Genomic DNA, 142,588 nt, shown 5'->3' on the forward strand with positions numbered 1-142,588 from the left:
TGCATAGCCATCCCATGTAGGCAAGACACGTAAAGTAAATAAATACATACTTTAAAGCAATAACAAAAACAAGCTAATTTACATAGGGACAGACTTTAAGCAGACACTTCTGTACACAAGACACACAGACAATTAACCAGGACATAAAAAAGATGGCCACCCATTGCCAATTATTAGAAAAATGCAAATTCGAAACTACTTCATATCCAATAGGCTGTTTTTTTCCAATAGGCTGTTTTTAAAAAGTAAACATAATAAGTGTTGGCAAAATTGGAGACTTTGTCCATTGCAAGAAGGTAAACTGGTGCAGTTCTGTGAAAAACAGTATGTGGTTCCTGAAAACAATTCCACAGAATTACCATAGCAATTCCTCATCTAAATACATACCCCATATTGAAAACCAGTATGAAAAGAGGTATTTGAACACAGTCTTCACAGCAGCATTGTTCATAGTAATCAAAAGGTGAAAAGTAACTTGGTTGTTTATTTGACAGTGAATGGGTATAATAAAGGTCCTGGTTAGTTGTTTGTCCAATTGACACAAGCTAAGGCCATCTGGAAAGAGGAACTTCAGTTGAGAAAATGCCTTCATCAGTGTGGCCTATAGGCAAACCTGTAGGGAACTTTTCTTGAATAATGATGGATGTTGGAGGGCCCAGACCAGTGCCTCCCCTGGGTACGTGGTCCTGGGGTGTTAAAGAAAGGAGGCTGAGCAAACTAGCAAGCAGTGTTCCTCTATGGCCTCTACTTCAGTTCCTGTCTTGGCTTTCCTCAGTGATGCACTGTGATCAGGATCTGGAAACCAAATGAACCCTTTCATCTCCAAGCTGCTTTAAGTCATGGTGTTTATCAAAGCAAAAGAAACCTAATTAAGACAATCAATGTGACACACCTATGAGTGAACGATATTTGGCTTTGAAGTTTTGTCTTAATTTGTTTTAACCTTATTTATTTGTGGAGGGGAAACATGTATGGCCCACAGTGTACACGTAGCAGTCAGAGGAGAACTTATGAGAATCAGTTCTGTCTTTCCATCACGTGGGTTGCAGGGATCAAACTGAGGTGGTTAGGTTTGGGTGCAAGTGCCTTCACCAGCTGAATCTTCTCATATACTTTTTAAAGCTCCTTCTTCTTCTCCTCCTCCTCCTCCTTCTGGGCCGGAGGTAGGTATGGCTCAGTTTGGAGTGCTTGCCTAGCATTTGTGAAGCCCTGAATGAGATCATTGACAGGTTAGCTTTGCGGAGATAAGAGGGGAGGTGGGTGGGACATGGGAGAAAGAGACGGAGGGAAGGGAGGAAGGAACTCTGGTACAGCATGAATGAACATTAAAGATACTGAGCTAAATAAACCAAATAAACAGCCAAAAGCAAAAGATAAATATTGTGTGATTCCACTTAAATGAGATACTAAAACAGTCAAATTTATACCCAAAAATAGAGTAGTACTTTCTAGAGCAGAGAGGAAATGGGAAGTTACTGTTGAATGACTATAAAGGTTCTGCACTCATCTGCTTTGCCACCTGAGCAGTGACTATAAAGTTATTGAGAACAGTGAACAAGTTCTAGAGGTAGGCAGTGATCACTAAGTGCACCACAGTGGAGAGTGTTTCCATGCTACTGAATTGTACACTTAAAACCTGTTAAAAGGATACACTTCATAGTCTTACTAAAAGAACCATAAAGTTTCTACGAGTTGAGAAACTAGTCAATTTTATATTACCACAAAAACTGAAGAAACACTTATGTATACTGACATAAAATTATTTCCATACACGGTTTTGTAACACACAGGCATATCGTATTGTAATTTAAAAGTTGATGCAAGAGGACTATGAGTTTCAGACCAATCTGGACTACTCAGTGAGACAGTATCAAAAATAAATAGACAGGAGCTGTTGAGATGGCTCAGCAGGTTAGGGAACTTTCCAGAAGCCCAAGAACTTGATTTTGATCCCTGAAACCCACATAGTATAGGGAGAGAATCAACTTCTAGGAGTTGTCCTCTGATTGCTACATGTGTGCCATAGCACCTGTGCCCCTCCCCACCACAGAGACAAAAAATCAATCAACAAATAAAGGTTTGGGATTTGGAGGGATGGTTCAGTGGTTATGAGCACTTGTTGCTCTTGCTGAGGACCTGGGTTCAAATCCACTACCACACAGCAGCTCACAACTGTCTGTAACTCTAGTTCCAGAGGGATCCAACACCTTCTGATCTCTGCAGGCACCAGGCATGTTCATGGTACACATACATACATGCAAGCTAAACACTCATACACGAAAAACAAAACTAAACCTACATATATTTGAGACAGGTTCTCACTATGTATCCCTGGCTGGTCTAGAACTGACAATATATACCAGACTGGCTTTGAACTCACATAGATCCACTTGACTATGCTGGAATTAAAGGCATGTGCCACCATACCTGCCCCATAAATAAATGTTTTTTAAACTCCCAAACTTCTAAGTCTAAAGTACTGTTTTAGCTTGTTTTCTAATTATAATTAAAAATCAGTCCCTACTCCTCACTGTTAAGCTATTTTCTAACAATAGTCAGGGAGAAGGGGAATCATGGCCTTCAGTTGTATACTCAATGAAGACTTCACCCAGTTAAAGTATAGCCCCAGTGCAATGGTCATACAACGATGGCCCTGGTTAAATTAAACAGGTCATAAACAGAGCAAAAAGCCATGATTCTTGGAAAGGGACAGATAGAATGAATGCAAGGGATAGGGGTAGTGACGGGTGGGATAAGAGCACAATAGAATATATTATGTACATTATGTACTGTCAAAGAAGAACATTAGTCAAATATAAACTATAAAAATCACTTCTACATAGCTGGGCAGTGGTGGCGTATGCCTTTAGTCTCAGCATTAGGGAGGCAGAGGCAGGCAGATCTCTGAGTTCAAGGCCAGTTTGATCTACATAATGAGTTCTGGGACAGCCATGGTTATGCAGAGAAACCCTGTCCCAAAAAACAAAAACAAACAACCAAACAATAAAATCACTTCTACAGATAGTTAATATCAGCTTTTAGCTGACAGTTGTTGTTAAAATGTCAGTAAGTGATTCTTTTTCTAAGTTCTTAACTTCCTGCTATGCTCATTAAAGCATCAAGCAAAACTCCATGCTGTTCATTAATGAATTCCCAGCAAAAAGTATTCGATAGTCATATGGAGTAGCATGAAGAAAAAAGTTAAATGCCTGAAACAGATAGCTATGGTTATGTTTTCAAAACTAAATGGGTGAAAAATGAAAGTGTGAGACTTCTTGGTGATTCCCATGGTAAATGATATTAGCAGAAAGAAATCTACTGTTGAGATCACTTAATAAAAGCTATAAAAGCTTGAGTTAGGAAACAGTTATCAGTCTTTCTTTCTCCTTACTCTCCCTTCCTTCTATCTTTCCTTTTCTATTGAGCCAGGATTGTCTGAAAACCCGTCTTTGCCTCCCGATTGTTGGGATTACAGACATATCCATTAAATCTGGATTCATTTCTGTTATGTTCTCCAAAATTTGTAAAATAAATGTGTAACTATTACATCAAGAGAAATCTCCACTAGTCATGAAAGTGAACATGGAAAATCTTTGTAGTTTCTCTAGCATGAAAAGGGGAGGCATGAACAGGAGCACAAACTTTATTCCTTTGTATCTCCTTCCCTTTTGCCTACCTCCTGTTTCCATTCCACTCTGAACAATCTAAGCCAATTTACTCTTGGTGAATCTATCAGGAATCGTCTTCCTGCTTTTTGAGTCCATCCATCATCCCTTTTCTCTTTGATCCTCCCCACCTTTCCCCTACCTACAGACATACTTAACCTCTTCCCATTGGAAACTTAAAATGTGATTTTCACACTATCTCACTTCAAACTACAATTCTTTTTCCATCCTTTTCTTCATAGTCAGGTTTCTGGAGTGATTAGTCGGCATTCACTTATCTTTCCCTAACATTTGTCCTTTTATCTTGTCCATTGAGTCACTGCACTGCAGTCTGGCTTCTGCTATAACATTATCAAACTATAATATGAGGCAGATGTGGTGGCATGTACACACCTGTAATCTTAGCACTTGGTAGACTAGGGCTGGAGGATCATTTTAAGTTCTAGATCAAGATGGACTATAATAGTGAGTTCTAGTCTGGCCTAGACTGCATTGTGAGACCCTGTCTAAAAAATTAAAAGAGAGAGACAAAAGACATAGAAGAAAAGATAGAAAGAAGGAAAGGAAGGAAGGAGAGAGACAGAGAAAAAGAAAGGGAAAGAAAGAGAGAGAGGGAGGGATGGAGGGAGGGGGAAGGAGAGGAGAGACGGGAGGGAGGGAAGGAGGGAGGGAGACAAAGAGTTCCTAGGACTGAACTCACTGGACCACATTTATAGAATCTAAGGCAACTGGTTGATCTTGTTTCCAAAAAGTTCTTACTGTCTCCTCATTCTCCTATCTTTTCTCTCCCAGTCAGAATGTCTCCGTTCAACTCTTACTCATTGGGATTTGCCAGGATTATGCCCTAGTCTTTCTTATCTTCTCAAACCACACAGGACAAAGTTCAACTGCTTACACAGCTTCAACTGTCATCTAACACTGATGGATTGCAAAATGTTTAATAACAGCCCCAAACTCTTGCTTCACTTCCAGACATTTCCAAATAACTGTTAAGCATCTTGACCTACAGGCTACCAAGGTAGCTTAAGATCCACCACTCTAAAATCAGCTTCATCTCTCTCCACAAGCCATTGGATTTCTAATTACACTGTCTTTATAATCCCGCACATGCAACAAATCAGCATACCATCCTAATTATCGTAACCCGTGCCCTCCTGTCAAGCCTGCCCTTTGCCCTGGTTGAAGCTCTTCGCTTGGACAACATCTGCTAACTAGTAGTCTTACCTATTGATCTTCTCCCATCCAACTTCCACAAGTGTTTTCAAAATGATTTTTGATTATGACTACAAAATAATTACAAAAGCAAATCTAACCTTTTCAATTCTCAATGCCCACCAGAAAATAGACTCCTTAGTTTAGCAAATTAGGATTCAGCTGTATCTGTGAGCTTCAATCATAATGGCTATCAGCCCCTGAATACCAACTTTCTCAGCTGTACACAAACACACCACATTCTTTTATGCCTCCCTGCCTTCAAATACTGCATTCCCTCCTCTTAAAATGACCTTCTCCTTATTTTTCACTCTCCTTTAATATGTGCCTTCCTGACAAACAACCTAGGTGCCATCAAGCAGTTTTTCTAAGCAAGTTATGTTCATTAACTTATTTAATCTTCAACCAATACGGCAAGGTAACTACCATCGTGGTGGCCATTTTATAAATGGAACCAGATAGTTAGGGGGTTAATTAAGTTTTCATCTGTAAGTGGAAGGGTTTTTAAATATATCTTGAAAACCTGAACCTTTAATCAGTGTGCTACAGGCATTGTGCACTATGTACAGGTGGCTGCTCTGTTTTCTACATTCCCATAGCGCTCTGTTCACTTCCCTGTAATGGCTTACCACACTGCTATATAACCCCCCACACACACACACACATACACTGTTTTTTTTGTGCTAGGGATCAAATCAGGGCCTTGCATGTGCTAAGCAAATACTTTACCACTGGTTACATTTGCAGCTGAGAATGTACTGTTTCTGTTTATATGATATCAACAACAACTATACTGTAAGACATGGTAACAAAAATCAAGTCTTACTAATAGTACATATAGTACACTCAATAAATGTTCATCATATAAATGAATTCTAAAGCTTTTTTTCTGCCAGTATGGTTGCTTGCTGCCTGGCTTTTTTCCTCTACTAGCTGTATTCTTTCAATATTCATTCACCTATAAGCACTGAATTCTGACAACACTGAGTTCATATGAAGGGATCATCAGAATTATGGACCAGTTCTCTCCTTTAGAACCTTGTTTCAGGATGAACCTTCAGTAGCCTGTCCTACTGACATCTCCTCCTCAACCTATTTCTGTTCACAAGCATTTGCCCATCTTTTAAAAACTAGTGCTCTTTCAACCATGCCCTTTTGTCTAGGTACTGCCTATTTTTTCTGTAGACCTTCCCTTTTGCCAAACTCCTTCAAAGATTGATCTATATTCCCATAGCTCCAAATCGCTTTAAAAATTGAAAATAGTTTATGAACACAAAGGATAGACAATAATATAATAAAAATCGTGTATACAGTTCAGTTTGCTAATACTATCACTTTACCAAATTTCATTCTTGTGTTTTAAAGATTTACTTTTATTTCATGTGTATGGGTGCTTTGCCTGGACTATATATATAGCATGTGTGTGCACCATGTGTACATGATGCCCACCTAAAAGGACCAGAAGAGGCCTCCAGAGCCCCTGGAGCTGAAATTTCCAACAGTTGTGAGCTGCATGTGGATGCTAGGAATTGAAAGCAGGGTCCTCTGGAAGAGCACCCAGTGCAGTGCTCTTAACCACTGAGCCATTTCTTCAGTCCCTTGTTCCTATTTTTATTTAAATTAAAACATAATTGAAGCTTCAGATATACTTCAATGGTAAAATGCTTGCCTAGCATGTGCAAGGCTCTAGGTTCAACTCCCAACACCACAAAAATGTAACTGCCTCATGAGTACTTATCCTTTCTGGTTCCTCTTCCCTCTCTCCCCAGAGATTACCACTCTCAGGCTTTGGTATTTTTATTTAAGTGCTTGTTTTGTATTTATACTTCACCAGTAGTACATATGTCTAAAACAATATGTAGTTATAGGAGAATTGGAAGGTTCCCAATGAATTACAAGTCTTTGAATTCATATTTTTGGGTAGCCTAGTTTCTTGCCAGTGCTGGAATTGGTCATGTGATTTGCTTTGGCCAATGAGATGTCTGCTAATGTGATGCATACTTAGGCTTGAAAAGCTCTTGTACATTAGGGCTTGCACTTTTAACAGGTTCAAATTTTCTGGACAGGCGCCATGGCTGAGAGCCTGTCGACTGCTATACATACAAATGAGATTATAGTAAACCATTCAGCCTCCATCAAGCCTCCATCCGACTGCAATGGCATGAGCAGGTAAGACAACAGAAATGCTCAAATGGATCTACTTAAAATTATCTGCAGAATTTTGAGCAAACAAATATTTTATGTGTCTAAATTTGGAGGTGGTTCAGCTTTAACCTGTAGAATTGTATTAAATATATCATGCCATGATTTGTCTGGGGGTTTATTTGAGACAAGTTCTCACTTTGTAGTCCCAGGTAGCCTGGAGTTGCCTATGTAGATGGAGCTGATATTAAACAGAGATCTATCTGCTGGGTTTAAAGGTGTGTGACACCACACCAGACATTTCATGATTATATATACAGCTGTAGTTCACTTGGAACTAACTTCCTTCATTTGAATACATCACAATTTGTCCACCTTCTAATGAACATTATTGTTTCTAATTTCTCCCTGGTGCAAGAAGTATTGTCATGAATACTTTTCTATGGGTTCTTTGGCATTAGGGATGGAATTGGCTGAGAGGTGAAAACATAGTCAATTTTTTCTCCGAGTAGGTGTCAAATTGCTTTCCTAATTAGTTGTGCAGGTCCCCCAAGTCCTTAACAGTAAATTTTGAAAACCAAAAATTTCTCTGAAAAAAAAATTTAAAGAGTTTTTCGTAAGTTTGACCTTTTTACTTTGTTTATAATGTTGAATATAATCCAGGGCTAGAGATGTAGCTCAGTGACAGAGTAGTCAGAAGGGCCTGAGCATGACCCAGCATAGAAAAGCCCTTAACACAACCTAAGCTACCAGTCTCTTCTTATCTCGCTGAATTTCACCTTCCTCTCCAACACACTATAGAATGGCTCTAAGTCACACCATTCCAATAAAACTCCCCCATAAGCTCAACAACGTATTGTTCATTTTCTTATTTTTGTCAATAACCATTTACAAGCCAAGTCTCTTGACATTTCCCAGTACAACAGACTGACTGGTTGGCCTGTACAGCAGCCATCCTATTCATTCTACCTGCCTTAGAACTTTGGTCTCCCTTAGTTTCTTTTCTTTTTAGTCTATGCATTGGATATGGTGTGGGGAAGAGAAGACATGCGCCATAGCAACACATGTGAAGCTTAGAGGACAACTTTGTAGAGTATCTCTTTTCACATATGTATGGGTTCCCAGAATCAACCTCAGCCCACCAAGCTTCAACACCAAGTGCCTTTGTCTGAGGAGCTGTCTCCTGACCCTATAGTTTTCCATTTCCTCGCCTTCAAGTTGTTCATCTTTATTTCAGTAGTATCTAATCTGCGGACCCCACCAAGTGTATCACTTTCATCAGACATGGTATTCACTATCTCTAGAAGTTGGCTTTTGATTGTTTGGTTTGGTTCTGATATTTTGAGACAGGGTTTCTTATAACCCACAGTGACCTTGAACTCATTTTTGTAGCTAAGGCTTGCCCTGAACTACTGATCCTTCTGTTTCTACAGGTGTGTACCACCATGCCCCTCATAGAAGAATGATTTATACTTATATATATTTTATATCCTTTATGTCTGTCCTCACCATGACCTCATGATCATATCTCCCTGTACTATATTAACATATGGAACACATTCATAATTAGTTCAATGTTATGGTCAGCTGATTCCATCATGAATTTTCTTCCTGGGTAATTTGATAATTCACTTTGCTTATAATTATGGAAAACATTGCCTTGCTTTGCATACCTATTAATTTGTTACTGGATGTCAAACAGTGAATTTTATGGCTTTGGGTGCTGATTTTTCTTTACTATTCCTTTAAATACATTTGAGGTTGGTTCTGAGATGCAGTTAGGCTCCTTAGAAATCACTTCTTTTAAGACTTGCTTTTAAGTTTTGTTAAACAAGCTCAGAGCAACCTTTGGCCTAGAGCAAATGTATCCTTACTCTTGAGGTGACACCCTTCTAAGTACTCAAACTAATGCCCTGTACATTGATTGCACTCTCAGATCTGCTCCATTCTGGTTCATTCTCTGCTCTCAGGTTATTACTTCATGTATTGAGGCACTCCCTGCTGAATACTGTAGATCACAGGAAGGCATATTTGATTTCCCATCTTTATTTTATGATCTTCTAATTTTAGCCATCCAACTTACCTGAATGGATTCTGAAATCAGTCTCCCAAATCAAGAATGTTAGGCGTCAGACAGGCTCCCCTTTCCCTGAATTATGACTTCATATATTTTGTCCAGGTTTAGAGTTAAAGTCAGAGCAATTCAGTCCTTATTACTTATTGCATCATTACTACAATCATCTGTTCTTACCCTTCTGAAAAGATGATTATATCCACTGTGGTAAAACAAAGGACTCGAGAAGCAAAGGCAGAACCAGGAAGGGATAGCTACAGTAATCATCCAGGGAAGAAATGATTAGCTTGAATTAGAGTGGTGACAGTGGAGATGGAAAGAAATGGATTCTAGATACATTTTTGTGTGCATTCTGAGAGTACCAACTGTGTCCATTATTTACCACACAGTATATGGCTACTGCCCATAAGGAAATGATAATTTAGTGCTGAACAAATATCTGATTGTGTTACCCTCAAAAGTCTTTTTGTAGGTTTTCATTGCTTAAAAAATTAAAGTTAACACCTTTAATTCCAGCACTTGGGAGGCAGAAGCAGGCAGGTATCTGTGCATTCAAGGCCAGCCTGGTCTACAGAGTGAATTCCAGGACAGCCAGTGCTGTTACACAGAGAAACCCTGTCTCAAAAAAATTTAACTTGAAGAACAAGTTACTGGGGAAAAGGATTTCTATTTTTGCTTCCACAGAAAATGAAAAGATGTGGATTCCTTCCAGACTAATGTGGTTTGATCACGCCAGACCGCCTGAAACAGAGTACAAGCTGATCCTACATTCAAAACAGCTGGACAAAATAGCCCTACAGACTACAGCTAGGATATCTGAATCTTCTTCGAATCCCCCAAGACAGCGCCCCTTACCAGCAGGAAGTAGTTTGGAAAGAACGACGCCCAAATTCCCAAATATTGTGTATGTTTGTTTTCATTTAATTGGACTTTGTTATATAAAATTAAATTTAAAAATAAATAAATAAATAAAATCTACATAAATAAATAAATAAAGTTAAAGCACAAACATTTAGAAAGCAGTTTGACAACATGTCCATTTAGCAAAAATAAAATAGGTTCTGTCCTAGGGCCTATAACCTCTGCAGTCATAGGCTTTTGATCAGGCTTACATTACCAGCTATGAATTCCCTCCAGTGGATCAACTGTCAAATTCAATCAGAAAGTGGTTGATTTACCCCCGGTAACAGCCATGCCATACTCCACCAGTAGGCACATCTTGCCTGGCAGATCAGGACTAGCATAAAAGGTCCACCACTGGGCAACTCCACTGATGCCTGTGCTAGCTAGGATTTCTATTGCTGTGATAAACATCAGGACCAAAAACAAGTTGGGAAAAAAAGAATTTATTTTACTTAAATGTTTTCACATCACTTTTCATCACCGGAGGAAATCAGGGCAGGAACCTGGAGGCAGTAGCTGATGCAGAGGCCATGGATGGGTGTTGCTTACTGGCTTTCTTCACATGGCTTGTTCAGCCTGCTTTCATATACAACCCAGGACTGCCAACCCAGGTTGGTAACTCTCACAATGGGCTAGGCCCTCCCACATCAATTGTTAATTAAGAAAATGATCTACAGGCTTTGGTACAATCTGATCTTATAGCAGCACTTTCTCAATTGAGGGTCCTTCCTCTCAGATGACTGCAGCTTGTGTCAAGCTGACACAATGACTTTCCTCCCCTAGAAGTTTGCATAGCAACTCGCAGCACTATGAAAGCTTGCCATCAGGAAGGAAGATCCCGGGTTAGTTCCGGTAGATTCCTCTATGTTCTGCAACCAAAGTGTGTAGAGTCTCCAGCAAGGTCTTACCATTTGGCTATGGTGAACAATCAAGAGCTATGCCAACAGCCTATGTACCACATCCTGCTCATCTCCAGCGATTGACCTAATTGAGGCAGCAAGGGCATGGAGAAACACAGACACAGAAAAGCTGAGACAAATGGACTGAAATCTCTGGTGGAGAAGCTGCAGTGGCCCCTGCCCTTGAGAGCAGCATGTTTATCACATACAGTTGAACATGGAAGCAGGATTATTGCATACAGCTGGACGAGGAGGCATGTTTAGTTAATCTTGGTATGAGCAATCTGGAACATGGTACTGTAAGTATGGGATGGGGCACTACACTGGACATTTTCTGCACAACATTTGTGCTTGGACCAGGGAAGATTTTGTTACTCCTAAGGGTCAAAAGCATTGGGATCCTTGACATGGTCAAGCCCATGTCAATACACATTCACTCAGGACTTTTCTTACTCAGAGCTGGTCCCCACACCTGTGTTATTTTGGTGGTTTCTGGGGTTTATCTGACAAATAACTCATAAGAAGGTAATCCCACACTGGCACTGAAATTTTCATTTAATAACCAATGTGTCTGGGGGAAGCAGTGCCCATCCATGCAGGGTAACCCCATTCAAACTCCTTTTAAAATATAGCTTTAAAGCATTCATTATTTATTATTTTATTTTATGTATATGAGTGTTTTGCCTGTGTATATGTCCCGTACCATGTATGTGGTACCCACAGAAGCTGGAAGAGAGTGTCAGATCCCCTAGACCTGGAGTTACAGATGGTTGCAAACCACCATGTGAGTGCTGGGAATAGACCTGGGTCCTCTGGAAAGACAGCCCATGCCCTTAACTGCTGAGCCATATCTCCAGCTCCCAAACTCCCCTTCTAATTCATATTTTAAAAATTTATTTTTCATTATGTGTTGGTGCTGTGTGTGTATGTATGTATAGGTGACTGTGTAGGCCAGAGACACTGTATTTCCTGGAGCTGGAGTTAGAGTTGTGAGCTCTATGATGTGATTGCTCAGAACTGAACTAGGGTTCTCTGGAAAAGCAGCAAGTCCTTTTAACTACTGAGCCATCTCTCCAGCTCCTTAAATTATATATTTTTTTAATTGGCTTACACAGCATTAAGTTTCTATTTCTTTTCTTTTTTTCAGTTTTTTAAAAAAGACATGGTTTCTCTTGAACTCACTCTGTAGACCAGGCTGGCCTCAAACACAGAGATTTGCCTGCCTCTGTTCCTGAATGCTGGGATTAAAGGCATGTGCCACCACAACCCAGCTTCTCTTTTTCTTTTTTTAAAAAATAATATCACTTTATTCTAATTAGCTTACAAATGAGAACACCACATAGCTAGGTTAGTGAAACCACTCAAACACTTGCCCAATCCCCAATTCCACAGACTCAGTGAACTTACATACAGTTAGAATGGCCATTCTAAAGCAGTGGAGCTGTGCTTATGGCTTTACACATTCATTATTAATTTTTTTCTCACTTATCTGCCATAACAAAAGAAAAATGGACAATGGAGTTGAAACTAGAAGAAGTTTCTATAAGGCTTTTTTTATATCTGTCTACTTTCTCCCTCCTCCACTTCCATTCGCTATCCCCCCACCCTCATCCCCATTTAACCCTTGAGCCCCCAGTAGTGTCCATCTTCATTGCTGATCTACCTACTCACAATAGGTAGGAAATGGAATCAGCCTAGATACCTGTCAACTGATGAATGTATTAAAAAAATCACACACATACACAACAAATTTATTTAGCTCTAAAGAAAAGTGAAATTGGCAGGAAAATGGATGGAACTTGGGATAACTCAGGCCTATACAAATGTCACATGTTCTTTCTCATACGAGGGTCCTAGCTTAAACTTTTTATAATTATGTTTTCAATTTGGAGTATCTGTAGAGGTCAGGACACTAGAAAACAATGAGAAGAGGCACTAATACTGAGACAAAATGTCTCTGTGTAACAGCCCTGGGTATCCTGGAACTCACTTTGTAGACCAGGCTGGCCTCAAACTCACAGAGATCCACCTGCCTCTGCCTTGTAAGTGCTGGGATTAAAGGCATGTGCCACCATGACCAGCTTAAAAACTTTTTTAAAAGAGAAAGATGTGTCTTTATTACTTTAAAGTATGTATGCATACCTGTGACTGTGTATGGATATGTGCATGTGAGTGCAGGTATCCTTGGAGTCCCAAAGAGGATGTCAGATCTCCTGGAGTTGGAGTTATAAGCAGTTATGAGTCACCTGACAGGGTGCTTCATATGAATTTCAATGTTTATTTCTGTGAAGAATGTCATTGGAATTGGAACTGAGATCAGATTGAATCTGTAGATTTCTTTTGGAAGGATGGCCATTTTCACAGTATTAATTCTTCACATCCATGAGCATGAGAGGTCTTTCCACTGTAGATGTCTTTCACATCCCTGATTAGGACTATTAAAAGTATTATTTAGACTATTGAGAGTGGAAGTGTTTCCATGACTTCTTTCTCAGTATGTTTGTCATTGGCATATAGGGAAATCTCTGATTTTTGTACATTAATTTTGTATCCTGCTACTTTACTCAGAGTATCAGTTATAAGAGTTTTCTGATGGAGTCTTTAGGGGCTCTTAATATGGAGTCATATCATCTCCAAATAGAAATATTTTGATTTCTTTCCTATTTGTTTTTGGTTTTGGTTTTGGAGACAGGATTTCTGTCAGGGCTCACAGAGATGGCTCCCCTTCATCTTGACTTAAGGTGAGAGAGTTCAAACCCACTATTGCTCTTTCAAGGTTAAACAACAGAATGTTTGGCCTGAGGTGTAACTAAACGAAACTAAATGGATATCTTACCTTGACATCAGGAGGTCTCTTTGTCTTTCCCCACTTTTGATTGTGGTATATAAAGACTGTGAAATAAACTGTGGCTTTTCCCCCAGTATTCACTGGAGCCCCCTCCCAATTCTATCCTGTGCCTCTGTCTTTTCTTTATATCTATTATTTATTCTGTATAAAATGTTCTGTCAGCATGTTTGCCTACATGTCAGAAGAGAGCATCATATCTCATTCTAGATGGCTGTGATCTGCGATGTGGTTGCTGGGAATTAAACTCAGGACCTCGGGAAGAGCAGTCATGCTCTTAACCTCTGAGCCATCTATCAAGTCCCCTCTGTCTTATCTTTAGCATCTGTAATTTTTCTACCTGCCATTTCTTAATCCACACACTTCTCTCCAAACAAGGACCACACGTATGAGCTGGGTGGGACCCCCCTGGACTCAGGACACTACAGGTTTTTCTGTGTAGCCCTGGCTGTCCTCATTCTGTAGACCAGGCTGGCCTCAACATGGTGATTCCCTCTGCCTCTGCCTCCTGAGTGTCAGGGTTAAAGGTGTGATACCACTGCCAGACTTCCTTTCCTATTTGTATCCCTTTTGTTTGCTTATTGCTCTACCAAAGACTTCAAGCATTATATTGAATAGAAGTAGTGACAGTGCACTCCCTGTCTTGTTTCTGATCCTTAGTAGGAACGCTTTGAGTTTTTCTCCATTTAGTATAATGTTGGCTGTTTGTTTGTCACATATAACCTTTATTATGTGGATACATTTTTTTTACTGAATTTCTTGTGGATTTTTAATATGAAGAGTTGTTACATTATGTCAAAAGCCTTTTCTTGAACTATCAAAATGACCATGTGATTTCGGTCCTAGAGTCCATTATTTATAACATTTATTGATTTACATATATTGAACCATACATACATCTTTGAAATAAAGCAAATTTGATTGTGGTGTATGCTCTTGGGGTTTTCTTGTTTGAGATAGGGTCTCATGGTGCAGCTTGGCCATCTTGGTACTCAATATGTAGCCCAGGCTAGCCATGAATTTACAGAGGTCCACCTGCTTCTACCTCCTGAATTCTGGGATTAAAGATATGTGCTGCCATGCCCAGCCCATAAATAATCTTTTTTTATTTTGTATGTTTGTTTTAGGTTTTCAAGAAAGGGTTTCTCTGTGGCTTTGGAGCCTGTCCTGGAATTAGCTCTTATAGACCAGGATAATCTTGAACTCACAGAGATTCTCCTGCCTTTGCCTCCCGAGTGCTGAGATTAAAGGCGTGCACCACCATCACCCAGCCAATAACCTTTATTAAAAATGTATTCTTGACTTTGTTTGCACAGGGTATCTCACTGAACCTGGAACTCACTAATTCAGCTGTATTGTTGGCTAGTCAACAAGCTTCAGAGAGCCATCTGTTTCTACTCCTTCTGTGCTGGGGTTTTAGGGACTTTGTACCAAGCCTGGATTTTTGACACAGGTACTGGAGATACAAATGCAGGTCCTCATGCTTGCAAGGCAAGCACTTTATCCACTGAGCCATCTCCCTGCCCACTAAGATAATAACATTTTCTTCAACAAAAATGCTCCAAATACTGTAATTTTAACATGGAAGCAATATAAATAGTTGCTTTCACATTTTAAAAGGTCTTTAAAATACTCTGCATTATAATTTTAAAACATAAGCAATATGAAAAATAAGAATAAATTACTAATCTTGCATTCTCTTTTTTAAGTCATTGAAATGTTATATATTATCAAGGAAATACTGTATATAGATTATATATTAGCTATTTTAATTTTTCCTTCTAAATTGAAATACAGCTTGTTATCAATAAAAAAATAAAATAAATTATTTTACTAATTCTTGATTCTTTTCTCTAAGTCTCTAAAGTATACTTTCTCATTTCAACAAGTAAGAAATAGGAACAAAATTAAGTTAAATTATGCTTTAAGTTAGCCTGAAATGTCATATTTTACCATTTCAATCTGGAAAATTGTAAATATATTATTAATTATCTTTATATTTTTATTTCTTACTGTCTTCAAAATGCAACCTTCCTCAACAAGAGAACACTAAATACAAATTATCACTTGTTTGCAATTATTTTTGGTACTAAGTCATGGAAATACAACATTGTTAGCATTTAACATATAAACCATATGAACAATTTACATTCTTCTACTTTGTTTTTAAATGTATCATATCATTTCAATGTATAAACAGTCTAAGTTAGTTTTGTTGCTTACTAAATCTTGCATAGAGAATGGATCTCTTATGCATGGAATGACCAGATTCTAGAGCTGAATGGTAACCAAGACAACAATCTAATGGAAGAGCAAGTACACATTTAATGACTCATGCCATGAAGAAACTTCACAGGATACATGAAAAGAGAGTGGATGCTAGAAAAGAGAACTCGTAGAGGTAAAGAAAGTGTTAGGGTTAGATCACAATGCACTACTAACTCTTTCTTCTTAACCCATCGAGTCACCCTTACTCCCTTGCTCAAGGATTCTCAACAGCCCTTTAGCTTTATTGAGTCAAAAATCCTCAGCTTGGCTTTTAAAGCCTCCATCGTCTGCTCTTCTATCATTCTCCCCTTATGTTCTGTTCCTCTCATGTTTGTAACTGCTATTACACTTAAATCAATTCCTTATTCTTTCTGGATCACACCAGAGACATTCCCAAATTCAAGCCTTTCTCCATACTATTTCTATTTTTGAGAATGTCTTCCTGTGATGGTCTTCTAGGTCTTAATCAAGTCCTAGCTATTCACTGTTATTTTTCTAATTACTATAACCTTGAGAATAGAACATATTTCCAATTATAGATGGCCCCACAGTACCTTGCTGAACACTGTGCATAGAGAACCCAAATTAGTATTCTCCAAAGCTGATGAATATATAAATTCATGAACATAATGACAATCTTCCTTCACTACCTCCTTGTTCTGTGCCCATTTCTTAAATACTATTATAAAAATGGTGATCATTTACCTATGTCACTTAAAGTTGTTAGAATAGGGTCCTCAGTATTAGAGCCATCACCACTCTCCAAACTTGTTTTACTGCTGGTAATGTCATTATTGGTTAATAGTATAAGCCATTTCAATGCCATCTAGTAGCTTTAAGCTCTTATTAACTCCATTTACCTTCTCCATGCTCACTTAGAAAGCACTATAGATTGTCTCTAAGAACTACCTCTCTAGATTGATCACCTGCTTTTTGTTATTGTTCAGGCCCACCATTATTCCTTGAGAAGCCAACTGCCTAAAGTCTTTGCACTTCTGATATTACTTTTTTTGTTTTGTTTTGTTTTTGCGATGGTGTTTCTCTGTGTAACAGTCCTGGCTGTCCTGGAACTAGCCACCAATGCTGGTTCTGCTTCTGATATTTCTATTCCCATTCTTTCCTCACACAAAATGTATGTACTTAATTTTTCCCTTTAAAACACCTCAATGGAGGGAGCTAGAGATATGGTTTAGTAGCTAATAGTAATTTTATTGCTCTCCCAAAGACACAAGTTCCTAGTACCCACATGATTGCTCACAATTGCCTGTAGCTCCAGCTCCAGAGAATCTGACATCTTGTGGTCTCCATTGTCACAGACACACTCTTCAACAGCTACTAATTATGTCACACAGTATGGCACATGAGGCTCTTTTGGGCTTTGACCTCTGGCTATCCAATTTTATCATCTGCAAATTTTTTATTCTATTCCTGTAGTAAGTTATAGTAGTGTAGCATACTGATAAAAAAAAACTTGCCTAGTATGTACAAAGCCTTAGGTTCCATCCCAATCATGTATAAAAAAGTTACAGCCAGGTACTTTAAGCATGGCAGAGGAAAAGGTAAGAAAAGCTCTATGAGTTTGAGGTCAGCCTGGTCTACATACTAAAATAAATAACACATTCATGAACATACATAATTTTTCTACAGGCACCAGGTATGCACATGGTACATAGATGTGTATGCAAGCAAATATCTTATCCATATAAAATAAATCTGTTTTAAAAAAAATTAGGGTCAGGCAGGGTGGGGCATGCCTTTAATCCCAGCACTAAGGAGGTAGATGCTCATGAAACTCTGAAGTCCAGGCCAGCCAGGGCTACAGAACAAGTTTCAGGACAAAACTATGTCTCAATTTAAAAAAAGGGGGGGGATAAAGAAAACAAAGATACTTCAAATATGACACTGGACTTTCTAGCTTAAAAAACCAGAGAGGGCTACAGAGATGGCTCATTGCTTAAGATCATTAGTTGGTCTTGCAGAGAAACTGGGTTTGATTCCCAGCATCCATATGGTGGTTCACAGCCATTCATAAATCTAGTTCCAGAGTATCCCATATTATACATACATTTGGGTAAAACATTCACACATAAAATAAAATTAACAAATCTAATAAAAAGAAAATTAAAACAATAATTAAAACTGAGAACGCAGGATGGTACAGAGATTAAAGGTAGCAGATTAACTGCCATGGTGTTACTTGCCTATAATCCCAGCTCTTGGGAGGCAGAGACAAGAGAATCTGGAGTTCAAGCTCATCCTTATCTACACACCAAATTCAAGGCCAACCCCTGCCTTAAAAAAAGGTAACAGAAAATAAATCCAAAAGGAAAAGAAAGGGAGAGAGGGAGGGAGGGATGGCAAGGATAGGAACACAGTGGTTAAGATTCTTGCCCAGTAAACACTGGCTTACTTAGGCTGAAATCTAGACATAGCCACTTCATAGCTGTGTGGTTTCAAGCAAATTATTTACCTTTTTTGTGCTGATTTCCTCATCTGTAAAATGGAGCTAACTTAGTAACACTTCATGAGAATAAATCAAAATATGTAAGCACTGAGAATAATGGCAAGCATGTAACAGATGCTCAAAAAGTGGCATTTGCTGTATCTTGTCCTGTTGATGATGCTGGTATTTGGAGTAGGAGAAGCACTGACTTCCATTAAAAAAAAAAAAAAAAACAAAGCTAGGTGTGGTGGCACACGCCTTTAATACCAGCACTGGGGTGGGATGGGCAGAGACAGGCAGATCTTTGAGATTGAGGTCAGCCTGAGCTAAAGATAGAGTTCTAGGACAGCTGGGACTACACAGAGAAGAGAAAGGAAAGGGAAGGGAAGGGAAGGGAAGGGAAGGGAAGGGAAGGAAGGGAAGGGAAGGGAAGGGAAGGGAAGGAATGGGAAGGGAAGGGAAGGAATGGGAAGGGAAGGGAAGGGAAGGGAAGGGAAGGGAAGGGAAGGGAAGGGAAGGAATGGGAAGGAAAGGGAAGGGAAGGGAGGGAAGGGAGGGAAGGGAAGGGAAGGGAAAAAAAGTAAAGGAAAGGAAAAAGGAAAAAAGGAAAAGGAAATGAAAGGACAGGAAAGGAAAAAGGAAAGGAAATGAAAGGAAAAAGAAAAAGAAAGGGACAGGGAATGAAAGGAAAGGAAAAAAAGTCTTAGTGTGAATATTTAGGAAGCAAAGTCCAGTTGGTCCTTAGAAATACTATACTAAGACTCTTTTTTGATTCTGAAGCTGAACCCAGAGTCTTGTTCAAGCAAAGCAGGTACCCCACCACTAAACTGAATAGTAAAAGAAGATACTCAAAGCCATGGATACAGAAAATCCTTCCTACAGAGAATACATAATGAGACAAAAGAACCAAAGACAGAAGTCTTCTTTAAACATTAACCTGGGATCCCAACCTTTGCCTTTTCCTCCCTAAGCAATCTCCTATATCCCATCCTTTTAACCATTACCTAAATACTGACCAGTATTACATTTCTTCTTTTGGCTTTCATCTCTCTCCTGAGTTTCAGATTTTTTTTTACATGAAAATCAAAAATCTTTATTTGTGGACCCAAAATTCATTAAGTTTTTTTCTTTTTTTAATTATAGTAATTTTAAAATTTATTTTTCTTATTTTACATATCAATCACAGTTTCCTCTCCCTCCTTCCCTCCCTCCCTTTCTTCCACCCTTCCATACCTCCCAATCACCCTCTCCTCCCATGCCCCCCCACTCCAGATGTAGGGTGATGACTTCCAGGAGGGGTCATCTAAATCTGTCAAGTCATTTGGAGTAGGGACTAGGCTCTCCCTCCTGCCTCTAGGTTAAGGGAGTATCCCTCCATTGGGAATGTGCTCCCAAAGTCCTTTTGTGCACCAGGGATACATCCTGGTTCCACTGTCAGAGGTCCCTTAGACTCTGCAGGCCTTCTAGCTGAGACCCATGTTCAGGGGGTCTGAGTCAGTCCCATGCTTTATTCCCAGATATCAGTCTGGGGGCCCATTAGCTCCTCCTTGTTCAGGTCATCTGTCTCTGTGGGTTTCTGTAGCCTGGTTTTGTCCTCCCTCTCTGCATCTGGATTCCAGGTCAGCTCAGTGTTTAGTTGTGGGTATCTGCTTCTGTTTCCATCAGCTACTACATGAGGGCTCTATGATGGTGGATAAGTTAGTCAACAATCTTGTTATCTAGGAAGGGCATTTATGGTAGTCTTTCAATTGTTGCTCAAATTGTTAGTTGGGGTCAGTCTTGTAGGTTTCTGAACATTTCTCTAGAGTCAGCTATCAGGGAAATGCAAATCAAAACAACTCTGATATATCATCTTACTCCTGCCAGAATGGCTAAAATTAGAAACACCACTGACAACCTATGCTGGAGAGGATGTGGAGAAAGGGGAACACTCCTCCACTGCTGGTGGGAGTGCAAACTTGTACAGCCATTTTGGAGATCAGTATGGCAGTTCCTCAGGAAAATGGGAATCAGTCTACCATAGGACCTGGCAATACCCCTCTTAGGCATATACCCAAATGATCCACATCCATGCAACAAAGACATGTGCTCAACTATGTTCATAGCAGCTTATTTGTAATAGCAAGAACCTGGAAGCAACCTAGATGCCCCTCAACTGAAAAAATGGATAAAGGAGATGTGGCACATTTACACAATAGAATACTACTCTTCAGAAAAAAACAAAAACACAAAAAAAAAAAAAAAACCCCAATGGAATCTTGAAATTTGCATGCACATGGATGGAATTTGAAGAAACCATCCTGAATGTGGTAACCCAGTTATAAAAAGACAAACATAGTATGTTCTCACTTATATATGAATTTTAGACATAGAGCAAAGGATCACCAGCCTATAATTTACACCACCAGAGAAATTAGGATACAAGGAGGATGCTAAGAAATTCATACAAGGTCCCTCACAGAAGGGAAAAGGGACAAGATCTCCTGAGCAAATTGGGAGGGGAGGCAGTGAATGGAGAGGGAACTAGGAGAAAGAGAAGGGAAGGAAAGGAGAGCACGTGGGACTAGGAAGATTGAGTCAGGGGAGGAATAGATGAGAGAAGAGAGATAGAGAGAGATACAGAGAGAGAGAGACCATAAAAGAGGGAGCCATTTGATTGAAGTTTCAGATTCTTATATCCACTGTTTGAATCGTATTTCTTATGGGATATCTCTAAATATGTCTTAAATTGAAATTATTATCACCATGCTCACAAATCTCTTTTTCTGGTAACCCTTACTTCAGCTGGTAATACCATTTCCCCTTAAATCAAGCCAGAAACCCAGAAGCCATCTTCTAGCAATGCACTGGCAAGGATATGGAGGAAAGACTTAAATACAGTTAATGAGAATACAATCTTGTATAGCCAATGTGGAAAACAGTATGTATGCTCTTGCAAATATTTAAAATTAGAACTCCTGCATGATGCACTATTGGGTGCAGATGAAAAAGAACCAAAATCAGTATGCTGAAGATATACCTACATGCCTGTGTTCACTATACCATTCTTCACTATGTTCAAGATGTGAAGTCACCAGAGTGTCCATCAGTGCATAAAAGGGAAATGTGCTGCTTAATATGTATAATGGAATATTATTTAACTTTTATAAAGATCATAATCCTGTCATTTTGCAACAACATGGATGAACCTAAAGGGTATTATATGAAGTGAAATAATCCATGCACAGAAAGGCAAATATAAGACAACTATTGCATGATCCCAATTATATATAGAATTTAAATATGTTGAATTCATAGAAATACAGTAAAATACATAAGCTGGGGGTATATTGAGGAAGAGATGGTCAAAAGACAAAGAGGAATATGTCCAAGAGATTTATTGTATATAATGAAGACTACAGTTAATTACTCTTATAATTGAAAATTTATATAAGTAGACTTGGAAATAAGTAGGTGAGGTAATACACATGTTAAATGGCTTAATTCAGCTATTTGTAATGTATACATACACCAAACAATCATGTGGCACAGCATACATATACATAATCTTCACTTCTCAATTAAAAAATAACAAGCAGCTCAACAGGTAAAGGTGCTTGTGCTATATACCTGATGACCTGAGGTCAATATCCAGGATCCACACTGTAAAAGAGAACTAACTCACACAACTTATCCTCTAGCTGTTATATATCTGTGTGCACTGACACACACACACTCATTAAATGTAAAAAAATTAAAGATAGAATAAAAACAAAAGATGGTTACATTTTGTTAAAACAAAATACACTTAAAGGCCAATGTCACTCTCCCCAACAACCACAGCAGGAACACCTAGCTAACAGGGTGTTGTTAAAGCTTTCCCTTGGAGAGAGATGACATTTACTCTTCTAAGGTCTTAGTGACAAACAGAAGTACAATTCCACCTGGGGAAAACAATGAGTTTATCTAGTTTATTTACAGAGCAGTGGGTGAGGAATTACGTACAAGGGCATATATAACCTTAAAGAAGCCACCCAAGAAGGTCTGCCTCTAAAAGAGGCTACAGCTTCCCCATGGTTGGGTAAATAGAACAAGCTCTCCTCATCCTTCCCTACTTTTGCTCAGAGGCTCTCAACCTGTGGATAGCAACCCCTTCAGAGGTCAAATGACCCTTTCACGGGGGTCACATATCAGATACCCTGCATATCAGATATTGACACTACAATTCATAACAGTAGCAAAATTACAGTTATGAAGTAGTAATGAAAATAATTTTATGAAGCCGGGCATTGGTGGCACATGCCTTTAATCCCAGCACTTGGGAGGCAGAGGCATGCGGATCTCTATGAGTTCGAGGGCAGTCTGGTCTACAGATTGAGTGCCAGGGCAGGCTCAAAAACATAGAAACCCTGTCTCAAAAAAAAAAAAAAAGGAAAATAATTTTATGAGTGGGGGGGGGTCACCACAACATGAGGAACTGTATTAAAGGGTAAACAGCATTAGGAATGTTGAGAACCAATGTTTTAGCCCCTCTCAAAGACCCCCAAGGCCAGATGTAATTAGGGCAGAAATACATACAGCCAGAAGGGAGGGGTGACTGAGTACTCCAGAGAGGGTCCAATGACTCTCCCTAGCCCCTCCTTCCAAGAGGGACCACCCAGTCATCAAGCCCAGCTGAACTCCTGAAGGTTGGTACAGTTTGGTACAACAAAAGGGTAGAAGTCCCCAACAGTCTTCATCTTTGCCATTCATCGCCTATTACTTTTCAGTGCTGTCCAATTTCACCCAAAACCAGATAATGAATCAGCAATGCTTACCTCCTCATAGGTACCCTTACTAGAGGAGGACAGGTGGATGACAACAGGAGAAATGAATAACTGGAGATGACGAAGGTAGACTTATACATCCAATATTTATAGGTTTTGATTGGTTGGTTTGGTTTGGCTCCATTTTATGTTTGTTTTAGATTTGTTTTTTATTTTTGGAGACATGGTCCAAGCTACCCTAAAACTTACTATGTAACCCAAGCTGGCCTTAAAATTGCATCGATCTCCTTAACACAGCTTCCTGAGTGCTGGAATTACAGTTATGTGCCACCAAGTTTGGCTCCCAATATTAATATTTTGATCAATGTATTTTTAAAATGAAAGTGAAAAAAGGGGGGAAATTATATTTTAAGAAAAAGAGACAGGCAGAATAAGAAAAAGGGCTGGAAAGATGGCTCAGTAGCTCAGAGCATTGGCTCTTCCAGAGGTTCCAGGTTCTATTCCCAGCACCCTTATAGCAACTCACAACCATTTGTAACCTCAGCTTCAGGGGATCCAATGTCATCTTCTGGACCCTGTGGACATCACGCACATACATGGTACATAGACATACACATAGGCAAAACATATAAACACATGAAATAAATTGAAAATAAATTATAAAAAGAAAAGGCAGGATATCTGCTTCTGCACTGAGGGCTTGAATTTATCTGCAGATATGTGGGGAAAGTAGCAATAAAGAGGAAGCAAATGAAGGTAAACTAGAATGGGCTTGTGTAATGTCAAACATGGGAGCACATGTGTATCATCCCAGCACACCTACGATATGAGAGGTGAAGAACAAGTCAAGACAACAGGGAGGTTAATATGTTGAAATATTTATGTGTATGTATTAAGTATCACTATGAAACCTATTGTGTATAACTAATGTATGCTAATAAAAATATTTTTTTAAAAAATCTGAGTAACACTATTGGAAACAGAGAAGATCAGTAGTTATAAGGGCTTTAGAGAATATAAGGAATGGGAGATTTTAAGGGCAGTGTTCCATTCATATACTAGAAAGTTGGATATAAGTCATTAACCGTTTGTCCAAATCCATGAACAGCATGGCACCAAGCAGGAACCCTAATGTAAGCTATATACTTGGACATGATAGTTAATACATTGTAATAAAATAAATCACTCTGGTGTAGGATGTGGACAGGGGAGAGATTATGCTTATGTTGGGAAAGAGTGCATGAGAACTATTTGTACTTTCTGTTGTTAACTTTTGCTGTGAACACAAAATCTCTCTAAAAATTTTTACTTAAAACCACTTTTAAAATCCCCAGCACTCAGGAGGCAGAGGCAGGTGGATCTCTATGAGTTCAAAGACAGCCTGGACTACAGTGCAAGTTCCAGGACAGCCAGGGCTACACAGAGAAACCCTGTCTTGAAAACAATCTCTTAACGGGTGGTAGTGGCGCGCACCTTTAATTCTAGCACCTGGGACACAGATCTCTGTGAGTTCAAGACCAGCCTGGTCTACAGATTGGTTTCCAGGACAGGTTCGAAAGCTACAGAGAAATCTTGTCTTGAAAAACAAAAACAAAAAACAAACAAACAAACAAAAAAACCAAGAAAAGTAAAAGAGAAAGAAATCAATTCTTTTAAAAAATAATTTACTTATTTTTATAATGTGAATCCGTGTTTTGCCTGCATGTATGTCTGTGTGAGAGTGTCAGATCTTGAAGTTATAGACATTTGTGAGCTACCATGTAGGTGCTAGGATTTGAACTTGGGTTCTCTGGAAGAGCAGTCAGTGCTCTTAAACCACTGAGCTATTTCTCCAGCCCCTACAATCAGATTCTTTAAACCGAATATAAAATAACAAAAATCCTTCTAGGATTTTTCTTACATTTATTTATCTCTTTGTATGTGTATATGTGTGTGAGCTGGTGTACCATTGAACACATATGAACGTCAGATGACAACCTGTGGAAGTCAGGTCTGTCCTTCTACTACGTGGACCCTGGGAATCAAACTGAGGTCATCAGGTACTTTTATGCATTAAGCCATCTTGCTTGTCCTCAAAGTACTTTTAAACACTGCCCCCATAGTCATTATTAGATAAATATATAATTATTATATATTATTTCTCAAAAATACAGTTTAGTCAGGTGTGATAGTTCATAACTGTAATTCCAGCACTTACTAGGCAGAAACAGGATTATAGCAAGTTCAAGGCCAACTGGTAGACAAAGAGCCTACCTCAAAACTAATAAGCCATTCTCAGGCTGGCCCCCAGCCCGCCACGGAAGCCGGGTTAGGGCTGCTCCACAAGTGACAGGCTCAGGTGCCAGAGCATTATGGCAGGGTACCTGAGCCGAAATAAATCTCTCATACACAGTTTTCTCCAGGTTCTGAGGAAGCAGCAGCAGGAAGTGGGGCAACAGATTCACTTGAGGGGCAGTGACATCCACCTGCCACCCAACTACAAGTGAACAACTCTATCTTAGGATTAAGAAATGATAAAAGACCTCCATCCAGGAGCTGATGGAAGTAGAAGCAGACACCCACAGCTAAACACTGAGCCGAGCTCCTGGAATCCAGTTGCAGAGAGGAAGGAGTGATGAGCAAAGGGATCAAGACCACGCTGGAGAAACCCACAGAAATAGCTGACCTGAACAAGGTCATGTATCCTATCCCAGTCTGATAGCTGGGAAATCAGCATAGGACTGACCCAGACCCCCTGAATGTGTGTGATAGTTAGGAGGACTTGGTAGTCTATGGGGCCTCTGGTAGTGGATCAATATTTATCCCTAGTATACGAATGGACACATTGGGAGCCCATTCCACATAGAGGGATACTTTCTCAGCCTGGGGGGGGGGCTAGGAACTGCTCCAAATGATGTGACAGACTGTGAAGATCCCCAAGGGAAGACCTCACCCTCCCTGGGGAGTAGAGTGGGAATGGGATGGGGTTTGGGGTACACAGGGGAGGAGGGGAGAGTATGGGAACTGGGATTGACTTATAAAACAAGCCTTTTTCAAATTTAAATTTAAAAATTATCATTATAAAAGTGTTCTTAAAAAAAAACTAGTAAGCTACAGTTCATCTCCTTATTTGCTGTCTAGCTCTCCTTCCCTAAGTTCAATAAGATGCCCAGAGAGCCTCTTGAAGATTGGATTGTTTAGCTTCCCTATGATATATGGCCTAATGAATTCTAGCCAAAGAATGATCTGCTTTGTCTATTGAGGAACGTTTACTTTTATACTCTAATAATCATCTCTGTTTTCAACCAGTATCATCTGCCTACTTAACATATGCACCACTTTGTCATTTTCTCAAAAATTCAAGCTCTGAGACAAATAAAAACATAAAAAAACCCACTCACAGTAAATGTTAACTTAAAATGTAAGTGCTCAAAATATGATTCTAGCCAGGCATGGTGGCACGTGCTTTTCATCCTATCATTCAGAGATATAAGCAGGAGGTGTAAGGATTCAGGCATTACGCTGACCTGCCCCGTCACCTGGCAGAATGCACTCAGGCAGTACCCTGGTCAGCCCAGGGTTCCATGACTACTAGTCTGCAGGCAGGTGTAAAGGACCCCTTTAAAAGCCAGACACCAGCCCACTTACGCTCTCTTTTGCTTTCTCTTTTGATCTCTCCTGCTTTGGGTTGGCCACCAGCAATACCCCTCTTCTCCTCTCCCCCCTCCTCTTCTGTTCCTGGTGCCTCTATGGTCTCTTCCCTCCTCCCTCACTCCCCTTTTTAAATAAACTCCTCAATTCAGCTCTATCTGCCTGGCGTGTTATTCCCTCCTGCCTCGGTCACCCTCACTTGCAATGGAACCTGCTATGCTCTCCCACATGGTCCCTTACCTTGGGACCCCACTCACTTGGGACCCTCACCCAGGAAAACCACCCCACCCCTTCTCCAGCTTTTATAACTGTTATAACGTTATAACTGTAACGAAAGAACAACAGGAGGGTTAGGAGTGTTTAAACACAGTGTGTTTAAGGCTAGCCTCTGTTGTTACATGAGGCCCTACTTAAATAAGTAAATAAATAACAAATACCATTCTGAGACTGGGAATGTAGACTGTGATTAATATATAAGAGACCCTGAGTTCAAGCCACAGCATAAAAGAATATTACCATGTAAAGGATCTAATTTCTTTTTTGTTTGTTTTGTCAAGACACAGTTTCTGTGTGTAGCCTTCTTTGAACTAGAACTCACTCTGTAGACCAGGCTGGCCTCAAACTCACAGAGATCTGCCTGCCTCTGCATCCTGAGTGCTGGGATTAATGGTGTGGGCCTTTAATCTAATTAATCTAATTTCTTACAAACTCAGGAAACAAATCTGATTACCTTCCTTCAAATGGGCCACATTCACACTAACTATAGACTGATCTGCAAGAGGTTCTGACCCTGAAGCCATTCCAAGCTATTCCAAGAAGAAATAACTATTTTCCTATCTGCCTGTGAGTAGTTCATCACCCAGGGCCACTGTGTTCACTTTCTGTTCCCCACCAGATGATAGTGGCAATGAATTCAGCTCTGAGTATGCGGTGGGCACCATTCTCTGTGATTTACATGATTTATTCTTTAATTATTACGACATCCATATAAGCATTATTAATGTGTTTAGTAAACAAAGAAACTGAGGTGATTTTCCTAAACCTTAAAGATATAATTATCATCTCTCGCTAGCATTTCATGGGAAAAAAGACTTCATTATAATTATCAACTTCTGCCCATTTTAACTTCAAAGCATATTTCCCTTCTATTTAACCTTGCCTTCACAGATATTTTTATTACTGTTCAGCCTAGTTTTCTTCATTCTTGAAGTCCAGCCAGATTTCAAAACAGATTTAGTTCTCCCAGTTCTCCCAGTTCTTATATTGCATGAATACCACTCTACTGGATTCCAGCACAACCCTCAGGGCCATCTCCCTCTGCTTTGCTGTTTGTGTACCAGGCCTTTACTCTGCTCTAGGGTCTAAGATTCCTATCGACATTTTTCCATATTTTTCTTCTTTGCTTTTTTCTTTCTCATTCTTTTCAGATAGCCAGGTCCTGTAGAACTAGTCCATAGAGACAGACTACTCACCTGGCGCCACCAGATCAAAACAGATTGCCTCATGCACTGGAATTCTAACTGCCCAAGAGCTCAGTATCACAGATCAAAAAGAGGAGACAGGTGCATAAGCCACAGGTTTTTGCTAGCTCTTTTTCTGATGGCTGCTAAAGTAAAGAATGAATATTATATCAATAAGGGTAACCATCAAATGCCTCCATATTGTCTCTGAGTAGAACTCAATTTAGTAAGTCCCCAACATGGTAATAAATAGTTGTTCTGCTGTTGTGAATCAGCATCAAATATACAGCATGAATACATAAACAGTTACAAAGCTCTTTCCAGAAAATCAGCTCCCCTCATACTCTATATTGCTAACAGTCATGCACTTCAATATCAAATTATTCCAATGTTTATCCAGTCCATAATCAATGGCAGCACAGAGGAAAGAGATAGGAGATTACCATCATGGTAATTTATCATCTTAAGATTTTCACAGCTGGAAGTCTACATCAGTCTCATTATTGCTTTACATTTGCTCTTCTTGGCTTCTAGCTATGAACCTTATTTACATATCAACAACATCATAGAAAATATAGTTAGGGAGATTAAGATCCAAACCTACACACTGCAGCAGATCTTACACAGCCCTCTATATATTTTCAGTTGCAAACAGCCCTGGAAAAATAATAGTAGAAAAGATTATTCCAAAATGTCAATATATTTTAAAGCTCTAATTTTCAAATTAAAATAGATAAAAATTCATAGGTCTTAGAGACACAATCCAGGAATAACCAATTTTATAATAGACTTAATTCTTTCCAAAATTATATTAATTTTATGTTAGCATTAGTAACATGAATTATATACTTTTTTCCTATACATGATGGCACATGCCAGTAATCCCAATACTCATTGAGGCTGTGGCAAAAGGATCACCCACAAGTTTAAAGCTAGCCTGGCCTACCTAGCCTGAGTTTAAGTTTCTGGCCAGCATAAGCTACACAGCAAGACCCTTTCTCAAAAGTAAGTGTGTGTGTTTTCATGCTGGGAACTGAACTCCAGGTCCCAAACATGCTAGTCACATAGTCAAAGCTGAACTACATCTGTAGCTCTCAATTTGACATTTATCATAATCATAGCATTCCAAAGTTGTGAAATTACTTTGCAGTCATTAACATCAGTAATTTCCATAGGCTTTAAACAAAACAGTTCTAAAATCTCCATACTATACCACATACCTAACAATGTTTTTGTTTTTGTTTGCTTGTGAGGTTTCTTTGTTTTGGGTTTTTGGTGGTTGTTGTTGCTTTGTGGTTTGGGTTTTTTCTTGTTTTTTTTGGGGGGAGGGGGTTGTTTTTTTCAAGATAGGGTTTCTCTGTGTAACAGCCCAGCCTCTGGAGTGCTGGGATTAAAAGCAAAGCGGGTGCTAACACTGTCCAGCGCCTAAAAATGTTTTAACAATTATTAATTCAATTATAATCTTAAATTTGAACCAATGACATGTTTTAGTATTATTTTTTATAATATACCTAACTGTACCCTATTCTTGAGGGGAAAAAAAAACTATCTGCTATTTCCTAAAGCCTTCTGTCATCCCCATCCATTCAGCCTTGCTTCTTGTTTTTTCTTTGAGGGGGGTTGTTTTGGTTTGTTTTCAAGACAGGGTTTCTCTGTATAACCCTGGCTGTCCTGGAACTCACTCTGTGTACCAGGATAACCTCAAACTCAGCGCTCCACCTGCCTCTTACTCCTGAGTGTTGGGACTAAAAGTGTGCACCACCACTGCCCGGCTCTAGCCTCTTTTTCTTTTTTATTAGATTGTTTTTATTTCATGTTTATTGGTGTTTTGCCATGGATGTTGATTCTTCTGGAACTGGAGTTACAGACAGTTGTGAACTGCCATATGGGTGCTGGGAACTGAACTTGGGTTCATTTGGAAAAGCAGCCAATGCTCTTAACCACTGAGACATCTCTCCAGCCCTAGAGCCTCTTTTCTTAAGAGAACTGTCATTCCAAAGTATGCTATTGCCCTTGCAACGCTCTTAATTCAGGAGTTTTCTACTTTCCTTTGCTCACCCTGCCATAGAAGTCAGGATTAGGCTAGTATTTTTATACCTTCCCTCATTGAATCCCCAAAGTAATATTTTACCATCTTAACTCAATAGCCTGTTTCTCTGATCATACTACGTTCATTACATTACTCAGGGTTAAAATGACAACCTCCAATACTCTCTCCTAAACTCACTGATGACTTTGGACCAACTGTTTTCCTTTTCTCTTTTAGTCCTGAAAGCATAGCTGTGTCTTTTATATTCTTCTTCATTTTATTGTGGTTATTGATTTCTGTAGTGACAGCTGAGATGGCTCTACTCTAGAACTGAACACTGAGTGAACTGTCAGACCTTCTTTTCTGTCTGTCTCTCCTACACTCTACACTCTTTAAATTCACCATTTACCTTCCTCAAGGTCCATAATTCACTAACCCTTTTACCTATTCTTTATTTTCCCCTAGGGCTGGGATTACAGGCATGCACCTGGTTCCTCTCTTATCTATTCTCTGTCGCCCAGGCTAACCTTAAACAGTGATCTTCCTGTCTCATCCTCCCCAGTAGTTCCCCAATACAGGCCTGCACCATTGGGACCAGCACCCACTAGATTATTCTACAAGTAGACTTCATTTCTTTTACATAGGAAAGACTCCACAGGCAGTAAGACTTCAGCCCCTTCCCAACATACCATGTCAATCCCTATCCAAAACTCAATCCCTTATATTACCCATTCCTACAAACTATAAAAAGTACTGCTAAGTGAACTCTTACATCCGTGGCTACCAGTTTTCCCTCCACACAATCTATCCTTCGCTGCTATCAAAATGATCTTTTTTTATGGGGGCTGATGACATGGAGCAGCATAAAGGTGTTTACCACAAAACCTGAGGACCCACTGGTGGGAAAAAATGATTCCTGAAACTTATCTTCCAACAACCATACATAGGTCATGGCATGTAAACATGCATGCGTGCACAAGCACACAATTAATCTAAATTTTAAAAAGTTCTTTTTAAAACTGACAAAATTTTATATTCATGGTGTACAATATGATATTTTGAAATATCACTAAATGTAGAATGGCTAAATCAAGCTAATTACCATGGCACTATCTCACATATTTATCATTTTTCAGTAAGAACACTTAAGAACTGTCTTTCAAAACATAGATTAGGCAGGAATTCTGGAATTGAAAAAATCCTGTTCCTGAAAAATGATAAAGCTATACAAATTTGTTAAAAAACAATCATTTTAGGACCTAAAAGCAACAATATTTGATTAAGAAATGTTTAAGAGGACCTATGAATCCTTATGTTTTAAGAAGATGAGACTGTGGTGTCTTTAGCCTGAAGGCACCCATCTCCCTTCCTAGGTCCCTGGAGCTAACTATACAAGAACAAGACAAGGCAAGCCATCTCAAAAAAAAAAAAAAAAAAAAAAAAAAAACAAAAACAAAAAAACAAAAAACAGCAGCTTGGCTGCCTGAGGGGAATTACTTGACCAGGAATGATCACAAAATGTCCCATTTCCAAGGGAATTGAAAAACAGCAAACTTAGTGTCCTATAACAGAAAACACCAATACGACAGTTACCTATAGTCACAATACTGGTTAGAATAAGCAACAGAAGAACATAGCTGCCCAAAGTCTGACATAGGGATCTAGAAAACAAACCAACTGTAGTGGAGGTTGTAAGACTCCTTGAATTCCTGGTGATCTGGAAGGTTGTGTGCATAATGTCAGGCTGCACTCGAGCTGGGGACACTGGAGGGAGACCTCATTATCTGCATTTTCCTGACACAATGGGGGACCTTCCACAGGCACAGAGGAGACATGGGAAGACATAACTAAAGGAGACTTTGAGTATGTTTCTCAGTCTACATTCCCTCTCATCCAAAAAGAGTGGATGGCATCTCTGCCCAAGGTGTTCAAGGACAACTTTTAACCAATCACTGGCCACCGAGCTATCTTGATATAAATTTTGCATCTAGGAAAGTAGACTTAGAAATAAAAATGAGCTGGGGGCTGGTCAAGTAGCTTAATAGTAGAGCAATTAGCATGCATAATAGTAGAGCAATTAGCATGCACAAGCCTTAAGTTCAATCATAAGCACTACAAAGTAAAACTAATTTTCAAAACTGACTATAGGTGTAACTCAGAGGTAGAATGGATGTTTTGCATATATGTGGCCTTAGATTCACTCTCAGTTAAAAAATAAATAAAGCATACCCAAGCAGGGGTCCAACAGTGGTGGTGCACACCTTTAATCCCAGCACTTTGGAGGCAGAGGCAGAAGAATCTCTGTGTGTAGGTTAGGCCTGATCTAAGAACAAATTCCAGGGCAGTCTCCAAAGTTACACAGAGAAACCCTGTCTCAAAAAACAAAGAAAGATAGGTGAACCTTGAAAATACCACCCTACAAAAAAGAAACTAGATACAAAAGACCACACATTATATGATCACAATTTTGTTGTTGTTGTTGTTGTTGTTGTTTCCTTCTGGTTTTTTGAGACAGGGTTTCCCTATGTAACAGCCCTAGCTGTCCTCCAACTCACTCTGTAGACCTTGCTGACCTCAAATTCACAGAGATCTGCTTGTCTTTGCCTCCAGAATGCTGGGATCAAAAACATGGACTGGCCTATATGATACCAGTTATATGGAATGCCCATAATAGGCAAATCAAGAGGAACAGAAAGTAAATATAAAACTCAGTGAGTTTTATACTTTTAAAGGGTAAATTTTGTGGTATGTGAATTACATCTCAATTGAAAAACCTAATATCAACTGAGAGCAGTTATATTTTACAAACTGTCTCTGCCTCCCAATTTGTTGTAGGAATGCACAGATTGCAGATGGGCTCAACCCCACCCTTAAAACAACAACAAAATAAACCAATTGGCAGTGGTGGCACACACCTTTGATCCCAGCTCTTGCGAAGCAGAGGAAGGTGGATCTCTGTGAGTTTGAGACAAGACTAGACTACAGATCAAGTTCCAGAACAGCCAGGACAGTTAAACATAGAAACCCTGTCTCAAAACAACAACAATAATGACAATAATAAATCAAGAATTTTTGAGACAGCATTGCAACAGAGTGGTAATATGCAAAAATATCTGCACATTTTAGGTATGCTTGGTGACTACTGAGAGATAAAAACAGCATGGTGTCTAGAAATTACTTTGAAACACTGCAACAAACTGGGCTTGATGGCACATAAATGTTAGTCCTGGCACTAGGAAGGACACAGGAGGGTAAAGAGCTCAAGGTCATCCTTATGTATTTACTGAGTTTAAGGCCAGCCTGGGCATGAGGCCCTGTCTCAAAAAAAAAAAAAACACTCAAAAAAGATACTTTAGTGAATATTTTCTAAAACGAAAGAAGGAGCTAGGCATGGCAACACAAAACCACTATAATCTCAGCACTTGACATGCTGAGGCAGGAGGGAAGAATGGGAGAAGTAAGGGAGTGGAGAGGAGGGAACAGGAGGGGAGAGGGAGGGGAGGGGGGAAAGGGAAGGGGGATAACTGAAACAAAAATACCATTTTTAATAATTATTTATTGAATGTGATTAATGAGCAGATATGGATTCATTATAATATTGTTTTTATTTATATAGAACATTGAGAAATGTTTAAATTATATAGTACAAATGTTGTTACATAACTTGCAAGCATACAAGTTCTTCAAATGGTTCCCCAAGATGCATAGAGAAAAATTCCCAAACTTCCACTCCCTAGATTCTGGCACTAACCCTGGCCTCTATGCCTCTTGCCATATGCTTTTAGCCTAGAAATTGTTTTAAGGTTTATCATTTAGAGTTCAACATACTCTCTTAGGTAAGCCTTTCTTGATCTCTAATGTTCAGTCATTTTGATTTTGATCTTTATTTTATAGAGACTCTTGAGTCATAACTAGCCCCAAAGTCATTTCATTGTCCACATTGTAACTTCTGTGCCCAGAGCCTCTGGTACTAGGACTCCTAGAAATGTAACACCTTGTTTTCCACAACTCTCATTGTGCTGTTTCACACAGACCCCAATCACTAGTCTATGACACGAATTTCAAGGAGGCGTTCATTATATGGATCAGTCAAGTACAGGGTCAACACTAGGGATAAGTTGATTTCTTCATGCTAGCTCCAACCCTAATTCCTCCTCACACCTCATGTCCCAGTGAGAACATTTTTGTTCCTCCTTCTTCTTGTCTCATACTACCTTGGGCTCAGCTGATTTCACCTCACTCATCCACATCCAGTTCTTTCATTTACATTGGGAAATGTGCCTCTCTCCATTTGTGAGCCAAAGATTATCCTAATCATGGGCCCCAGCTGCCGAATATAAAAAGTGCTGGTAATAGCACATACCAAAGAACTGAAAATAGCTTAAATTTGTAGTGGAATTAGACATAAGAACAGTGCCGTCAAACCCTGGAAGCCCTTAAAGATACTCAGCAGATCACTTCAAATCACCCTAAGTACCCATCCACTTCTTTCTCTAATTAAGACTGCTTTTCTCTCAAGTGCTAACACTCAAGTTAAACTTTAAAACTCAGTCTTCTTCTGTTTAATAACTAATATTACAAAACTAGTTTTGATTTTTGTAACTTATGTGTAATGTTTCATTTAACCTGTGGGATTAAGGAGGCTTCTGTCTGCTATTCTGCAAGTACAACCACTACTTATAAGTGGTTCCTCTGACAATTTGTTCAAAGCTCTGACTTACAAATTTAAATAAACTTCTAAAGACATAACCACAAAAGAATTAAACATTTACCCTGACACGCATGTCCACACTGTTATTTTAGGCAATCAAATAAGCTGAGCCAGTAACAGCAAACTCTTTACAAACACATTTCAGCTAATAGATGCAGGAGGAACAGAACTGGAAGGATCGCCATTTGGGAGCATCTTATGTAATAAATGATTCGAATAACGATGACTAAGGGATGTTAAAACTGGTAGGAGAGATTTTTAAATGGAAGGATTAAGCTGTCACCAATCTGTACTCATTGCTAAGTCATAAAATCAGTAAAAGTGTAAAAACCAGACATTGGAATAGCATGTGTGAAAGTTTGGATTACACAAAAAAGAAAGCAAAGCATATTCCATGAAGGGAAAATGAGATACAGAATTTGACATAAAGAGTGATAGTAAATTACAGTGGTGTGAGAGCAAGATATAGGACCTTGTAAGCGACTTAAAGAACTATGCAGAGCCAGGCATGATGGCTTACACCTGTGATCCCAGTAGTATTTAGCTATATAAAAACAAAGTCAGAAGTAAAGGATATATTTGTTGCACCACAGCAGTTGAGAGAACGATGATGGGTGAGCCAAGCTAGCTAATTGCTAATTGTCATATAATTAGCTTGACTATATGCCAATGTATTGGACTATAAAGGGAAACAAAGATATCTAGGACTAGTGCCAGGCAATATATACATGGTAATCACTTGAGACAAGCAGGCACACTTGGCAGGACAAAGTACATATTAAAAGGGTGGTTTGTAAACCTGTCTTAAAAATAAAGACAGGGCTGAAGAGATGGTTCAGTGGTTGTTCTTGATTTTCGAGGCCCTGGGTTTGGCTCCCAGTACCCACATGGCAACTGTGCTGGATATTTTTCCATCAACTTGACACAAACTAGAGTCATTTGAAAAGAGGTAACCTCAATTGAGAAAATACCCCCACCAGGTTGGCCTGTAGGCAAACCTGTGGGGCATTTTCTTGATCAATAATTGATGTGAAAGGGCCCTGCCCATTGTGGGCAGTGCTACCTCTGGGCAGTATTTCTGGGTTTTATGTTTTAAAAAGCAAATCAATCGAGCCATGAGGAGTAAGACAGCAAGCAGCACTCCTCTATGGTCCCTGCTATAGTTGCTGCCTCCAGGTTCCTGCCCTGACTTCCCTTCATGATGATCTACACCTATAAGTTAAGTTAAACCCTTTCCTCCCAAGTTGCTTTTCATCATGTTTTATCATGGAAATGGAAACCCTAAGATAGAAATTGGTACCAGGCTATGGAGTGTTGCTGTGGAAGACCTGACCACGTGTTTTGGGTGGGGTTGTGGTGGCATGTGAACTCTGGGCTGGCAAAGCCATTATGTGCGTAGAGCTTAATAGACTATTCTTTGTGAGCTTAGAAGATAAGATTGCTGAGAGAAAGTCAAACAATGGAAACCTAGCTTGTGACGTTTCATGGGGAAATTATTCTATTGGGGCCACTTGTGTGATCTTTTGAATTAAGAACTACTGAGTGGGGGCTGGAGAAATGGCTCATCATTTAAGAGCACTGACTGTTCTAAAGGACCTGGGTTCAAATCCCAGCACCCACATGGCAGCTCATAACTGTAACTCCAGTTCCTGGGGATCTGGCACCTTCATACATGCAGGCAAAACACCAACACACATAAAATAAAAATAAAGTATAAAAAAAGAACCACTAAATGAAACCTTTGCTTTGCTGCAATGACTGATGGACGTTAGCTGGAGCTAAGAAGTTAGTGCAGAGTAACAAGAGACTAGCATCATTGAGATGAAATCTTCTGGAAGTATCTCTTCTCAGGGTCAGTGCAGTTCAGGGTAGGTGAAAGCTGCACCTTATGCTGGCATCTGAACATGGTAATGTGTAAAATTTTCCTAAATGGTACTGGTTTTGAAGGCAGGAAGGAAAGCAGCTGAAGCTTGGTACTGAGAGGCCATTGGTGATGGTGGAGACTTTGTTGCAGTAGAAACCCCAGGATTGAAGAGAGCATAGAGGGAATTTGAGGGTTTGTGTGGTGTGGTTCAATCAGAGTCCCTAAAGAGTTTAGGAAAGCCTATTTGTGAAGGTGCATCCCAGTTACAGAAGACACCCCAGCATTTTAGAGACGCCACTACCATGGCATGAGCACCAAGGACAGCAACAGCTGTGGAGTGTAGCAGGCCTGACCCTAGCAGACAAATGGAGGAGCTGGAGAGGTAGCATAGACCTTTTGAGGAGCCCAGAAGATTGTTGAGTGGGACCCAGATGTCAAGCACAGAACTCTTTGTGTGGTAAATTTTGCCTTTACTTTGATTTGATTATGACTATGTCCTGACTCTTTGATCTTGGAAAAAGAGTGTAACGTCTTTTTTATTTCATAGGAACCCAGTTAAGAGACTTTGAAATTTTAGAGAGATGTTGAAATATTTTAGAGAGACTTTGAAAGATACTTTAGATGTTTTAAAGAAACCAAACTTTTAACATGTTTGAATTTTTAAAAACTGTGGAACTTGTAAAACTTTGGAATGATTTCTATTGTGATGTTGATACTAATATGAGATCTTGGGGATGAACAAGAAATATATGGTTCTAGCTGAATAGTGATGTCTGTGTCTGTTGACAAATAGTTTTATGTCAATTTAACACAAACTAGAATCATCTGGGAAGAGGGAACTTCACTTGAGAAAATGCTCTCAGCAGATTGGCCTATAAGCGAGTCTATAGGGCACTTTCTTAATGGTTGATGTGAGAGGGTCAAGTCCATTGTGGGTGGTGCCACCTCTGGGCAGGTGGTCATGGTGTGTATAAAAAAAGGAGTCTGAGCTGGGTGGTGGTGCAGCATACACCTTTAGTCCCAGCACTTGGGAGGCAGAGGCAGGTGGATCTCTGTGAGTTTGAGGCCAGCCTGGTCTACAAGAGCTAGTTCCAGGACAGCCTCCAAAACCACAGGGAAACAGTTGAAAACAACAACAAAAAAAAAAAAAAAAAAAAAAAAGAGACTGAGCAGAGGAGCAAGCCAGTAAGCAGAACTCCTCTGTGGTCTCTGCTTGAGTTCCTGCCTCAAGGACCTGTCCATCTTCTTACATAATGGATGGTCATGTGGCAAAGTAAACCCTTTCCTACCCAAGTTGCTGTTCAGTAGAAAACCCTAAGATAGCAGCTCATAACCACCTGCAATTCTATGGGTTTCTGCACCAGCATGATGTACATATACTCAGGCACACATACACATACACATAAAAAGGGAGGCTGGAGAGATGGCCCAGTGTGGTAAAGAACACTTTTTGCCTTTGCTGAGGACCCTAGTTCCATTCCCAGCATCCACATGGTGGCTTACAACTATATGTAACTCCAGATCCCAAGTTCTACCACATAAACATGATGCATTTCTATAGAAACATGAAGGCAAAACATTTGTGTAGATAAAATACAATAAACAGCACTTTAAAATAATAAGCATTTTAAATGAAAAATAAAGGGAATTCATATTCATAAAGGATATAGTAATATCAGATTATGACCTTGGTAAATTTTCTTTACTAAATATATTTTTATTAAAAGCCTGATAATGTTGGGTTTTATGATATTTATACCTGCAACTCCAACACTCAAGTAGTCTAGACAGGAGGATTATGAAGTCAAAACCAGTTAACTGGTAAAAGGGAATTTACTCTTGGGGTCATTTTTAATATTTTTATAATATTTACATATTCACATATATATTACCTGTTAATTAAAAATAAACTGAAAAAAGCAAACAAAGCAGAATATTATCCTTTCTATGATCCTTGCAAACAATCACCCTTCATCCTTCCTTTTATTAATAGATCACAATTTCAGATGGCCAAATTATAATAAAATAGCTAAACTAAGATTTCTTTGTATTTTACCATTACATCGTCTTTTTCTGGATACCATACTGAGGGCTTTAATGGACACTTGAAAAACATACTGGCTTCATTATAAGACACCAGTGTCTTGCTTTCAGATAACTGTTTTTATCTGTTATGTTTTATTTTACTTCATTTTCAGGTAATAAATTTCCTAAACATCCCTAAAAGGTTCATGTGTTCCAAGGCTGGTCATCAGAATGGGGGTGCTGGAAAATGGTATGGAGCCTTAAATGGCAGGCCATAAAAGATGAGAGGTCCTTAGATCATTGGGATGTGCCTTTGAAGGAATCAGGTGTCTATCATGGGATCCTCAGGTTCCTGAAAGAGTTGTTATTTCTGCTTCAACTTGTGCTTACTGTTCCACATCTGTTTCTGTCATCTACTGTGTGGCTCTCGCCAGAGCTTGCACTATGCCACTTGTGCTACTTGGACTTTAAATCCCCAGAAATGTGAATAAATAAACCTATCTTTTTTATTTTAGACAGGATGCCAGGTAGCCCAGGTTGGCTGCAAACTTATTTAGTTATTTATTTGACATCTGCAGAGAGAGACATGTGCATACACACTGTAAATGTGAAACTCAGCAGACAACTTGTACAGACTGTTCTCCTTCACCAGGAGAACTCAGGTCTTCAGGCTTGATAGCAAGCCCCTCTATCCACTGAGCCATCTTGCCACCACCTCCCCTCCGTTATATAATAATCAGACCATCCTATTTATCTTATCTTAAAATACTGAATCCATGGAAAGACTAGAACTTGGTTCCAAGTATATTCAACAGCAAAAGAGGGTAGAAGAACAGCAGCCGCCCTTATCAGATGAGCTGATTTCAATGGAAGAAAGTTTATAATCAGGCTGGAAAGATTTAAGCTCCACACTGGCCTTTTTAGTGTCTTTCAACAGCTATTTGTATGAAAACACTGATGGCTTGGTAATCCAGTTCACAGATAAGCTGGAAAATAAGATAGTGCAACTGCATGACATTGGGATTCAAATACATTTGATAAACAGGAATGATAGATAAATTTAGCAAGATAAAATGCAGATCAAAGTAAAGACTTGTACAAGATCCTAAACCACAGATGTTCAAGTACTGAATGTACAAACATAGCAGAGTTAAAGTCTTAGAAACTTTAACTAACTATAGGCTCCACCTAAGTTCACAGAGCTTTTGATGTGGCAAAGAGGGAGGGAGCTAATCTTTGTATGCATGAGCAATAGCAGAGGGTCTAACAAAGTCACCAGCCCACACTCCTCTCTGCTGATTAGAACTGGTACTTGAAATAGTGCATTATGTTCTAGATGGCAATCTTCAATGTGAGATATCAATGAATTGAAATATGAACAGAATGATGAGTACAGATGTTTAGTATCGAGAAGAGACAAAAAGGTAGAGGAAATCAATGCAACAGAAAGGGATGTCAAGTATCAAGGCTACTCAAAATGGAGGAGACTATCTCCAGGGCAGTTTCCTGAAATAAGGAAGTACTCAAGCGAAGGCTGGGGATAAAGCCCTGGGTCCCATCCCCAGCACTGTATAAACTGGACACTGGTGCACACTCAAGAGGTGGAGGCAGAATGATCAGAAGCTCAAGGTTATTCTTGGCTATATAGTGAGTCTGAAGCCAGCCCAGGCTACAGATACTGTCTCAAATAAAACAAAGGGGAGATGGTGGTGGTGAATGCCTTTAATCCCAGCACGTGGGAGGCAGAGGCAGGCAGATCTCTGAGTTCAAGACAAGCCTGGTCTACAAAGCAAGTTCCAGGACAGGCTCAAACTCAAGAGACCCACCTGCCTCTGCCTCCAAGTTCTGGGATTAAAGGCATGTGCCTTCATGCCCGGCTTTAAAAGAAATTAATCTAAAAACAAAATTAAAGTAAATCTAGGCCATATAGTGAATTCCAGGCTAATCCCAGGCTACACTGGTGAGACTGTATCTCAGAAAAACAAAATATACATATACAGAAATACAAAGGACTAGGTTGGAGAGCTTGCTCAATGATGGAGAGTGCTTCCTACTATTCCAGAAGACCTGAGTTCCATTCCAAGCCAGGCAGCTCACAACTACCTGTAATTACAGCTCCAGGGTCCTAATGCTATCCTTTGGCTTCTGTGGGCAACAACGCACAGCATACACTTATACAAGCACACAAACACATAAATAAAAATAAAATCAATTTTAAAATATGAGCCACCAGGACCTGCACAACTATCTTTAAAAAAGAAGAAGAAAGCAATGGAAAGGACTCAAGATGTCAAAGACAATCTTGAAAAATGGCAGTTGAGAGCTGGGCAGTAGTAATATACGCCTTTACATAGCACTCTGGAAGCAGAGGCAGGAGAATCTTGGTGAGTTTGAGGCCACCCTGTTCTATAGAGCTAGTTCTAGGACAGCCAGGGCTACACAAAAAAAAAAAAACCCTATGTTGGAAAAAAAGAAAAATGACAGTTGGAGGACCTGTACTACACTGTACTCCTGGCACCTGTACTCCTGACACCTGACACCTGTACTCCTGACACCTGTACACCTGACACCTGTACTCCTGGCACCTGTACTCCTGACACCTGTACTCCTGGCACCTGTACTCCTGACCTGTACACCTGACACCTGTACTCCTGACACCTGTACACCTGTACTCCTGACACCTGACACCTGTACTCCTGGCACCTGTACACCTGGCACCTGTACTCCTGACACCTGTACTCCTGGCACCTGTACTCATGACACCTGTACTCCTGACACCTGTACTCCTGGCACCTGTACTCATGACACCTGTACTCCTGACACCTGTACTCCTGGCACCTGTACTCCTGGCACCTGTACTCATGACACCTGTACTCCTGACACCTGTACTCCTGGCACCTGTACTCATGACACCTGTACTCCTGACACCTGTACTCCTGGCACCTGTACTCCTGGCACCTGTACTCCTGGCACCTGTACTCCTGACACTGTACTCCTGACACCTGTACTCCTGACACCTTACTCATGACATCTTACTTCTGACCTTAAGACTGAAAATCTATAGAATCTGACAAGCAAACAGATCACCAAAACAGAATGGAAAACTCAGAAACAAATATATACATATAGTTATTTGACTTTTAAAAATCAATATTAGATACAATAAAGGGCAGTCTTTTAAACAAAGTGCTAGAACAACTTGATATTCAAATGGAAAAATACAAGCTTTGATCTATACTATGAAAAACTATGTTAAAACATATTATGAAACTAAACATATAAATGCTAGACTAAAGTCCCAAATCTTTATAAGACTTAAGGACCAAGATGTTTTAAAACACAGAAAACAACAGTCATAAAAATAATAAATTTGAGAGCCAAGCGTGGTGGCACATGCCTTTAATCCCAGAACTCAGGAGGCACTGTAGGCAGATCTCTGTGAGTTCAAGACCAGCCTGGTCTACAGAGTGACTTCCAGAGCTGTTTGTTACACAACAATAAAAAAATTTAAAAAATAAAAACAACCCCTCCCCCCCCCAAAAAAAACAAAAACCAAAACCAAAAAAAGATAAATTTGAAATAGCAAGATAATTGAGCAAGTAAAGTCACCTGCCACCAAGTCTAATGACTTGAGTTCAATCCAAGGGACTAGGAACCAAGTAGTGTAAAGAATGTATGCAACCATAATAAATAAACAACAAAATAAATTTGCTGGACACACTCCTATAATCTCAGCATGTGGAAGGCTAAAGCAGGCGGGCTCTGGGCTACACAGCAGATCATAACTTAAAATATGCACACACATGCCTCTGTGTGTATGTGTGTGTGTGTGTGTGTGTGTGTGTGTGTGTGTACATCAGACTTGAATAAATTTAAAGCCTAGTTTATGCTAGGCTTTAAAATGAATGGGCTGGACAGTGGTGGCACACACTTTTAGCCCCAGCACTTGGGAAGCAGAGGCAGGTGGATTTCTGTGAGTTTGAGGCCAGCTTGGTCTACAGAGCAAGTTCCAGGACAGCCTCCAAAGCTACACAGAGAAACCCTATCTTGAAAAAGAAAGAAAGAACAAAAGAAAGGAGGGAAGGAAGGAGGGAGGGAGGGAGGGAGGAAGGAAGGAAGGAAAAGAAAGAATGGGGCACAGATTTCTGAATTTGAGGCTAGCCTGGTCTATATGGTGAGTTCTAGGTCAGTCAAGACTACATAATGACACCCTGTCTCAAAAAAGGAAGAAAGGGAGGGAGGGAGGGAGGGAGGGAGGGAAGGAGGGCCAGGTGGTGGTAGCACATGCCTTTAGTCCTAGTGCCTGGGATGCAGAGACAGGCATATCTCCATGAGTTTGAGGTCAGCCTGGTCAACAAAGTGCATTCCAAGGCAGCAAGAGAGAAAGAGAGAAAGAGAGAGAGAGAGAGAGAGAGAGAGAGAGAGAGAGAGAGAGAGAGAGAGAGAATATGCAAGTACAGAGTTGGAGAAAATATCTGCAAAACATAAATCTGACAACGTACTTAAGACCAGGAAATATTTTTAAAATTCTTACAAATCATTGAAATATTTTGTAGTGCTAGGTATCAAACCTAGGACCTCACACATATGTTTACAGTAAGACTTATAAGGTCTGGGGATTTGGCACAGTTAAGAGTACTTGCCTGCCACGTACAAGGTCCTGGATTCAGTCTCCAGAACCACATGAACTGAATGTGGCAACATATGCCTCTGATCCCAGCAAAATGAGCAGTCAAAGCAGGAGGATCAGAAGCTCAAGATCATCTTGGCTGCCAGGGTGATAGTCCACTGGTTAAAACAGTTACTGGTGGCAAAAACCTGGAGACCTGACTTCCATCCCTAGAAACAACATAAAAAGCTAGGTGGTATGATGTGCATCTGTAATCCCAGCACTCTTAAAGCAGGATGGGAGGCAGAGACCAGATTAGACAGAAGCTCGTGGGCCAACTAGCCTGGAATATGCTGGGCTGTGATAGAAACAATGAAAGACCTTACCTCAACAATGTGGAACGAACTCCTGAAAAGTTGTCCTCTGACTTCTACATATGTAATGTGGTGTGAGTGCAAATACCCATGACAGGTCTAAGGGCTCTCTTGCTCCCTCCCTCTCAAATTCACACATTTTTCTCTTGCTCTCCACATTCTCATATTCTCTCTTCCTCTCTCCCTTCTTCTTCTCTTCTTCCCTTTCTCCCTCTCTGTCTCTCCTTTCCCTGTGGATGGATCATGATGTAACTCTCGCTACTGCTCCAGCACTTGCCTGCATGTCACCATGCTTCCTGGCATGATTATAATGGACTAACACTCTGAAACTGTAAGCCAACCTCAGATTAAGCGCCTTCTTTCGTAAGAGTTGCCTTGGTCATGGTGTCTCTTCACAGCAATACATGTTACATACTGAGTTAGAGGTCAGCTTGTTGTGTGTTATTTTGTGTTCTGACAAATAAAGCTTGCTTGGAGATCAGAGGGTGGAGCTAGCCACTAGTTAACCATAGAAGCTGGGTGGTGGCTGCTCATAGCTTTAATCCGAGCACTAGGAAGGTGGAGACAGAAAATGATAAGGTGGGGTAGAGACAGAATCTCAGCCTTTTGGATGGGGGAAGGAGACAGGAAGCAACTGGCAGCTGCTCCAGGTTCTCTGATCTTCCAGTTTTCTACCCTGATATCTGACTCCTGGTTTTTATTAATAAGACTAATTAGATCCATGCTTCACTAGCCCTGACTGCATAAAACCCTGTTTTTGTAAAAAGAGGGGCCAGGAGGTAGTGGCACATGTGTTCAATCTCAGCACTTGGGAAGCAGAGGCAGTCCGATCTCTGAGAGTTCGAGGCAAGCCTGGTCTACATAGTGACTTCCAGGACGGCCAGGGCAACACAGTGAAACCTTGTCTCAAAAATCAAAACAAACAAAAAGCAGGGCAGTGGTGGTGCACCCCTTTAATCACAGCACTTAGGAGACAGAGGCAAGTGGATCTCTGTAATTCAAGGCCAGCCTGTTCTACAGTGAGTACCAGGACTGTCAGGGATGTTACACAGAGAAACTCTGACTTGAAAAATCAAAGAAGGGAGGAAGAGAAGGAAGGAGAGGAAGAGAGTAGAAGAAAGGAAAAAAGAGGGAGGAAGAAAACATTCTAAGAGACATGCACCTTAAATGAGAGATCTATAATCTGAGGGTTGAAAGAAATGAACTGAAAGCAAAAGCAATAAAGAGAAGACAAAAACAATAACATTCCTTGTGAAACAAAACTTAGCCAAATTAATAAAGCTCCAATATTGGTAAAGTATAAGAAAACGGACACTCACGTATGTTTGATAATATATATTAAAACAGACATCTTAAGATTAAAATTGGCAGTAGTTATCAAATACTTTTATTAATGTTGCTCTTTAACAATTTCCATATATTTAGATAATAAATTGTAATTATCCTCTTTTATCTCCTCCTCTCCCTATTTATCAATTTTTAAATGTTCTTGCATTTGATTCAGGTGTTCAAATTCCACAAATCTACCCTATAAGCACATTCACATATTCAAAAACACACATTTATTTGGATGATTCCTGTGGCATTATTTGTAAACTAAAATGTTGAAAACCACCTAAATGTTTATTAGAAAAGAAGCAAATTACATATACTTGTGCCACACACCTGTAGGCATGGCTACTTGGAAGACTGAGGCAAGAGGACCAAGCTCACAAGTTTGAGGTCAGAGAGCAGGCAAGGCAACCTAGTGAGACTCCATCTCTGAAAAGTGTCATAGCGATAGGGGGAGTATAACTCTTTGGGAGAAGCTAGGAGTGCTGGCTGGGTTTTTATCAACTTGACACAAACCTAGAAATCTGAGAAGAGAGATCCTCAATTGGTCTGTAGGCAAGAATATGGGACTTTTTTTTTCAAGACAGGGTTTTTCAGTGTACCCCTGGCTGTCCTCTGTAGACCAGGCTGTCTTCAAAGTTACAGAGATGTACCTGCCTCTACCTTCTTGAGCCACTGCCACCTAGCAGGACATTTTCTATATTGGTGATTGATGTAGGAAGGCCCAGCCCACTGTTGGTGGTGCCAACCCTGGGCAGGTTATACTAGAGAGCAGGCTGAGCAAGCTATGGGGAGCAAGCCAGTAAGCAGTGGTTCTTCCATGGTCTTTGTTTCTGTTTCTGCCTCTAGGTTCCTGCCTTGAGTTCCTGCCCTGACTACCCTCAGGAATGGACTGATAAGCATAAGATGAAACAAATACTTTCCTCCTAAAGTTGCCTTTGTTCATGGTGTTTTTATTGCAGTGATAGGACCCCTAAGACATTGGGTTTCAGTTAAAGTAAGCAAGTGGGAACAATTTAAGAGGAAATTTAGGGTACAGAAACTTATCTACAATGAAATCAGCTTCCCAGGAAAAACAATGCAAATACCTGGCAAGGGATACAACAGTGGGTGGATGACTAGCAGTGTGGAAAGATGGGAAAGGTAAGAGAAAGCCCAAAGGGATTTAAGAAAGTTAACAAAAAAAAATTTTATAAATGACCCCAAAATCTTGTAAAATAAATGGGCTTTCAGATGGTGGACCAGTCTACCTAAAATGCTCTTTTTCTGCCTTTCAAAATCAATATTCCTATTCATTCACTCATTCTCATACCAAAGAGAATATTTGTTGCTATAAAGCTTTCCATGACACCCCGTGTTAAAGTATTAAACCTTTCCTCAAGTTCCAACAAAAATGTATTCAACTGCTATTATACAGCATCTCACTTCTGATTAAGGGCACTCAGACCTGAGACACATCAGGCACAATATCTATTGAAGTGTTATTTAAAATTCTGTGCATTTTTCTATGGGGGTGAATTCATAGTTTTTAATCAAATTTTGGAACAACTACTGTAGTGTAAAACACTCATTGATCATTTACTGAATAAGCTATTCTATTCCAGACATTGTAAATACACAAATGAAACAAAAAGATCCCAGAGAGTTTACAGATGTGACAGATGTATAAACATGGTATTACAAAATAGGATACTGCCTTAACCTAGAGACAGGAGAGAACTCCTAGTCCCTACTTCAGATGACCTGACAGATCTACATGACCCCACCTGGATGGCATTGCCCCCCTACATGTGTAATTGGGGTGGGGGGATGGGAGGGAGGGTGGTCAGGGTGCATGTGAGGGGGGAGTGAGGGTAAGAGGGAGGGAGGGAGGGTAGGGAGAGGGAACTGGGATCAACATGTAAAATAATAAGTCAAATTAAAAAAATATAGAGGCCTAAAAAGAGAGAGAAAAAAAATAAAACAAAAAACAAAATATAGAAGCTTAAATGAGAGGCACATCATTAACAAGTTTGGATTAAACAGAAGAATCTACTATAGTCCTGTGGTCAGGAAACCTCTACAATGTGAAGACAGCTACTTTCTCAAAATCAAGGTGACAATTCAATATTAAAAAAAAGTTGGGCAGTGGTGGCACACGCCTTTGATCCCAGCTCTCAGAATACAGAGGCAGGTAGATCTCTTTGAGTTCGAGGCCAGCCTGATCTACAAAGCAAGTTCCAGGATGGTCAGGGTTACATAGAGAAATCATGTCTCAAAAACAAAAAAGAAAAAAAAAGTAAGGTTTTCTATGGAATGTTCAGCTGTTTCTAAAAATTATTAAATGTTTGAAAAACAGAGGAAGACTCTGCCACATTTCAAAATTCATGGCAAGCTGGACATGATTGTACATGCTTATAGTATCAGTTTCTGAAAGGCTAGGGCAAGAGGATCATTTGAACATGAAACTTGAGAAGACCATAGTCAGCATACAAAGGCTATGTGTCAAAGGAAAAGTAACAAACCTAAGGTAGTCATTTGAAAAATGTGACATTGGCATAACAAAAATACCAGCAAAACAAAATAAATGATCCAGGAAGAGATTCAGGTATATAATAAGATTAAATGTATGATATAGATGGCATTTCAAATCACTGAGGAAAATGTTGGGATAATTAATTACCTATTTAGAAAAACATTACCAGGCACAAATATATCATTTACAAAACCCAATTCTAAACAGTTTCAAGAATAGAATAAAACTGAGAGAGTAAATGTGACTGAACTATATTACAGACATATATAAAATTGTCAAAGAATACATTAAGTATAAAATTAAAAACCATTCAGAACAACCTTGTATTGGATAAATACTTGATCCTCAGCACTACAAGAGTTTTGAAGGTAATTGTATTCAAGGCCTGCTCTATGGAAAGGAATTCATGCTTGTACTATAAACCTAGCCAACAATGAATAGCTAGGGAGGTCATACACCCTAGGGGGTAAAGCTACTTACTATTATTTTGCCCAATACACATAATATCAAATTGCCTTCTAAACTCTTTATACCTATAGATTACCAGAGCTCTCAGTCCTCATCAATTTTTTTTTTCTTTTTGCTGTTGATAGCAAGTTAATACACACATTCACAACTGGTCAAAGTACAGAGAATAAGTGACTATGCAGTGCTCAATATCACAAACACACACACACACACACCTCCCTACCTCAGGTAACAATGTGGAAAAAGAAAGCTTAAAGATTCTAAGAGACAGAAGTTAAGAAACACAACACTGAAACAGTTGTCTTCTGACATGACAGGGCCTTTTACACACACTCACAGCAGACGTGGCTGCCTGGAGGGCCTGCACATGACCAAGACAGTCAGCATTCCAGCGTGGGGGGAGGGGCTCAAGAAGCACCATCCCTACCTGAGGAGTTAGTAGACTTCCAGGGATGAGGTAGGGAGAGTCAATTTTTGGAGATATGGCCCTCAGTAGGTTGCCCATGTTTTGTGGCTAAAACTACACACATACACATATGAGCAGCATTCACTGCACTCCGTGGGTTATTTTTAAAAAGATGCTAAGAACTTAGAATGTGAACATTTGAGGAAAGTCTAGGATGAGGTAGAGAAGGGAGTGAACGGTGGTTATGACCAAAGTACATTGTATACATGTGTGAATCTCTCAAACAATAAATGTATTAAAATTTTTTTAGTTGTGTGTGGTAGCACACACCTTTAATTCCATAACTAGGGGAGCAGAGACACACATTTCTGTAAATTCAAGGCAATTCTGGTCTTCATGGTAACTTGGGCTACATAGTAAGACCCTGTCTGAAAGTATGCTTTTAAATACTTTTCCTCAGGGCTAGAGATATAATTTGGTTGATAGTATGCTTCTCTAAGCATATAGAGTGTATATGAGGACAGGTTTAACAGCCAGGACTATGAAAATCAGGTGTGGTGGCACCTAGCACTAGGTATGTGACTAACTACATAGTAAATTCGAGATCAGATTGGGCTACATAAAAACCCTGTATCAAAAAAATTCTTTTCATCAATTGTTTAATCTGTTTCCTTGTAGTTGATTCATAATGGCCCCAAAATGAAAAAAAGTCTGGGAAGATACTTGAGTCAGTAAAGTATTTACTTGCCTTGCAATCATGAGGACCCACCTAAAAAAGCCAGGGATTATACACATTTGTAATTGCAGGGCTGGGGAGGTGGGTACAGGAGGATCCCTTGGACCTGCTGACCAATCATTCTACCTTAATTGGTTGAGTTTTAGGCCAGTGAGAGACCATATATCAAAAAGATCATCAAGGAAACTTTTCTTTATCAACAGAGGCCACTACAGAGGAACACAACCAATCAAAACACAGCACTGTGGTTCCCAGTCCAAATAGATCATCTACAAAACACTTCTGCACTTAAGGCTTAGGGAACACTGAGGAAGAGTGGGGAGGAAAGACTTTAAGAGCAAGAGAGATTATCAAGGGTTTGCTGTAAGACTGTGTCTCCTAGTAATAGCAGAAGCTACACATATAAAGTCTCACCAACATGATTGCCTAAATATGAGCTGAACAAGGACAATAAACATGCCAAAGTGGATGGTGGGGGGAGCCCACGAGGCCTGAACCATACATGAAGAACTACAGGCAACTACGGAATTCTGGGAGCAGGAGAAATAGTCTTCCCCAGGGAAGAATACACCAATTGGTTATCCAATACCAATTGTCAGCCCTGAAAACATACATACAAGTAATACAGACTGAGCAAGTTCTTTTTATGTATTTAGGAATATATGTATATATGCATACATACAACTATGTATCAACTATTAATGAAAAAGAGGCCATGAATTTCAAAGAGAGCAAAGAAGGGGTGTATGGGAGGAAAGGCAAAGGAGAAATGATGTAATTCTAATTTCAAAAATAAAAAAAGATGGGGGAAAAAAGAGGGAGGCTGCCTTGAAGTACAGATTGACTCATAGATATTTTGAGAATTATTTGATTGTTGAGTGTGAAAAGCAGGAATAAAATCTGAGGTCACTGAGGGTTCCAGTAACCCAGGGTTACTGCAAAGTGATAAAAAACAAAAATAAACAAACAACCAAAAAACACACCATCACAGTTTTTGTGTGTCTGTTTGGGTTTGTTGTTGTTGTTGTTTTATTTTTGTTTTTTGTTTTGTTTTGTTTGAGTGGGTATGGAGAAATGGTTTCTTTGTATAACAGACCTGGATGTACTGGAACTCCTTGTAAACCAGACTGGTCTCAAACTCCAGAGATCAGCCTGACACTGAGTGCTGGGATTAAAGATGTGGGCCACCATACCTAGCCCTCCATCACAGTTTTTGACAGGAACTCAGGAAGCCTGGAAGCATGGGTGAATTATGCTAAAATTGAAGAAAACTAAGAATCTAACATTTAAAATAGAAACTATAAATAAATGTATCAGAGCAGAAAACTTCAGGCAAATCTTATACTAAATGCCTATTGTACTAGAGGCTGGCTGTAAGTGGAGGAATCCCTACCAGGCTCGAGTCCCCAAATGAATTTATTGAAAACTCGATTTGCAGAATAAAGGTTAAATACCTTCTGGAGACACGTATCTTCATCATCTAAAATATTTAAGTTAAAGGGCGATAACTTTGACATGGGGAATCACTTACAGCAGGTAAGTCTACAGTTCAGTCTAGTAGCTATATGTGCTTGCTAAAACAATGGGAAACTTTGAGAGCAGCTTATGTTGTGCTACTTGTTTTTTTTAATATTTTTATGTTCATCATCACTTTTTAAACATAAGCATATTGGGCAGAGATCTCAAGGAAATATACTTATTGAGTATTTTTAAAACGGAGGGGGAATAGAGTTCTTAAGGGTGACACCTAAGGTTGTTCTCATGCCCCCCATACATATATATGACACATGCATAAAATTTTAAAAATGGGGGCTGTGAGGCATCTTAGCAGGTTAAACGTGCTTACTGCCAAGCCTGACAATCTGAATTCAATTCTCAGGACCCATATACTGGAACCAGAGAACCAACTTCCACAAGTTGTCCTCTGACCTACATACCCACTCCCTAGCATGCACATACAGGTGTACACACACATCCATAAATAAATAAATGAATAATCATAATTACATTTTTAGTTAAAACTCAATTCAAGTGTCCTCAGTAGATGAATTAACACAATGGGATGGGGGAATGAATGAAAAACTACCCAGACTTTAAAAGGAAAGGCATTCTGACATGTGCTACAACATGAATGACCCTTAATTTTATGCTAAAGCGAAAGAAGTCAGTCACAAAAAAAATAAATAAGGGTGAGTGAGGTGGCTCAGCATGTAAAGGCACTCATCACCAAGCCTGACAACCTGAGTTCAATTCCAAGACCTATGTGGTAGAAGGAGAAAACGGATTCCTGCAAGTTTCCCTCTGACCCCACATGTGTGCTGTAGTATTTACAAGTGCACACACACACACACAAATAAAAATGCAATAACAAAAATGTAAGCAACATTTCATTTAGATGAGATACTTGTGATTGTCAAATTCAAAGAGAAAAGATGGTGGCTGATAGAGGTAATGGGGAGTTACTGAGTTTAAATTGTAAAGATGAAAAAAATGTATTGAGATGTATGGTGGTAATGGAGCACAACAATGCAGACATGCTTAATGCCACTTAAAATGGTTAAACAGTCAGTATGAACATCTATAATTCCAGCACCTGGAAGGCAGAGACATTAGGACTGTTGTATATTCAAGCCCAGCCTGGTCTACACAATTGAGTTCCAACCACATAAGGCCATACAGTAAGATCCTGTTTCAAAAAACAAAAACAAAACCAAATAAACAACAATAACAAACAACAAAAAAATGTAGTGACACATGTCTATAATCTCAGCTCTTAGAAGACCAAGACATCAGGATTGCCATGAGTTTGAGGCCAGCCTGGTTTATATCACAAGTGACAGGCCAGCTAGGGCTACATAGCATTACCCCATCTCAAAAAACTTATAATAGTGAATATTATTATATATATGTGCATACATATATACATATTTTGCAATAATATAGGTGATATACTTCAATGGAAACAATAGACGAAAGCAGATATGAGAACTCAGTTGTCTTTTGCTAGGGCAGATATCAATGTAACTTACAAATTAAATGTCGATTTTACCTTTCTAATTCTTGGCTTGAGAAAAGTTATTTTTCAATGGAGTCCTGTGATCACAATTTGAGGAAATAGAGAGTCAAATAAAGAATGGTCACACCACTATTGTTTGTAAAAGTAATATTAAAGTTAAAATAATCCAGTAGTCTATCAATAAGAGAACAGTTAAACCATTTATAATCATACTATGGCTATATATATATATATATATATATATATGTGTGTGTGTGTGTGTGTGTGTGTGTGTGTGTGTGTGTGTGTGTGTGTGTGACATTTAATGAATCTAGTAAATAACATTTCCAAAACACTGAATGAGAACTTAAAGCATGGTAATTTGTGGAAATAAAAACATAAGACAATGGTTTTTTATGGTAAATTGATGTGTGTAGACAAGTACAGAGTAAAATCAGATGACAGGAGACTGGCTGAAATGGTAGCACAGGAATGGACAAACTTTCTAGGTCACACATCTGTTCTTCCAATGGACTTGGTACAAGGATCTTCAGTCGCCAGCTTTTGTGGCCTTTCCTGCTTCCGTCAAGAATCCTGTGGTGATATGGCAGCAAGGAAGGTCAAACATGCCAGAAAATGCTCCACTGCTCAGACCCCAGGACCTCAGCAATCAAATCAAAGGGAGAGGTCCAAGTTGGCCTTGATGGAAGATGTACAGCCTAGGGAAGACTTCATTTAACAGCCATAAAAACTATAACCTGAGTTAACTGTGTCCAAACAGGTGATAACTCTGAGACACATGTAAAGTGTAAGACTGTGAAGGGTGTTCAGGCTGTGAGTGGGGCATTACTAATTCAGCCACAGAAGCTAGGCAGACCTTAACTTTCAAAAGCAGCATCACAGCATACCCATTGTTTTCCCATACCAGTGGCTTCCTGTGGTCCTTCCCTTCATTAAGAGACCAAACAGTAGAGGGAATGTGCCTCCAGAAGCATACAAACAACTACAGGCTTGCTCATTTCTGATCGACACACAGACAACCAAAAGAGCGGGATCTTTTAATTTGGTTTTCTATAAATCAGCATGTTGTTCTTGGTCCCCTCCCCAACCCACCATCATTTTTGTTTGGTCCCTTCCTGGAATTTAAGTTTTGGCTCTAGGAAAAATAACAAAAGAAGAGGTCCAAGTTGGGGCCCAAGAAGCAAATTATATTTTCATGTGGATCCATGGGAGTTGCTATGGATTTTGCCTTGAGTAGTGAACTGGTCTTAAGAGTACCTTCAACAAGGTTGCACTGCCAATGGACTAATGAACTTCACTGTCCCCCAAAGGCTAGTCAGAAAAAATAGGGCCATTAACTTAAGAGTGATAACTAAATTTGTTAAAATGGTAAGGATCTAGCTGGGCAGTAGTGGTGCATGCCTTTAATCCAGTACTCAGGAGGCAGAGGCAGGCAAATCTCTGTGAGTGAGTTAAGTCCAGCCTGGTCTACAGAGCGAGTTCTAGGACAGGCTCCAAAGCAATACAGAGAAACCCTGTCTCAAAAAAAAAAAAAAAAAACTTTAACAGAAAGCTACTGCTTCTAGAATGATCAAAATTAAATGTGTGCAGAAATTTGTAAACTCATAACAGTTGGCATTATTACAACTTGAAGCATCAAGAAATGCAAATTAGAATTATGAAAATAGCATTTTCACCAAATTCTTTTGATAATTGCAGATTATTTAAATTTTTACCACATTTAGGAGGGAAAAGTCTTGTGAGGAAACATGAATTTCCTCATTTGAGGGGTAATAGCAGAAACAGTCATTTGACATAAGTGGGGGGGCATCTAAACTATACCCATAAAGAAAGTTAGCCCGGCTTGGTGACACACACCTTTAAATCCAGTACTTGGAAGGTAGGTGGATCTCTGTGTATTCCCAGTCAGCCAGGGCTTCACAGATAGACCGTCTCAAAAAAAAAGTAATTTAGCTATAGCTATCAAAGTACAAATTGCACACACTCTTTGACTCAGCAATTCCTTCTCTCAAAAATTATCCTACAAAAATACTTAGACACATGAGAAAGATTAAATATAGTATTTATAACGGTGAATGGAGACATGTTTCCATCAATAGATGAATTGTGAAATTATAATAAAACTATACTATTGAATGTTATGCCATTTTCTTTTCATTTCTCTAAATGAAGCAAGTGTCCATGTATTAATATAAGAAATACAGAGTACATCCCATAACATATTAAATTAATTTGAATAGTAATAATACAGTGTTCTATTTTTTTTAACTATACATATGTGTAGATGTTCCTGTATGTATGAGGACAGAGGGAAGAGGGAGAAGGGAAAGGCAGCTTTAGGATATACCAGTTAAATGTCAATTTTAGAGAATGGGAAGAGGGAAGAATAAGGAAACATCTTTCACATTTTACTTTATATGCTTGTTTTGTTTAAATTTTGTTCATTTATATAAACTGCTTTTGAATTTGAACAAAGAGACTCTTGTAATCAAATCAAGTTATATGTAATTTATGTAATTTAAATAGGAATAACTCCATAGCAGGGTGTAGTGGCATATGCCTGTAATCACAGCCATGGAAAGGAGAATCTCTGAAAGTTCAAGGCTATCATGGTCTCCATGTAAGTTACTACTACCAAAATTTTTCATCTAGAAGATTGAAGGTTAGGGCAACTATAAACTCAGTGAAATACCTGTGATCATTCAATCAAATATCTTCATTTTTCAGTTGAGGAAAAAAAAAAAAGCTTGAAGTCATGGGACAATTCACAGCCAGAACCAGAAGTCAGGTTTCTATTCTAGCCCTGGTGTTCTTTTACTTCCTTTCAGATTTCCCTGAGTCTTCAGCCTGATGACATAGTATGAGATATTTTTGTCTCATGAATATTAGATGTCCCTGTATTTAAATTTTAGAACAAAAATATGTAAGAAAGTTAAAATGTAGTTAGATGTGGTAATGTACCCCTTTAATCCCAGCAACGGGGAGGCATATCTCTGTGAGTTTGAGGTTATTTTGGTCTACACAGGGGGTTCCAGACCAGCCAGGGCTACATAGTGAGGTCCTGTCTCAAAAAATGGTGTACACCTTTAATCCCAGCACTTGGGAGGCAGAGGTAAGCGGATCTATGTGACTTCGAGGCCAACCTGATCTACAGAGAGTTCCAGTACAGCCAGGGCTACACAGAGAAACCCTGTCTAAAAAAAAAAAAAAAAGTATATGCCTTCACAGTCTTGAAAAGCTGACTCTCAACAAAAAATTAGTGTGTTTTAGAATAAAAATATGTAACAAACTAAAATGTGTGTGCCTGTTAGCAAAAATGTTTTAAGAGCTTACTGAAACTAGACAAAAAATCATTGCTGATAGAATATTTTTTTAAAAAAAAGAAACACATACATGAATAAAATTTCTACAAATTTATTATTTTGTTAAGAACTACAGTTTTCTCCTAATTTAGAAAGTATTTGCTGGGTGGTGGTGGTGGTAGTGGTGGCAGCGCTAGCCTTTAATCCTAGCACTTGGGAGGCAGAGGCAGGAGGATTTCTGTGAATTCAAGGCCAGCCTGATCTACAGAGCAAGTTCCAGTCCAAAGCCACAGAGAAACCATGTTGCAAAAAGTAAAAAAAAAAAAAAAAAAAAAAAAAAAAAAAAGAAGAAGAAGAAAGGTATTTATTAATTTCTTTGTGATTCACCATGTAAAAAACAGTGATAATGGAAACCAGAAGAGGGGATGTGGGGTCCCTGGGAATGAAGTTACAGATGGTTGCAAGCTGATGTGTGGGTGTTTGGAATTAAACCAGGGTCCTCTAGAAGAGTAGCCACTGCTCTTACCCACTGACCACCTCTCTTTCCCAAAGATTTATTTTCTCTTATGTAAATGTTTTGCCTGAATAGATATGTACCATGGGTGTGCCTGGTGCCTATGGAGGTCAGAAAAGAACATCAGATCCCATGGAACTGAAGTTATGGATGTTGTAAGCCATCATGTGGGTGCTGAAAACTCAATCAGGGCTCTCCCCAAGAGCAACAAATGCTCTTATCCACTGAGCCATCTCTCTAGCCTTCTTCTAATTTTTAATCTATCTCTAGCTGACAGTTTCTGTTAACCATCTTAAACATTTACCTTCAGTTTCTCTAGGTAAAGAAATTTGTATCTACATACAAAAACTTGAAACCACTAGAGAAGAACCACGCTTGTTGGCATGCAACAATAAATAACATTCCAGAGGCTAAAGCCAGAGGATTCTTAGAGTTCAAGACCTGTCTGAGCTACACAAAGTTTGAGGCCAGCCAGTGATAGAATGAGACTCTTAAAAACAGACAAAGCCACCATAGAAACTACCTATTTAAAGGAGCCTTCAAAGGGTTTAAAGAACCCTTTTATCAGTGATATTGATAATTATTCATACTTTGCATGTCTTATATGAGTATGTATTTTTAAAAAAAAAAGCACGTGCGCACAAGAACAGAAAAAAATCTAAAATTAAAGAAGATAATTTGTTGTATAAGCAAGGCAAAAAAAAAAAAGATAAATGATGAGTGGTGGGTGGTCAGAAGGGGAGAAGTAAAGAACCACAAATTAAATTATTCATGAGTTTATAACTTAAAAGTAATCTTGAAGTTGGGCATGGTGACTTAACTCCTGCAATCCCAGCTTTCAGAAGGCTGAGGTGGGAAGATAACCCATGAGACTGAGCCTAGACTAAGAAAATAATGAGTTATAGGTCATCCTGAGGTACAAAGTAAGACCCTGTCTAAAATATTTTAAACTAAACTTAAAAGGCCAGGTGTGGTAGCACATGCCTGTAGTGCAAGTGTTTTGAAGATGGAATCAGCAGATCGGGAGCTACATACTCAGCTCCATAGGAAGTTCAAGACCAGCCTCAACTACCTGAACCATCTCAAAAAAGCTTAAACTCTTTCTCTCTTTCTCTCTCTCTCTCTCTCTCTCTCTCTCTCTCTCTCTCTCTCTCTCTCTCTCTCTCTCTCTCTCTTCCATCGCAAAAAAAAGTAGCAACCACCTAACCTTTCGGCTGTAATTAAAGTAGTACTCAGTTTTAGACTCTCTGCTTATACACAAGTGAAGACTTTGGAGAAATTTCAGAATTATAAAGATAAAAGGGTTAAAAAAAACAAGTGAAGGAAAATTAGAATGGTTATTGTACCTAAGAAAATACCAGGAATGACTCAACAGCCCACAAGGACATGAAGAAATATCCATTTCAGTGAGCAGCTGGTCTGAATTTCCACAGCAGGTGATTTTGTTTAAATTATTACACCAAGTATTTCAACACAGAAGTGTCTCACCTAGGATACATATCATACAAAATCCTGTGCAGCCTGTTGTTGTTCACCTCTCCCACCTTTACTAGCTCAACTTCTCATCTCCAATAGGTCAAAGGGTAGGTACGGCATCTTTGGAATGTTAAGATGTAGGCTTCTTTTAGGTCTAGCTATGTGAAAGATTTGTTATTACCTTCTGTCTCCTAGAATCTTTCTGAGCTATGGAAAAAGGGATTCATTAGAACCAAACATTCACTGGACTTGGATTCAAGATTCTTAGAGGACCTAGTGACTGTGTTTAAAATGGCCAATTTTCTTCCAAAAAGAAGAAACTGGACTTGTTGAAAATTAAAATTAATAATAAAAAGAAATCATCCATACAATGCTATCACCCAGAAGGCAGAGACAGGAGGATCACAAGTTCCAGGTCAGCATGGACTACAAAGTGAACCCTTGTCTCAGGTAACAGGGGAAGTGGGAAAAGGGAATATAATTAGTTAGATATGGTAAATCTTTTTCTTTCATATTTATCTCTCACTTTTTGTCTTAAAGAGTTCTTGGATCATGAAGTCTGTGAAGAAATAGAATATACTCACTCATCTTACTTGTATTTTGACTACCCTGCCCTACACTTACCTAGCTGAATACTAAATATCTAAAATAGTGTTAGTATTTTATTTTATAGCCACTTTTTCAAGTTATTCTTCAGTTCATTCTGTAATACTGCTGCCTATTAAGGCTGTATCTCTTGACCATCTTTCCTTTATCTCACAGAAATATCTATTCTTCCTATTCCTTCAGATATCTTTTAATCATCTCATTCTTTAATGATCAAAATTTTCGTAACTTCTTTAATTCAGCTGACTCTTCTATTTAAAACCACATATCACTCTTAAGTCTCTGTAATGTCCTCATCTTTTGAACACATCCTTTTTTATACCATTATTTCATTTTAAATTAAAAGTAGGTTTTCTAGGAGGCCAAGGTCCCATATCGATTAAGCTGGCCTCTAATTCACCACTTAGTGAAGGCTGGCCATGAACCCCTGACCCTCCTGCCTCCACTCTATATTTAATTTACCAAATGATAAGATCCCTATCTCCCTTATTCCAACCTTCCTGAACCCACTTTATATAAGACCATATTAGATGAAAACATAGACCCATCAGAAGTTCTCAGGATTTCACCCACTTTTCTGTCTGCATCAAATCTGTTTGGAAAACAACACAATGAAGCAACATCAAATGAGGTAAAAGAACAATGAAAGAAACTGTTGGTGATATGTGGGTATACCAGAAGATGGGTCTTTATGTATGTTTATGTTTTGACAAATTACATATGCATATATAAACACATAATGTAAATACATTCAACTCTAATTAGCAAAACTCCCACAAACATAAAAATCAAATCTTCTAAATCTCATCTAAAGCACAGGTATTATATGGCTACTTCCTGGAAAGAGATGCATTATTTATGTGACAAAGTCAGTTATAAGTTACAAGAAACCATCAGTAAACTACAATAAGCAGCCCAGATTCTGCTTCTATATAATGTAATATAAATGCAAAGCTTACTCATCACCTCAGGACAATGGCCATGTTGCATGACTTCTACACAATACCCAGCATGCACTCGACACTAGGAAATAGTAAATTTACAACTTAAGGAGGAAAACGGAGGCTTGCTTCACAGTGGTTTAATATGAACAGAGTTGAATATGACATTGTCTGACAGAAGAATGAACATTTTGCTGAATAAAAGCCCCAAGTCAGGATATATACACAGCAGAAGTGGGGCCTCAGAGTCTCAGCACTTGTGCACAATGAAAGAAGAAATATTAAAAAAAAAATATCTGTAACAGAGGATACAAATCAAAAGGCAGCAAGGACACAGACACTGGTGAGGTGGGAAAGGGGCTTCTCAGCCCCCAGCATGGGCTCAGCAGCTAGAGAGCTAATCTATCTCAAGGATCTTCAACACTGAGATGGGCTCCAAGACCCATGTCAAAATCTAAGCCTGATCTCTCTGACCAGAATCACACCAGAATCAGCAATCCTTTTCCCCAAGGACCTACATAGAAAACACAAATCCTTCCATGATAGGGAGTCTAAACAGAATCCCAACTTTCACCCGGCACCAGAGTTACTTGCTCTCATCCCACCATTTGGACAGACAGCAGGTCCCAGCAAAGAAACCACCACTTTCCCAAAAGTAGCCTAGGAGAGTTGCCATTCTCAAGAAGCTGTTTTAGCCTCTAAGATTTGGGAACTCTACATCTAGCTGCCAGCCCTATTTAATGTCTGGGGACAACACTGGAGTTCCATGGGAAACAAGTGCAGGCAGTTCAATAACCCTGTGACCAAGCTGGGGAAGGTAGCAGACAACTCTTGCCTCTGAGACCCAGTCAACAGCTCAAAGTGCTTAGGAGAAATCAGAAACTGTGATGTGTGTACTTCTGCCCTTGGGACAGCACTAAATGAGATGGGAAAAGGAAGAATGGAAGGAGGAAAGTGATGTTGTTGTTGTTCTTCCTTACCACATAGAGGAACCTAGAACATGACCCTCCCCTCCACCATTCAGGAAGTCACCTGGCAGTGGTAAGTTGCTTTTATTCCTTCAAACCCACAAAGCTAACCCATAAAGTCACATGGTTTGAGGAGGGAGAACTGCTGGCCCAAACTGACTCATTAGCTAGTGAGCAAAAATATAGACAGCCAGAGTAGGGAGCCATAAAGGGATAGGGGCTAGGCAATAAGAGTAGCCTACTACCCTATGGCTTTCTTGACTTTGCAGTAATCTTGATGATGGGCCCATAAAACCCATACACCCTGATCCACATATCACACTGCTTAAACTCTAGGAGGATTACTGCCATGAAAAGCAACAAGGGAGAGAAAAACCAACCCCCCCAAAAAAAAAACTGCTGAGAAAACTGGGAACAGGACTAGAAAAAAACAAGTTTTGGGTCTTTACCACCTTCCCCCCAAAAAAGGAAAAATTGTCATGCAGGTAGGAAAAGCAGAGATTCTCCCTATTCAGTGTTCCTGGTAAAGCCTAAGTATAAGAAAAAGCCCCTAGACTTGCAGCATCAGTAATATATCCCAGTGCCTCACTAGCACAAACCCCCCTCCCCCCCCCAAGGCTAGCCTTCTGGCATGAGTAAAATGCCCAAAAAATTGCCTTCCAGTCCAATCCCTCCCCTACCCCAACCCCAAGCAAAGAGCATCTGCCTGTGGTTTCCCACCTCTCTTCAGAGAAGAGATACTAGCAGAGTGCCCACATGGTATAGTCTGGTACCAAGGGGCACAATGCAAGACAGACTATCAGGCCAGGGGATGGGCAGCCAACTTCAGATCAAAAAGAGAGAGGCTTAGTGTAAAAACCAATGTCATTTCAGCAGGTAAAGTAGAGGGCAAGTGGTGAGAGGGACTCCTACTGGCGCACCTTCCCAGGGACGTAGTTCCTATCAATTGCCTCCTCCTGCAGGAACATGTGTAGACAGCGTTCATTCTGAGCCAGTGGGTGCCCAGCAATTCTATAAAGAGACCAAAATGGTTATTAGTAGTTTCGGGGATCAGAGAGAATTGGCAGGGAAATGGGAATATGAAGAAGAGAAAGGACATAGGCAGCCCTTAGGGTTGAGCCTCTAGAGGACAGCAGTGAGGTATGACTTAAACTGTAATATTGTAGAAGGGAAATTGAACAGAAGGACAGGGTAGGAAAATTCTAATCAAAAGGGTTAACATGCATTACACTCTCAGGCCTTAACATACAGGACCAGAAATTATTCACAGGAATGGAGATTTTACTATCCATTTGCCCACTATATCATATTACCTATTACAAAAAAGACAAAGTAGGAAAAAATATAGAAAGATCATGATGGGGCTGCTCTTGATTGGGGGTTGTCCCACACCTAAGGCAGGAAGATGGTGGTGGCAAAAAGTCCCCAGAGTCAATCAACTCTAGGCTCTAGCTTGTTATGAAAAGTGAGAAGTACATCCTGGGATATAAACAGACTCTCAAAATGATCAGACAGGGCAAAGTGAGGCTAGTTATCCTCGCCAACAACTGCCCGGCTTTGAGGAAATCTGAAACAGAATACTATGCCATGTTGGCTAAAACCGGCGTCCATCACTACAGTGGCAATAACATTGAATTGGGCACAGCATGTGGAAAGTACTACAGAGTATGCACACTGGCTATCATTGACCCAGGTGACTCTGATATTATTAGAAGCATGCCAGAACAGACTGGTGAGAAGTAGTAAACCAGAAAAGCCTTCCTTTAATAAAATCACCAGAGCTCTTTAAAAAAAAAAAAAGAAAGAAACAAAGATCATGATTAGAGGTAGAGTGCTTGCCTAACATAAACAAGGCCCTGGAATCAATCCCCAGCAAAAAGGGAAAGAGGACAGTATGGAACAAAGGAGTAAGGGAGAGGAGGAGAGAAATGGGCAGTGGAGGAAAGGGAGAAAGATTTCATGATGACAAACACAGTAAGCAGAGCAGCCAGGAAATTGGCTTACTTGTTAATAAACTGTTCGAGGCCCTGCCTCCTTTCTTCAATAAAAGATTCCTCAAAGATCCCTTCATCTCCTCGGAAAGGGAGCTGCCGCTTCAGGGCTTTTCCAGGCAATGGTGGTACTACAATCTGCAGTCAAATAGCAGCCCAGTTGGAGAGGGCAAGAAAAAAAAAAGCAAGTGAGAAAGTAAAGGATGTGCTCTCTGTCTCTTTCTCTCTGCCTCCCTCCCCCTCTCTCTCCTTCCTCCACCCATAGCTGCAAGGTGGCCTCAAACTGTCTACATTGCCAAGGATGACCTTGAACTTCTGGTACTCCTGCCTTCACCTGCCAGGTAAACTGTGTATCTCATTTAGGCCTGGGATCCACTATGCCCAGGTCCAACTAAAACCTTAGAAAAGTAAGGTTGGCTCATATGGATCCAACTTGATTTCTATAGGACAGATTTACCATCTCAAAAGGAAGGCAATAAACTTCAAGCACTCTTAATTTTCTTTAACAACCCAGCACCATCCAAGCATTTAGCTAAGCTTTTGACAGTTTTGCACTTATAGGAGTTACTTTACAAACAACTAAACAAAGTAATAGTTAAAAATATTGTTCATGGGGCTGAGAAGATGGCTGATCAGAGAAGAACATTGGCTACATAAGCATGAGGACCTGAATATGAACTTCAGGACCCAAACAAAAAAGTCCAGCTGGGGATGGAGGGTAGGGACAGATGGATTGCCAGAGATTTCTGGCCTAGCTCCAAATTCAGTGAGAATCCCTGTATAACATGTGTGAGGCAGATAGAGCAGACATATAACCAGCTCCTCTGGCCAGCATGCACCCTTACACCATATAACACACATACTCACACACTTTTAAAAATAAAAGTCAGCCAAGCAGTGATGGTACATGCCTTTAATCATAGTACTTGGGAGGCATACGCAGGTGAATCTTTGAGTCTGAGGCTAGCCTGGTCTACAGAGCTAGTTCCAGAACAGTCATGGCTACAATGAAACTGTCTTTTTTAAAAAAAAATCACAAAACCCAAAAACCAGCAAACAAAGCAACAAGAGCCCTGTCCTAAACCTCTTTCAAGTCTTAATATCCCCCAGGACCAATATATTGGGATTGAGCCTATAAAAATGTGTTCACCATTCCTATCTACTTCAAGATTTTATGGGCTATGATCTTACACCCTTAAGCTTATGTGGATCACCTTCTCCAATGGTACTAATTAAAGGATGAGATGTACCTTACTATCTCGCTCCAGTTCATTTTTCAACCACTCAAAGTCACTGTAGCGTCGCCGTACACAGGATTCTTTCAGCTTGAAGATAGGTAAGTTTGTCTACAGGGAAGAAAGAATGAATGAAGAGAAGCCAGATGTTGTGGCATATACTTTGAACACTCAGGAAGCTGAGGCAGGAGGATCAGCTGTTAGAAGCTAACCTAGACCACATAGGGAATTCCAGATCAGCCTGGGCTACATGGTGAGACCCTATCTCAAAAATAACAAGCAACCAAACTGAAAACAGGCAATAAGTTCTGTTCAACCAACCTGTGGGGACTACCTGGAAAAGTCTCAATGAATAAACAGCTCCTGTGGGACTGAGGATATATTTCAGTGGTAAGGCGCTCACCTATTCTGTCTGAGTACCAGGGCTTGACTCACAGCATCCAAAAAAATAAAAATTATTCCTATGGATCATATACCGAAAACTCTTCCAAAACACCACCAAGTATATATTAACCCTTACCATACCCAATCATATCACAATTGGGGATCAGAAGTCCCTTGCTAGGCTGAAAGGTAGTTCAGTAATAGAGCACTTGCCTAGCATGCTCAAGGCTCTTGGTTCCACCCCACACACACATAAAAGCCTTTGTTATTTAAAATTTATGTTACAGAGAAGACTCACAGTCATGTTCTAATGTACAATGTATTGGTAAATCATGTGTTATTTGAGCTCATATGAGTTTCCCACTCCCATTTCAGACCCACACGTTTGTTTCAAATTGTCCTCCAAGAACCCCTGTCTGGGGATGTGCTTTCCTTTCTATCTCTGTGCTACAGAGGGAGGAGAGCAACAAAATGCTCCAACAGTAAAAAGTCCTGAAAACAACTTGAAGGTAAGCCATTTCCTACAGATGTTCATCCTGTGATATAAAAATGCCTGCAGTAGAAAAGCTGAAGCTCAGTCAAGGGAAGCACAGCCATGGAGAGAAAGCTCAATCAGGAGTTGGGGATGCCTGATGATACCTTTCTGACGCTATTTGTTCTTTTACTTAGAAGCCTCACCAGAGAGGACACTCTACTGTCTGGGACTGTGCTTCCCCAGTCAATTTCTGCTGGATATGTTGAGTACCTGACTTGACAATATTTTGCTATCTGTCTATCTCTTGCTATTTATTCTTTTACTCTGATTTGCCATATAATTAAACTTAAGTCATTTGAAATCAAAAGTACGGCTATTTCAGACTATTCTCTAGACCTCCAAGACATGCTTCCCTCTGCCTTTCTATTCCAATCTTTTCTGTGAGTCCTAGCTCAATTCTCACTTCAGAAAAGTTTTCCTAGTAATACCAGCTGGATTTATTGTGGTCTACCTCCTCCCTGATCCCTTCTGGGACATTAACTTTCCTTGAGATCCTGTCGCTAGCGTAGGATGACTTCAAACTCCCTGTCACTGAGGATAACCTTTTATCTTCCTGCCTCCTTATGAAATTACAGGGGTGTACCACCACACCCAGTTCATGCAGTTCTGAGTATCAAACCATGGCTTTATACATGCTAGACAAGTACTTACCAACTGAAATATACCCACATTCCTATTTCTAAGGGGTTTTGTTATGCAACAGATGACCTTGAACTTCTGATCCTTCCACCTCTACAATTTATATATAAAGTGTTACCCAGGTTTTCTTGATGATATTTTATGCATCCTGTATGTTGTCTACATGACTAAATGATGATCTTAAGATCAACCACCTGACTGTTCATAGTGGTATATCCCTTTAATCCCAGCACATGAGAAGCAGAGTCAGGCAGATCTCTGAGTTTGAGGCCAGGCCACTACATAAAGAGTTCTAGACTAGCCAGGATGACATAATGAGACACTGTCTCAAACAAACAAAAAAGTCATGACAACTTTTGCTTCTCCTAAAATGTAAGGTATCAATACTCAATTACTCAATAGAAACTAGAATGGAGCTAGTTACCCCTTATCTAAAAAATGCAGAATGAACAACCTTTATATAAGTTATCTTTTTGTAACTTATTTATTTCTTCATCTTAATCATTTAGAAGACTCCTCAGGTTCTAGTGGTAAGAGGAGCTTATAACACATAAAAGGCCCAAATCTTCAGGCCTGTCTACAAGTTCTAAATGAAAATGATCAAATGCATATGGTAATCTAGACCATATTTCTTGCCAGCCTATTCGGAACAATGGGTGGGTAATAAAAGGAACCATCTCTTTCTTCTCAACACAACTACCTCTTTGTAAGAAAGGAGTATCTTGGAGTTTGGTAGAACTTCACATGGTCCTTGCTACATCTATTTTTACAGTTCCGAAGTTTTGAAATAATCTCCTCAACCAAATAACTGACCAACTGACATTAGCTCCAACTCTACCCAAAATCTTCAAGGTCCAAGAAATATCAATACATTTAAATGGACATTTTGACATCTAAACAATTCTTTAAAAGGATAAACAAAATAGGAGAGGGAAAATCAGCTTTCTGTAGAGTGTGGCCCAGGTCTGTCCACAATGCTCCAATGGTTGGCCCCATACCCAGAAGTATATGGGCAACACAAATTGGACTAGATACTTCTGTTTTGTTTTTAAAGGCAACTCAAAGTTGGTGAAGGAAAGAATTAAGGGGAGAATAAGAGTAAATATGGTAAAAATGCACTGTATGAAATTCTCAAGTAAGCAAACACGGTGGCAAAGTCCTATAACACCAGCACTTGAGAATTGGAAATAGAAGGGCCAGTAGTTCCATCATGCTCAGCTATACAATGAGTTTTAGGCCAGCCTAGGCTGCATGAAACTCAGAAAACAACAACAAAATAAAACAGTAAATAAGGAACTGGAGGCTGCTGAGATTATTGGGCAAGTAAAGGTGCCTGCATCCAAATCTGACAGCCTGAGTTCCATTTCTAGGACACATATGGTAGGAGAGAACCAAGACTTGCAAGTTGTCCCCTGACATGTCCTACAACGTTTCCCCTGAACACAAAATAAATAGAAATGTAGTTTCAAAAATTTTAAAGGGGCCAGGCAGTGGTGGCACACACCTTTAATCCCAGAACATGGGGAAACAGAGGCAGGTGGATCTTTGTGAGTTTGAGGACAGCTTGGTCTACAGAGTGAGTTCCAGGACAGGCTCCAAAATGTACAGAGAGAGACCCTGTCTCAGAAAACTAAAAAACAAAAAAAATTAAAGGGGTTAGAAAATGTTTAAGAGAACTTGTTCATATGAAAGTCCCATGTTCAAGTCCTAGCACCCATGTGGTCGCTCATCACCACGATCCATAAGTCATTCCAGGAGGCATATGGTACACAGACATAAATAAATACTCTTTTAAAGTTTTTAATTTTAAAAATGTCATTTTGTCTGCCTGAGGGGTGTTGGTGGTATGTGCCTTTAATCCCAGCACTCAGGAGACAGAGGCAGGTGGATCTCTGTGACTTTGAGGCCAGCCTGGTCTACAGAGCCAGTTTCAAGACAGCATCCAAAGCAATACAGAGTAACCCTGTCTCAAAAAAAAAAAAGAAAGAAAACCAAACTGGATGGTAAAAATATTGTTCTTCCATCTCAGCATCTAGAAATCTAAGAAGGCTAGTCCCTGGGCTCCCAACTAAAAATCATATGAGGAAGCCAGAATCGTATAATATTGAGGGCTTTGAGGTTCTGCTCAGCACAAAATAAAGTAAAAGGAGAGGGGGAAAAACACAAAATTAAAGTCCACATTAACACATCCATACGAGCCAACCCCAGTGGTGAAAGCCTTTAATCCCAGCACTTGGGAGGCAGAGGCAGATGGATTTCTTGAGTTTAAGGGCATCCTGGTCTACAAAGTGAGTTCCAGGATAGCCAGGGCAACACAGAGAAAGTTTGTCTTGGGGAGAGGAGAAAAAAAAGAAACATCCATATCAATATAGCACCTCTCCAGACTCCTCAGGCATGCAGTGTCCATCCTGAATAAAATTAAAGAGATAGCTTTGTCAATTTTTATTATATGGAGCTGAAGGTGTAGATCAATGGGAGAGTATGCTCAGCATGCATAAGGCCTGAATTAAATCCCCAGCACAAGGGAAATTAAATACAAATTATTTTACATATTTTTCCAAAAACTAGACTTCAATAAAACAGGAAAAGCCTCAAATCAACTCTAACCCACAGAATGAAGAACCACCATCAACTCTATCAACATTATATAACTAGAACTGTGGAAGGGATTGATGAAAAAGCTCAGTTTACATTTTGCAGACTAAGTTTTACAACTATGCCTTAAGCAAGCAGTGGAAAGAACATGGACTTTGGAGTTACAGACTTGGTTTCAAATCCCAGCCCTATCTCATATTATTATATGCACTTGGAAAAACTACTTAAACTACAGGCTTTTCTGACTTCTACTTTTTAAAAATATATACAAAATCTAAAACCTATCCAAGTGTATTGAATCACACCTTTATTCCCAGCACTTGGGAGGCAGAGGCAAGCAGATCTCTGTGAGTTTGAGGCCAGCCTGGTCTACAGAGTTAGTTCCAGGGCAGCTAGGGCTGTTACACAGAGAAGCCCTGTCTTGAAAAACCACAAAACAAAAAACAAGTGTTCCTCATGCTGCTATCACTTTTCCCCCTTTAGTTTGGAGAGTACCATTTCTCTCTAAGATTGTCAAGCACAGGTAGAATACACATTCTTACTCAATTCTTCTAAAAAATGAAAGCACCATATGTCTCTTGGATCTTCAATGCTATTCAAGAGGGATGCTATTCACATCCCGGATGTCTAAACTGAGAAGAAAATACAAAGAAAACTAAAAAGAAAAAAAAAAAGGTTCTTAATTTTTTTTAACCTGTTCCACTTCAACAGGAAAAAAAAAAAAAACCCTTGTGAACCATGTACTCTATCTGCACATTCCATCCCTGCACTATGGACTAAGTAAGCACTGTGGACTAAGAGAATAAAGTCCCCTGGGGTGCAAACTGAAGAAACCATTCCTAGAGCAGTTCTGAAATGTCATGTATTAAAGTAACTACAGACTAGGGACAGAAAAGGCAAATGGCCTTTTACAAAAAAAGAAAAAATAGTAAGAGCCAATAAAAACTGAAGTAAACATTCTGGATACTTCAAATCTAAAGGATCAGCAGAGGATGGGAGCAGCAACTGACAATCCACCAATCCCAGTGCAGGGCCAGGTTTCACGTAAGACTCAGCATTGTGGTACCTAAGAAACTTAAGCATAAAACATTTCTCTCTTTCAGATGTAAATTTTAAACAAGTCAGCAAAGCATTCTGTCTCAAGATTGCCTTTCTATTTCTGCTCTCTCTCACAAGCCCGCTGTCTCTTTTCCCGTAGTCTTTCCTAGAACTAAAAGGTTTAACTCCATCATCCCAGAGAGATCTCGTTAGAAAGAAGCCCAGCCTTCCCGCCCTCCCCCGCCCACCCCCCCCCCGCCTTTGGACTGACTTCCATAACCTAGTTTAGTTATGGGACCCAGAGATACATCTCCTTGGCTTTCCATCCCCCAGCCTTCTTCCACCCTCCCATTTCGTCCTTCTGTCAATCATGATTCCAATCTACTTAAATTCCTCACTAATCTTTGTCCATCTTCCACACCCTGTCCAGCCATGCTTCACTTCTGCCTCGTGAGTACTTGTTTTCCTTCGCCCCTGCCCGAAGTCCCCTCTGGAGTTTTCTGTACCCTCAGGCCACAACTGAGTCTGCAGTCTTCCCTTCAAACCTTTCAAGCCCTAATCCTCATGTGACCCCTTCCAAGCTTCCCTGCCGTTAGTCGTCCCCATGCCCCCTCCCCTCCCGCGTCGTCCGCCCTCAGCTGTCTCCCTCACCCCGTGACTCACCCGCATGCGAACTTCATAGGTGGTGAAGCGCGCGCGGCCCACGCCCACCGTCTGAGGATTAAAGATGTCTATCTCCAGGAAGTTACTTGGTGGCCCATAAGCATCGGTCAGGTCCTGAGGCTTCGAATTAAGGCGCCGAGTGTCAGCCACTGCCGTGTCCGACATCTTTCCGAAGAAGAGACCGGTACCGGCGAAGGGGGTGGGGGACAGAGGCCTGAGGCAAGAGCGCGCACGGCCCCTCCCGCTTGCAAAATAACCAGCCAACCCACAGAAGACAGTGGCGACGCGCACGCGCACACGCATGCGTGCACGTACACACCACCCGAGGAGTCTCGGCCCGTCGCCCTGAATAATCGCAATGCTGACTAGGGCTTATACTTTATGGTGAAAGCGTCATTCAGACTTCCGGGTGGTACTGGTAGCTGCCCCGGAACCTGCATCTGCAATACTCCCTATCCAATACTTTGAGAAGCAGCACACTCAGGCTCCACCAATCTGGGTTCCTCAACCCCAGAAATTGTCTGGTCCCGTGCCTCAATCAGCAGTGGGCACTGCCCCGCGAGGTCCTAAATAAGTGCGGATTCCATGAAAATAGGAGAATGGTTTTTGGAAAGTGGGGTTCCGACAACTGTACCAAAACATGTAGAATGCAGCCCCACTGATAGTGCCACTGATAGTTTCAGTTCAACCTACACACAATTGAGCGTTCGGTAAGCAACACATGATGGTGCCAGGGAAGCAGCAAACTCGAACTGGGTAAACAATAATGATTTCATATTCTTGCTTTTCAGGAATAATGGGTGTATCTTCATTCTCCACATGTTGTTACATAACAACTAATTCCAGGTGTACTCATTTCTTTTATTTCAGGGCGTTTATTTCGTAATGTTTGTCTATATTCTGAAGAACCCCATCCATACTTGGCTATGCTCTGAGCTTCCTTACAGCCTATGATGAAGATATGTGTCTACATGAGAACATCTATAGAAAACATAAATACATATGTGTAAAATGTATTTGCACACATGTACATGCTGAGACAGAGTCTTACATTTATCCCAGCTGGCCAAGCACTTCGTATGTAGGCCAGGCTAGCCTCAAACTTGTAACAATGCTCCTGTCAATGTCTCTTGATTTCTGGTGTTACTGGTCTGTGTCACCATGTCCAGCTAGGAATATTAGTTATGTTTTTTTTCCAGTTTTGAGACATTGCCTCACGTATTCCAGGCTGGTTTCAACTTTCTTTGTAGCTTGAACTTTTGACCCTCCTGCCTGTGTCTCCCAAATGTTGGGATTATAGGCATGCTCCACTATACCCAGTTTTTCGAAGTGCTGGGGATCAAATCCAAGGTCTATCAAATAAGCTATAACCCCAGTCCTTAAATATACATTTTAAAAGACTGATTTATCCATGTCCCATATTTTTAATTATTTATTTTATTATTTTAATTTTGAAATAAGTCTTTTTATGTATCTGCATATTTTGCATATATATTCATGAACCATGTATTTGCAGTGCCCAAGGAGCTATAAGAGAATGTAAGATCCCCTAGACCTGAAGTTACGGATGGTTGTGAACCACCATATGGGTGCTGGTAATCAAAGCTGGGTCCTCTGCAGGAGTAGCCAGTGCTCTTAACCACTCTGAGCCATCTCTCCAGGTCTACATGTCCCAATTAAGGGGTAGACCAGTGGTAATTTTAGGTCATCTTTCCTTCTCCCTTCACCCAATCTCCCCTCCTAAAAAAAAATTCTTGTATCACTAATGATTGAATTCTTTCAACAAACCACATGGGCTTACAATTTTGAGGATTAAGTTATTAATTCAATATAACTGAGATCTATTAACTACTTAAGTGCCAAGCACTATGCTAAATTTCCTTTTTAGTTTTGGTTTTGTTTTGGTCTTTTTGAAACAAAAAACAAACAAACAAAAAGCAGGGCTTCTCTATGTAATGTTGGCTGTCCTGGAAATCGCTCTGTAGACCAGACCTGTCCTCAAACTCACAGAGATGTGCCTACCTCTGCCTCCCAAGTGCTGGGATTAAAGGCATGCACCACAATGGCCAACCATGAGTTAACTTTCTAAGCAAAGACAAGTAAACAAAACTACTAACTACTCACTGTTGTTACTATTTGAAGAGGGAGGAAAGAGGGGGGAATTGAAAATGACCCCCGGTTTTCTGACCAGGCACCATCAATCAACATTGGAATTACAGAATGCGGAGTATATTGAAGAGGAGAGAAAATGGGTTCAGTTAAAATAAATCAAAGTTGTTTAGAAGACATGCAGGTGTCGATGTCCAGCTGGCAGCTGAAAATCTTTGGTGCTTGAGGGCATGATGAAGGTTAGAGATAGAGACTTAGGGATCATCGGAATGCAGTGCAGATAGAGGCCTAGGGATCATCAGAATATAGTGTAGAAAGAAATATGTGGAAAAGAAAGGACAGATTTAAAAGCTAGTGAGGAGACAGTATTTGGATAGGAGCGTGAATCTCTACAATCTTCCTGGGAAACAATTGACTATGTGGGTTTTTTTTTAATTCACTTTAAGAAAAATTATATTAAAAAAGGAATGGTCCCATGTGCAGTTTGGAAGAACAGCTTTTGAAGCAGGATCTAATGCAGCACAAATTGCCTTTGAACTATCAACAATCCTGCCTTTACCTCCAAAGTTCTGGGATTTCAGGAATGAGCTACTACACCTGGATAAAATCTTTTTAAAGTAAAAAATTATGAGCCAGGCGTGGTGGTATACTCCTATGCTCTCAATATTTAGAAAGGAAGCAATATTCAGAGGCAGGAGAATTATCAAAAGTTTGAGGCCTGCCTGGGCTCCTTAGCAAGTACCAGACCAGCCAGGGCTACATAACCAAACTGTCTCAAACACACCAAAACTAAAAGAGATGTGAAGTACATTTTGCTGTTCATGGTGGTGCCCGTTATATGGTGGTGGTACACCCATATAATTCAAGCCCTTAGAAGATGGGAGAAAGGGGATCAAGAGTTTACAAACATCGCTGTGAATGGACCTCTGTTGGTAGAGTGCTTGCCTAACATGCAAGAAACCCTGGGTTCTAGCCTCAGCACAGCATTAAACTAGGTGTGGTGCTCCATACTTGCAATCCCAGAACTGAGGAAGCGAAAGCAAGAAAATCAGAAGTTCAAGATCATCCTTGGCTACACACCAGGTTCCAGGCTAGTCTTAGCCTTAGACATGAGCCCCTGACCCCTCAAAATAAAAATGGGGCTAGAGAGATAGATGTTCAACAGTTAAGAGCATCTGTTGTTCTTGCAGAGAAACCCAGCTCAGTCTCCAGCACACATATCAAGAGGCTCACACCCACTTGTAGCTCCAGCTTCAGGTGATCCTTGGGTCTCTTCTGGTCAGTGCAAGTTCACACACACACACTTAAATAAAATAAATACTTAAAATTTCTAAAGACTTCAAAGTCATCCTTGCCTCAAAATAAATAAATAAACCATGTGTGGTGATGCACACATTTATATTTATTTATTTATTTATTTAATATTTATTTTGGGTTTTTTTTTTTGAGACAGGGTGTAGCCCTGGCTGTCCTGGAACTCGCTCTTTAGACCAGGCTGGCCTCCAACTCACAGAGATCCCCCTGCCCCTGCCTCCTGAGTGCTGGGATTAAAGGCATGTGCCACCACTGCATCACTACTACCTGGCTGATGCACATCTTTAATCTCAGCAGTAGAGAGGTAGAGGCAGTAGGATCTCTGTGAGTTTGAAGCCAGTTTGTTCTACATAGAGAGATTTAGATCAGCAAGTGTTACATAGTAACACCCTGTCTCAAAACAAACAACCAAACAAGTGTTAAGATGGCTGAAGATAAGCCGGAGTCTGAGTCTGGACTAAAGGTTCTAATTCAGTAGTAGAGTGTGTGTTAAGTATGTGTGAGTCCCTGTGCTTAATCCCCCACCCCCAAAACAAAATAAAATAATTTTCCATGCTTGTTGATATGGAATAATGTACATTAAAAAGTAAGAGTACTTAAAGAGAAGGCTCAGTGGTTAACAGGCTGTTAACCACTGTTCTTGCAGAGGACCAGAGTTTGGTTCCTATGGCCCACATGGCAGTTCACAACCATCTGTTACTCCAGTTCCAGGGCATCCTATGCTCTCTTCTCACATCCATGGACACTGTATGCACATGGTGTATTTACATATATGCACTTATATATATACTGTTAAAATACACACATAAAATAAAAAATAAATCTTAAAAGATAGAAAGTAATGTAGAATATGATAGAGAGCATTGCCATCTGGCCTCCACATACATAGATATGTACACCCACCCCCCCACACACACACACAGAGAGAGAGAGAGAGAGAGAAATCCAGGCATAGTGATGCATGTCTGTAATCACACCTCTTGGGAGGCAGAGACAGGAGGACTGTACCAAGTTACAGACCAGGACATCTGGATTACAGAGTGAGAACTTGTCTCAAAGCAACATTTCTGAAAATAAGAAAGGCTCATAAAAATCTCATAGTATAATTTCATTCATACTAATATGTTAATATACACAGTAATTTTTTAGATTTAAAAAATTATATGTATGTTTTACTGTACATTGTATATGTGTAGGTGGGGACATGAGATCCCCTGAGACTGTAGTTACAGATGACTGTAGCCACCCCGGGGGTACTGGTAATCAAACCCAGGTACTTTGCAAGAACAAGTGCTCCCAACCACTACAACCCATACATAATAAATTTTAAAGTCTGAAAGAATACATAAAACTAACAGTAGTAACTTCAGGATAGTGGGATTTCAGCTGAACTTCGTGCTTATTTATAACTTTCTGGAAGATAAAGGATCTGATTTGAGAAGTGTGATGAGACTCAAATGCAGAGTCTTGTATGAAGTACATAAGTAATTTGCTACTTAGAAACAATTCAAGCCCTGAGACCTGAATTTTTTAACAAATGGACTTCTTATATTCCTTGTTTATTTATTTTTTATAGTACTAGAGATTTTCCATATATACATCTCTTATAAATGTATTTTACAATTTTACCTTTCTATGTATGTTATATATAATGTATAAAAATAATGTACTCAAGATTAAACCTTGGACTTCAAACATCCTGGGAAGCTCTCTACTACTGAGTTGTATCTTTGGCCTATATTCCTTTTGTTTATCAGAAAAAAACAACTATTCTTATCTGGGAAAAATATTTTGGGGTAGGCAGGCACAGAAAAAAAAGTTTGTGAAGAAACAAGGAAGGAGTGAGTGGTCAAGACAACTAAGAAATGATAATGATCTGAAGACAAGGGATGAAAAGGGCTCCAGAAGGAGCCACTAGGTGTTTAGCATTGTTTGCTCCAGTAGAAAGGTCAAATAAGATAAGCCCCAAGAATGTCCACTCGGTTTGGCAATTACCTTTAAAAAAAAAAGCTAGAGAACTGGGAGCAGAAACCAGATAACAGGGCCTGAAAACTATATCAAAAGAGCAGTAACGACATTTTGTAGAGAAAGTTTCGCAAAAGGCTTTCCCAAGATAGAAGTGGGGTATCTAGAGAGCCATGCATTGCCAAAAGCTAGGGATGATATGTCATTCAAGGACAATGGGTTTAGGTTTTGTTGCTGTTGTTTGGTTTGGGTTTGTTTTGGGTTTGTTTTCTGGTGGTGGTGGTGTTTGGGGGATTTGTTTCATTTGTATTTGACTTTCTTTTTGAGGCAGTCTCCTGTATTCCAGGCTGGCTTCAAATTCCCATGTAGCTAGAGCTGGCCTTGAACTGATCCTGTTTCCTCCATTTCCCAAAATGCTGAGATTCAGGCATGTGCTGCTAGCACACATCATTTTGTTTTGTTTTGTTTTTCTTGGGAGGCACAGCTGAGTTACCTGGTGTTGTTCCTTTTATAAAGATAGAACAGACTGGGACTTGTTTAGCAGCTGAAGAAAATGATTTTATAGACAGTGAAAACTGGAGTGTGTAAGGAGCAAAGAGATAAAGCTTAAAAAATCACATAACCCCAGAAAAATTATATAAATTAAATTCACAATGAGATAGAAACAGCCGAAGCATAGTCTCTTCTTGCTGGACTCTCCAAGGCTGTCTTCAGAATGTTGACTTCAGGTGTATATAACTAAGCAGTCTCCAGTTAAGGTGTTGTCCCATCCATCACAGACCCCATCATTGCCTTGGCTCCACTCTCTTAAAAAAAAAAAAGCTCTAATACATTTTCACAACTATGTGAAATCTCTTTCTGTTACTGTTTGTTTGTTTGTTTGTTTAGAAAACATGCATATTTCATGATTTTTCTCACACCAATTCTAGTATATCACTCCAAACCCTCAAGATTACAGTCTAAAACTGAAGAGATAAGCCAGGCAAGGTTTGTGCACCCCTTTAGTCCTAGAGCTCAAGAGGCAGAGGCAAGTAGATCTCAGAGTTTAACTTTCAGGACAGCCAGGGATACAAAACAAATAAAAATAAATCAGAGAGGGAAATTGTTACTCTCCTGGCAGCAGAAAAGATATTAAAAAGAGACATTTGGGCTTTCAGACTACTGAAACAATAGACCACAAAGAATTAAAAATTTCCCAAGAATCCCATGCTGACTGAAGGGAAGGTCTGAAGCCTTGGTCTCAGCCAGAGGAGGAACTTAACATTGTCTTTCTTCTTGTTATATTTATTTGTGTATGTGTTGTTGTTTAAGAAGGGATCTCACTATGTAGCCCAGGCCAGCCTCAAACTCATGTCCTCCTACTCCAGCCTTCCAAGTGCTGAGATGACAAACATGTACCATCATGTCTGGCTAGCATGGTCTTTTTTTAAGAGAAAAGTTTTATGGGGTAGAAAGAGGAGAGTAAAGGGCACTAAAGTAATTAAACCCTTTGTTGTAATAAATAAGATGATGACAGCTGTTAGCAGCTGGGTCCCCTACACAAAGACACACAGTCATGTATACCTTTTTTGTTTTTCCTGAGAGGCTGAGTTACCAAGTGATGCTGGGCAAAGCATAATTGTCCTCTGGAAAGCACACGCATACACAAGTTGCCCTCTCTATTGGGTGCCCTTGACCTAAGGAGCCATGACTAGAGAAAAATAAAAAGTCTCGATTTAAAATCTCTAAATTATAAGGTGTTTCACTCACGTATCTTCTTGCCTACAGGCAGCATTATATCTTAAACAGATACCTATCCATCTTCTTGTCTCCAGACTTTTCTTCTGGAGATTTCAAAATGTCCTTTTCAGTGTTGTGCAATCATATTGACAGGAATGTCTTTTTCTCTCTCTCTATTTAGACTGTTTGAAGGAAATGGCAAATTCAAAACTCTAGGATTTGGGGTGCTTGTGGTCTCAGGAGCAGGGTGTTGGAACTGCAGAGAGGAGTATTAAAAAAAAAGAATTAATGCAAGGATGAGAACAAAATGAAGTGCATTCGTATGCATGATCTGTAATCAAAATGAATCTGGTTTTGGAGATTAGTAACCTTTCTATGGAGCCCCCCTCTCTTTACACAGTCTCCCACCCAGCTGCCTATTACTCTAGATGTTTCTCATTCTTATTAAGTTCATTTAGGCCAATTTCACCTGGCACCTCCCTGTCTCTAGTTTCAACTAAATCCCTTCTGAAATGTATCAGTTCCCTTTCTATGTTGATAAAATGCTTTTAAAATGCTTGTCTATTTAAGTTGTGCATTCTATTTACTCTACCAGAGCATCTCTGGATCACCTATAAGGACAGTCTGAGAAACAGCCTTGTGACTTAAGTACATGAATAAACTATGCATGTTTATGGGGGTTGCTAAAGATGTAAGTCTTAAGCCTACAAGAGTATGGCTTCCAGCTTCTACAGAGGTGTCTGTTAATTATATAATTACTTATCAAGTGACAGGAAAATAATGTCACAATTAACCAGCTGTCTCCTAATATATGACATGTATTATTGTAGGCAATTCATATATTTTAACTTGGTTAATCCTCAAAATAATCTAACAAAAGTACTGTTTTTATGTCTCCATACAGCAATAAGACAAACATTAAACAACTTACTCCAAATCAACCAATTAGGAAGTAGAAAAGTCATGATTTGAACCTGGATTGTTCGGATTTTGAGTACAGATTTTTTTTTAACATGGCCATCAGAAATGAAAATTTTAATCTGTATGTTGCCTAAAGACAGAGGAAAAAGTATGGAAGGGTGGGGGTGGGAATAAAAACAGTGCTTGCTTACAGTGGGGAGTGGGTAGAATGACACTAACAACTGCTTGGTTAAATGCTGATAGAAATTGCCTTCCTTAGCCTCACCCTCCCTGTGGAGTGGGTAGGGGAGAGGGAAGGGGTGGGAGGCATGGGAGGATGAGAGAGAAAGGGAACTGAAATTGATATGTAAAACAAGAAAAAAAATAATAATTTTAAAAAATGAAAAGAAATTGCCTTCCTCTGTGGCTTCTAGACCTTTTGGCTAAGATCACGTATAAACTGCCTCTTCCTGCCTGGATACTGTTCCCTTTGGTCTTTAGCCTGAATTTTGTGTTGAGTTTTGTCTTCTTAATATCTCTGAGAACTTCAAGCTTATTTAACTTCTCCCCATCCTTCAAAGTCCAGTACAGTTTCTGCTCCTCCAGAAAAGCTTCCATATCGATCCAACCCATCTGTCCTTTGAAATGTCTTCTATGTTTTGTGTGTTATGTTCATTTGTCTCTGACTCACATTCTTAGCTTTGTATGCACGTATGTCTCATCTTACCAACCATACTGTAAACTCCCTGAGGGAAAGGGACTTAGATTTCTATTTCTCTTACATCTTGTAGCCTCCACAATTCCTCGCCTGGTGTACAGCAAATAATAGGCAGTCCGTCAATATTTGTCAGTTGACTGATTGGTTGAAAAGGTCAGAGACTACATCTAATCTTGGTGAGCCTCCACATCATTTAGTGGAGAACTATGAACTCAATGTGTACTCAATAAACAACAATATTGCAAAATCATTCAAAAAGGCTTTATGGAGTCTCTGCAGTGTGCAGAGGATAATGCTGTAGGGCCAGCTCCTAATTCAGAAGAGTTGAGCTCGTGTATCCTTCTGAAGCCTTCTCTAGCCACTGTAGGGCTCATTGTCTCTTTTATCTGAATCCCTGCTGCATTGGAAATCAAAGTTACCCCTTAATTGTTTTGTCTCCCTCAAAGGAAATGGCTGCCGTTGTGCTAGAGATGGGACAGAAATACCATATAAGGACAGATACCTTGGAGCTTCCCTAGAGGGAAACTTCCTACTTAGAGCTACAGTCCTGATGCAGCTCTTATTTAACTCTGCTTCCATTATTCAGAATTAAGTGAAATAAGAAACAGTAAAAATCAGGTAGTGATGGTGCACACTTTTAATCCCAGCACTCAGGAGGCAGAGGCAGGTGGATCTCTGGGTTCAAGGCCAGGTTTGTCTACAGAGCAAGGTCCAAGACAGCCAGAGCTACAGAGAAACCCTGTCTTGAAAAAAATACAGAAAGAAGAGCAGGTTCAGAGTCAAAAATAAGTTGAATTTTTGATTGCACCTAGCTTAATATAATTAGTAGAGAGCTAGGCAGAGACAAACAGCTAAAATGCAAGTTTCAACCTGAGGAGAGAGGTCAAGGCTGAAGATAAGTATTTGGGAGTCTTGGGCATAAGACAAGGGCAGTTGAAACACTAAGATTAAGTCAGCCAAGGATGACTGAGGGTGTGGGGGTGTAGCTCAGTGACAGAGTACTTGCCTAGCATTTGAGTCCTCCCCCAAAAGACTGTCAAGAACAAGAGAAGAATAGAGACAAAGACAGTCTGAGATGCCTGTCCTCCACTTGGGGAAAAATCAGTGAGGTTAGGAATACACAGGACAACAGGGTCAACAGAGAACAAGACAGAAAATAAGGCTAAGAAAAAGTTAGCTTTATCTGGTGATTAATAAGCCAGACCTCTGGTACTCTTTTGTAGGACTTGAAGGCATTGAACCTAGAAATGCCTGCATGCTAGACAATCACTCTACTGCTGAGCTACCCCTTTGCCACCAAAACCAAACCTCTGATGGCATAGCAACCTTCCCAGTGAAGGTCTGATTTTGCTTATTCTTGTCATCCTTAAGTCCTACCACAGTCTCCTCTCTGTACACACATGTTGAATAAATGACCAGATGGATGAACTACTGCATCTTCTACTACAAACAGATGCCTGGCCTCTGGAAGCCCCAACAAGCTACACTCAGCCAGCAGTCCCCAGGATGCCCCTTAGAGAGAAACAATGGTGAGAAGCAGAGAAGTGAGATTTATTCTATGTGGCTACATGGTAAGAGGAACAAATAAAGTGATGCAACAAGCACCCCTCATTGCCACCTTCTGGGGTCCTGATAGGAGGTTTAGAATTCAAAAGGAGGCAAGAGGTACACATACCTAAGTCCTGCTAAGGTACTGTCCTGATCCTCACTCACCCATCATTATCTAGGTTCCAGCCTGAGCCTGTCATACAAAGTGGTCTGACAAGTTGTCACAACTGTGTGAAATCGCTTCCTGGGAGGCAAGTTCCTCCTCAGCTGACACCAGGACTTTACCTCCTCAGTATAGGATTCTGAAGAAATCTTAATTCCTTAAGGCTTGTTTAAATGATCTAATGGTCAAAGAGGGGGTCACAGTATCTTCTCTCCTGCCAAAATGGTTAAAATGGGAAAAGGGAAAAAGTTAAGCCATTTTCTCTAAAACAAGAGGGAAAACATAGGTGATGACATATAGAATTGTTAAGATGAAAAAGAGAACAGTTGAGGGCTGTTATTTATTTCTTCCAGAAAATGTGGGGTACAACTGTGGAAGTTTGGAATAAAGGACACTTACAAAATATGAGCACACACAAAAAAACAGAGGTAGAAACTCAGAGAGACAGACTACCTGGAGGCTCTTAAGAATGAGGAAAAACAGGCAGATTTCCTGAGGGCAGTTAGAAACTTGAAATCAACATGTGGTGAGTTTCTCATTTGTACAGCCTTTGCCCTAGGGCAGGCTGCAATCCAAGCCAGAGCTGTAGACTCCTGAAGAAAACCTTTCCTGCCTAAAGAACAACCAAAAAAAAAAAAAAGCCAGGGACAAGCTTTGGAGAATGAGGGGATGTCTTAGGAAGGAAAGAAACTCTAAATTAAATTATCTGGATACATGTTTTTCTCGGGATGTATCCTGGACTGTGAGATACATAGGGCCGACTCCAAGTTGAGTCCGCTAATAACCACAGAACAGTACTGATCTGACTGCCACGTAGAACAGACAAGAAGGGTGCTGGACTAAGGGCATCCACATCTCCAGAGGATGTGGTAGAATCCAAGGGCTCTGTAACATAGCTTTCAAAAATCCAAGAAGACTTCAATATTGTTCCATAGAGAGTCAAGAAAATGAGACCTAGCCTCAAGGGAAAACAGTATTGATGGAGGTAAATCTTGAGATGGTGATACAGAGAGAGAAATCCATTGGTAATAAGGTTTTGTTTTAGTTTGTTTTTTTAAGAAAAGAAATCATAAGAGAGAAACAGAAAACATGAAACTGAACTAAATGGAAATTCTAGAAATGAAAACTGTAATATACAAAGTTAGAAATGAACTGGATGGGCTTAATAGCACGAAAAAATAACAATGGGGTCAGGAAACTTGAAGAAAATAAAAAGTCTATAATCTGAGCCCATCCTGGTGTGCATGCCTGTAATCTCAACACTGGAGAAGGCAGAGCCAGAAGATTCAAGAGCATGAAGCCATCCAGGGCTCCCAAGAGGGACTGAAGCCAAACAAAAGAGAACAAAAAAGTGTCAAATCTGGAGGAGAACAGATTGAAGAAAAAGGAACAAAGTTCTGAAATCTGCAGGGCAACATCAAAAGTTGAATATGGTTGATTCTGCTTATTCTTGTTACCCCTAAGTCCTACCACAGTTCCTACTCAGTACACACATATTGAATAAATGAACAGATGAGCAAATTGCAAATCCTGTCACAAACAGCAAATGATAAGGTTATCAAAGTTTCTGGGATCAAAGCCTGAACACTAGAAGCTCCAACAAGCTGGGCTGTCACCAATCCCCAGGATGTCAATTCAAGAGAGAAATATCAAAAAGCAGAGAAGGGAGTATTCAAGGTGTCCGTCGTCCACATTGTGAAAGGGGCCGCTGGAGCTCTGACATGAGATTCAAGTTTTACTAGAAGGCAAGAGGTATGATACGAATAACGAAGCAGGTCACAGACAGAACTGATCCATCATTGTCTGGGTTGCAGTAGTTTGAGCAGCTGTCAGAGCCGTGAAATCTCTTCCATAGTTCTTTGAAAGACACTGATGGTGATTTGAATGCACCATCCTTCTTGTCTGGATGCTTTTAGGATTTTCTCTTTACCTTCAGTTGTCAGCAATCTGACTATAGTGAAAGTAGAGGTGGTTTCCTCCATATTCTGTTTGAGCTTTGCAGAGCTTGAATTTGTAACCAGATACTTTCTGCCAAGTTAGAAAGGAATTCAACCAGTATTTCTTCCAATGATTATTTTATTTATTTATTTATTTTTAACATTCACACTTTATCTGTTAGTACTGTCACTCGTTTTCTTTGTCTTTGTAGAGTTGGAGAGTTAAATACAGGGCCTTAACCAAGCTAAGTAAGCGATCTACTACCAAGATATCCTTGTTTAATAAGCTCCATGCAAAGCGAAATTGTCTCAGAAAAACAAAACAAAATAAAAGTAGGCAGGGAGGAAAGAGAAAGGAGAGGGGAGGCAAGGAAAGGGAAAGAGACCCACATGACTAAGTGCTTGTTTATCACAATTTAATGGAGTTCACTAGTAGCCAACAAGTAATTTCAGCATGACAAGGAAATATGGAACAAGGTGGGAAAATGTCAGGTCCAAAAGAAACTTGGGACAAATGACTACCTGTGGGACCTATTAGTTCATGCTAGCCCCAGGCTCCTGATATCACAAGTACCTGTGGCTCTTCTCACCTCTTCTCACTCTGCCACCTACCCTAAACTTCTCCATTTCATGGGCTTCCCTCCCCCAGTTTCTCGTTCCCAAGTAACCCTGTCATTTCGGCCTTGGGTTCTCTTGGCTCTCTTGTTCCTCCCCCTTTGGGTTTTTTGTTTGTTTGTTTGTTTGTTTGTTTTGTTTTGTTTTGTTTTGTTTGAGACAGCCCTAGCTGTCCTGGAAATCGCTCTGTAGACCAGGTTGGCCTCAAACTCAGAGATTCACCAGCCTCTGCCTCCCGAGTGCTGGAATTAAAGGTGTGTGCCACTACCACCTGGCTTTGTCTTCCTCTTTTAACTACCATCTCTTGTTTATCTTTCTCTCTTGGTCTTCTCTTGCTTCCCTTCCCCATCACCCCTCTACTCATGACCTGGTTCAGTCTGCTAGCCCTGTTCAGTGTACTACTTTCTCTCCCACTTTGGTGATGTCTCTGGCTGTACTCTGCCTCACATCTCAAAAAAACAAAAACAAAAACAAAAACATATAAAAACCTATACCTTGGAGCAGTCATGTCCTCATGTCATACAAAGAGTAAGATATAGAAAGAGGGTCATTCGCCTGACATTGGTGGTGCACGCCTTTAATCCCAGCACTCAGGAGGCAGAGGCAGGTGGATTTCTGTGAGTTCAAGGCCAGCCTGGTCTATGAGCTGTTCCAGGATAGCTAGGGCTACACAGAGATGATGGTGTGTGTCTCAACAAGTATTGCTCTGTGTCATCTCAGATGAATGAGGTCATGCTGGGAATTCCAGCTGCAGGATCTGGCCTGACTAATAGACAGTTCTATAAATGTACATATTTGTCTCCTTATCTTTTTTTGTATATTTTACTAAAATATTGATAAAGCTTCAGTGAATACTTTAAGGTTGCAAACTTTGATTTGTCATCTTTATTTGATTAAATCCAAAATGTCTGAGCTGGAAGAAATAAAGGTCATGTATTCAGTCCTTAGAGGGGAGAAAGAATGGAAAAGAGAAAGAAAAGAAAAAAAAGGAAAGAAAAGATCTAATTCAAACTTGGGGAAATCTAGAAAGCTGAAGATAGAGAAATGACTAGGGATGTATCTGTTTGTTCCAGACACAGGGAACAGCAGATAAAGACAAGCATGAAACAGATTCTTTTTATACAAAGTCTTGCTATGTTGCTCAGATTAACTCCAAACTTTTGGGTTCAAGAGACCCTTTTGCCTCAGCCTCCTAAGTACCTGGAAATAGAGGCACACATCATAAGACCTAGTAAGAAATTCATTTTTATCTGATGATATTTTGTTTAGGATCTTTTTGTTTGTTTCTTTGTGAAGTCCTGGCTGTCCTGGAATTTACTCTGAAGATCAAGCTGGCCTCAGACTCAGAGATCCACCTGCCCTCTGCCTTTCAGGTTCTGGGATTAAAGGCATGTGCCACCACCGCCCAACACAAATTCTTATTTTAGAGCTAGCAAGGTGGTTCAGCAGGTAAAGGTGCTTTGCCATAAAACCTGGTAAACTGAAGGGACGAACTGACTCCCAAGAGTTGTTGTCCTCTGACCGTCACATGGTGTACACACACACACACACACACACACACACACACACACACACACACACGAATGTAAAAACAGAAGCTATAAAATCTCATTTTAATATTACTTCAAGTCAGAAACCTAACAACACAGAACTGATGAAACATCCAGCTGACAGAATATATTATATACTATACAGGTATTAAATTTTTATTTATAGCCTGTTGGTGGTCATGAATGCCTTTAATCCCAGCACTTGAAAGACTGAGAAACGTGGTACTCTATGAGTTCGAGGCTAGCCTGGTCTATAGAGCGAGTTCCAGGACAGCCAGAGCTGTTTTACAGAGAAACCCTGTCTTGAAAAACAAAACAAAGAAAATTACATTCACAAGGCCCAGCAATAATTTGAAAACCAGCTTATTAGTAAATGGAAAAGAAAAGAATACAAAATTTTGTGTATATTATGATTACAACATTTATTCAAAATCCACATAGAACAAAAAACTAATCCTGGTTAAAAAACAAATAAAATACTGGTTGTAGGGCTGGAGAGATGGCTTGGGGGGTTAAGAGTATGTACTGCTATTGAATAGGATGTGGGTTTAGTTCTAGTACCCATGTCAGAGAAGTCATAACTGCCTATAACTACAACTCCAGCTGAACCTGACACTTCTGCCCTCCAAGGGCACTTACAATCATGTGCATATACCCGCACCACATACACATAATTGCAAATGCAAATAATTTTTTAAATGCTGACTGTAGTTTTCAATGGGTAGTCTGAGTATGAACTTTTTATGCACATTATAGTTTTTCTTTAGTCAAGATATAATACACAGCAGAGGAAGGGACTTTGATTTTTCTTTTCTTTTTTTTTTATGTGCATTGGTGTTTTGCCTGCATGAGGGTGTCGGGCACCCTGAAATTGGAGTTACAAACAGCTGTGAGCTGCCATGTGGGTGCTGGGAATTGAACCCAGGTCCTCTGGAGGAGAAGACAGTGCTCTTAACCACTGAGCCATCTCTTCAGGACCTTTAACTTATATATTAATGGCCTAGAACTACTTATGGATTTAATTGAGTGCAAGGATTTTATTGACGGATGCTGTAAAGTTGGTCCCAGAGGAAAAAGAGAAAAGGGATCAGCAGTGGAAACTGCTAAAAGCACAGGGAGAAAAGAACTGAGCAGAGATCAGAGAAAGCAAACATGAAAGAACAGGAAATGAGGGGAGGTAAAAAGATGAGCAGATAGGTACACTTTCATAGATCAATGCCCATATGAAAGGTGCTAGTAATGGATGTTTATTACAGACATAGCTAACAAGTTTCAAGTTATTGTTGTCTGTATTAAGACTATATGCATCCATGCCTTTAAGCCTCTCCCTATTCCTTCCAGGAGCAGGCTGCATATTTCTTCAGCCCACATGAGCTGTTACATCTGCCTGATATTACCAGCAAAGACCAACTGGACACTAGATCTGGATATTCTGGAGCCTACTCTGGGAGCAAATTGTGTAACCACATGCCTTTGTGTGTGAGCTACAAAATTTGCAGGCTATATGGAAAAGTCTGGAAACTTCTAGTAATAAAAGGGTCTAGATGGGACTCAGGGAGCCCCAGAGGCATTTACAGAAAACAAAAAAGTACATCGGTTCTCTCTGGATCTAAACCCCATTTATGACACACAACCAAACTAGCTGAACAATGCTGACTCTTAGCCAAGACCATTTCTGTAAGATGTTTATACTTTTCTGTTGACTTTGGGACATACCCTGTCATCCTCAAAGCTTTTAGTGAGCTAATGGAATGACTGCTGGGGGTTGGTTTATTAAATGTCAAGCAAAGGTGTTGGGGTGAATTTCTACATACAGTACAGTTATTTCCCAGAAAAGCAGATGTTCTGGGAACTTTGTCTTTTCCATAGATAACACATATTTTGACCCATAGAGAAGCCAGAAAAACAGAGACAACTCTAAGAGACCAGCACGTACGAGGACAAAGACAAGATCTTAGTGTCATCACCCTGACCTTTAGAGCATATTCCAGTTGTCTCAAAGTTCTGGGGATGCAACTTGTAAAAGAATTTTACCTCTACCATCCAACAAGATAGCTACAAGTGGCCTAATTTAGATTTTAAAAATTTCTAGCAAGGTGTGTTGATACCTGCATGTAATCCTGGTACTAAGATATGGACAGGGGTATCAGGAGTTCAAAGATATCCTCAGCCACTTAGTGAGTTTGAGGCCATCCTGGGCTGCAGAAGATCCTATATCAAAGAAAAAAGCCTCCAGCTTTCTCAGTTGCACTGGCCACATTTTAAATATTCAGTGGTGATGTGTAGTCACTTGGCTATCTTCTTGGACAGTACAGATACAGAGCATAGAAAGTTCCACTAAAAAGCACTGTGAATATATACATTCAAACTCCTCATCTCAGGACCGAGTCTCTACATCTGCATGAAGGGGGATTTCATTTTTCTCACTTAAGTTGTCTCTGCACTGCTGTATGCAGAGTGGTAGGTAGGCAAGCAAGGCAACCTGACAGATAAACCCTCTTGCCATAATGGGAAAGTAAGAATTCATTCGGGAGTAGTTAAATAAAATATGCCATATTCATTAAATGGAATAGAACATAAAAGTTAAAGGGAACAAACTAGATATATCAATAAAGATAGATCTCAAAAGTATCTGTATGGGGCGGGGGTAACAAGTTGCTAAATGTAATCATTGATGCAAAGAAAATCACAAAACAATGGCTATAGTTTGAACGTGTTGGAAATGTATTGCCCAATTCAATAGTTTTCAAAGATAAGACCTTTGAGAAGTGATCAGGTTGAGAGGCCTCTGCCTTCACGAATGGACTAAAGCCATTATTGTGATAGTCTCTTTGACATTATGGGAGTGGCAATATTACAAAGGCTGAGTGCCTTCCCTGTCCCTCTTGAGAGCCTTCTTGCGTTGTGACCCCTTCTGCCACCTTATGGTGCAACACAAAGACCCTCTCCCAATGCAGTCTTTGATGTTTCAGCCTTCAAAACTGTGAGGCAAAAAAAACCCTCCCCCCCCCAAAAAAAAAACATCCCACCAAACTTCTATTTAGAAATTACTGAAACCATGATGTTCTGATACAATCAGGAGAGAATGTACTAAGCCAACATTACTACATTTTCCCGGTGTAAGAGTAAAAGTAGAAAGGTTGAGCACTTGTCTAGCATGCATGAGGTCTGGGTACAGCTACGTGTTCCAAAATCAAAAGCAAACAAACTTGTGGCAGGAGTTACTTCAGGGAGGAGATAGAAAGGTCTGTGGGCTACAGGTCTAAAGAAATTTTTAGCTTCATTCTATAACAATCAAAATTTTCAAGGAAAACACATTCATGCATACTTGTGTGGTTACAATTATCAAAACAGGACACAAATTGGTTTGAGTATAAATATGTAAAAGTGTGATGAGAAAAACAAGGGAAAGTTGCCAGCCTTTGTGATCGTTGTTTTAAAATGCAGGATTGTTGTTAGAGTCTTCACTTTCATTATTCAAAAAGAAAAAAAAAAAACCTTTTCACTTTGTACTATAATGTTTATATAATAAAAAAAAAAATGAAAAGTCAGCCTGGAGAGCTGGAGAGATGGCTCAGAGGTTAAGAACACTGATTGTTCTTCCAGAGGTCCTGAGTTCAATTCCCAGCTACCACATGGTGGATCTCGAGTATCTATAATGAAATCTGGTGCCTTCTTCGGGCCTACAGGCATACATGGAGGCAGAATGTTGTATTCATAATAAATAAATAAATTAAAAAAAAGAAAAGTCAGCCTGGCTTTATGCTACTAGCATAGTTCTCTTACTGCATAAGCTCTGTTATCCTTTAATTATTATTACTACTGGGGGATGCACAGAGACCAAGAGGACAACTCTGTGAAGGCACTTCTCCACTTCCACCTTTATGTGGGTCCTGGGGATTGAACTCAGGTTGGTGGGCTTGCACAGCAAGTGCTTTAACTGTTGAGCTCTCTCACTGGCCCATACAATTGTTAAAGAACAGATCAGTTCTGGCACATGGTAAGTGCTAGAAATAACAAGTCAACATCATTCAAGTAAAACAATTTGTATCATCCTTGGTGACAGTCTCCAAAATTCAATTGGTCAATAGGAAACCCACTCTGTAGCTAATCCTTATTGGCAGGCACAGTGGAACACTACAGCTCCTAAAACCAGAGCTTCCACTGGAACATTTTGAGACTTCCCTTTTAGACACAGACCATGTGACTGCTTATGGGCTTTGCAAACAGTTCAGATAAAAAATAAAATCTCTCCTTTGTGACATGAAACTCAGTTTCAAAAGCTACTTCCTAAAACAAACAAACAAAATCTGGCTTTACCTGCACCCTACCGCCATGGGGATATGAGGCAAACTTCCATGCAGGCAACAACACTAGTCAAGCTTCTCAACTTTCAAGCCAGAATGGTAACCCTGTCACCAGACCACCTGTTCATCTGACTCCGAAAACATATGGATCCTGACTCATCAACAACGGATAGTACCACTACGTCTGGCCTGCACCAAAGAATAAATAAAAGTTGGCCTCTGAAGTCCTGTCAAATGCCTGGCTCTGAGAAGAGATATTTATGGACTATATTGTAAGGGACATTCTATCCATCCACTGCTTTAGGTGGCATTTTAAGTTGTGTCCTCAGATCAAGTTAGAGCACCAGAAGGTTACATGCCTGAACCATCTGAGCTCAGTCCCAGCAGAAGTGTTCAAATATGATGCCCTGGCTTTCAACCAGGGTAGTTATGAGAAAGCAATATGGAAATCTCTTCTGTGTATTATTAAACTGCTACTGAGGACATTGTCCCCTATGTTAATCCCACAGTGATATTTCTTATAGAATTTAGTGCCAGCAATGGACCATTATGTGGCTGTTAAAAATTATAATTATGGAAGACTAAATGTGAAAACCTGTTTATGATATATTCATAGAAAAAAGCAGGACACAAACTGGTATATAGACTCTAATTGCAGCCATGTAAAATTATATGTGCCTATGGACAAAGAGTGAAAGCTGATAGGCAAAGATAAAATTATACGAGGGCAATGGGATTACAAGTATTTTGTTTTGTAAAAAATCAATTTTGTTTGCTCTCATTCTGTCTTTTCAATTGGGGAAAAAAGACATTAGTGACAGAAAAGCCCCCCCCCTTTCCTCCTCCCTCTCCCTCTTCTCACCATGTTTAAGGTGATGCTTATCTTCTTTCTTCCTGACAAGACTTGTACAGTTTGCTGCAAATTTAGTGTTCAGTCATTGCACACTGAGTTCTTGTTCCTGTGCCTCTGATTTTCTGTTTCGAGGCTTAGGACCATGTGCTCTTCTTCGAATGCCTTTAATTGCAGCACTCAGGAAGCAGAGGCAGGCAGATCTCTGTGAGTTCAAGGCCAGCCTGATCTATTATGCAAAGAAACCGACTTTGAGGAAAATAATTTTTTTCTGCCTATCATTTTCAATATATATTAACCAAAATTATGAACATATAATAATAAACTAATTATATTACTTTCCTGTAAGTTTAATGTATGAGGATATGATCATGGTCTGTAAACTCTTCTTGTCATTTTTTTCTGTACTACACATAAAACCCATAGGTCTCATATTCTACCAACATTCTATGTAATTCAGTTCTTCTTTTACCTATTGTGTGTGTGTGTGTGTGTGTGTGTGTGTGTGTGTGTGTGTGTTCACACGCCCACACCTACCTTCAGTTTTTAAAAATAAGGAAAAACAAACAAACATAGAAAAAAGGAGCCAGTGTTGTGGTGCATACCTGTAATCATAGCACTTGGGTGGTGGAGACAAATGCTCAGCAATTTAAGGTCTTCCTCGGCTACCAACTGAGTTGCAGACCAGCCTGATTCATATGAGACCCTGTCTCAAAAGAAAAAAAAAAGAAAAACCCATTTGTTGTTGTTGTTGTAAAGGACCCAGGTTCCATTCCCAGCATTCACATAGGGGTTCACAACAACCCATAACCACAGTTCCAGGAGATACTATGACCTTTTCTGATCTCTACAGATACCAAGCACACATATGGTACACATACATATGCACAGGCAAGACAGTCACACATAAACTTAATAGCTGAATTTTTTTTAACAAAATGAAAAGGAAACAGAAGGAAGGAAAAAAGGAAAGCAGGAAAATAGTAATGACATTTTGCTTATTTAGTTGCATATCTTAAGTTAGATAATTTGTGTAATGCACTTAGCAAAGTCTCAATATTCACTATAATCAAGTATTACTTACTAATATTAATGTACTTTGTATTTACTCAACTAGTTCTTAACATGACAAGGATGGCATCTTTCCCTGTGATTACTACCAAAATCCTATAAAAACTCAAGTGAGGTTTTCAGACTGAATAGGGTAAAAAATAAATGGAGAAATATCTGTCTTTGTTCAAATTAATAGAGCCAGTTTGGCAGTAGCCTTGGGGGTGGCACCCAAGTAGAAGAGTGGGCAGTGGCAGCAGTGACAGAGGCAAGACAGCCAAACCTTTGTGACCTTCAGGAGAAAAAGAGAAAATGTAACAAATGAGATCCAGAAATGGACTATAAGACAAGCTCCCATGTCCTGCTGTGTCTGTTCGTCACTCACAACAGCCTCCTATTGGTCTCTTTCCTCCCCTACACTTCTATTTTCCACTGTTACCTTGCTGACTCTACTTAGCTATTTTTGTGTTTGACTTTGTTGTGTTTGGCTGGTTGGGTTTTGCTTGGTTGGTTGCTTTGCTTTGCTTTGGTTTGGTTCTGTTTGAGGCAGAGTCTCCCTGTGTAACCCTGGTGGGTCTAGAGCTAGCTTTGTAGACCAGCTTAGCTTTAAACATGCAGTAAGTGATCGTTTTTGCTGCTGCCTCATAAGCACGGAGGTTGCAGACATGTCCAGCTTGGTTAACATTTATTCTAACACTCCCACAGCAATGAGATAAGTTACCCTGACCTTTGTAGCTTCAAAGTCATGTGTTTTTTTGTTTTTTGTGTTTTTATCATTCCACTAATCCTTTTGCTCACATTCCTCAAACACCTGGTTCTGTAGCATATTGTTCACGTGTGTGTGTGTGTGTGTGTGTGTGTGTGTGTGTGTGTGTGTGTGTGTATCTCCAAGGTTATGTCATACACGGTGGTGCATGACTTTAATCCAAGATCTTTGGAGTCAGAGACAGGTAGCTCACTATATGTAGATCTCTGTAAGATCCAGAGCAGCGGGGCGTTGTTGGCACATGCCTTTAATCCCAGCACTAAGGAGGTGGATCTCTGTAAGTTCAAAACCAGACTGGTCTACAAGAGCTAGTTCCAGGAGATAGATAGATAGATAGATAGATAGATAGATAGATAGATAGATAGATAGATATGGTCATCTTGTGACAGCTTAACAAATTTATGTTGACTGATGGAAGAGTTCACAGTCTGACAAAGGAGACAATAATACCTCCATGAAATAAAAAGTCATGTAACTACAACCACAAAATTCAAAAAATATAAACCGAGTTTATAGTGGTTCAGAAGGTACAAAGTAAATAAAAGATTTGTCAGGTTGGAGTAGTTAAGGAAAGTTTATATGAGCACTCAAGTTTGAAGATTTGAATTGGAGATGTAAGGGGGTAATCGTCATGAGTTAGAAGAGAGGTGGACCTATTAAACAAAAACACAAAAGAGACAATGAAAGACAGTAACTCAAGCCAGGACAGGTTCCTGCCCTGCCCTACCATTTCCCCATCTCAGCAACTCTACATGATCTGACACCACACCTGTTTCAGTTAGAGGAGAGCTTCCTGTAACGTAATGCCCGCTAGATTCTTGGCCATCAAATTTGATATTCACGAAGCACTTATCAAGGACTCTAGGTGGGACTGCAGGAGGAAGAAGCATATGCAGAAGATGTTTGCAGGCATTGTGAGCAAGTATTTCCCATCTTCCTACTCTAGATATCATGTAGAAATATATGGCCTTCTGTATGCAACCACGGTAGTCCACACAAAGGGAACAAGTCCATGTTGGAGAAGAAGAAAAGAATATGGAGGGGCTAGGGAGACAGTTTAGTACTTGCTGTACATGAATGAGGACCTGAGTTCAAATACCCAAGATTCAGATAAAAACAGGGCTTAAGGTAGACATCTATACCACCAGATTTGGGAAGAAGGCAGAAACGGGAGAGTCTTGCTTGCTGGTCAGCTAGTCTAGATGAATCAGTTCAGTTGGCTCTGGTTTAAAAAATGAGGCGGAGAGTGAGTGATTGAGGAGAACACCTGACATCAACCTCTGGCCTCCACACACATATATACACACAAATGTGTACATAAATGTGCATGCGTGTGCGCGCACACACACACATACACACACAAATAGATGAGTATATGCACAACATTTTTTTAAGAATATGGAAAATCAAAACGGTTTCTCATACCATGAACAGGTTAATACCACGTTGAAGGTCCAAAGTGTCAAGATTGCTAAAAATCATGGTTGTGTGCATATTCTTCCTCACAAGAGGATAATCTTAACATAACAGAAAATCAACTGGGCCGGTAAGATAGCTCAGGGAATAAAGGCACTTGGCCTTATAACCTGAGTTTGATCATGGAAACCCACATGGTGAACACACACACACGTTTAAAAAAAACAACTGATTTTTTTTCCTCCTGTGCCTTGGCGGCACATGCCTCTGGTCCCAGCACTTGGGAGGCAGAGACAGATAGATCTCTGTGATTTCGAGGCCAACCTGGTCTGCAGAGCAAGTTCCAGGACAGCAAATGCTGTACTGCACAGAAGAACCGAATCTCAAAAATCCCCCCCCAAGCTCCCCCACCTTTTTTAGTTAACTGCATAAATGCTGGAAAAAGTGGCCTATTATACCAGGACTTGAGATGTAGAATCAGGACAATCAGCAGTTCAAGGCCAGCCTGGGTTTGTTACATGAGATTCTGTTTCCAAAAAGCAAAAGAGGAAGGAGAGGAAAATAAATATATATAGCAAATAAATATATACAGCAACAATTGAAAGAGTAAACAAATTAAATTGCAGTCTCTCTAGAACCTTGCTATCTAGCAGAAAAATTGCAATATGACCAGGCAAAGAAACATGTATTTATTTAAAATCTCTAAGTATAATATTTAATCCTTGATCTTATTCATTTATTCATTTGGCCAACATTAACTGTGACCCAGAGCTGAGATCACGGATACATTAGACTTGCTTCTGCCCTCAGGAACTCAGCTTATTATAAGAAACAGACCAGCAAGCAAATATGGCCTGCAGCTATATAACAAGAGCTTGCCAAAGGTATTTTAAAATGCACAAAGAGAACAACAAGCTGTACCTGAGGAAAACATGGAACAAAGGATGGGATTTTTCCCAAAACAGAAACTTGAGGGAGGGATGACAACAGCAATCAATTTTCTTGAGTAAATCACTTGATCTCTGAAATCACCAGCATTTTCATCTATAAAATGGGTATAATAGCAGTATCTACCTTGCAGGGTTATGTGAGGAGTCAGTGAGCTAACATTGATGTGGTGGTGTGAATATGGATGCCCCCCCACAGGCTTATATATTTGAATGCTTAGTCACCAAGGAATTGCACTATTTGAAACTATTAGAAGGATTAGAAGATGTGGCACTGTTGGAGGAAATGTGTCACTGAGGATGTCACTGTGAACCCAAGCTATGCCCAGTTTCACACACTTTCTCTCTCTAGATCTGCAGACCAGGACGCAGCTTTCAGTTACTGTTCCAGGCAGCGTCATATGTGCTGTTATGCTCCCTGCCATGATAATAATGGACTAAACCTCTGAAAGTGTAAGTAAGCCCCCAATTTTCATAAGAGTGGCCTCGGTCATGGTGTCTCTTTACAGCACTAGGATAGTGACTAAGACAATTGGTAAAGCAATTAGAACAACGACAGGCACATATTTTAACTGTTAATTACTAGGTGTTTCGTAGAAAAGTAATCTTGTTGGCAACATAAAACTATAGTGGGGGTAGTGGGGTAATGAATGAAAGGAGAGCCAGTTAGGATAATAATGCCATTTAAATGCAGAGATTGTTACTGTTTGTTGTTTGGGGTTTTTGTTTGTTTGTTTGTTTTTGTTGTTTGGGAGCTCAGGCTGTTATGGAACTCACTACATAGACCAGGTTGGCAAGTAACTCACAAGAGATCTGTCCATCTCTGCCTCCTGAGTGCTACAATTAAAGACAAGCACCCACCATGCCACCGCCCTTAAACGCAGTCATAATGTCCTCACTTGGGATTTGGAAGAGGCAAGTTACAAAAATGGAAAGGTGACAGGCAAGTGTGATTTGGAAGGCTATGTAGACCCAGGACAGCTGCTAACCAAGCTCAGAGGTTATGAGTAGCTAGAGGGTAGGGGTGTGGATGCAGGAAGAGATTTCTGAAAAGGTTGTTGGTGATCTGTTGAATGAGAAGCTGCCGAAGATCAGGAAAAAAAAATTATCAGTAATTCAGAAGAGGCCAGCAGAGCCGACGGACGAAACTGCCTTTAAGATGTGTGTCTGTGAACTGCACACGGAGGGTGGAGAGGCTAGAGGAGAACACCATCAGTTAACGCCATTTGTTATGTTATACAAGTTCCCCACTCAATTCCCCAGTGTGAATGTATCTTATTTTCTAATCAGTTCCCTACTTGTTGATACTCTTCCTGCTTTTTATAGGGACAATATTTTTCATTTTGCTTTCTTAACTGAAGACGGGAATGTCCAGAGTCTCTCAAAGCCGTCGCTTGGGCGACCCCGAAACTCGAGTTAGTGGGTGGTAAGGGAAGGAGTCAGGGAAATGATTTTTAAGAAAAGAAAGCGAGTCCGGGACGACCTCTAATCATTAAAGTTCCACCTCCCCATATCCTGCCACGCGCCTCGGTCTTGCTGCCGATATCGGACTCCTGGTCGCAAGGTAGGACGGGAGATGTAGTCCTCGAGACCGACCTGGGTGGCACGACTGAAGAACTCGATTTCCCAAGTGACTCTCGAAGCGCGTGCGCAGATGGCTGCCCCAGCGAGTGGTAAACAGAGACGTCAGGCGGGGGCTGCTTCTTGGAGCAAAACAAAAGGGAAACCCGGGGGGCGGGGGGTGGGGGGGTTCGATAGGGGAAAAAGGGAGGCTGGGGCCGAGGGAACCTTGACCCTATCAAGAGTGACCTGGAGGGAAGAGGCGGGGGGAGGGGGAGCCAGAGGAGGGACAAGTGACGCGGGAGAGCGGGGCGTGGGGGAGGGCAGCGATCCGGGTGGAGGAAATTTGGGAGGAGTGTCCGGGGGGCAGCAACTTAAAAGGGGGAGGGAACTTCGCTGAGACGTTCGGTGATGGGAGCGCAATGTATGAGGGGATATGGTGCCTCAGGTTTAAAAGAGCAGGAAGCTGAGTGAGAGGGTGCAGAAAGTGCCTTCGCTAGGCGGAGGTTACAGGTGGTGCCTCAGAGTAGCGCTCTGAGGCTGCAGCCTGTAGTCGGGCAGGAGATCGGAGAACTGAGTGGGAGAGACAGTTTGGGGTCTAGAATCCTGAGACGGGGGAGAAGTTCGTGACTTTCTGAGAACTGGCAGGAATGTGCCTCATGGCCCTCGTTGCTTACCCCCTGGGGGGAGGCATGGTGAGGGACTGTGGCAGGCTCCACTGAATGCTGAGCTGCAGAGGTTCAACTCCACGTATGGATCCAGAGAATAAGAAGTCAGCCACAGAGGCTGCCGCGATCATAGAACTCGATCCCGACTTCGAACCCCAGAGCCGTCAGCGATCCTGCACCTGGCCCCTTCCAGAGCTCGCTACGGAGCCACCCGAAGCGTCCGAGGTGGAGCCAGGTCTGGGACAGAAGGTACACTCGGAGGGACACTCCGAACCCATCCTGTTGCCCCCTCGGCTCCCAGAGCCGGCAGGGGCCCCCCAGCCCGCAATCCTGGGGGCTGTAACAGGTCCTCGGAAGGGAGGCTCCCGCCGGAATGCCTGGGGAAATCAGTCATATGCAGAACTCATCAGCCAGGCCATTGAAAGCGCCCCGGAGAAGCGGCTGACACTTGCCCAGATCTACGAATGGATGGTCCGCACGGTGCCCTACTTCAAGGACAAGGGTGACAGCAACAGCTCAGCAGGATGGAAAGTAAGTATGACTCCCTTACCTTCACTACATCCACCCTTGGACCCCTCTGGTTAGTCTCACTCCGGGTGGCCCCATTATCGCCTCTCCACTCCGTTGGAAAGCCCAAAGATCCACCTTCAAGCTTCAGTTAGACAAACATTTACTTAGTACATAGTATATGCCACACTCAGAGCTTGAAGCGGGAGGATCAGCGATGAATAAGACACTGTCCCTGCTCTGAGGAAAATCGAATTCTCTACTCGCTACTCAGCACTTTGGCTTGAGCTGCTCCAAACATTTATTCCCACAGAGAAGTCTTTATCCTATGTACAGCAGGAACTGTGTGGATTCTCCACCCGCACCTAGCCTTCCCTCCTCCCTCACCTCCCACCCAACACCTTTTGGCCCATTCCTGCGGGATTACTCGGATTCCCTGCTCGCCTCCCAATACCTCAGTGAACGGGAACTGTTACAGGATTGCTCTGCCCAAGAGGGAGTGGGTGGTGAAGGGGGGGAAAAGTGGTTGGTATCTATGAGGAAAGGCAGCTAATATTGTGCACTAAGGAAAAAGGCTGTGAACTGCTATCTGCCTCAGTTTACTTTCTTTTTTTCGAAAATTCTTCCTTGTAAGGAGCTATCCAAACTCTTGGCGAAAGTCTTTGTTGTTGGTGAATACTACGCATGAGAAAAGAGGTATCATTGAACTGTGATTTTAGAGTCCAGGTTGGGAGTTCTCTTGGTCTTCTCGAAGAAACTCGGATGATCTCAAACGATAGCCACAAAATATGCCAGAGAAATACATACTCTAATCACAAAATGAAGGAATCAAAGAGTTCAAGCATATCGATGCCTTGTACCTCTGTAGGTAGTTAAGATTGTTGTACCAAGTACAGAGGACGGAATGAACAGAGGATCTTCCTGTAGATGTTAGTCGGGGAAGAGATCTGCAGTATGCACAGGGGCCAGACAGAACAGAAGATGGGACAGCTGACTGAGACCCTTGGCACTATTTCTGGGTAGACTACCATGCCACAATCTCAAGCTCACAAAGAGCTCCCCTCTTTGGACCCAGCCTGCACAGCTGTTTTTCCTTTCTCTTAAGTTAATTTTCCAGGGTAGAATGACCACGCGTTGCTTGTTATACCGTGGGAGTAGTCTCTCCTTATGATTTAAACTTAACATGGCCTTTACAAGTTTATGAAATCCTTTTTTTTTTTTTTCCTTTTGGTTCTGGGAACTGAACCCACAGCAGTGCAGTTGCCACTATAACCGTGAAATAATGTTAAGATTTTTTTTTCATTTTGTTAGTCAGCGTGGCAGTTTTGAGAGTCTACACTATGAGGAAATTAAGGCACTGGAGGTTAGGTACTTAGCCTGCCTTGAGGGTAAGGACTTGAATGCAAGTTTTGCTACAGATCCTGTTTCTCCAAGGAAAGCCTGGCTTGCTTTCATTGCCAAACTTAGTCAGATGGGGTCTAGAGCTTCCAAAGCCCCCCAGAAGGAAGCTTCACACTTCCCTGGTATTGTGCCAAGATCACTCCCACCCCACCAGGGGGCGGCACTCACTTGAACAAGAACGCTTAAGTTAGGTGGCTTTAGCGAGCAGTTCACCAGCCCCTCCCCCCGCCACACACCTTGAACAGTTCTAGGCACCTGGAAACTGACCTCTCCTATTTGCTTGTTTCAAGGCCTGCCAGAGAGAGAATGTGGATGGAAGTTTACCTCAGTAGTTATGGTCAAGCCATGCTCTTTAAGACAAAGGTTGCCCTTTTACCATTCAGATAGAAATGGTTTCTCGGTGTCTAGAGCCTCAGTTTCTTACTAGTTCCTAACATGTCTCAGCTTCCTCCTGAATTTATTTCTAAAATAAAAGAGATCTGTGTGGGAAGTCAAAAGACCTCTAGGGTAGAGAGATTATTTTTCGAATTCTTAGGAGACGTCAAGGAGGGGAAACTGGGAAGAATGTGGCAGGGAAGTGATGGGAGGTGGGGGCAGACAGCATATACTCAAGAAATGTCAACCTCCATCTTGCACCCTGGACTACTAGGGGGAAAAAAGGTATATTTATCTAAATGTCATCAGTGAAGAATGAATAATAGGTAGGTCCCAGTACCCAGGGTACTCAAGAGCTGACAGAACTTCAAGAAAACCTCACTATAGACATCTAGGGGCTACCTACTGGTTGGACAAGTATCGATTATGTATTGTGTGCTTGATATGCTGTGGCCTTGGCACTCCGAGGGGGCAGTACTGGGGACAGTGGGACTGGAGGGCATTGTCTGTACTTACAGTTGACAAGACTAATTACATGAAACCATAAACCATGCCTTTATAGATTGGGTAAAACTGTGGGAAACAGATACAAAATACTACAAGAAATTTGGCTACAGAAGATAAGCAAACTTATTTAAAAGGCATAGGATTTAAGCTTGGCCTTCAGTAGAATTTAGAGAGGGAAATGTCTCCCTAAGAAAAGGGGACAGAGAGACTACTCATGAAAGTATTGAGTATGTTCCAATTGACAGAAATAAGGACAGGATCGTGTGTGTGTGTGTGTGTGTGTGTGTGTGTGTGTGTGTGTGTGTGTGTGTGTGTTGAGACAGGGTTTCTCTGTGTACTTCTGGCTATCTTGGAACTCAATCTGTAGACCAGGCTGGTCTCAAAATCACAGAAATCCACCTTCTTCTGCCGTCCAAGTGCTAGAATTCAAACTTTGACTCAGGATCCAATCTTAAGAGAGTTATCTGGCTGACCTAAAGGCCTAGTGAAGAATGGAATATCAGCTGTACTGAGCTTCTAGCCCCTAGACTATTTAGAGAACTGGCCCAGGACAAGTCAATTCTGGGCTGGTATAGCCACCATCCTGTATTCTCCACCCAAGCCTGCACATCAGGAAAGCAAGCTTGCTATGGAATGCTTTCTCCCATCTGAGCCCAGTTCTTCTAGGTCAAGTACTCCCCCATGCCCACCAACCCAGCACTGCATCCAGAGATTTTGGAGGAGCTTTTCTAGGGTTGATAATAGCTCTCCCTGGAAGGTATGTTGTTACTTTGTCACCCTGTGAGAAGTGTGTAGGAGACATTGAGCTTGGGAACTGTGTTTAGTTTCTTCTCCCCGCCACATTCTAGTCTCCTCCCTGAATTTGACTTTTGAGTTTTCTGCTTTGTCCCAGACTCCCCTTAGTTTAGACTGCTGGCCACCAACCTCCCCTACACATATTTCATGCCCCTTTCTACACTTCTGTCCCATCCAGAATTCCATCCGTCACAACCTGTCCTTGCACAGCAAGTTCATCAAGGTTCACAACGAGGCCACTGGCAAGAGCTCTTGGTGGATGTTGAACCCCGAAGGTGGCAAGGGTGGCAAGGCACCCCGCCGCAGGGCTACTTCCATTGATAGCAGCAACAAGGTGCTCCGGGGCCGCAGCAAAGGCCCCAAGAAGAAACCATCTGTCCTGCCAGCTCCACCTGAAGGTGCCACTCCAAGGAGCCCTCTAGGCCACTTTGCCAAGTGGTCGAGCAGTCCTTGTTCTAGAAATCGGGAAGAAGCTGATCTGTGGACCACCTTCCGTCCACGAAGCAGTTCAAATGCTAGCACTGTCAGCACCCGGCTGTCCCCAATGGGGCCAGAGTCTGAGGTGCTAGCAGAAGAAATGCCAGCCTCCGCCAGCAGCTACTCAGGGGGTGTCCCTCCCACCCTCAGTGAAGATCTAGAGCTGCTGGATGGGCTCAATCTCGCATCTTCCCATTCCCTGCTGTCTAGGGGCAGTCTCTCTGGCTTCTCTTTGCAACATCCTGGGCTTGCTGGCCCATTACATAGCTATGGTGCCTCCCTTTTTGGCCCAATAGATGGGCCTCTGTCAGCAGGAGAAGGGTGCTTTTCAAGCTCCCAGTCTCTAGAGGCCTTGCTCACCTCTGATACACCACCACATCCTGCTGATGTTCTCATGACCCAGGTAGATCCTATTCTGTCTCAGGCTCCCACACTGCTGTTGCTGGGAGGGATGCCTTCCTCTAGCAAGGTGGCTACTGGAGTTAGCCTATGTCCTAAGCCGCTAGAGGGTCCAGGTCCCAGCAACCTGGTTCCCAACCTTTCTGTGATGGCTCCACCTCCAATCATGGGAGGTGCTCCGATCCCTAAGGTCCTGGGAAACCCTGTGCTTGAATCTTTTGCTGAAGCTACCATCCATGACAGAATGCCTCAGGATCTAGATCTTGATATGTATATGGAGAACCTGGAGTGTGACATGGATAACATCATCAGTGACCTCATGGATGGTGGTGAGGGACTGGACTTCAACTTTGAGCCAGGTATAGCACCCCCTGATCACTATATCATCTCTGTTCTTAAATGCTCAGCTAGTTCTATGATCTGAACTAGAGAGAGCCTTCTAGCTGATAACAGGAGTTCCTGGGGAGTTGGAGAGAGGATGTCATAGTAGAATAGCATCACTTCTAAGTGGGACTTCCCAGTGGCTCCTCATCACAGAAGTGGGAGCTGTGTGGAGGGGAGGGAGTGCCTCTGCTTGGTATGAGTCTGGATGGTACCCCAAATGAATCTTTTTATCTTGTCCTCCATTTTTTCCACAGATCCCTGAGTCACAGCCAGAAGCTTTGTCCCCTGCTTCAGAGGTGGAGCCAGGCCTGCCCTTACCTACTTTTCTCCTTGAACCCTCCCCAGGAGTTGGGGACCCTGCTCTTTAGAACCAGGGTTAGGTGGTTACATACATGAGTGTTGAGGGAATTATAAAGCTAGAGCTATGGCATGTGGGGATTGTGGAGGAGGGTGATGGGAGGAAGGGGGGAAAGGGCTTATTCTCACTGTGCCAATTAGGGGGTAATTACGGCCCTTTCTCAGGAGCCATCATATATATCCCCATTCCCACCTCCAAGGCCTTCTAGCAGGGGCCACCAATGCTGTTAGAAATGTGAAGTCACCAGTGGCCTTATTACCCTGCCTTTGGGAGCAGGATTATTATTATTTTTTTTTTTTTCCGTAGAGAGTCTTACTAGAGCTGGGCCAGGCTAGGTCAGGCCTGGATTTTTATGTGGTGGGTGGGGGGTGGGGGGCTGGGGGACCTAGAAGGGCCAAGTTTTGAGCACTGGAGTGGCTCACCTGGCCAAATCACTTTTGGAAGGATACAGATAACAGACAGGCTTTTTATAAACTTTTAAAGAAATATAAACACAAATATAGAGATTTTTAACAGTGGTGAGGTGCTAGTAATGGGAGAATGCTCTTTTTCAGTTCTGAAGGCTTTGTCATAGTGACATGATACAAACACTACAGATTCTAGGAGGGAGACAGACTCAGGAAGCTGGGGAGAGAGGTGGGTAGTAAAGGTGATTGGAGGGAGACCTTCCCTTTTGGACCAGGCTTAGAAAAAGCTCTAAGCAGACTTAGGTTACACTAAGAAAATAATCCAAAGCCAGGCCCTACATTATGTGCCTAGAAGAGGGTGCTGTAGCGAGGCAAGCACACTCTTGTTTGACTAGTGCGGGTTAGTGCTACCAGAGAGCAACCACCAAGGCCTGGAATTGGCTTGGGGCCTGGGAGGGGCGTGAAAGAAGGAAGGATTTAGGGTAGTAAAGTTAGGTACAGAGACCTCCCTGTTCAAGGCTTGGGACAGCTGTCCCTGCCCTTCTTCCCTGTCATGGACTGCCAGGGTTATGTGGAGTGTGGTGGCAGGCAGGGCTGTGGAGAGGAACAGGGAAGGGGGAGCTTGGGGAGTTTGGCTGAGGGTCTGGGAAATGAGCAGAGATGGGGGGAATGTGGATCAGGTTTACTAGCACCTGCCAGAGAGGCCATCTGGGGCTCCTCCACCCCAGCCCCCAAGCAGCCCCTCCCCCAGCGCCCTTTGCATTGTCCCCTCCCCCACCCCTGCTGTGGGTTCCCATCATTTCCTGTGTCAGCGCCTAGCCTCCCCAGATTGTATCATGTGCTAGATTGGAGTGGGGAAGTGTGTCAAATCAATAAATGTCTATAATCAGATCTGGTTTCTGGTTTCTGCTGCCTCGCTGCGCCCCTCCAATATAGGGGAGGGAGGGAGGCGGAAAGGCGAAGGGCAGTTAGTAGAAGGGCGGGTGGGAGGGACTGACTACAGGCTGGGAGGTGGGGGAATTTCAGCCTGGGAGGTAATGGAGTGTGGTGGGGGAGGGACACCTAACCCCAGCAGGAGTAGGCGGCTGCAAGATAGGCCTCCCTCGAGGGGAGGTAGTCTGGTTTGAGAAGACCCCACCCCCTTCTCTGGTCCTCAAAGGCTCATTGTGCTAAAAGTCTAGTAACCAGACTTCACAGTCTCACACACCCCCAACCCCAAGTGCTCACTCCAGCCCTCTGTTGTTGCTCCGGTCCACCCTCAGCCTCCCTGGTGCCTGCAGCCTACTGAAGCCTTTGTGCAGATACTGGGAGAAGGAGACTTTCTAGAAAAAAAAAACCTCATGTTAAATTCCAGTAATCTTACGCTCTCCCCTGGTAGTTGCTGCTCTCACTTGGTCACTTTATTGAGTTAACGATGTCTCTTGAGGAAGTCTGCTCTAGTCTTATAGAATGGTCTGCGGGTGGTAGGTGGCCCATCTTCATCTGATCGTCCAGACTTGGACTAGAAAAGAGAAATAAATCTGTTAATGTAGAGGCTCTGCAGGGAAGGCTTCTACTATCTAGGGCCAAATGAAGGAGAAAAGAGGTTGGAGTCAAGTGGTGAACATAGACATCCGGGTTAGAAAGGGGGTAAGCAGTGCACCGACCTTCAGTTGGCTGCTTGGGCTAGGGGTCTGCTGGGTTCCACCACTCTTGGGGGATCTTGCTGGGAGATTTACAGAGGATTCCATGGCCGCCAATCTCTTAGCTTCTAGAGTTCTAAGCATCTTTATTCGGCTCCTCTCCAGGAAGTCACATTGTGTGCGCAGGGACTCTAGAAAACAATAAATAGCAGCACCATCATCTCTGAAGAACACATCGTGATCATTCAATTGATCAGTCAGAGTAACTTGGCCTAAGACAAAAATGATGAGAGGGTGACTGGGCAAGTGAAAAGATGACAAGGAAGTGGGGAAGGAGTGACATACATGGTTCGCATAATTTAAACTAGAGACTCCCTTAAAGTTGATCTAGACCCTTGCCCCCCTTTCCCCTGGCTCCTGGGATCCCACCTACCGCACTATGTTAAACCCACCTCTACATTCGTATCTTCCCTTCTCTGACAAGAGTCCTCCAATTCAGCCTAGGCTGCCTTTTAACTCCAAATCCCATGGAGTACTGGGGTTACCAGTGTGTGGCACTAAGGCCAGCACACAGCTACATACCCAACTTCCTATGCCCCTCCCCCATCACATGCCTTACCAACTAGTTCAGGTTCTGGATTTTTCAAGAGGGGCACAACGGCTTTGTAGGAATTCTCAATCCTGGTACCTGGAAACATAGATAGCGTTGTGCTATTTCCAGCCCCTGATACATACCAAGTCTCTGCCTTTTTGAAGCCCAGGATTTCAGAATTCTAACCCTAAATACTTTCGTGAGCTGGTGCACCCCCCCCCCCCTTGGCATAAACCTACAAGAACCCTAGGATGAAGTAGCATGACATGGTATATATGAACTCTTTGAACTCCTAATATTCCTGGCTCTACCTTGTGGGTGTTTTCTGAAGCAGTGTCTTGCTACGTAGCCCAAGTTGGCCTTCAACTCTCAATCTTTCTTACCTCAGTTTCTAAGAATGTATTTATGTTGGGCGGTGGTGGTGCACACACCTTTAACCCCTGCACTCAGAAGGCAGAAGCTGAGGCCTAGTCTGGTCTACAAAGTGAGTTTCAGAACAGCCGGAACTGTTCCACAGATAAACCCTGTCTTGGAAAAAAAAAAAAAAAAGAATGTATTTATTTATTTTGAGACAGTGTCTTGTGCAATCCGGGCTGTCCTCAAAGTTGCGATATAGTTAAAGATGACCTCGAACTTACGATCCTCCACTCTCCACCTCCCAATTGCTAGGATCATAGGCAACCTCTACCACACCCAATTTTATACCGTTCTGGGGATGGGACCCCGCTAGCTGAGCTACATCCCAGCCCTGCTCGTTATGTTTGGTGGCAGTGGTGTGTATGTGTGGTGTTTGTGTTTGGGATGAGATCTTGCTATGAAGCCCAGGCTTCCTTTGAATTTACAACCCTCCTGCTTCAGTTCCCTGAGTGCTGGGATTACAAGAGAAAGCCTTGTTTTCAGGAGTAAATTTCCTAATCATCTTGAGGAACTCTTTGGAGAATACCCCAAGCCTCCACCTGGTGCTCCACGCTCCACTTTACAAACGTAGTAGGTATTTCGAGCTGTAAGGAATTTGCTGGCATAGTCTCCAGGTGTCTTCGTCAGGAAAAGTAACTTCATGGTCCCAGTTTCATCACACAAATCAATGGTGTCTAGGGTAATTGGAACAAGTAAGAATAGAAAACAAAGCTGTGCGTGGTGGCACTTGCCTTTAATCACAGCACCCCAGAGGCAGAGGCAGGTGGATCTCTGTGAGTTCGAGGCCAGCCTGGCCTACAAAGTGAGTTCCAGGACAGGAAAAGATACATAGAGAAACTGTCTTTAAAAACAAAAAGAAAGAAAGAAAAGAATAGAGAACATGAGTAAAAAAGGGCCAGTGGTATTCTACACAATGGGTTTGAAGAAGTTCAGGGATATGAGGATAACACCCCTTGTTGGGAGGAAAGTTAAGAGGCCAGAGGCAGCCCATTGCTTTCAACCTTCAGTCACTACTATTCCTCCCCAAACCACTTACCTGTTTTACGCAACCCCATTTTCTTTCGGGTGTAATGTAGCAACAGGAGAACAGAGCAGTTGGTGTTGACCAGAAACTCTTGATTATCTGAGAAGAGATAGGATGGAGGTATGCAGGCCTTTCTCTGGTTCCATGTCTTCTGTGATCTCTGCTGTCCTCAACCCTCCCCAAGTCCCTGCCCAGACTTGTTCTGTGCTGCCCCTCACCTCCATGTTTGATGAAGATAAACATACTATCAAGATCATCTCACTCTTCAGAGAGCCCCTGGTGAATCATGCAGAAGGCAGGTGTTCTAGTGGCCCCGGGGGCCTGAGGGTGCCCATAGGGTTGGATGACCAAAGGGGCAGGTGTATCTCATAAATTGAAGGAGGCCCAGGCTAGGCAGACAGGAGAGCGCTTTTGGCAGTTGGGGATGGTCAGCATCTGTGTGGGTGGGGCCTGAGGCTGCAGTTGAAGGATTGTGAGGTCAGAAATGATACATACAGTAGAAGAAGGTGGAGTAAGCCAAGGAGAGAAGACACTGAGAGGGATCTGTAAAAGAGCTTGTAGGAATTGGGATGAGATAGCAAATACAACTCTAAACTGGACCCTGGAGTGAGCCCAGAAATTTATCAGAGAAAAGTGAGTTACCAGAACAGTATTTCCTTGAGTTAATTTGTGGTGCTCTTGATTCTGCAGTATGACTGTACTACTTCTTTTTCCTAACCCTCACACCATTCCTCTCAACTCCGTGTTTCCCTTGCTTGCCAAACCCACAACAGACATTCTTGATGGTCATTGGTAGAAACTTTATTTCTAGTTGATTCAGGAACAATTGAATGGCAGGTAGGAAAAGGGAGGGAGGACCTTGTAAAAGAGAAGGGCCATGCTGGGCATGGTGGTACATCCCAATAACCCAAACACTCTGGATGCTGAGGCAGGAGGATTTCCTGTAAATTATGGGCCAATCTAGCCTACACAGTGAGTTCCCGGCCACCCAGGGCTACAGGGTAAGACTGTCTCCAAAAGCGGGGGAGGGGAGGGAGTGCCAGACTTGGGAGTGAGGCTGGGGCTTGCCCAGGGAAAAGGGGCAAGGGGGCATTTCTAAAGTAGGGCGTATTGAATGGAGGAGCAGTTACATGGGGCGTGAAATTGAAAATTAGCCACAGGGGGAGGCAATAGGCATTGGATCCAGATTGGCAAGATGAGCTGGAGGAAGTGTGGGTCTTTTAGAGCTATAGGACCCTGAGGTTCCATCAAGGGATTGACGCTCAGGCTTCAGGCTTCAGGCTTCAGAGAATAACATGGGGGAGGCCAGTAGGGGGTATGCAGACTGCCAGGAGAACCTCCTGGCCCCTCTCCTAGGGCCCCTCCTTTGGGAGGAATCTCACTGACGTGGCAGAACCGTTCGCTGTAGTCTGGCTGCAGACTCTCAGTCAGCCCTTTAGACACTCCACTCCAGGCCTAAAGACAGATATCTCCAGGTCAGAGGTCAATGAGGGGCAGGAAGCAAAAGACTCAGGCTCCGGTCATAGGAGCTCTCAGAACTCTGCGACCATTGTGATTACAGATAGGTTACCCAGGCTCCAAGGCCCCTAATACCACAGTTTCCAGCTGCATCACACAATCTCTTTTGCTCTGTCTCTCTGCCTAGCCCACCCTCCATTTGGTCAGCCACTTCCTGATGGTGTGGGCCCCCTCCTCCCGCCACTCCGACCCCTCCCCCACAGTCTGTCTTGCTAGCCTGCAGTTGGCAGTTGATAGACTGCAATATGTGTATGGCAGTGTTCTCACCGAAAAGTTCCCGTGGTATTCAGTAACCAGATCCTCTAGATTCTTGATGGTGGGAATTCGAGGCATTGCTCTGAAGCAGACAGAAAGAGGGGAGCAGAAGCATTACATTAAAGCTCCTTTATTACCCTTCATCCAACTGGCCAGCGTGGAACCTACAGCTTCCTTTCAATGCCCTCATCATAGTTCTTGATGATCTACCACTGGAGATCCTGAAATAACCCTGCCACCCCCACCTCATTTTAAGGGCTTCCTGAAATCTCACCGTTCCAGCCAACAGTACACAAAGATCAGGGTAATAATCAATCCCATGGAGCCAACCGGGATGAGCACAGCTTCCAGTGCAAACACAGAAGGATTCTCTGTAGAAAAAAAAGAAAAAGAAAAAAAGAAAGGAAAATGAGCCCTGCATTTGTGGCACTCATAAGACACGGATGCCAGGCACCGTGCCAAACACACTCCTTATGCTTACTTTCCACACTGAGAGGGAGGAACAGTGTTTATCTACATTTTACAGATGAATAAACCAAATCAAAGAGGTCAGCCCAGATCCAAGGTCATCTCTACTATGCAGACTCTATGGAATGCTATAGAGACCTCCTACACATTCCATATTCTCCTTGAGCACCCTTTGGCCTCCTTGGGGATCCACTCTTCTATTCTAGCTGCACCCCTTCTCATCCTACTTAGAAGCGCTGTTTCATAGTGATTGAATTTGAACAGTGGGTGGAGGTAGAGGCTTGGGAATAAAGAGATAAAGCAAACAATAGTGGTGCTGTGTTACAAAGGTTGGAGTACCAGGTTCATGATTTAGGAGTCATGTATTTGGGCTACTTTACCCTTTGCAGTATGGCTCCCCCAGTGAATAGGGTGGCTCCATTTACTCCAGTGCTCAGCACTTCCACAGAGTGGGTTAAAGCGGCTCCGAACCTGGAATGTGTATAGTTTCTGCCCATCCACACTAGGCAGGGAGAATCTAGGGTTCTGATCCACTATTTGTTCCTGGGGAGAAGGGTGAGGGGAAAAAAGTTATCTTTAAAGGAAGAGAGAATGGAAACATTCTTGCCTATACCTCAGTGTCATCTTCTGATTCTTCCAATTTCTAGTTCTTTCCCATTCCAGGAAAACAAAACAAGACACTGGTTCTGCTTCCTTCCAGTTCTACTTCTGTCCTTTCCTGGCCACTCACAATGCACTGCTCCCTTCTCTAACTTGACTCAGAAGTGGATCTCCCCTCCAGATCCACTCACTGCCTTGCTTCATGTCTGCATCAAGAAGAGGATGGGTGGGAAAGCCAGAGTGAAAGCTCACTGGGGATGATAGAAAAAGAAATGAAACTACAGACAGAGGAGCAGGGAGGCAGAGATCTGGGGCTTGGTATTAGGTCCTTCTATCTGGCTAACTGAATCCTTTCTCCCATCTTGTTTGGCGTTAGCTACTGCATTTACACCCCGAGTCACTCACCGTCCAACTTCGATCTCTGTCACTCCGGTACTGCACCAAGTGTTGTAAACAGTGTTCTGCATATCTGCTTTTCCAGCTCAGCTCTAGCTGGGATTCACTCAGGTTGTAAAGTGTTAGATTCTCCGGAGCCCATGGGATCACTGGAGATATGTGTGCGTGTATCATTGCCCTGGCCTAGACAAGTCAGGATCTTGGAGGTAATTCCCCTTATTCCTCCTCCCTTCCCCATCCTAAGCCCTCATCTTCTCCCTTCTGCCCATGACCAACAATGAGGAAAGAAAAAGCTTTAATGTCCAGTGCCCTCAAGCTCCCTGGCCTCTTGGTCACTTCTTTCCTGATTACCAAGATTCTGAAGGTTTAGCTTCTTTTCAGCCTGCCTCTGTGGTCTCTGGGGGTCCTGGAGCTGGATGACAAATGTCTGGTAGAGCTGGATCTCCTCTTTTTGTATCTGACACCCAGAAGTAATCTTTTCTGAGAACATATAGTGGCCACACTCCCGGAATTTATTATCAGATCTCTGGTACCTAGAGAAGGGTTACAAGGAAGAATGATGGGGCAAGCATGGGTACTGCATAGGTCCATAACCTAGCCTCATCTCATCTGAACTGACAACTTATCCCATGAGAAACTGGTAGGGTGCCTGAGAAGCTGGCTACACTCTCTTTTGAGTCCCATGCAGGCTGCCTCAGCTAGTCCACCTTCTTTTCTTTCCTGTGCCACCCACTCTCCCTTCTCATACCTATAGTGCAGAGTCAGGTTGGTTGGCTGGGGCTCAGAACTGCTATTCCAAGTGCAATTCATATACTCGACATTGAACACAAAACACTGAACCTCTGGGAGAGGTGGAGTAGGAACACTGATGTGTCCATGGAAGAAATCTAAGTTTGAGAACAAAATGAAGTCGTGGAGTGGAAGAAAAGAAATCTTGGTCAGAAGAAGCAGAATGAGGCAGAGAGCCCTTCCATGTGCCCTCCCCACCCTTTCGAGTCATTAGAATGGCCACTATCAGGCTCCAGATTTCTTCCATACAGCCCTTTCCCCCATTGCCTTTCTCTTCTCAATAACCCCCTCTGGTCTTAGATTTCCTACCAGCTTTGGTGTCTTCATTTCCACTGGGCATGAGAACCCTGGAGCTGCACTCTACCCCTAGTAGGAGCAGCTGAAGGAGTAAAAAGAATCTAGATGGCAATAATGGTTTCAACATGGCGCTTGCTCTTCTTTCTCTGGGTGTAGTCTGTGTCAGAACCCTGAACCACTCTCCCACAACCCCTCCCCACCCATACGTTTCCTTTTTGTCGTAGCTTCCGGTGGAAAGAACCTTAGAAACCACGGCTGTAGTGGGGGGTTGGTAAATGGGTTCAGTGACATAGGCTAAGTCCTCTGGGAGATTGGGTTCTGCTATAAGGTGATGTTAGGGCAAGACTAATACTTGATCAACAACAGTGTCACAGAGTCAAGAATCTTCAGGTCACCTAGGTCCAGGAAGGACCTACTGAACACCCATGCCCACACACACCCTCCTCCCAATCACCTTCTCTTCTAAGTTATCTTTCAGAGTGGTGGGTCTGAACACCTCCATCCCGTGTTGTGATCCTTCCTTGACTAAGTCACCCTTAAACCTCTGTCAAAGTTCTGCAGTCTTGGGAGGATGGAAAATACTGACTTGATTCATGTGAGCACACATATAGCTGTCTTTCCTCTGACCTACTCTAAACTAGAATAGCCACCCCTAGCTGCTGCCGCAACTTGGTCCGTGTTGACACTGGTGAGAGCTAGCTTCTAAAATGGAAGAACATTACTAGCTTCAGGCTCCCCTGCTCCCTGCAAATCTGCCTCTCTTCCTGTCTTCCTTGTCCTGGTTAATAGTATCATTACCTGCCAGACTTGAAACCTCAGGATCCTCCTCATGTCCCCCTTCTCTCTCATGCTGAGAATCCAATCAGCCCTGTTTCTGTGGTATTTCTCCCAGCAGTTTCCTCTTTTCTGTTACCACAGCCACTGTGCTAAATCAGCCTCTCATTACCTTTAGTCATGATTATTTCTGTAACCCACAAACTGGTCCCCTTTCTAAAGAGCCTCTGCTCTCCTGTCCATCCTTCATTCTGTGGCTAGATTTACCTTCCCTCAAAGCACAGGGTTGATTAGAGAAGCCATTTACTGAAATTGTTTATCCAGCTAACATTTATTGAGTCTTTAATATGTGCTAGGTACAGTGTTTATGTTCTGAGAACATAAGACAAATAAGATGCCATCATTTTAGAAGCTCGTAGATAAGTGGGGAACATATAAATAACACAATATACTGTAATGAGTTCTACAGCATAGATGTGGAGAATCTCCAAAACACAGATGTACAAAGGTAGGAACCAGCCAGCTGCTTTTTTTTTCCCTAAACCTGATTTGCTACTCCATTTTCTCTCTGGTAAAATTATACTCGTTTTTTTTTCAGATTCTGCTTTAAAAGCATCTCTTTAATAAAGTGCCCTTGAACTATCCTCTTTCCATCTTGGTCAATTTATTACTTCCTCTTTTTCTGGGAAAGGTGGTAGTGGTGATGTTGAAACAGGGTCTCATGAACTCAGGCTGGCCCCAAAGTTGGTATGCAATGAGGCTGGCCTGGAACTCCTGATCCCTATGTCTCCACCTCCTAAAGTACTGGGATTACAAGGAAGTGCCAGCATGATTGATTTTCAATCCTTACCTTAATCATACCTTCTGAAGCCTTTCCCCCCCCCAAAGAAAACCATAAATTCTGAGTGCACATATCTTTTTGGAGGCCACCATTTGGGCTACTATAGAGGGGGTTATTCACCTCAAAAGTCTTCAAAAGCTATCCATAGCCTTTAGGATTAGGATTCTATTAATTTATGCTAGCCACTAGATGCATGTTTGCTTACTCTTTGATTTAGCCACTTCTTAACTTAGAGACGGATCTCTTAGAATGGCTAAATCTAGAATACTGACACCACTAAACCTGAAGTGCCAGGGAAATCAATGGGGAACAATGCTGGTGGGACTAGAAGACTCTAGGTTCATTCGCACTTCATGGTTTTGAGACAGGGCTTCTCTGTGTAGCTTTGGCTGTGCTGGAACTAACTTTGTAGACTAGGGTGTAGACTTATTTGTTTGTTTGTCTTGGTGCTTGTTAAGACAGAGTCTCTCTATGTAGTCCTGGCTGTTCCCAAACTCTCTATGGGCCTCAAACTCAGAGATTTGATTGCCTCTACCTCTGGAGTGTTGGCACTAAAGGTGTGTGCCACCATTCCTGGCTGCATTTTTCTATTCTTTCTTCCCTTTATAAAAAGCCCTCTGTACTTGGGGTGATAATGATGTACCAGTGTAGACTATAACTTCATCACTTGTAACAAAATGTACCACTCTAGGGTGAGATGAGGAGAGGTAGAGGGAGTGAACTGGAGCAATTTCAGGTTCACAGCAATATTAAGAAGGAACTAACTCTACCTTGCTGTGAACCAGAAATTGCTCCATTTTTTTTTCAAACAAAGTCTCAAATTTACCATGTAGCTGATGATGATCTGGAATCCTGCTCTTTCACCTCCAGCCTTAAGTGTTGGGATTACAAGAATGTACCACTACAATTTCTGGTTTTAAAGGCCTTCAGTGTTAAATCTAAAGTCACCACATTTGCCTTTACCCAATGAGATTATATTTTTAAGACTGGCCTTTGCAATTCTCCTCCTCCAGTGGCCCTCCTGCTAAGGGCTCAGATTTATGGACCGTTATCAGCATTTCACTTGCTAATTTATTTTTGTCCACTTGTCTTTGTTACTCTCCTTAAAACCATTCCACTATGTATCCTAAACAGCCTTCCTTGGCTTCCCAAGCACTAGGATTGTAGGCTTGATCTCCATAGTGGGTTTTGGCACTTTGTTTTATTTATTTACTTGTTTCTTTGTTTTGGTGTTTTGTTTGTTATTTGTTTTTTTGGGTTTTGTTTTGTTTTGTCTCTCTATATAGCCCTAGCTGTTCTCAAACTCTCCATGGGCCTCAAACTCAGAGATCAGTCAGCCTCTGATTACACCATGACCAGATATTTATTTATTTTGTGCTCATGTGTATATATGCATGTGGGTAAGTAAGTTCTTTCCACCATATGTATCCTGGGGATTGAACTCAGACTATCAGGCTTGGTGGCAAGCGCCTTTACTTGATGAGACATTTTGCTGGCCCTGATTTTAGTACTTTTATTATGGCACTTTAGCTATATTTTCTCAAAAAAACATACCATAATAGGCAGACTATCAGTTGTACAATACTAGGCAAAAAATTATCATTCTTTGGTAATCAGCTTCCTCAAGCCAGGTATGGTGTCACATGCCCTTAAACCCAGCACTGGAGAGGCAAAGTCAGGAGGATCTCTGTGACTCTGTGGTCTACATAGCAAGCTGTAGGACAGACAGCCAGACTACATAGAGAAACCCTGTCTCAAAGAAAAACAGAAAGAAAGAAAAAGGAAGAGAAGGAAAGAAGGAAATAAATCAGCTTTCTCATCCAGAAAATGGAGACCCTAACGGACCCTAAATCATGGGGAGTGTGGATTAAAGGAGAAACTGTCTAAAGCATGTGACACAGTAGGTGCCTCTCACTACAGCAAAGGTTCTTTTAAAATTTTATTCATTTATTTATTTCTGGTTTTTAGAGAGAGGGTTTCTCTGTATTGCTTTGGAGCCCGTCCTGCAACTAGCTCTGTAGACCAAGCTGACCTCAGACTCACAGAGATCTGCCTGTCTCTGCTTCCTGAGTGCTGGGATTAAAGGCCTGTGCCACCACCACATAGTTCTAAAATTTATTTTGAATTTAAAAAAAGATTAATTGCTGGGTGGTGGTGGCACAGGCCTTTAATCCCAGCACTCAGGAGGCAGAGGCAGGCAGATCTCTGTGAGTCTGAGGTCAGCCTCTTCTACATAGTGAGTTCCATGACAGCCAGACAAAGAAACCCTGTCTCAACAAGCAAAATTAATTAATTTTTTTTTTAGATTTATCTACTTTATTTTTATGTGTATGAGTGTTTGCTTGCATGTACATGTGTGTCCTACATGCATGCCAGGTACCTGTGGAGGTGAGTAGAGGGCATCAGCTACTCTTGAACTGAAGCTATGGATGCTTATGATCTACCATGTGAATGCTGGGAGTCCAATTTAGGTTTTCTGCAAGAGCAACAAGTGCTCTTATCAATGAGCCATCTGTCCAGCCCAAGATTTATTCATTTTTATTTTATGTGTTTGAGTGTTTGGCCTGCATTTAAGTCACCACATGTTGTACCTTGTACCAGAAGAATTCAGAAGAAGCCATCAGAATCTCAGGAACTGGAGTTACAGACTATTGTTAGCCATCACATGGGTGCTGTGAATTGACCCCTCGCCCTTTGGAACAGCAGGCAGTGTTCTTAATCCTTCAGCCATCTCTGCAACTCCTCTTTCTTAAATTAATTATTTATTGAGACAGGGTCTCATTGTGTAGCCCTGGCTGTCCTGCAACTCACAGAGGTTGCCTGCTTCTACCTCAGGAGTGCTGGGGTTAATGCCCTTTGCTGACAGGCCTGGCAAAGATTCTTCTTTACATGTATTTTGTGTTTGCTTATTATATGGGTGCATATGGAGGTCAGAGGACAGTTTGTAGAAGTCAGTTCTCTGCTTCCATCATGTGAAAACTGAGGATTCTATTCTGGTAGTACAAAGTGGTGAGCATCTTTTGCCTTCTGGCTGGCCCTGCTGTAGCAATGGTTCATATCTCCGAGTTCATAGATACTTTGCGGATACATAGATGCAATACTTCATGATAGAAAATACCTTATACTTTGTGTAAATACTGTTCTGTGAAGAAGATGAGCATTTCCTCCTCCTTCTCCCCTCTCCTTTTGATAGGGCCTGGAAGCTTCAAGAGGCAGGTAGCTCTGGGCTTTCTGGGAGTTCTAGGCCAACTTGGGCTATAGAGAGAGTTCCAGGCCACCTGTGGCTACAGTGGGATTACTCAAAAAGGAGGGGAGGTGTATATCTCACGATGTAGTTTGGGCTGGAAGTGAACTTGCTATCCTCCTGCCAGTGTACTGAGTTGTGGGAATTAGAGGCGTGCAACACATATACTAAGCTTGATGGTTTCCCCTTCACCCTTCGGCCTTTTTGAGACAGGGTGTCATTATGTTGCTCTTCATGGCCTGCTTACCTCACCACATCTGTCTCTTTGTTGGCATTTTTTGTTTGATTGGTTGGTTGGTTTGGTTTCTGGTTTTTGAGACAGGGTCTCTCTATGTAGTTTCTGCTGTCTCGGAGCTCACAGGCTGGCCTCAGGTTTAGAGATTCTCCTGCTTCTGCCTCTCCAGTGCTGAGATTAAAGGTGTTTACCAGCCCGGCAGTGGTGGCACATGCACTTCTTTAATCCCAGCATTTGCGAGGTAGAGGCAGGCAGATCTCAGTGAGTTCAAGGTCAGCCTCATCTACAGAGTGAATTCCAGGACAGCCAGGACACAAAGAAACCCTGTCTTGAAAAACAAAAACTGATACACAGAGAAACCCTCTCTTGAAAAACAAAAACTGATACATAGAGAAACCCTGTCTTGGAAAACAAAACAAAAAAGGTGTTTACCATCAACTTGCCTTCTTGGGTTTTGTTGGTGGTGGTTTTTTGTTTGTTTCTGTTTTGTGGACAGGGTCGCAGTATGTAGACTTGGCCATCCTGGAAATCACTATGTAGACCAATCTGGCCTCAAACTCACAGAGATCTGTTTTCTTTTGCTTGGACTAAAGGTATGCACCACCAAACTTGACTAAGGGTTAATAAACAACGATGACAAAACAACAAAAAGATTAGGGTGTTTTGGTGCAGAGAGGCTGTAAAATCCTGGAGAGATTGGAAGGAAGCATTTCAGCTTTATATGGGTGTTTTCTCTTTTTGTGAGACAGGATGTTTTTGTATCTCAGACCACAGGCACTTTTTAAAACAATAGTAATCTCTAATCTTTACAACTGTCTTTTGAGGGAAGTATTAACATAGCCATTATCTGGATGCAGGAACTAAGAAACTTAGTGATTAGTAAAAGATGCAGTTATTAACCAAAGTAAACATCCCCAGCACTTATTTTAGGCCAACAATTGAGTGAGGGGACGGGAAGCCAGTTCCAGCTAGAGCTCAGCATCGCGGCAGCCTCCCCCATTTCAGATCTGTGCCTCAGGCAAAGGCGTGCGGGAGGGTTTCTAATAGGTGAAATTGACTTTCCCTCCTATAGGACCCGAAACTCCCGGGCCGTGGGGCTCCGCCCCGCGCTGGCGAGGCCCCACCCACTCTGCAGTCAGTATTGTCCGACGGTACCCAGCGTCCCTCGGCAGTTTCCGGCAGTAATCGAGAGTTTCTAACGTGCCCCGCCTCTGCCACCCCCCTTCTCTCGGCCTCGGTCCTCTTAACCGCCGCCCGGCTTGCTGTCCCCGCGCTCCCTCCCGTCCTCGGCCCTCCGCCCCTTCCCTCCCCACCTCGCCTGGCCCTGCAGGCGCCTCCGGCGGTTCGGGCTGGGCAAGATGGCGGCTTTCGGGATCTTGAGCTACGAGCACCGACCCCTGAAGCGGCTGCGGTTGGGGCCTCCCGATGTGTACCCTCAAGATCCCAAACAGAAGGAGGTGCGTTCACAAATCCCGGCTCCCGCGGGGTCTGGGCAGGTGATTAGTATAGGAAGAGACACTGACAGTTCGGGGAAGGGGGGGCGGGGCGATTAGGTGAGAGCAAAAGTCCCAAAAGGGGGAAGAGTAGAGTGGACTGGGGCTGGAGAGTAGGGTCTGCCAGCAGTTCCGGTTGATGAGCAGGCAATGGTTCATGAGCCATGCCAGCGGTGCCCCCCTCCACACTCAGGCGGGCGCTCACACACAAACCTTAGAAAGTTGTTAGGGCCAGCTTGGTGAGGTGCCGGCAAGGGGAGAGTGATGTTGAGGTCACTCTGGGGGATGTGGGAATCTCTTTGACTGTGGGTGTGAGGGTGGGGTCCAAATGAACATAAGGGCTGGGCTTTAAATAACAACCTCTTCTACTCGGAATCCTCCTCCTCCCTTTTTCCCTTGTTACCTTCCTTTCTGCCCTTTCTTACAACCCTCTTCTACAAGGCGAATGGGGGTGAGCTGAAACACTGTTTTTCTGCCTCAGGATGAACTGACGGCTTTGAATGTAAAACAAGGTTTCAATAACCAGCCTGCTGTCTCTGGGGATGAACATGGCAGTGCCAAGAACGTCAACTTCAATCCTGCCAAGGTGAGACAACCCTGCCAGGCTGAAGGAAAAGGCTGGAAGAATCTGAGAAGAAGCAAAGGCTCTGGGTTGGGAAAACTTAAAGGGATAACCTAAATGGCAGAGTTCATAACCCAGTGCAGTTGATAGCCCAGTGCTACAACATTGGCATTTTCACATGAAAAGCAGGACCACCTATCTGCCCTTTCTTACCACCCTGAGGTATACTTTTCTTCCTTTAGATCAGTTCTAACTTCAGCAGCATTATCGCAGAGAAGTTACGCTGTAATACTCTCTCTGACACTGGTCGAAGAAAGTCCCTAATGAACCAGAAGGACAACTTCTGGCTGGTGACTGCACGATCTCAGAGTGCTATTAACACCTGGTTCACTGACCTGGCTGGCACCAAACCACTCACACACCTAGCCAAAAAGGTGAGGTACTGTTTCCTGTTCTTAAGGTCAAGGTGGGGAATGTGTCAGGTATCTACCTATGTTCTGAGATTGAACAACATGGTATGAGCTCCTGGGGTAATAAAGACCTTGCTGTTTGTGACGCCCATCCAGGTCCCCATTTTCAGTAAGAAGGAAGAAGTGTTTGGGTACTTAGCCAAATATACTGTGCCTGTGATGCGGGCTGCTTGGCTCATTAAGATGACGTGTGCCTACTATGCAGCAATGTCTGAGACTAAGGTTAAGAAGAAAAATACTGCTGACCCCTTCACTGGTAGGTAACTGCACACCTGGTGTACCACTGATGGCTTCAGGGAGTGATGGAGCCTTAGAGTAATTCTTCTTCCTAGTCTGTCTTCCTTGCCTCTGCATGAATCTTGCACTCATTCAATTGGTAAGCATGGAGTGATTTGCTTATCTGCTGTGTTCAGGTCCTCGGTTGTAAAGGTAACCAGCTATGATCTCTGTTCTTTGGATCTTAGTGGAGATTCGAAGGCATGTGTGTTGTAATTAAATATAGAAAGTGGTAAGTGCTAAAAGAGTAGACAGAAGATTCTTTGAGACTTCAGTAGACATAATGATTACTTGCTTTAAGGAGGTGGCATTTGTCTACAGGCTAAGAGGATGAATAGAGCTCAGAACTGATGATTGTGGGTGGAGGTAAGGAATATGAAGTACTTGAAGCCTAAGAATAGCATCAAATAGGCTGGACGGTGGTGGTACACACCTTTAATGCCAGCACTAGGGAGGCAGAGGCAGGTTTATCTCTGTGAGTTTGAGGCCAGCCTGGTCTACAGAGCAAGTTCCAGAACAGGCTCCAAAGCTACACAGAGAAACCCTGTCTTAAAACAAAGAAACAAACGAACAAACAAAAAGAATAGTATAAAATAGCTCCCTTTCCATATTTTCTTTAGAATGGACCCAAATCATCACAAAGTACTTATGGGAACAACTGCAGAAGATGGCTGATTATTATCGGCCAGGGCCCGCAGGAAGTGGAGGCTGTGGTTCTACTATAGGACCCTTGCCTCATGATGTAGAGGTGGCAATCAGGCAGTGGGACTACAATGAGAAGCTCGCCATGTTCATGTTTCAGGTAGGAGCAAGGGCATGTACATGGCATTGAATTACACCTTATCCTGTGCTGTCGGTATAGAATGGAATTTGCCTGTTACCTTGCCCCTGTTGTGGCTCTCTTCATCCTTCCATTTACTTTATCTGCCTTACCTCTAATAGTTCCCTGCTATCCATAGGATGGAATGCTGGACAGGCATGAGTTCCTGACTTGGGTGCTTGAATGTTTTGAGAAAATACGCCCTGGAGAGGATGAATTGCTTAAATTGCTGCTTCCTCTACTGCTTCGAGTAAGACCTAGTCCTAGGGAGGGAGTATTTGAAGGGATTTGAGGAAGAATTAGACATCAGAGCAGTGTCTCTTGGAGAAAACTAGGAGCTTTGTTGGTCATGTCTTCACAGTACTCAGGGGAATTTGTTCAGTCCGCCTATCTGTCCCGCCGCCTTGCCTACTTCTGTACCCGGAGACTGGCTCTACAGCTGGATGGCGTGAGCAGCCACTCATCTCATGTTATATCTGCTCAGTCAACAAGCTCTCTGCCCACTACCCCTGCACCTCAACCCCCAACTAGCAGTACACCCTCGACTCCCTTTAGTGACCTGCTTATGTGCCCTCAGCACCGGCCCCTGGTTTTTGGCCTCAGCTGTATCCTTCAGGTAGGTACTAGAGGGCCCAAGAAAGTATAAAGAACTGACTGCTCATCCTGGAGAATGGGGGTGAGTCCAACCCAGAGGTGGGAGCAAACACTGAGTACCTGTTCAAGAACTGTGTTTCTCTGTAATGGGATCTTCCCGTTTAGAGATTTTGGACACTCTCTCCTAGGACTAAGTAGTAGACCCAAAGCTTCTTAGGAAAGTGCCTGAGAATCTGGATATGATAGTGTATGCACGTAGTTCCAGAACTTGGAAAGAAGAGGCAGGTGGACTGTGAGTTCAAAGTCAGCTTAAGCTACACAGCCAAATGAAAGCTTTTCTGAAAATACTATAAAAATAATAATAGAAGAGGAAGGTGAGGTGGAGGAGAATCAAGAATGATACTTTCCCCGAGGACTCAGTCATAGTAAACCTAATTAAGATGCAAAAACCTAAAGGAATTGGGTCTCAAGTGGGGATTCTGGAGAGGTAGCCATGCTGATTGGATTTGATTCATCTATTTGTCTGGCAGACCATCCTCCTGTGTTGCCCTAGTGCTCTAGTTTGGCACTACTCACTGACTGATAGCAGAATTAAGACTGGCTCACCACTTGACCACCTGCCCATTGCTCCTTCCAATTTGCCCATGCCAGAGGGTAACAGTGCCTTCACTCAGCAGGTAAGTTTAAACACTCAACTTTGAAGTTGAGATGTGATGCTTAATTATTTTTCCACAAATAGTGACTTGGAGTCTGCTACTGTTTTATGCTTTTGTTTTGTTTTTGAGACAGATTCTTGCTAAGTAGCCTTCACTGACCCGAAAGTTGCTGTGTAGACCAGTCAGGTCTCAAACTTAATGGTGATCTTTCTGCCTCTGCCTCCCAAGTGCTAGATTACAGGCAGGCGTACACTACCATGTCCAGCTTTCGGCTACACTTCTTTCAGCTTTTTATGTATTTGGGTGTTTCCTTAAAGCTTCATTTAAAAAAAAAAAAAAAAAACTGCAGGTCCGTGCAAAATTGCGAGAGATTGAACAGCAGATCAAGGAGCGAGGACAAGCAGTTGAGGTTCGCTGGTCTTTTGATAAGTGCCAGGAAGCTACTGCAGGTAGGTGTCAGAGGGCAGAAGCTAAGGAAGGATGGGTGATGGATTCATAGATATCTGAGAATCTGAATGCATTATCTCTAGTTAATTCCCCTTTACTGTTTGTCCTCAGGTTTCACCATTGGAAGGGTGCTCCATACTTTAGAAGTGTTGGACAGCCATAGTTTTGAACGCTCTGACTTTAGTAATTCCCTTGACTCCCTTTGTAACCGAATCTTTGGATTGGGGCCTAGTAAGGATGGTCATGAGGTGAGTAAGGAGAGAAACAGAAAGAGCAAAACATTGCAGGAGAAGCGGTCTGTATAAGGGTAAGGTTCGTAACTTGTTGAAAGCAGCAGATTCCTGAAGTGATGATCTTCCTGGTTCCTGGGCCTACAATGTTTTTAGGTGGGGCCTATTCTTGAACAAAAAGGAACTCAGTTCTTTTGTCCCCAGCCTTCCCTTACTTATCTTTGTCAAATCCTTTGGTTACAGATTTCCTCAGATGATGATGCTGTGGTTTCATTATTATGTGAATGGGCTGTTAGCTGCAAGCGTTCTGGTCGGCATCGTGCTATGGTAGTAGCCAAGCTCCTGGAGAAGAGACAAGCCGAAATTGAGGCTGAGGTTAGAGGCTAAGAAAAGGCAGTAAATTACACAATGGAAAAAGTCTAACTGGGTTTGGACATAATGGAGTGATTGATTGAGGTAGTGGGAATGGGATTGGACCTGAGGGATTGGAAAGAAACCAAAGAGGAGCTCTTGCCTTGCAACATACCTGTAATTCCAGCACTTGAAAGACACATACAGGAAGATCATGGTTACAAAGCCAACGAGGGCTAGCTAGAGAGACTGTCTCAAAAGATAAAAGACGCCAAGCATGCTGGTATGTGCCTTTAATCCCAGCACCTAGGAGCCTGAGGCATACAGATCTCTGAGTTTGAGACCAGCCTGGTCTACCTTTCGCATTCTTGAATAGCTTGGGACACCTAGAGAGATTCTATCTCAAAAAAAAAAAAGTTTTAGAAAAATGCTGGTCATGGTGGTGCATGACTTTAATCCAAGCATTTACCTGGGAGGCAAAGGCAGGCTGATCTCTATGAGTTTGAGACTAGCCTGGTCTACAGAGTGACTTCTAGTCCAGCCAGAGCTGCATAGTGAGAACTTGCCTCACAAAACCAAAGAAACAAAGTGGTAGAGAACTTACAGGGATTGTTAAGGACATAAGGCACAAATAGAAAAGAGCTGATGGATTAATTGGTTAGAGAAGAGATCAAGGCTGTAGTTGGGAGGTGGCAAAAGGAATGAAAAGTATGGGATGGAGGCAAGACAGGTGTCACTTCGAAGGTTATACGTTGAAGAGTGAAAGGTCACCCCCTCAGTTTGTTCTCTTGTCTTGCAGCGTTGTGGAGAATCTGAAGCAGCTGATGAGAAGGGTTCAGTCGCCTCTGGTTCGCTTTCTGCTCCTAGTGCACCCATTTTCCAGGATGTCCTCCTGCAGTTTCTGGATACACAGGCTCCCATGCTGAGTATGGACACCTATAATCTTCTAGTTTCTTTGCCTCGATTCAGTTATAAGCCATGTCATCAGAAAACACAAAGAAGGGCCTTCTGGTGCCTCTGGGCAGTAGTGGCACACCTTTAATCTCGGCGGAGGCAGAGGTGGAGCTCTGAGTTCAAAGCCAGCCTAATCTACAGAGCAAGTTTCAAGACAGCCAGGGCTACACAGAGAAACTCTATCTGAAAGACAAAACAAAACAAAAGCTGGGCAGTAGTGCACACCTTCAATCCCTCAGGAGGCAGAGGCAGGCAGATAGTGAGTTTGAGGCCAGTCAAAGCTGGGTGGTAGCACATGCCTTTAATCCCAGCACATGGGAGGCAGAGAGAGGCAGATCTTTGTGAGTTTGAGACTAGCTTGGTCTACAAGAGCTATTTCCAGGACAGCCTCCAAAACCACAGAGAAACCCTGTCTTGAAAACAAACAAACAAACACACAAATAAATAAAAACAAAACAAAAAAACAAGAGTTTGAGACCAGGACAGCCAAGTCTACACAAACCCTGTCTCAAAAAACCAGAAAGAAGGAAAGAAAGAAAGAAAAGCAGAAGAAAGAGGAAAGAAAGGGAAAAGGAAGAAAAAAAGGAAAGGAAAGAAAAAGAATGAAGGAAAAAGGAAAGGAAGGTAGGGAAAGAAAAAAAAAAGAAAGAAAAAAAGGAAAGAAAGACCTTCGGGTCTACATATCTGTCTTGGACTCTATGCAGAATTACTTTTAGGCATAGTTCGACTCCTTGATGGTCTCATAATTTTAATAGAATAGAGAAAAGCAAAGAATTAACACAAGAACATTTGAGTAAATCATCTTCAGTATATACACAGGATCAAAGATAATCTGATTGTTCTGAGGTGGTGGTGGACAGCATTAAGTGGTGTAGCCAACCATCCTTTTTAAAATATTTGTGTATGAGTATTTTTCCTGCATTTATGCCTGTGCACCATGTGCATGTTGTACCTGCAGAGGCTGGTGGAGGGCTTCGGATGCCCTGGAACTGGAGTTTATAGACAATTGTGAACTGCCAAGCGGGTGCTAGGAATTAAACTCCAGGCTCTCTGGAAGAGAATGTTCTTAATTGCTGAGACACGTTTCCAGCCCTACCCACCTTGCTTTATCTCTAGGCAGTTCCAGGATCTTTGTTTTGATGTTTGTCCTGGTAATTGCCTCAGGGGTATCTCTCTCTGCAGTGTTCTAAGAGTACCATTACTGAGCTGTGTCCCTATCTCTTTTGTCTGGTGTTCTGCTAACTTATCTTTCTTCATTCCCTCTTTTCTAGCTGATCCTCGCAGTGAGAGTGAGAGAGTGGAATTTTTTAATTTAGTACTGCTGTTCTGTGAACTGATCCGACACGATGTTTTCTCCCACAACATGTACACCTGCACTCTCATCTCTCGGGGGGATCTTGCTTTTGGAGTCCCTGGTCCTCGGCCTCCCTCACCCTTTGATGATCCTGCTGATGACCCAGAGCGCAAGGAGGCTGAAGGCAGCAGCAGTAGCAAGCTAGAGGTGTGTCCTTTTCCTTGCTCTTAATTAGTACTTTTGGCATTCCCATTTTCACAGCTTCTAGAAGCCTCTGAGCAGCTCTTGTACCTAAGAGTGTGAGGCACTCCTACCTTCCATTTAAAGCAGATGTAAATTGAGGCTTTGCCTGCTGGTTAAGTAACTGGACGAGGTTTGAATCCCCAGCTTGGACTTTTCCTCACGCTTCCTTGATCCAGTTCTCAATCAGCATTTCCTGGACAGTGTGGAAGCAGTACTGGGACTAAGGCAGCTCTTGATTTGTTGTATGCCTGCAGGATCCAGGGCTCTCTGAATCTATGGACATCGACCCCAGTTCCAGCGTGCTGTTTGAAGACATGGAGAAGCCCGATTTCTCAGTAAGATCCCGAGCATGGAAGAATCTAGCACCTTGATTCTCCCCTTATGCCTCCTTTTGGAATTTCTTTATGCCTCCTTTTGCTTCTCCTGAATGTTCTGTCCTTCCACCCTCTTAGTTGTTCTCCCCTACTATGCCTTGTGAGGGGAAGGGAAGCCCATCCCCTGAGAAACCAGATGTCGAAAAGGAAGTGAAACCCCCACCCAAAGAGAAGATTGAGGGGACACTTGGGGTTCTTTATGACCAGCCACGACATGTGCAGTATGCCACACATTTTCCAATCCCACAGGTACTGTTGTCCAACATATGTGATAGTCTGTTTTGAGCCCAGATTTCCGTTCAAGGAGTTTGCTGAGGGTCTAGACTGGTCCCAAGGGTGTGGGTGTGCTCGAGAAGGGGCTTGAACATGGGAATGTTGAGAGACACAAAGCATGCTTTTAAGAGGAGGGTAGGAGACCTGTGATGGAATCTGATGGTGCTGCTGGGATGCAGGAGGAGTCATGCAGCCATGAGTGCAACCAGCGGTTGGTCGTACTGTTTGGGGTGGGGAAGCAGCGAGATGATGCCCGCCATGCCATCAAGAAGATTACCAAGGATATCCTGAAGGTTCTGAACCGCAAGGGGACAGCAGAAACTGGTGGGTTTGAGTCTCCTGAAACAAAAGTCCCCCCAAAGAATGCCCTAGTCAGTCTTCCCATGCCCAGTGTAGGGCACTCCCCAGTCATGTCCCAATGTCCTGTTTCTTGGAGTCTCCTGAGAGCTCTAGTCCTTTTGAAACTTCCCCCTCATTCCCCCCCTCTACAGACCAGCTTGCTCCTATTGTGCCTCTGAATCCTGGAGACCTGACATTCTTAGGTACCTCACAGTAAGCCCCTTACTGCCCTCCCCCTTCCCCCTTAACCTAGCACCTCCCTATATACATTCCTCTGAGGTCCACAGAGTCTGTGGTCCTTTAGACCTGTGCTTCATTATCCCATTTATCCCTGCCCGGCCCTTCCTTGACTGCCCTTCCCTTCTTTTCTACTTCCCTCCTTCCCCTTTCCCCTCCTCTGTCCCCACCATAGTCCCTTCACCACCCCCCTACCCCAGCCCCTGGTCCACTAGTTTTCTTCATTGTCCTGACTCAATGCTTTCAACTGTCCCCTCAGGTGGGGAGGATGGGCAGAAGCGACGCCGCAACCGGCCGGAAGCCTTCCCCACTGCTGAAGATATTTTTGCTAAGTTCCAGCACCTTTCTCATTATGACCAACACCAGGTCACGGCTCAGGTGTGGGCCCAAGCCAGCCCCCTTGGCACTCTGGCCTCCTGTCCTGTTTTCCTTTTCGTTTTATCTTCCCCCTACTAAGTAGGCCAAGCCTGCTGGTCTCATCCCCTTCCACCGTCATCCTTTTCCTGCTACCCTAGGTCTTCTTTCCTTCCATTCCTGTCTCACTCACACTGCCCTTATCAGGTCTCCCGGAATGTTCTGGAGCAGATCACGAGCTTTGCCCTTGGCATGTCATACCACTTGCCTCTGGTGCAGCATGTGCAGTTCATCTTCGACCTCATGGAATATTCACTGAGCATCAGTGGCCTCATCGACTTTGCCATTCAGGTGGGGAAGTTGGGGCAGATAAGGGCGGAAGAAAGAAATCATGCTATATCGGGTCAGAAACACAAGAGTAGAGGCTCCAGTCAGTTTCCTAGGCTATTTGGATGGTCAAAAGGCTAGCACATTGGGAGTGGAACATGAGCTAAGACCGCCAGAATAGGGACTTCAGTGCTCCCTGGAGAGCCCCAAGAGACACATTACAGCTTTGGGTACAGACCATCCTCCCCCTGTAGAGTTTAGAGCATGCTGTCGTGGAGACTGCTTAGAGATACTGCTAGTAGAGTGCAGGACACTGGTACATGCTAACTCAACCCTTCTGTGCTGAAGTGGCTGCAGCAGGAAGAGGCTCAGGCTTGGCCATGTCCAGTTCCTCCCAGAACGTGGGGTTATGTCCAGTGAAAGGGGCCTCTTCTCATGTTTCACCTCCATTTCTCTCTGATAGCTGCTGAATGAGCTGAGTGTGGTTGAGGCCGAGCTCCTTCTCAAATCCTCCGATCTGGTGGGCAGCTACACAACCAGCCTATGCTTATGTATTGTGGCTGTCCTTCGACACTATCATGCCTGCCTCATCCTCAACCAGGACCAGATGGCACAAGTGTTTGAGGGGTAAGCAGGGTTCTGGTAAAGCCAGTTAGAATGGCCTGGGAAGGACATGTGGATCCACACAGTTGGGGCAGAGTCCGCTGCTAAGGTATGGGTAGGAATAGCTGTACCGAGACACTTGAATTTGTTTCCAGGGCCTTCGTGCCCTGGGCCCTGTATACCCCTGTTGACCCTCCCTACCTTGCCTCTGTGACAGGCTCTGTGGTGTAGTGAAACATGGGATGAACCGCTCAGATGGCTCCTCTGCAGAGCGCTGTATCCTTGCTTATCTCTATGATCTGTATACCTCCTGTAGCCATTTAAAGAGCAAATTTGGGGAGCTCTTCAGGTAAGAGAGGTGAAGGGGTAAGAGAACGGGGCTAGTCCTACCTCCTTCCCATTACCGCACACCTCAGCGCCCAGCTGTCTGTGCGGGATCGCTTATGGACTATGTCCTTCACTTGTTACTTCATTGCTGAAAGTGAACCTTCTTCCTCCTTGCCTTCACAGGCCACTCTTTCTTAATCACATGTGGTTCCCTTCCTGCCATGTCTGCTGTGGCCCAGCTCCCTTTTTCTTCTCCCAAGGTCCTCCATCCTTCACTCCTTTCTTTTTCTTTTCTCCCCTTTCCTGCCCATCCCTGTACCCTACCAGACCTCCTTCAGTATTGCTGTTTCCTTCCCCTACCCCTGCAGTGACTTTTGCTCAAAAGTGAAGAACACCATCTACTGCAATGTGGAGCCGTCAGAATCCAATATGCGCTGGGCACCGGAGTTCATGATTGACACTCTGGAGAACCCCGCTGCCCACACTTTCACCTACACGGGGCTAGGCAAGAGTCTTAGTGAGAACCCTGCCAACCGCTACAGCTTTGTCTGCAATGCTCTTATGCATGTCTGTGTGGGACATCACGATCCTGATAGGTATGGGGCATACTGAGTTGAGGAATGGTCGTCATGCCTTCATCCAATATTGGGAGGGATGGCTTACCTGAGAGATACTAGACCTTTCATGGTTACTGGGGCAGAGACAGAAAGTTGTGAGTCTGAGGTTTTGTAGAGCAAGACTTTTCCTGAGGGCTTTTGTACTTTTCCCTAGGGTAAATGACATCGCAATCCTGTGTGCCGAGCTGACTGGCTATTGCAAGTCACTGAGTGCAGAGTGGTTAGGAGTCCTTAAGGCCTTGTGCTGCTCCTCTAACAATGGCACCTGTGGTTTCAACGATCTCCTGTGCAATGTAGACGTAAGCTTTTGGGGTGGGGGTCTTGCTGGAGAATGAGACAGTTGCCTATTTGGTAGAGCTCTGGCCCCATTCACGGCCATAGCGGGTCAGAGTTGAGAGTGGAGGCATGCATGGCACACTGGCTAGGTCTCCTCCCTCCACGCTGACTCCCAGTGCCTGTCCGCTTTTTTTCAGGTCAGTGACTTGTCTTTTCATGATTCCCTGGCTACTTTTGTTGCCATCCTCATCGCCAGACAGTGTTTGCTCCTGGAAGACCTGATTCGCTGTGCTGCTATCCCTTCACTCCTCAATGCTGGTAAAGTCCCAGTCCATAATTCTAGAATGTCAGGTCTCCACCACGTGCTGATACATACTTCATAACCATATGGGACACCCTGCTGCGATTCCCAGGCCAATTCTTTGTTGCACACCAGGCTGGCAGGCTTGGAGGGCCTATTTTGAAATGGCAGCCCTGAGAACACCCCTGCACTGTGTGTGTATGTCGTGGGATGGAACCCAACACCTCCCTCATGTTGAGCATGAGCCCCCACCCAGCCTATGAACCTTTTTGGTCTTTGACCCTTCAGCTGTATAACGTTTCTCTGCTCCACTTCTCCTTCAGGGTTATCTTGTTTCTTGTCCTTTCGCCTCACTTGTATTTCACCTTATTCCCCCTCCCAGCACACATACACACATGCATCCTAGAGTTTGGCTTCATTCTGTTCAGATGTGCTCTGTCTTCATTTTAGCTTGTAGCGAGCAGGATTCTGAGCCAGGGGCCCGGCTAACTTGCCGCATCCTCCTCCACCTGTTCAAGACACCACAACTCAATCCTTGCCAGTCTGATGGAAGTAAGTGACTCCGGTTGGAGCCCAGGCAGCTGTAGAAACTGTGGCTCTCCCAACCCACTGCTTTTACTTTTGCTTCCCCTCACGTCTGCTCCCTTGCAGACAAACCTACCGTTGGAATCCGGTCCTCCTGTGACCGCCACCTGCTGGCTGCCTCCCAGAACCGCATCGTGGATGGAGCTGTGTTTGCTGTTCTCAAGGCTGTGTTTGTACTAGGTATGCAAGGGGGTAGGAAGAGAGACGAGCCAGAAGTGTATATAGGGTGGAGTGCCAGCAGAACTACAGGGACAGTCTTTCTCCCTCCCAAAGGTGGTCTCTCTGACCTTTGGAGAAAGGGGGAGGGAAATATATTTCTGTATATTTCTGTTTCATAGGGCAGCATTTGGGGAATTTCTGCCTCTGTGGGCCAGGGCAGGTTTCCACACAGTGTTCTGATCGCAGTCTGCCCTCCCTATCTCCCACCCATGAACCACAGGGGATGCGGAGCTGAAAGGTTCAGGCTTCACTGTGACAGGAGGAACAGAGGAACTTCCAGAAGAGGAGGGAGGAGGTGGTAGTGTTGGTCGGAGGCAGGGTGGCCGCAACATCTCTGTGGAGACAGCAAGTCTGGATGTCTATGCCAAGTACGTGCTGCGAAGCATCTGCCAACAGGTCAGTCTCACCTTCCCCCCACACCACCTAAATGCTTCTGTGTAATATAGTCTTGTTTCTAGCTCATGACCACACTACCTCCCTGATATACATTGGTTCCTTTACCTGACCCTGGCACAACTTCCCGGGGTTGCCTGCAGTCTAATTATCAGTCTCCTTAGGAATGGGTAGGAGAGCGTTGCCTTAAGTCATTGTGTGAGGATAGCAATGATCTACAAGATCCAGTGTTGAGTAGTGCCCAGGCCCAGCGCCTCATGCAGCTCATCTGCTACCCACATCGACTGCTGGACAACGAAGATGGAGAAAACCCCCAGCGGCAGCGCATTAAGCGTATTCTCAAGGTAGGCCAAGGTGCTGGGTTGCTGGGAGAAACAGCAGGACCCTACCTAGAAACGGGGAACTGTTCAGTAAGCAGGAAGATGAATAAGCATGGAGGAGAATGGTAGAAGGAAATACAGTTCCAGCATGGGCTTAGGAGCAGATCTAGTGGTCTGGTCTGGAGTCAAGAGTTGGGCTGTTAGATGACTGCTCAACTGTCTGCAGTGACTATAACTCGTCGGTGGGAAGACTTGCCTCTTGGAGGCCTGGATTCTGCTTTGCATATATGGCACTTTGGTTGTGATTCAGGGAGTGAATGGTAATAGCTACTATGGTTGGAAATGTATTTCATGCATGGGTGCTACATGCATTGCACCATGTATTCATTTTTTTAAATCTTTCTGACCTTGTGAAGTGAATAGGAATATTGTTATTTGGCCAGCGAGGAAATTGAGGCTTGCTAGGCTTGTCCAAGGTCTCATGAGCTAGGATGTTTACGGCCAGTTTGAGGACTCAGGTGTGCCTGTGCCCTTTCACTTTATCATACTTCAGACATATGGCTGAGGTCTTTTTAGCCTGGAGGAGCTAATTTGTGAGGGAGATTTCCTAACAGTAGCTTGCAGTCTCTGCAGGACTTTGAGAGAGCTCCTGTAAAGGCCCTGTGGGGGATTTTGAGCAGCTGATGGGAAACAGCAGAGTCAGGTTTCAACCTTAACATTAGGGATTTAAAGGGTAGGCATGGAGCAGAACTTTGTGAGGCACCGGGAATCTAGGGGGGCTATGGAATCATTTTTTAACCATATAAACTATGCTAATTTTCAGTGATTTTGTATTGTTATTTAAATGTAGTCTTTCCTAAAGACAAGGACTTAGAGGGCACTTCCCAATTTCTAGGAATCTGTTATGGGGGATTAGGAATTAGCCATAAAACACAATGATGACTAGTTTGGGAATGGGGTTTTTAACCACCAGAACTTGGACCAGTGGACCATGCGCCAGTCCTCCTTGGAGCTACAGCTGATGATCAAGCAGACCCCCAACAATGTAAGTAATGTTCCCAGGCCCTCCCTTTCCCAGGCCCACTTCCAGTTCCCCTTGTCAGGGATATCAGCCATCTTAGAACTGAGGTCCTGCCCTCAGGCTCCTGACTGAAAGAGATAAGAGAGGGTGTGAAAATGGCAGACACAGGGAGCTGTTGATAAGGGAAATGGGTTGAGAGTGTTGGAGAGCTTTCAGCTGTGGAAAAGTATGGCTGTGCTAGGAATAGAGCCTGTTTCTGTGGCCACAGAGAGATTTGTAAGAAGGTTTGCAAAGGAGAAGACAGTAGGGAACTGTAAAAATACAGAAGTACAAGAGGGCACAGCACCCCAGTTATGTCCCTACTGTCGACTGCCATGATGCTCTCCTTCAGCCTCATCTCCCATCTCTCCTGTCATGTTTCCCCTCGCTGCTAGCTGTCTAGTTAGCACTTTTGTACTTTTTATCCTCCCCAGGAGATGAACTCCCTCTTGGAGAACATTGCCAAGGCCACAATTGAGGTTTTCCAACAGTCAGCAGAGACAGGGTCATCTTCTGGAAGTACAGCAAGCAACATGCCCAGCAGCAGCAAGAGTAAACCTGTGCTAAGGTGGGTAGAAACATGTTAGGATTTGTCTCTCATGAGTTTTTCTACTGATGGCACAAATGATGTTCTCGAAATGGGGATGCTGGGCACGTGCAGGGAAAAGAAATGATAGATTGTTCAACCTTGCCTACCTGGTTCCTCTAAGCCCATGTCCTCTGTCTTCTAGCTCTCTAGAACGTTCTGGTGTGTGGCTGGTAGCCCCTCTCATTGCCAAACTGCCCACCTCAGTCCAGGGTCACGTATTGAAAGCTGCTGGGGAGGAATTAGAAAAGGGTCAGCACCTGGGTTCCTCTTCCCGGAAAGAACGAGATCGACAAAAACAGAAGAGGTAAAGGGGCTCTCTGGGTGAGGACTGCAGAAAGGAGAGGAGGTGGCAAGCCCAGGGAAGAGAAAACTTTGGGGCTCAGGGTAGAGAACAGACCTCATGAGAAAGTGGCAGTTGGGTGGAATGTGGTAGTAAATGTCTTTAATTCCAGCACTCGGGAGGCAGAAGCAGGTGGATCTCTGAGTTCAAGGCCAGCCTTCTCCTCAGAGTGAGTTCCGGGACAGCCAGAACTGTTACACAGAGAAAGTTGGAGAGAAAAGAAAGTGGCAAATCAAGAGCTGAATACCATAGCTAAGCAGGAGGTCACATCTTAGGGGTAGAATCTAGGGTTCAGCAAGATGGCTCAGTGGGTTAAAAAAAAATGCTTGCTGCCAGCCCTGAGTTTGATCCCTAGGTTCCACATGGTGGAAGATGAGAACCAACTCCTGCAAGTTTTTCTCTGACCTCCCAAAATGTACAGCATGGCGTGTGCACATGCATGCTCACAAAATAAAACAAATACAGAGAAAACAGACATGAAATGTAAAAAATGTTTTAAGAGTAGAATCTGGGACAAGAAAGTTGGAAGTTGCCTGATCTGCAGTCTCCTCTTTCTGCCCTTCCCCTCCTCATGACTCTAGCATGTCCCTGTTGAGCCAGCAACCTTTCTTATCACTGGTGCTGACATGTCTGAAAGGACAGGATGAGCAACGTGAGGGACTGCTGGCTTCTCTCCACAGCCAGGTGCACCAGGTATGGGTGTCTGGGCCATGGAGGTGGTGTCAGGGTAGGGAAGGATGCACCTAAGAGGCCAGTATGTGCTTGGACCCTTCATTATTTTCTGATAAAAACATTTGATGACTTGGACTAGAAAGGAGAAGATCCCTGAGCATGTGTTAAACTTGTTTCTATCCTAGATTGTGATCAATTGGCGAGAAAACCAGTACTTAGATGATTGCAAACCAAAGCAGTTAATGCATGAGGCACTCAAACTGCGGCTCAACCTGGTAAGGGAGAATCTGGAGTGAAGGGAGATGGGGTGGGCCTGGAAATACAGTTAGGAAGCCCCAGATTGGGGAAGACAGGACTGGGAATGGAGACCCTAGGTTCTTTGAGGTCTTCCAATATTAACCCTGCTTTCTTAAGGGATACAGAACCTTTTTAAATGGTTAGAGGACTTGAACCCCTGTGGCCAGGGTCAAATAGACTGAATACCCTGTAAGCTTCAGTCACCCTGCCTCAGTATTGGACATTCTGGCTGAGCTCTAGAAATACTAGAAACTTATTTTGGACCGGTGAGTGGAATTATGGAATTTGTTTAGTACAAGTCCCATCTCTTTATAAGTATAAGGAAACAGAGCCTGATACATCAAATTCAGCCACTGACCCAAGACTGAATAGTAAATCATAAGTACAAATGATGAGACATGGCCTCAGGGGTCTCAGTTCCCACTGAACCAGGTTTGAACCTAAGCTTTTCTCAAACACTTATCACCTTGAACCATCTAACTTCTTTGTGGTCCTGGCAGGTGGGGGGCATGTTTGACACAGTGCAGCGTAGTACCCAGCAGACTACAGAGTGGGCCCAGCTTCTCCTGGAGATCATCATCAGCGGCACTGTGGACATGCAGTCTAACAAGTGAGCATCCCCAACCCTGCAGGCCATGCCCTGGAGGCCCTACCGCATACTACCTGCAGGAACCACGGACTCTATGCCCTGAGTTCCCCACATAGTCTCAGACCCCTTAGGATAACGTCATGAGTATCCCTTCCTGCCTGATTTTCTTAACCTCTTGCTTCTCTGGTTTTCTCCGTGCCTGGCACAGTGAGCTTTTCACTACTGTTTTGGACATGCTGAGTGTGCTTATCAATGGAACATTGGCTGCAGACATGTCTAGCATCTCGCAGGGCAGCATGGAGGAAAACAAACGTGCATATATGAACTTGGTGAAGAAGCTTCAGGTGAGCAAGGGAGTCAAGAACAAGATTGGGGTGCTGGAAACTCAACCCTGCCTCTGTTTGCTGTGTGGCCTGGGAGCGGGTAGTGAGGTGACTGGTTTTGGTCTGAGCCCCTTTCTTCCCTGTTTCCTGACTGTTCTTTTTTGTCTGTGCAATGTGGATTTACTGAATGCCATTGCCTTTTGTTGAATTTACTCTTTTTGTTTGTTTGCTTCGAGACAGAATCTCATTTGGTAACCCAGGTGGTCCTGTAACTCACTACATAGCCCATAGTGCACTTGAACCCATAGCAATCCTCCTGCCTCAGCCTCATGAGTGCTGAGATTATTTTTTGTTTTTTGAGATAGGTGGCTCTTTATATAACCAAGGCTGGCCCTCAAACTCAAAATACTTTGCCTCAGCCTCCCAAGTGCTGGGATTATAGATGTGCACCACTGTGCCCAACTCTGAGTGTCTTCTTTATACATACTATGTCCTGTGCTACCCTTAAGACTTCCTGCTTCTCTTGTTCTGTATCTTTGAACTCATGACCTATCTTCCTGTTCCTGCAGAAGGACTTGGGGGAGCGCCAGTCCGACAGTCTGGAAAAGGTTCACCAACTATTGCCACTGCCCAAGCAGAACAGAGATGTCATTACCTGTGAGCCACAGGGCTCTCTTATTGACACGAAGGGCAACAAGATCGCTGGCTTCGATTCCATCTTCAAGAAAGAGGCATGTTCTGTTGTCTCGCCATGCCCTCTACCCACCCACCCCCCAGCACCTTATTTTTATTTCTGAATCTCACAATTCAGCTAACACACCCAGTTCAGGAGCCCATTAGGCTCTCCCCAATAAAACCTACAAACCACCTGGGGCTTCAAGCAAAGTACTTAGCTTTCCTTACACTTTGTCTCCCCTTCTTTTGGAGGCTCACCCTTATCTTGGACTCTGCTCTACTTCCGCCTATCTCTTCCTAACCCTCACCCGCTTCCCCCTCCTCTCCGTCCACCTGTCTTCTTGCCCTCTCGCCATTCTGCTGACACTGTCTCTTTTCCTCATGTCTGTCTACTTGCCCAACTCTGCTTCCCTTTTTCCATGTCAGTTTCAATATTTAGATCAAAAGAATGATGTATATGAGCATATGTATGCCATCTCTGTGTATAGTTACCCACGGAGGTCAGAAGTTGGATTTCCTGAAGCTGGAGTTATAAGTGGTTGTGAACCACCTGATGTGGATTCTGGTAAAAAAAAAAAAAAAATACCTCGGTCCTATGCAAGAGCAGCAAGGGCTCTTAACCACTGGGCCATCTCTCCAGCCCTTAGTTTCAGTATTTTCTTGATTAACCATATTACTCTGCATAGAAGAGGGAGAAAAGGGGATGCAGAATTTAAAATGCAAAATGGAACCCCTTCTTCATCAGTGTGTCTCTCTTCCTTCTGTCCTCCCTGCTTCTCCAGCCCCCTGTCTTTCTCTTCTGTTTCTTTGCCTTTCTTTGCCATCTTTAGTTTTTCCTTGCCTCTCCCCTCCCCCTCCCTCCTCTCCTCCTCTCCCTTCCCCGTTTGCGCCCCCCCTACTTTCTATTCCTCTCATTTTCTGTCAGCCTTTCCCCTCCCCAGCATCTCTGTTTCCCTGTCTGCTCCTGGCTTTACCTTTCCCCATTACACCTTTCTCCTGCATTTCAACTCTGTCCCAGCAAAAATGTTCTCTCTTGCATATGTCTGTGTCAATGTTTGTCTTTCCTCTTCTGCTCATGTCTCCTGATCTACTTAGAACTCTTTCCTTGTTTGAAAACTTGTCAGCAGATTGTTTTACCCTTTGCTTCTGTAAGTTCTCAGGTCCTGCCTCCTGTTTCCAAATCTCAACAGCTCATTGCTTTCTCCTTTTCTGGAGCAGGGTCTACAAGTTTCCACCAAACAAAAGATCTCTCCCTGGGATCTTTTTGAGGGCTTGAAGCCATCAACAGCACCACTCTCCTGGGCCTGGTTTGGCACAGTCCGGGTGGACCGCCGAGTAGCACGAGGGGAGGAGCAGCAGAGGCTACTCCTCTACCACACACACCTGAGGCCTCGGCCCAGAGCCTACTACCTGGAACCTCTACCACTGCCCCCGGAAGATGAGGAGCCACCAGCCCCTGCCCTACTAGAGCCTGAGAAAAAGGCTCCTGAGCCCCCCAAGACTGACAAACAGGGGGCTGCTCCTCCCAGCACCGAGGAGCGCAAGAAGAAGTCCACCAAGGGCAAAAAACGCAGCCAGCCAGCCACCAAGTCAGAGGCTAGTCCCCCATCCCGATCTCCCCCCTCTCTTAACTTCGTATAGCAGGGAGCTAAAGTTTGTTTAAGGGAGGTATGGGGTACATGGGGAAGGGGCGCCATTACAATCATGATAACAGTGACTGTATCAGGGCCGCTCCTCCTTACACCCTTCTCGCTCACCTCTCCTACCTCCTGACCCAGAACTGCTGTAACCTTCGTCCTCTGCACCCATGCAGGACTATGGCATGGGCCCGGGTCGGAGTGGCCCCTATGGTGTGACAGTACCTCCAGACCTCCTGCACCATGCAAATCCTGGTTCCATATCCCACCTTAACTATAGGCAGAACTCCCTAGGCCTGTACACTCAGAATCAACCACTACCTGCTGGTAAGTGCTACTCACTAGGAATGGTAGAATTGAACATTCCTCCCTCCCCAACAGAGATCTGGATAGGTGGAACTTTAAAAAAAAAAAAAAAGGCTGAAGGGATGAAGATCCCAGAGAGGTCAATTTGCTCTCCTTTCCAGGTGGCCCTCGTGTGGACCCATACCGCCCAGTGCGGTTACCAATGCAGAAGCTGCCAACTCGACCAACTTACCCTGGTGTGCTGCCCACAACTATGACTACTGTCATGGGCCTGGAACCCTCATCTTATAAGACCTCTGTGTACCGGCAGCAGCAACCCACAGTGCCCCAGGGACAGCGCCTTCGCCAACAGCTCCAGGCAAAGATAGTGAGAGGGGCAGTAGGGAGGACTTTCAGGGAGAGGGATTTTGGCGGGTCACAAGACTGAGGAGATACTTGGGACCTTCACAAGAACACGCAGGGTAGGAGGTATGAAAGACATGGCAGAAAGCATTTCCTGAATTTGACTTCTCCTTTTTCCCTTTAGCAGAGTCAGGGGATGTTGGGACAGTCATCTGTCCATCAGATGACTCCTAGTTCTTCCTACGGTTTGCAGACTTCCCAGGTAAGTGCCCGAGACTATGAACATCAAGGAGAGGGGACCAAGCTGCTATACACCCTCATGCCCCAACTCTCTCTCATCCTTCTCTCCAGGGCTATACTTCTTATGTTTCTCATGTGGGATTGCAGCAACACACAGGCCCTGCAGGTACCATGGTGCCCCCCAGCTACTCCAGCCAACCTTATCAGAGCACCCACCCTTCTACCAATCCTACTCTTGTAGATCCTACTCGCCACCTGCAACAGCGGCCCAGTGGCTATGTGCATCAGCAGGCCCCAACCTATGGGCATGGACTGACTTCCACTCAAAGGTATCCAAAGTTAGTGGTGAACTGGGAAGGGGCACTGAGATATAAGCAAGCATCTGATTTGGGAAATCCCATACTTGAGGTAATAGATAAGCCTGAACTTTGGGAGAGCTCAGGAACAGTAATCTTGTCCCATAACCATTACCACAAACAACCTGAGCTGGAACGGACCCTAGAGACCAATAGTCTCGCATTTACAACCTTGGCACTTCCTTGAGGACCTGAAAGAAGAAGCAAATGTAGCTAACTTTGATAAGAAGGGATCTAGGGGTTTTAGACATAGTAAGGAATAAGGAGTCCTAAATCCTGTATTAAATAGGCAACTCTAGGGCTGAGGATGTAGTTTAGTTGATAGCATGCTTACCTAGCATGCATGAAGTCCTGAGTTTGATTCCCAAGCACCACATAAAACCTGATGTGTTGATGCACACCTTCAACACCAGCACTCAAGAGGAGGATCAGAAGTTCAAGATCATCCTTGGCTACATAATGAGTTTGAGGCCAGCCTGAGCTACATGAGACCCCTGTCTCAAGGGGAGAAAAAGCAGTTAAACTCTAAAATGGACTAAAAAATAAATTTCATGATTAATTCTAGGCAAATCTTAGTTAAGACCTGGTTAGCTGTCATGAGACTCTGCAACTTAGGATTCAGAATATTCTAGAGTGGGCTGATTAATTGCCTGCTGTGTAGCCAACGTTATGTAAGGAATAGAGCGAGGAAAGATAGTGAAGAAAACATACAAGGTTCCTCACCACAAAGATTCTTTGACCCTAGTTGAGAAGTAGAGGTCTTACACAGAAGAAGAAGAATAAACCATGCAGAAGAATGTTTAGAGGATGGTATGAACAAAGACATAATCAAGTGTTCAGTTGGGTGCCAACAAATATAAAATGAGACTTGAGAAAAAATGGGTGTAGATGAGAGTCACTGGAGAAAGATTCATTGATTGAGGCTGACCATTAAGGATAGCTACGATTGGGATTCATGGGATTCATGGGAAGGGGGAAAGGAAGGGCCTTCCAGGTAAAGGTAGCAGCATGAGCAAGAACATGGGACTGGATTGAGTGTCTGGAGACAGGAAGGAGCAGATCTTAAATGTATTGTGAAACTTGTGCTAGGGAAGGAGCAGGGGAAAGGTTAGAGGGCACAAGCTGGCATATGACATTGAATAGTGAGCTACAGCATTGAGACACACCCCGGCAAAGACTGCTTTGCTCAGTAGAGTGATAGGAGGAGCTTGGCATGGTGAGAGGGCACAGTGGAAAGAGTGGACAGAGTGTAGGGGAAGGTGGGAGAAGATGAGCGAGGGAGCCCAGCTGCCGATTGTCAGGGATGGGCAGATTTAGGTAGAATAGGCATATGGAGTAGCAGAAAAACTGGGGGTGTTTCTGGGGCACAACAGCAACCACAAAACCCTGGATAGGTGTTTATAGACTGCTTATCGTGTGCAGACTGTTTTTCATAAGAGAAAAATAGCTGAAAGAGAATTGAAAAATTCCTAAGCATTAAGGTTATGAGACAGTAAAATGGAGTATTGTCTTTGTGTTTTATTCCCTGACCTAGAAATCTGTCAGACTCCAGAAGGGCTCCTCTAGCTAGTGCCAAGAGGAATGAATACAATGACTTGTTAGTTTCTTTCAGGTCAGGGACCCAGGGTTTGTACCACCCCCTTTCTCTGCCCTGTGCTTTGACCCCTGGACCTCTTGTCTTTGGAGGTTTTCACACCAGACACTGCAGCAGACACCCATGATGGGTACTATGACTCCACTGAGTGCCCAGGGTGTCCAGGCAGGCGTCCGTTCAACTTCCATCCTGCCTGAGCAGCAGCAGCAGCAGCAGCAACAGCAGCAGCAGCAGCAGCAGCAACAGCAGCAGCAACAGCAGCAGCAGCAGCAGCAGCAGCAGTACCACATCCGACAGCAGCAGCAGCAGCAGCAGCAGATCCTACGGGTAAGGCCCTGGGATTGTGTCTGAGACTTAGGAACCCAAGAAAGAAAGGGTAGAGTCTTCTCACACTGTCCCCAAGACGAAACATGACGTAATGTGCTAAGTACCCAGCAGAATGGGTGATGTATGGTGGTACTCTTTGTTTTCTTCAAGCAGGGTCTTATACTCAAGGCAATCCTCCTGCCTCGGCCTCCCGAATGCTGGAATTACAGGCCTACATCACCATATTGGGTTTGATCCTAGTGCTTAAGTGGTTTCCTTTCCCCTCCTTTTCATTTCCTGAGTATCAGTTAGGGGGCAAGTAGGCACTGTCTGCCAAATACACTGGTTTCTCTCAGAGGTGGACCCAGAGTTCCCTCACTGTTCCTTGGCCCCAACTCCCTTTTTTTTTCCCTTCCTGCTCCCATCTTTTCAATACAAAGTCATAGCTCTTCTTAAAATTTCCTTGTGTGCTTGTAGCAACAGCAGCAGCAGCAGCAGCAGCAACAGCAGCAGCAGCAGCAGCAGCAGCAGCCACCGCCGCCGCCACAGCAACAGCAGCCACACCAGCAGCAGCAGCAGCAGGCAGCTCCTCCTCAACCCCAGCCCCAGTCCCAGCCCCAGGTAGCCGTGGGCCTCTAGCCACAGGCTCCAGAATAGCACAGGATGGGCACACAGCTAGCCTACACTAGGAACAGTGTGTGATGGGGTAGTGTTGGGAGGATAGGCACGACACTAATAGCTTAGGAGGTATGGGTGAGGACGGAGGTGGAAGGGTGGAGTTCCATCTTCCACTTTCCATTTCCACCCAGTTCCAGCGGCAGGGGCTTCAGCAGACCCAGCAGCAGCAACAGACAGCAGCTCTGGTCCGGCAGCTTCAACAACAGCTCTCCAGTAAGCCTGCCTCCTTCCCAGGAAGAATCTGGGGAAGAAGTGGGGATGGGGTAGGCAGAGTTGGCTGAGGTGTTGGCTTCAGGCCCAGGTTATGGCAGTCCCTTCCCCTTTTTCCTTTCCCTTCCCATCTGACTAGCTTTCCTCATTTTTCACAGATACCCAGCCACAACCCAGTACCAACATATTTGGACGCTACTGAGTCACCTGGAGGAACAGCTTGTACACTGGATGTGGCCCAGCCTTTCTGCTTAATTCCCAGTCCCCTTCCTGGGCGAACTCCAGTAGTGGTTGGGGTCCTTCCCTCAGGCTCCATTTTTAATGAATTTTTAGTATTTTTGTTAATGTGAAGCATTGAACTGTTGGGTTTTGTATATTATTTATATAGAGACCCCAGAGCTGTTGCGCCCAATACATAGAGCTTCTTTGCAAAGGAAATGTGTGAATCTACACATGGAAGGGTCCCCCCAAGAGTGCCAGGAAAAGGATGAACAACTCAGAGCCTTCGTGCCTTCCATATTCTCTCCCGCCACTCACCCTCTACCATCTCCATTTTGGAATTCTGCTATCCTTTCTTCCTGCTCAAAAGCAACCTGCAATGAGCTCCAAGCCCTCAAGTTCTTTTGGGGTAGCTTACCTCCTCAACTAAACAGTGCAGCTTCTTTACGGCCGTCTTCCACTGGGGACATAACACTAGAAGAAGGGGGTTCATTGGGCTGGAGAGAAGTCACTGGAACACCATCATCCTTCAACAACACTCCAGATACTAGGTCTCAAACAAGCTGAGAGTAGGGACAAAAGCCAGACAATACCTTTTCTTTTGTCATCTCATATGGTCCCTATCATACATCAGGCTGGCTAGAGAACTTGCCCGAAGATAAACATTTCTGGGCTGAGAAGTTGCTCTCTAAGGGTATGATGTCAAAGAGTAGGTGACAGAAGTCCAGAGTGGCTGTAGCAGGAAGAGAGGCCAGCAAAAAGCCACACCTGCTTCTCTGTGGCTTGCTATTGGAACTTCATGTTTTCACACACCTACCTTGGCAGTTTCCCAGGGTAACTCTTGCTCACTCCCTTCAGAGTCACTTTTGGAACAAGGACTTGGTCATTCTCAACTTCTTTGTGACCTGTTTGCCTTGGGCATTTGACCCAGGGCTGTGTTGGAGACCCCAATTGCTTTATGACAATGGTGATTTCTGGTCTGCCCAGCTGGGGCTAGAAGAGAACTATACAAGCCAGGTGGTTGGTGGACAACTGAAGGGGACGCTCCAAGCTGTAGTTACACACTATCACTGGGAAGTGTTCAGTATACTGATAAAAGCAGGAGTGCCAATCAATATCCAAGTTGTTTTTAAAAGTCCTTCTGAGCCCACAAAGCTCTCCTACACGTGGGATTTGCCCAAGTTGTGAGTAAGAAATGGGGCTCCCTGGTATGGTAAATCCAACACATACGAAGCATTTTTTTCCCCCTGACTTTATCATGGCATAGATAACTCCAGGAGCCATATTGGGTAGAAGTTTGGGATGAGGGACATTCACCAGGGATTTGAGGATGGATGTGTGCTAGGTCAGGTACATTACAGAAACTAGATAAAGGCATTAGCTATTGGGATGGGGTGGAAACCATAATGGTTAGACAACTAGTGTGCAGACAGTCTGAATCTGAACTGCCTTAATAGAGCAGAAGAGAATGACATTGACCTCTGGGAGGTTAACAGGATGAGGGCAAAGCAGCCCCACTGGTGTTTGCTGGTTGGGTGGTGCTGAGACTGATGAGGTGGTGGTTGCCAAGTAAGGTCTCTGTGGCAAGAAACTGGGGTCTTCTGCATACAGTGCCTCAGTTTCTCAGTGTCAAGGTCTCAAGCTTTGCAGATAAACTTTGGGCTTGCTGTCCTGGACGATCACCTACCTATCTGACAGCTTTGGATGTGAGGTGTGGAGGGGTGGGTAGAGTGGGAGCAGAGCTTGCTTGAACATGGGATGGGGGTATTGGGCCATGCCCCAGGACTTGAGCCATCACTGGCACAAAAGGAGTTAATGCCAGGGACCGCGCCCCCCGTGTCCGGGCACGCGCAGCGCGCCCCCTCGGTGCGCGGGCACAGCAGCCAGGCTGCCGGAGAGCTGATCTCGGGGATTCGGGTGCGGAGCCCTTGGCCTGGAGGCGATATGGGTGGTCCGTGGCCGGGTTCAGTCGTTTGCAGCCGCCTGGGGAACAGGTGAGGCCGCCTGCTCCGGTCTCTCATCCTCTAGCTGCCCATACCTTTCCCCAATCCTGTCCCCTCCCAATCCCGGATCCCTCCACCTCCCCAGCCAGTGGCTCCCATCCTTCTCAATCCCCCGTGTTCTCCATAGGTACCCCTGACCTCCCAACCCTCTCCCTGGCTTTGCTTTTCTCCTCTATCTCCTCCCTAAATCCTGCATCCCTATCATCCTCCCGCCCATGGTCCCTCTATTTCTATGGTTCAGCTTGCATGCTTACCAAAATACCCCTAACCAGAGCCCCTAGCCCCATTCCAGTATTGCACATTGCTAATACCCTCTCCCCTGCAGTGCACCCCCATCCCCCTTCCATCATAGCATCTTATAGCCAGGTTCCCTCCCCCACTCTCTGCAGCCCCCCCACCCAATGGAGGCCTTTATTCTATCCTCCCCATTCTAGGGCAATTTCATCCTCCAATACCATTCCAACCCTACATAGCCCCCAATTCTGCAGTTCTCAACACTGGTCCATTCCAACACAATGCCCCTTACCCAATACCGCTCCAGCCCCCAAAGTCCCTTTAGATGCCATTCTCATCCCAGCATCGCTGCCTCCCCTTGTCTTTTCCCAAATTGCAAGTTGGACCAGAATGGAGATCTTGGCCTTGGGAACTCACAGTGGGTCCTAGGGTACAGAGGGCATTTGGGGGTCGGTTGGTTTGTCTAGGTGTTCACCAGAGGGAGGGGCTGCAGCGAACTGATTCAACAGGGGAATTTGGCATTTGGCGCCGAAGGGTTACTGGAAAGGAAGGCCTTGAGAAAGGGTTAATGGAATTTATGAGGTGGGGGCAGCATCGAGGGGGTTAATGGGGGGGTGCTGGCAGGGAAGCCGTGTGAATGAGCGGTCTGTGCCCCAGAGTTGCCATGGAGACGGTGAATGGGGGGATTGTGTGAACTCAGCTGCGGACTACCCCCCCCCATATACACACCCACCCACTCCCTCCTGCCCCACCTCCCTCTACCCCTTCCTTCCCCTTCCCCTCCTCCTCTCCACCCGGGTGCATTCTGGGCAGTGTCTGGGATCTCCCCACCCCATACTTTGCTCCCCATTTCCTTTGAGCCCCCCATCCCTTTAGTCACTTTACCCGCCTGCCTGCTTTCCTGCCTCTCTCTCTGTCTCTCTCTCTCTGTCTCTCTCTCTCTCTCTCTCTCTCACACACACACACACACACACACACACACACACACACTCATTCCCCTCCCTTGGTGGCCGATTGCTGGTTGTTCCCAATCTCCCTCCCCCACCTCTTCAGCCACTTCTTAAAGGAACATGCCTGAAATCTCGCAAGGCGGGAGAAAAGGGGGAAAACTAAATGTGCCTCTGTGTGTGTGTGTGTACATGAATGCATGTGTGCATGCTCATTGTGTGCATGTGTGCATGCTGGACACACATGTCTGTGCGCCTCTGTATATGTGTTGACTGTAACTGTGTCAGAAGGCCTGTGTGTCTGAGTGTGTTGCTATTTCTGTCTCTGTCTCCACCTATGTGTCACCATTATGCCGCTTGTGTCTGGCTATTTACCTATGCGGGTATGTGTGATTTTGTTTCAGTAGGTCTCTGTGTGTTTCTGAATGTATCACTGTGCGGCTCTGGCCGTGTGAGGGCTGTGTGAGGCAGTCTGTTTTGGAATGTGGGACTAAATGAGGGGATCTCTGTGGGTTTGGAATGTATGTCTCTACCAGTGAATATTGCAGTGTCTGTGATCCTGGCTTGGTCTCTCACTGCCTCTTTGAGTCTTTGTGAGTTTATTTCATGAGTTCCAAGTGTATGCCCCTACACCCTGTTGTTTATTTTACACTGGACTGGCATCCACAATTCCTAGCGTGCTCAGCAGACCAAATTTTGCCTTTGGTTCTGGCATTTGGTGTGAATGAAGAGCTAGGCAGCTGCAATGACAAAGGTTTAAGAATTTGGCAGCAGTGAAAGCTGGGGAGAAATGTCAAGGAGGGGCATGGAAAGGTCTTTGGATTTAGGTGAATGGTTGATGTGCTCCCTGGCCTGACTGAGGGTAAAGGGCATCTCTGTGGGACCCTCTGCCTGTCTGCTGCTTTTCTTTTCTTATACCTTTGAGTCCCAGAATGAAGTTGGCAGCCATACTGGAAGCTCTACCTTCCAGCTTTCCCTATCACTACATGCTGAC

At 42.7% G+C, this 142,588-nt stretch overlaps 6 protein-coding genes across 13 annotated transcripts in view; 3 read left to right on the top strand and 3 right to left on the bottom strand.

Annotated features, from left to right (window-relative positions):
* Positions 1-10,831: 10,831 nt before the first annotated feature.
* On the bottom strand, positions 10,832-69,568 carry Snx12 (sorting nexin 12). Of its 2 annotated transcripts, none has more exons than XM_051179486.1 (5): positions 69,259-69,568; positions 63,420-63,515; positions 62,183-62,307; positions 61,099-61,189; positions 10,832-10,980 (listed from the first exon to the last, which is right to left on the bottom strand). In XM_051179486.1, the coding sequence occupies exons 1-5, from the start codon at positions 69,559-69,561 to the stop codon at positions 10,963-10,965; spliced, it is 633 nt and encodes a 210-aa protein (XP_051035443.1). In that variant the 5' UTR covers positions 69,562-69,568; the 3' UTR covers positions 10,832-10,962. The 2 variants fall into 2 exon arrangements, with proteins under 2 accessions (XP_051035443.1, XP_051035442.1); XM_051179485.1 differs by lacking the exon at positions 10,832-10,980 and adding an exon at positions 59,336-59,724 and having other exon boundaries at positions 69,259-69,567.
* A 25,474-nt stretch (positions 69,569-95,042) lies between these two features.
* On the top strand, positions 95,043-101,861 carry Foxo4 (forkhead box O4). The gene is made up of 3 exons (XM_051179487.1): positions 95,043-95,891; positions 99,124-100,180; positions 100,460-101,861. The coding sequence occupies exons 1-3, from the start codon at positions 95,415-95,417 to the stop codon at positions 100,465-100,467; spliced, it is 1,542 nt and encodes a 513-aa protein (XP_051035444.1). The 5' UTR covers positions 95,043-95,414; the 3' UTR covers positions 100,468-101,861.
* A 452-nt stretch (positions 101,862-102,313) lies between these two features.
* CUNHXorf65 (chromosome unknown CXorf65 homolog) lies at positions 102,314-105,309 on the bottom strand. Its single transcript, XM_051179489.1, has 6 exons — positions 104,844-105,309; positions 104,638-104,724; positions 104,141-104,275; positions 103,212-103,280; positions 102,617-102,783; positions 102,314-102,471 (listed from the first exon to the last, which is right to left on the bottom strand). Exons 1-6 carry the CDS (start codon positions 104,866-104,868, stop codon positions 102,379-102,381), a joined length of 576 nt encoding a protein of 191 aa, XP_051035446.1. The 5' UTR covers positions 104,869-105,309; the 3' UTR covers positions 102,314-102,378.
* A 102-nt stretch (positions 105,310-105,411) lies between these two features.
* Positions 105,412-109,118, bottom strand: Il2rg (interleukin 2 receptor subunit gamma). The gene is made up of 8 exons (XM_051179488.1): positions 108,961-109,118; positions 108,611-108,749; positions 108,214-108,395; positions 107,872-108,011; positions 107,247-107,409; positions 106,673-106,769; positions 106,411-106,480; positions 105,412-106,080 (listed from the first exon to the last, which is right to left on the bottom strand). Exons 1-8 carry the CDS (start codon positions 109,073-109,075, stop codon positions 105,895-105,897), a joined length of 1,092 nt encoding a protein of 363 aa, XP_051035445.1. The 5' UTR covers positions 109,076-109,118; the 3' UTR covers positions 105,412-105,894.
* Positions 109,119-115,194: 6,076 nt separating this feature from the next.
* Med12 (mediator complex subunit 12) lies at positions 115,195-138,542 on the top strand. 5 transcript variants are annotated; one of them, XM_051179494.1, is made up of 46 exons: positions 115,195-115,499; positions 116,017-116,121; positions 116,340-116,531; positions 116,664-116,823; positions 117,464-117,645; positions 117,803-117,913; positions 118,025-118,279; positions 118,788-118,934; positions 119,263-119,362; positions 119,472-119,608; positions 119,834-119,965; positions 120,741-120,867; positions 122,167-122,396; positions 122,687-122,767; positions 122,885-123,055; positions 123,259-123,403; positions 123,571-123,621; positions 123,915-124,033; positions 124,217-124,360; positions 124,800-124,963; positions 125,157-125,288; positions 125,635-125,862; positions 126,038-126,182; positions 126,357-126,477; positions 126,911-127,012; positions 127,112-127,225; positions 127,485-127,660; positions 127,822-128,001; positions 128,951-129,022; positions 129,472-129,605; positions 129,769-129,930; positions 130,548-130,659; positions 130,824-130,913; positions 131,436-131,545; positions 131,733-131,868; positions 132,417-132,578; positions 133,741-134,118; positions 134,336-134,486; positions 134,627-134,832; positions 134,992-135,069; positions 135,159-135,213; positions 135,289-135,376; positions 137,090-137,324; positions 137,781-137,924; positions 138,113-138,194; positions 138,350-138,542. In XM_051179494.1, the coding sequence occupies exons 1-46, from the start codon at positions 115,401-115,403 to the stop codon at positions 138,391-138,393; spliced, it is 6,489 nt and encodes a 2,162-aa protein (XP_051035451.1). In that variant the 5' UTR covers positions 115,195-115,400; the 3' UTR covers positions 138,394-138,542. The 5 variants fall into 5 exon arrangements, with proteins under 5 accessions (XP_051035451.1, XP_051035452.1, XP_051035448.1 ...); XM_051179495.1 differs by having other exon boundaries at positions 134,627-134,823; XM_051179491.1 differs by having other exon boundaries at positions 115,196-115,499; positions 135,159-135,376.
* A 1,161-nt stretch (positions 138,543-139,703) lies between these two features.
* The window catches only part of Nlgn3 (neuroligin 3), a 17,229-nt gene continuing 14,344 nt past the window's right edge, over positions 139,704-142,588 (top strand). The window contains exon 1 of one of the 3 annotated variants that reach the window (XM_051179496.1): positions 139,704-140,404. The gene's annotated coding sequence lies outside the window, so the exon portion shown is untranslated. The remainder of the gene's footprint in view (positions 140,405-142,588) is intronic. The other 2 variants (XM_051179498.1, XM_051179497.1) reach the window with 2 other exon arrangements.

This window comes from Phodopus roborovskii, unplaced genomic scaffold (genome assembly GCF_943737965.1).
Source record: "Phodopus roborovskii unplaced genomic scaffold, PHOROB, whole genome shotgun sequence".
NCBI classification, from domain to species: domain Eukaryota; kingdom Metazoa; phylum Chordata; class Mammalia; order Rodentia; family Cricetidae; genus Phodopus; species Phodopus roborovskii.

What these genes read in the sequence shown, in the direction of transcription:
- Snx12 (XM_051179485.1), bottom strand. Translation starts at nt 69,561, where the DNA reads ATGCGTGTGCGCGTGCGCGTCGCCACTGTCTTCTGTGGGTTGGCTGGT. An exon ending in CCTATGAAGTTCGCATGCGG is followed by an intron (nt 63,516 to 69,258) that starts GTGAGTCACGGG and finishes TCTTCCCTGTAG; the next exon opens with ACAAACTTACCTATCTTCAA. An exon ending in AACTGGAGCGAGATAGTAAG is followed by an intron (nt 62,308 to 63,419) that starts GTACATCTCATC and finishes ATTTGACTGCAG; the next exon opens with ATTGTAGTACCACCATTGCC.
- Foxo4 (XM_051179487.1), top strand. Translation starts at nt 95,415, where the DNA reads ATGCTGAGCTGCAGAGGTTCAACTCCACGTATGGATCCAGAGAATAAG. An exon ending in ACAGCTCAGCAGGATGGAAA is followed by an intron (nt 95,892 to 99,123) that starts GTAAGTATGACT and finishes TGTCCCATCCAG; the next exon opens with AATTCCATCCGTCACAACCT.
- CUNHXorf65 (XM_051179489.1), bottom strand. Translation starts at nt 104,868, where the DNA reads ATGTTTATCTTCATCAAACATGGAG. An exon ending in TATCTTCATCAAACATGGAG is followed by an intron (nt 104,725 to 104,843) that starts GTGAGGGGCAGC and finishes ATCTCTTCTCAG; the next exon opens with ATAATCAAGAGTTTCTGGTC. An exon ending in GCCCAAGCAGCCAACTGAAG is followed by an intron (nt 102,472 to 102,616) that starts GTCGGTGCACTG and finishes TCTCTTTTCTAG; the next exon opens with TCCAAGTCTGGACGATCAGA.
- Il2rg (XM_051179488.1), bottom strand. Translation starts at nt 109,075, where the DNA reads ATGTTGAAACCATTATTGCCATCTAGATTCTTTTTACTCCTTCAGCTG. An exon ending in ACAGAGATCGAAGTTGGACG is followed by an intron (nt 107,410 to 107,871) that starts GTGAGTGACTCG and finishes CCTTCTCCCCAG; the next exon opens with GAACAAATAGTGGATCAGAA. An exon ending in GGGGAGCCATACTGCAAAGG is followed by an intron (nt 106,770 to 107,246) that starts GTAAAGTAGCCC and finishes TTTTTTCTACAG; the next exon opens with AGAATCCTTCTGTGTTTGCA.
- Med12 (XM_051179491.1), top strand. Translation starts at nt 115,401, where the DNA reads ATGGCGGCTTTCGGGATCTTGAGCTACGAGCACCGACCCCTGAAGCGG. An exon ending in AAGAGTAAACCTGTGCTAAG is followed by an intron (nt 129,606 to 129,768) that starts GTGGGTAGAAAC and finishes TCTGTCTTCTAG; the next exon opens with CTCTCTAGAACGTTCTGGTG. An exon ending in TCCACAGCCAGGTGCACCAG is followed by an intron (nt 130,660 to 130,823) that starts GTATGGGTGTCT and finishes TTTCTATCCTAG; the next exon opens with ATTGTGATCAATTGGCGAGA.